The following is a 144,179-nucleotide window of genomic DNA, read 5'->3' on the forward strand; positions in this document are numbered from 1 at the left end:
TGCATGTATTGATAAAATTATGTGATTGTTGTTCTTTAGCCTATTGATGTGATGGATTATATTAATTGATTTTCAAAAGTTAAGCCAGGCTTGTATACTTGGGAGAAATCCCACTTTGTCATGGTCTATAATTCTTTTTATGAATTGTTGAATTTAATTTGCTCATATTTTGTTGAGGATTTTTGCATCTATGTTCATGAGAGATCTGGTCTTTAGTTGTCTTTTTTTTTATTACATCTTTGTCAGTTTTGGTATAAGGTAATGCTGTCTTCATAGAAGGAGTTAAGAGGCTTCTATCTTTTTCTATGTTCTGAAAGAGATTGGCGAGAATTAATACAATTTCTCTCCTAAATGGGTAGAACTCACCAGTGAACCTATCTGAGCCTGGTACTTTCTGTTTGGAAGGTTTTTTAATTATTGATTCAATTTCTTTAATAGATACAGGCCTTTTCGATTTGTCAAATTTTCCTTGTGTGAGTTTTGGCAGATTGTGTCTTTCAAGAAATTGGTGCATTTCATGTAGGTTATCAAATTTGTGGGCACAGTTGTTCATAGTATCCCTTTGTTATCCTTTTAATGTCCATGTGGTCTGTAGTATTATTCTCTCTTTTGTTTCTGATATTAGTAATTTGTGTCTTCTCTATTTTTTTCTTAGGCTGGCTAGAGAATTATTGATTTTTCTGGACCTTTTCACAGAACTAGCTTTTGGTTTAATTACCTTTCTTTATCGATTTGCTGTTCTCAATTTTATTGATTTCTGCTCTGATTTTTATTATTTCTTTTCTTTTGCTTACCTGGATTTACTTTGCTCTTCTTTTTTTGTTTTCCTAAGGTAAAAGCTTAGATGATCTATTTTCGGTCTCTCTTCTTTTTGAATATATACCTTCAATGCTACAAATTTCCCTCTAGGCACTGCTTTCACTAAATCCCACTGATTTTGATAAGTTGTATTTTAATTTTCAAAATATTTAAAAATTTCTCTTGCCATGTCTTCTTTAACCCATGTGCTATTTAGAAGTGTGTTGTTTCATCTCCAGTGTTTGAAGATTTTCCAGCTGTTTATTAGTGACTTCTAGTTTAATTCTATCGTGGTTTGAGAGAAGGCACTGTGTAATTTCCACTCTTTTAAAGTGGTTAAGGTGTGTCTAATGGCCCTGCATGTGGTTGATTTTTTTGTTCAGCTTTTTACTTGTTGTTGGAATGGGGTGGTGGCTTACAAGCTCCTTACATGTTGGATTAGAAACCAGAAGTTGCAGTTTTATACAAAAGCATCATATTGGTTTCTGGCCAGCCAAGCAGTAACATGTTAGGCAGTAACATGTCCAGTACATACCCCTAGGACAGCAGTTGCTATACTTAGTTCATATATGCTTAGGTAGCATCCAGTTACATAATAAATTTATGATTAAGAAATTCATAACAGAGGGACACCTGGGTGGCTCAGTTGGTTAAGCGTCTGCCTTTGGCTCAGGTCATGATCCTGGGGTCCTGGGATCGAGTCCCACATTGGGCTCTTTGCTCAGTGGGTAGCCTGCTTCTCCTTCTGCCTGCCACTTCCCCTGCTTGTGCTCTCTCTCTCTTTCTCTGACAAATAAATAAGTAAAATCTTAAAAAAAAAAAAGGAATTCTTGATAGAAATCTTACAACCTCACAGATCCTTGGTAAGTCTAAAGAGTAGAGCATGGTATTCAATGACATACCAAATGTAAGAGCTAATCAACTATGTTGGGGGTACTCCAGGGGTCAGCTGTGATGTCTTGGCATACATTGCTGGTGATACCTGGGAGACAGTGGTAATGCCAAGTAGCATTGGAAGTTTTGCAGGAATGAAATCTTACAGTCCAGTGGGTCCACCAATTCTGAAGTCCTTTCATTCAGTTCAGGTCTGCTAGGTTGGACTTGGGAGGATGAAAAATAGGTTGGCAATTATTCAGTGGTCAGTTAAAGCAAATAAAAAACCACTGATGAAATAAGTGAAGGACGATCTATTATATGAGGCACCTGCCAAAGCTATTTTTCTAGGCTAGTTGTACTCTTCTTTTATTCTCCAGAAAACGAATAGAACAATTTGATTTCCAGTCTCACTGCCTCATTGTGGTCTACACCTACATCACTGCATGCTTGCATAATTGAAATTGTTTTCCCACGATTGGCCTGCTTTCTCTCTTTCTCCCATCCAATTCATTCTTACCACAGGAAAATTTACTCACTAAAATAACCCATTTATCATGTACACTGCCTTTTAAAAAGTTTTCAGTGGCCCCCATGACATACAGGACCAAGTATAAACTCCACCCAATATTCTGGATCTTCTATGTTCAGACTAGAGATTGTGGCAGAGAATGAGGGAGAAGCAGACTCCCCACAGAGCAGGGAGCCCAATGTGGGGCTTGACCCCAGGACCCAGGGATCATGACCTGAGCCAAAGGCAGACGTTTAATAGACTGAGCCACCCAGGCGCCCTGGGAATGACCCCAGTCTTTTGGTACCAGCTGAGACCTGATTTGTGACCCAGTATGTGATCTCTTCTGGAGAATGTTCCATGTGCACTTGAGAAGAATGTGTATTCTGTTACTTAGGATTGGATGTTCTGAATGTGTCTGTGAAGTCCAACTGGTTCAGTGTGTCATTCAAAGCCCTTGTTTCTTTGTTGATCTTCTGCTTAGATGCTCTGTCCATTGCATTTAGTGCGGTGTTACAGTCCCCTACTATTACTGTATTATTATCAATGTGTTTCTTTAATTTTATTATTAATTGGTTTATATAATTGGCTGCTCCCATGTTAGGGGCATAAATACTTACAATTGTTAGATCCTCTTGTTGGATAGACCCTTTAAGTAGGATATAGTGTCCTTCCTCATCTTTTATTACAGTCTTTGGTTTAAAATCCAATTTGTCTGATATATAAGGATTGCTACCCCAGCTTTCTTTTGGTGTCCGTTAGCATGATACATGGTTCTCCACCCCCTCACTTTCAGTCTGGAGGTGTCTTTGGGTCTAAAATGAGTCTCTTGCAGACAAGCATATCGATGGGTCTTGCTTTTTTATCCAATCTGATACCCTGTGTCTTCTGATTAAGGCATTTGGCCCATTTACATTCAGAGTAACTATTGAAAGATATGAATTTAGTGCTATTGTATTACCTGTAAAGTCACTGTTTCTATATATTGTCTCTGTTCCTTTCTGGTCTATGTTACTTTGGGGCTCTCTCTTCGCTTAAAGGATCCACTTTAATATTTCTTGCAGGGCTGGTTTAGTGATCACAAATTCTTTTAGTTTCTCTTTGTCCTGGAAGCTTTTTATCTCTCCTTCTATTTTGAATGACATCCTTGTTGGACAAAATATTCTTGACTGCATATTTTTCTCATTTAGCACCCTGAATATATCATGTCAGTCTTTCTGACCTGCCAGCTCTCTGTGTATAGGTTTGCTGCCAGTCTAATATTTCTTTTCTTTTTTTTTTTTAAGATTTTATTTATTTGAGAGAGAGAGATAGAAAGATAGAGAGCGAGCACAAGCAGGGGGAGGGGCAGAAGGAGAGGGAGAAGCAGGCTCCCTGCTGAGCAGGGAGCCAGACATAGGGCTCGATCCCAGGACCCTGGGTTCACGACCTGAGCTGAAGGCAGATGCTTAACTGACTGAGCCACCCAGGCACCCCAGTCTAATGTTTTTACCCTTGTAGGTAATGGACCTCTTGTCCCAAGCTGCTTTCAGAATTTTCTCTTTGTCTCTGAGATTTGTAAGTTTCACTATTATATGTTGAACTATTTTTTATTGATTTTGAGGGGGGGTTCTCTGTGCCTCCTGGACTTGAATGCCTGCTTCCTTCCCCAGATTAGGGAAGTTCTCCACTATAATTTGCTCCAATATACCTTCTGCCCCCCCCCCCCCCCCGTTTCCTCTTCTGGGATCCCGTTGATTCTAATATTGTTTCCCTTTATGGTATCACTTATCTCTCAGATTCTCCCCTCATGATCCAGTAGTTGTTTATCTCTCTTTTTTCTCAGCGTCTTTATTCTCCATCATTTGGTGTTTTATATCACTAATTCCCTCTTCTGCCTCATTTATCCTAGCAGTTAAAGCCTCCATTTTTGATTGCATCTCATTAACAGCCTTTTTGATTTCAACTTGATTAGGTTTTAGTTCTTTTATTTCTCCAGGAAGGGATTCTCTAGTGTCTTTTATGCTCTTTTCAAGCCTAGCTAGTATCTTTATAATCATCATTCTGAAATCTAGTTCTGACATCTTATTTATGTTCATACTGACTAAGTCCCTGGTCATCAGTACTGCCTCTTGTTCTCTTTTTTGAGGTGAGTTTTTCCATCTTGTCATTCTGTCCAGAGAATAGTAGATGAATGAGAGAACAAAACACGAAAATGGCAACAACAACCCCAGAGAAATATACACTAAACAAATCAGAAGAGACCCAAAACTGAAAAAAAATTTCAAAAAAGAAAAAGAGAATATAATCAGACAGGTGAACAGAACAGAGCAGTACACTGGGCCCTGTGTGTATTTTGGTCTGTTTGTTAGAACACTAGATCCCAAAATTGTAAAGAAAGATAAACTTGTATATGTACAAAAATAAAATTAAATACAATGAAAGGATAGAATGTAACTGTAAAAATGAAAATTAAAAGACAAAAAACAAACAAAAAAGAAACAGAAAAGAAGGAATATAAACAGGTGAACAGAGCAGAGGAATACACTAGATCCTGGCTGTGTTTTGGTCTGTTTGTTAGAAGAAACTACATCCCAAAATTGTAAAGAAAGAAAAACTTACATCTTACACAAAAATAAAATTAAATACACTGAAAGGATAGAATGTAACTGTAAAGATGGCAGTGGGGTAGAGGGATGGGTTAGCCCGGTGATGGGTATTAAGGAGGGCACGTACTGTACGGAGCACTGGGTGTTGTATGAAAACAATGAATCATGGAACACTACATCAAAGACTAATGATGTGTTGTATGGTGACTAACATAACATAATAAAAGAAAATTAAAAAAAGAAAATTAAAAAAGATTTTAACAAAAACAAGGAAAAAAGAGAATATGATCAGACAGGTGAAGAGAACAGAGCAATACGCTAGATCCTGGGTGTATTTTGCCCTGTTTGTTAGAAGAAACTGCATCCCAAAATGTAAAGAAAGAAAAACTTATGTATATACAAAAATGAAATTAAATACAACGAGGGGCGCCTGGGTGACTCGGTTAAGCAACCACCTTCGGCTCAGGTCATAGTCCTGGAGTCCCAGGATCGAGTCCTGCATGAGGCTCCTTGCTCAGCGGGGGCTCTAGTTCCCCCTCTGACTGCCCCCCATGCTCTGTCTCACTCTCTCTCTCTCTCTCTCAAATAAATAAAATCTTTAAAAAAATTAAATAAAATGAAAGGATAGAATGTAACTGTAAAAATGAAAATTAAAAATGACTTAAAAAAAGAGTTGATAAAATAACAAATTGGTTGAAAAAAGAAAGAGAAAAAAATTAAAATTGGAAGATTAAAGAATCATGGGAATAAAACCCATGAATTCTATATACGATTTTCCCCAAGTGCTGGAGTTTTGCAGTTCTGTGTGATAGGTAAACTTAGTGTTGGCCAGACCTTTTTGCTGATCTTCTGTGGGGGAGTGGGAGTGCCTGTTGCACTGATTCTCAGGTGTCTTTGCCCCGGGGTGGAATTGCACGACCCTTGCCAGGGGCCAGGCTAAGTAATTTGGTCCGGATTTTTCTATGTGGCTTTTGTTCCCTGAAGCCTTTCTGTGCTGCTTTAGAGGATGAAAATGAAAATCGTGGCCTCCCTATCTCTGGCACCAGACCTGAGAGCTTAGGGCCCTTCTCCTCAGTGTGCCCTCAAGGAAAAGCAGTCAGTTACTCCTGTCTCCCTGGTCTCGGGCTGCACTCCATGCTCACCCAGCCTGTGACCGAGCATTTCTATCTCAGGCACATGATATCCCATTTCCAGTCTCCAAACCCAGCAGACTCTTGTGGTGTGCTCCTGAGCTGCCGAGCTGCCCCTCCCGGGGGAGGGATGGGGGATTCTCACCCATTCTGCTGCTTGTTGGACCCCTGTTCAGAGAGCGGTTGCCCCACCATTCTACAGTTTGGGGTATATGGCAACCCTTAGCTGAGAGCCCACTCCTGGGCTCACTGATTGCAGTTGGCTTCCCCGCTCCCCAGTCTTCCTGTGACCCCGGGGGATCCTGAGACCACACTGTCCCATCTAGGATTCCTCCCCACTTGGCTACCTAGTGCCTTTCAGGCAGGGATGTCCCTCACTGGAGCAGACTTCTAAAAGTTCTGATTTTGTGCTCTGCTGCTGTATCTCACTTTCTGGTAGCCGGTTGATGGAGGCTCCCTCCCCCTGCCATTTATCTTCCCGTATACCACCTCGGATTCACTTCTCTGCACCTCCTACCTTGCAGAAAGTGGTCGCTTTCCTATTTGTAGAGTTGCAGCTATTCTTTTCTTAGATCTCTGGTTGAGTTTGCAGGTGTTCAGAATGAATTAATAGCTATCTAGCTGAATTCCTGGGACCAGACAAAACTAAGATCTCCTGCTGCTCCACCATCTTGGACTCCTGGACCATTTCAATCCCCAGTGTCTTTGTGAAATAATCAGATATACTGGTCTCTACTCCTGGTTCTTGACACAGAGCTCCTAAAACCTTTGTAAATAGAGATGCTAAGAGAATCTTTTGTTCTAATATTTAGTCTCTGACCCCAGTTCCTGGCAAAGAGCTCCTAAGACCTTACAATTTCCTGAGTGATAAGAGGTTTGACACTGAGCTTCTAAAACCCTTGGAATTCCTGGGTGATGGAATGTCTTTTGTTCTGATGAGTTGACTCTTGATGTTTTCCTGTATGGGGGCTGGTCGCCAGAGAGACCAAGCCATGATCAGAAGCTTGGAACTTTTAGCCCCTCTTTCCATTGTCTATGAGGGGAGAGGCACTGAAAATAGAGTTAATAATCAATCATGCCTAAAGATGGAGCCTCTGTAAAAATCCCAATAGTATGGGTTTAGGAAGCTCCCGGCTGGTGGATACATACACATACCAGAAGAGTAGTATACCCCAACTCTATGGGGACAGAAACTCCTGCATTCAGGACTCCCCCAAACCTATGTATGTCTTCATATGGCTGTTCATCATATTCTTTGTTGTATACTTTATTGTGTAACAAACTGGTAAATGTAAGTGTTTCCCTAAGTTTTGTGTTCTGTTCTGGCAAATGAGCCATTTCATGGAGGGGACGTGAGAACCTCTGATTTGTAGCCAAGTTGGACTGAGATTGTGGAAAACCTGGGGACCCTTTATGGATGATTCACATCTGAAGTGGGGGCAGTCTCGTGGGACTGAGCCCTTAACCTGTGGGGTCTGCCCCCGCTGGTGTTGGAGGATTGCTTGGTGTGTGGAAAACTCGCACACCTGCCGTCAGACACGATGCGTGCTGGTTGCAGGAGAGGAAGGAGAAACTGGTGCTTTCCTTACAGTCTCCGCTTTCAGCTCCCACATCATTCCTGGACCATGACATTCATTTGTACTGAGTCATTCACCACCTTTCACAGCCATTTGCTCTGATTTTAAAATCAAGTTCAGAATCAAACTCCTTGAGACCTGCACCCATGTCCTGCCCTTCCTCCTAGTCCTCTCAGTAGATATCTGATGAATGAGTAAATGGTACGGAGCAGAGCAGGAGGGAATCTGAGTCAAAGTATCATGCCCACCGGGGGGGGGGGGGACGGGGAGGAGACTGAGTTCTGAATAGACATGTTCCTCAAACAGGGTCTGTCCCTGGTAAATAGTTCTGGTGAGGCTAAGCACAGCCAGCATTGTTCTTCCTGACACAAGTTAAAACCCTTTGAGCAAGTGTATCTTAAAATATTGAGTGATAACTTATACACAATGAAACATACCCTTCGTCTTGTGTAAATCACCTGGACTCTGCCCTGGGAATGGGCTGCGTTTTCTTGGATGTGGTGCTTCGTTTGATACTGAAGCAGAGTGAAATCCACTGACCTTTTCAGAATTGGACTCTGGGCTGGGGACCAGCTTCCGATGATGTCCTGACCAACTGGGCTCCATCCTGAGGCACATCTCAGCTTAGACTGTTGCTTGCATAGAAGCTCTATACAGTTAAAAGGTAATTAGGTGAATCTTTTCTGAACATTGATCAGAGAAAAACATTTATAATGTACATTGTTTTCATAACTATTTACTTAGGACCCCCCCCCCCCAGTTTTTTTCTTTTGTGAGGTGGCTCCTTATTTAAAATTTTCATCTCTAGCTATTTTACTGTTTTGTATTTAAACTGGGAGAAGGAAAAAAAATCCCTCCTGGTGCTCTAGTTCAGAGCCATGTGAAAGGGAGTGGAATAGAGAAATTAGCAAAATGGTCACACCTGTCCCTCTGAATGCTTCCATTGGTCATACACCCTATAATTTTCCTTTAAAATACTTGAGCACAAATGGTGTGAAATATTTATGTGAGGGGCTAGTTAGTTTCACTCTTTATCCTAGGGGTGGTTAGTTAGCATTTACAGTGTCCTGAAGAGGACTGTGTCCTCCAACAGAGGCACGGTTAGCAACTAAAGATGCTAAACAGGAGTTCACAGTTCAGCTCCTTCTGCCCCCAAATCGTCACCCAATTTCATCTGCAAATCTCTGCACTGGAGGTTTGTTAATTAGGGAAGGGTTTTTGGAGATGACTTTTACTGAGGGAGGTAAGTGGTGCTCACAATAACTTAGGCTAAACTCTGTCCAGTCCCCTCTGCCCTTCCATGGACAAAGGCACAGGAATTTGGAGGGGCCGGCAGGATATGTGTGTGCCTTTGGAGTGTTGCCCTTGGTCTGGGGCTCTGCTACATGTTGTTTCCTGCCTCGTAATGGAGAATTCTCTGTCCAGATCATGCAAGGTACTCGAGTGCCTCAGTGGCTGAGCTTCCAGGAACAGCATTTCGTGCCTGCTTGCTAGGAAACATCCACGTGTGTGGCGGAATAGCGTTTGTAACTGCTTTCATGGTGACATGCCATCTGGTGGTAGCAAGGCCATGTGGAAGGGACCCTTTTGCTCTTTCTCATCCCCAGAGGCCATCAGCATCAAGCAAGAGTCAAGCTTGAGTTGAGGAGGGTTGTCAAAACCACACACACACACACACACACACACACACACAGTTCCCACCTTGCTTCTTTCACTTAAAGAATTCCCTCTTCTCCCAGAACCAAGAACTGAGGATAAGATTAGGTTATTGTGCCACAAAATGAGAGGTACTTTGAAATTCAGATTCCCCTGTGAATATCTTACTCAGTAATTTACTCTCACATTTCCCCATTGGTAATAAGGGATAATGCGGTGGTTAATTTTATGTGTCAACTTGACTGGGCTAAGGGATGCCCAGATAGTTGGTAAAACATGATTTCTGGGTGTGTCTGTGAAGTTGTTTCTGGAAGAGATTAGCATTTGAGTCAGTAAACTGAGTGAAGATTCCCCCCCACCAATGCAGGTGGGCATCACGCAATCCATCAGGGGCCCACAGAAAAGGAAAAGGTGGAGGAAGGATGAATTCTGTCTCTCTTTTCTTCAGCTGAGAACCCTAATACAGATACACTTAAGTTGAGGATGTATATTTTTCACATGTGGTTATTTCAGAGTTAAAAAAAAGTCAGTGGCACCTGGGTGGTCCAGTTGGTTAAGCTTTGGACTCTTGGTTTCCGCTCAGGTCCTGATCTCAGTGTCATGAGATCCATCCCTGCAAAGGGCTCCACGCTCAGCATGGACTCTGCTTGAGATTCTCTCTCCCTCTCCCTCTGCCCCTTCTGCTGGTGCTTGCTCTCTCTCAAATAAATAAATAAATCTTTAAAAAAATCAGATCGTTATGAACGATTGTTAGGCCAGGAAAATTAGCCTATGTGATTAACCTAAGATGAGATATGTATTGATTATTCAAAACTTAGTCATTGGAAACACAAGGACCACTGAATGGTGACAGTCCTACTTGGAATTCTGAAGCAAGTCCCTGTGTAATTAGAAAATACATTGTTATGAAATTCAGAGAATTAATTAAAGTTAAAATTTGAAGCAGTACATTGCAGATACGTCCTTTGCCGGCGTTTTGTCTCCCACTGTTGTGTTTATATGTCAATCTAAAATGGAAAATGGGTTCTTTAATCTGCAGGCTCCTAGTGATTTTATCTTTCTTTCCCTTCAGATAAATTGTTTCCTTGCTTTCATCATCTTCCTGGCAGATTTTGAGCCGCATGGTCTACTAAAGTGGAAGAAACATGCTTAATAAAGTCAAATGACTTCTTTCTAATGTTAATTCAGTAAAAAATGAACCCTCCTAAGAATGGGAATGTATGCTCTCATAAAACTTGTCCGTAGGCAAAGTTATAATACGTGCCCACTTTGTCATTCCAAGAAAGTTATTGCAGTCACAAACTGCAAACGGCCTCTCCGAGTTCCGGGGATGGAAAGGTGGTTCGCATCCTAGCAGATAAAATGAGAACAGGTTGGTCTACTTGAAAGTAGCTGAGGTCAACACTCTTGCTTTAGAACTTCGTACTCCCAGAATTACCCAGACTGCCAACGGAAACAAACTGTGTATGGCTTCTAATTGATTACCTCTATCCCTCTCTGAAAAGAAGTGAAAAAGCCTCAGATGTAAGATAGCAAGTCTGTGAGAAATTCTGTATTCACCATCTATTTTAATAAACAAAAGTCTTTCTGAAATGCAGCATTTTTAACTCAAGAAGGGATTTTTAGAAATCAAGTCTTTTTCTTTTCCTTTAAAGGTTCTAATAGTTCATTTGGGAAAGTTCAATGAAATTTTCTGACTGAAAGGGGTATTTTTGAGACTACATTGGTGTCAAAAGAAGGGAATACTTGGAAATAACAAAGGCTTACACTCGTATAGCATCCTAGAATATACAGAGCACTTTACTGATCAATCCTCACAATGACCTCACGATGACCCTTGTGTGGAAATAAAATGGAATAATAATAAAGTAAAAAAATAATAAAAATAAACAGTATTTACATTTTATAAATGAGTTCCTGGAGGCTCAAAGAAATAAAATAATTTGCCCAAAGTTACATATATGGTGGTGGATTATTAACTTGAACCCACCAATTGCAAATCTTTAGAAAAGCCCACATTAGTTCCCTTTGAAGAATTAGCTGAAGGAAAAACGGAGACCATACTTAGCCTTCTGGGGAAGTAGCCACCTTTTCTGGTGTTCCAGAAATTCAATAATGCAGATGTTTTCACTGTAAAATGAATAAATGCAAAGACTCACTAAAAGATCTGTCTTTTCAGAGAAAGACAAATACCATATGATTTCACTCATATATGGGATCTAAAAAAACAAATGAACAAACAAAAAGTGGAAACAGACCCATAAATACAGGGAACAAGCTTATGGTTGCCAAAGGGGAGGGAATGGGGGTGATGGTCAAAATGGTTGAAGGAGAGTGGGAGATCCAGGCTTCCAGTTACAGAATGAATCAGTCACAGGGATGAGAGGTACAGCGTAAGGAATATAGTCAACAGATATTCTAATAGCAGTGTATGGTGACAGATGGTAGCTACACTTATGGCGAACATAGCATAACATGTAGGGTGGTCAAATCACTATGTTGTATACCTGTAACTAATGTAGCGTTGTGTTCAATGATACTTCAGAGAGAGAGAGAGAGAGAGAGAGAGAGAGAGAGAGAGAGAAAGAGACCGGTCTTTTTGAAACATATGTCCATGCTCTTTCTGGATCATTTCTTGGGGATCAGAGCCAAGCTGTGGTCTCCCTTCTTTGCCCTGAAGTCACCATGCACACAGTAGGTGCAGAGGCAGTGGTTGCATCTGGCAAGCACTTCTGCGTTCATGGAATTGGGTTCATTGTTTAAGTATATGCAAAATAATTAGTAAGTGGAGAAAATGAGGACCTTGCCTTCAAAGTACCCAGATGATCAGCCTGAAGAGCTTAGACCTAGAATAAATTGCCAAAAAGGTCAAGGCCAGATGACAAGGGTCCAGCATAATTTCTTTTCTGGGAGTAAAGTAAGATGTTAGGTGAGGAAGACTTTCTGTAGAAAAAGGTGGCTGAAGGGAAGTCTAGATTTGGATCAGTAGCTAGAGAAGGGAGGGCAAGTAACATTGAAGGGCTTGGAAAGGTCCAAAAGGTTTGGAGAATAATAATGGTTATGTTTTGTAAACTGACCTAAGCCAATTAGGTTTTTTTTGGGGGGGTAGATGATGTAGCCTTCAAAAAGTTAAAGGTGGCTGAAGGTTAGCTGTTCTCTTAAGACCTCAAGGCCAGGTTCTAATGAATGTGGGTCTTAGACTAGATGCTCCTTGATCTTGTGTGGGTATTTGCTAGATGAATGCCTGTTAGCAAGAGACCCAACACCCAATCTATTCTGTAAGATCCATGAAGTCTCAGTTTCTTGTGTTCTGGTATAACTAGAGAAAGATACAACAGCTTGTCAGAGGCAGGCTCCACCTTTGCAATCAGCTCTGACCGCCAGAGACACCCCACCCTGGTGGCTACACCCAGGATGCTGAGGGACCCAGTCCTTGCCCCATTCCTAAGGGGGGTGACAGCAGACCACTCTGGATTCATATGTTCTGCATAACAGTGGGGATATTTCTGAAATATTTTCACCCGTGCACAGATCTCGAAGACCTTTAATTTTGCCAAAGAGAACCTAATTCTGATATTCATTGTGGAGGTTCCAGAGGTCACCATCCTTACCAATAAAGACCCACTGTGTATGCTGTTATGCACAATACAGGTCAGTGATTGAGATCCAGGTAGCAGACACCCAGCTGTCCCACTGGAGTGCTGGCTTCCTGACTGTGACTCCATCAACCCCTGCTGGATTCTCCATTTTTTATTGGGGGCAACTGATGCCTCCAGAGTTGTAATTTAAATGAACTGGCACATATGCAATATTGCACTGTCTCTGATGAAATATCTTGAGGAGGTTCCAGACAGTGTAATAAAAGGCTGGTGGGTTGGGGCAACCCTGTTTTAAGAGAACGCCTGGAAGGACATGTTGCATATATTGGATTTGCAAGAGAACAGATCTGTAATAGTTATTGTTCACCTCCAAGAGTTTTTTGGGAAGGAAAAAAAAAAAAATCTCAGTTGAGTGTTGCCCTGATTCCAAAGAAAACTTTGCCTTCTGCAGGCTTTTCAAGGCAGTGCGATTCCAGTAACCAGCCAGACTGCCCTCTGCTTAGCTAACCCTCCACGGTGCATGTGGACTACAGCCCCTCCAACACCGCAGGGGGTATTGACTTTCAAAGGCTATGGCGGTGCCTTCATCTTGTGCCATTTCCTCTGAAACAGAAGTTATTTTCTCTCACAACTGTGCATCATATTTATAATAGCTTATTGATCAAAGCCAGGTCTACTTTCAGAGCGGAGAGGAAACCACGCACCCCTTTCTTGGGAGTTGGCTTTCCACCAGAAGGTGTTGCAGTCCCCAGCTCTGCACGCAGGAGCCCCGCCCCCGCCCCGCCCCGCCCCCGGATCATGCTTAAACAAAGCCCGCGTAAGAAAGCTAAGTGCTTCAGTCTACAGGTGCGGAGCAAACGCAAAGTGTCCGTGAGCGACTCAGTTCAACTACTCATCCGTACTTCTGCACATCAAGAAGCAGCCCCACCATTCTATGGTCTTCTTTATTATGTTAGCTGTTTATGTGGACTCCTTTTTGGCATTCATGTTTTAAATTTTGGAAAAAATGCTGAACCTCATGCAGCAAGCCCGCAAACTTTATTCTCGGGTTTTGGGGGTGGAAATCAACATAAAGCGACTTTGCTTTGTAGTTTGGCCAAAAATGTACTAAGTGAACCACACAAAGAAACCTGATGTGAAGTGGTTTCACCACCGAGGGGGTCTCCTGGCATGGAGGCCGATGACATCATTTCAGGGGTCTGTCCGATCCAGCAACTCTGTTCCGAGCCTTCGTATCTCCATGTGACCAGAGCGGAATTAAGTTAACTTACTTGTACCAGTCTGCTGGGACTGCCATAACCAAATGCCATAGACTCCGCGGCTTAAACAACAGAAATTTATTTCTTCCCAACCCCGGAGGCTTGAAGTCTAAGACTAAGGTGTCAGTAGCTTTGGTTTCTTCCGAGGTTGTCTCTGCGTTTGCAGATGCTGCTTTCTCTTTGTGTCCTCACATGACGTCGGCCTGTGTGTCACCCCTTTTGTTTCTTCTCATGTGTTCCTATTTCCTCTTCTTATAAGGACACCAGTCAGATTGTATTAGGGCCCTAATTAGACCTAATTTTAAATTAATTACCTCTTTAAAGACCTCACCACCAAATACAGTCACATTCTGAGGTTATGGGGGTTAGAGCTTCAATATATGAATTTGGGGGGGACATAATTCAGTCCATTATGCCTGCTCCAGTACAGTTATTAATAATGACCATCCCCATTTCCTTCCAGCTATTCGGAGCTGTCTTGTCACTTTGTATTAAACATCAAAGGTCCTCAAGTGCTTGAAGACCATGTGAGGGTAGCTGCCAGAGGCACCTCTTAGACCCATCTGACCTTTGACCCCGAGCAGCTTTTAAAGAGACAGATTCGTGGGATCTTCCTTCTCTCTCTCCCAGAGTTTTAGGCAGCAGACAGGTCTTAGGAATCTATACTCTTTTTACAAAATAGAAAAGTCCCTCAGGGCACAGATGTACAAATAGGAACATGCATTTGTCTAGAAGTCCTTCCTTCTGGGAAGGGGCTGGGGAACCAGAGTGGGAAGTGAATGGTATCATTGTTACACACTTTTATGCTGTTTGGATTTCTTATTATGTTACTTGTTCAATCAGAAGTATTTACTCATTTAAAATTTAAAGACTGTTTTTCAAGTGGATCTTTTGAAAAATCCAATTGGAAACCATGGCTGGATGAGCCTTGAGTTCTAGAAGCTTATCGTTTTTTGTTTTTTAAAGATTTTATTTATTGAGAAAGAGAGAGAGAGAACAAGTATGGGGAGGGGCAGAGGAAGAGGGAGAAGCAGACTCCCCACTGAGCAGGGTGCCCTATGTGGGGCTTGATCCCAGGACCCCAAGATCACAACCTGAGCCAAAGGCAGCCGCTTAACCAACTGAGCCACCCAGGTGCCCCTAGGAGCTTATAGTTAAAAGACCAACACTCATCTGAGTTACAGAGCTTGGAGATGGGGTCTCAGCTGGGTTTGGGGTGAGGCAGGACAGACTGACAGACTTACAGACAAAAGCACGAGTGGCTCAAGTGACCTATGGGATGATGGACAGGGTAAAGCATGAAATGGAAAGCCAGGCCAGCCAAGGCATCATCATATTTGGAGCGGAAGGCAGGAGGCAGGGCCTGCCAAGATTCCCTGACACGCTAGGCTTAGTGGGTCTTATTCTCGATGCACATAAGGATTATCTGGGAGCATTAAAAATACTACTCTCCAGACCCCATTCCAGAAAGCCTGGTGGATTTGGTCTAGGGACAGGTGCAAGCATTACCAGTTTCTAAAAGATGGCCAGGTGATTCTGACTTGGGGCACACTGCCTTGATGAGTACACGATCAGTGGTCATGTCTGCCTTGCACACTCCTGGGATTGAGCACAAGACAAATCAGTTCAGGGTTCCATGACCAGTTTATTCCTTATCAATGGAGAGATAAGGAAATAGAAATAGGCCTTAGTCTTCTGGAGACGGTCTGTCTTCTTGAGTGTAAGACTCTTGTTCCTGGCCTCAAGCCAGCTTCCTCTGGCCTAGCCAGCCAGAGGGGAGGTTCCAAAGGAAAGAATGGACAGAGAAGATGCTTTTCTCCGGGGATTTTAGAGATGGGGTGGTGGGGTGCCCAGGGTGGCGAATCACCTGTGTATTGACATCTCTGGGGAGCTTGGCACACTACTGGGACCTGGGTTTCTCCCTGACGTTGACACCTATGGTATGGGGCTCCTCCTGGGCACCAGCATTTTCTGGAGGTCCCCAAGTGATTCTGGTATGTGGCAGAGTTCAGAACTGCCAACTTCTCAATGACGTAATTGGAAAGGAGGGAATGAAAAGAGAAACACAGCAATGTCTGGGATCGTTGCAGAGAAGGGCTCTCCAGAGCTTGGGAAACAAGTGAGGTCGTTGGGCTCTGACGTGCGAGGAAGGACCGATTAGAGTCCTCGGTACATTTGAAATTTACTTAACATTTCAGAGACTGAGCCTGGTACACCTGGATCAGAACGGCCTTCCCAGCCTGCTTGTAAGGACGGCCCTTGTGCTTTGAAACCGAGGCCAAAGGCTGGCTGCCCCGGAGTAGGAAGATAAGATGAAGCAGAGGAAGACAAATTCTGAAATCTGTCTTTGCTGGGTCAGATGATTGTGGGGGGAGGGGCTGAGAGAGGGTAGAGAGGTAGGAGGGTGCTAGGGCCCCACGGATTCTGGCGGGCGTGGGGCTACTCCAGACATATGACAACCAGCACAGGACCTGGGTGGGGTCCCAGGGAAGCCAGACGGGGTGCGGTGGGGTGCTTGGGACGGGGTGCTTTGGGGTCAGATGGTCGGGCTCACTGGCAGACAGTGGGGATGTGTCTGTGGGGCGCTGGGGGACGGGATGTGGGACAGGGCAACTGGGAAGACCTGGGGGGGAGGTGTTCTCTCGTATTTTAACGACTGGTCCAGCTGTCCTCCGTGCTGGTTGGGGTAGAGTCCTGGTCTAATGTCTGTTCTCTGGGTGTCTGTGTGCCGAGGGGGGCAGGCACGCCGGCATGCCAGATGAATCGAGGCAAGCACACTGTGGGCTGGGGATCTGGCTCCGTTTGGCTTGGGAATTCTGGAAGCACATCAGCTACATGGAGATAAGTATACGCCATGGATCAGGACGGCCTGCAGAGGCTGGGCCGGGGCAAAGCCGACAGGCAGGACTCAAGGTCTCACTGCAGCTGGCCCCAAAGAGCTTTGTGTGTATGGGCTCTTTCGAGAAACATTTACCATATTAGAATATTAGAAATTAATTCTGATAAAATAAAATCATTGATTAAAGACAATTATAAAACTACTACACGGAAATAGAAAAGACATAATTCTATGAAAAGCAACAGTATTCTCCCAAACAAAAAAAAATATTTGGTGAGAGATTGGCCTTGGTTTACTTTTTTTTTTTTTTTTCGTATCTCTTTAATGGAAGACAGCTACATTCTCATAAGTGTTTCTGTATTCGGTCTCGCCTGTTTATTGTTTTCCAGATACATATGTGGCTGTAAAAGAGAATATTTAATGCTTTTTTTCCCCCAGATAATTACAAATATTCTTCTTTGATATTGCATCAAAACTCCACTGCAGATTAGTGAGAGAATGAGATGTAAAAAGCCAAATCATGACTTGATATTATTACAGAAATAGCTCCATGGAGCCTTGAGGGGTCATAGGACCCCAAGGAGCCCCCAGATGACACCGAGGATTCTGGAGGCAGCAGGAGGAAGCGGGTGCGTTCTGAGAGAACCTCATATAACCAACTTTCTGTGGTTTTACCTCCACATTTCTTCGCTCCTTGGGCCACTTTATTTTGTTTTCAGAATCCTTTGTTAAGGCTAATATGTGGGTGTAAGTAGGTCACAATGGCCTTTGAAACCAGAGCCAGACAATTTCACCAGGTCAGTAATTTAAACTTTGAATTGTTAAAGAGAGAAAAAAAAAAAACCACTAAAGCAAGGCCAACTAAAAATGATTCTTTTACGTGGACGCTCACATGTTGCAAGTGATCATTTTTATAAACCTCCAGTCTTGCTGATTCTGAACGTTTTTTTTCTCCTTTTGTCGCTTTTAGGAGAACAGTTCAGACCCTCAAGTCATGCTCGGAGGTGGACGGTATAATATTTGTTTTTATTTTCGGATGGTGCCGCAGAGTGCCGTGTGTGATGGGGTTCGGAGGCTGGGGAGGAGGGCACGCTGCTTGTCCGATCAAAGCTAAGAGCAGGTTAAACCGTGAGAGCACGTAGGGTTCTTAGATGTTGTGGGGGTGGGTCCTTAAGAGTCAGGCAGACCCGCCGAACCGAGAGTTAAGTCTTAGAATGGGCGTGGATGAGGTTATGGGTAAATGCAGTGAGAAAGGCATTTGCGTTGGGGCTTCTTGGAGCTTGGGAAATTTGTGCCCTTTACCACTAGGGAGTTGTCTTTTGCGAGAGAAGACTCTCCTGGCTTCTTTGAATCTTGCCGTCTTTATTTCTACAGACATTTCCAACTCAACTTGGCCATGAAATTGGGGGATTTCTGAAGGGTGGCTCTTGGGTCCCTTTTTCTTCCTACCTTCTGGTCTATCTTTAGGGCATCTCATCTGTGGGTCCCCACAGCTTCATTACCCCTTAAATCAAGTTGTCTTACAAGTTTCTGTCTCTAGCACTGACTTTTCTCTGACTCCTGTATTCGACAGCCGACTTGATATTTCTGCTGGCAGAGCTCCAATATGCCTTATGATCCACTTGTCGGAAAGAAGACTCCTGCTCCACCAGCAAGCCCGCTCTTCTTCCTGTCGTGCATACTGCTGTGACTGTCACCACTGACCATTGCTGGTTCGACCTCGGAGGCCTCCTTGGCCCTCCTGCTTCCTCGGGGTCTGTTAGGAGCTACTGAGGCATTACCGGAAGTGCACACTGAAGTTTCAAATTCCCAAGCTGGCCTTCCAGCCCCCGCGCAGCGGGTCTTTCCCTGGCTCCTCCATCTTCATCACCGGACGGCTCCCCAAACACTCTTCGTTTTGGTCCCACTCACCTGTTTTCACCCCCTCAAAGGTGTCATTCTCCTTCCACCATCTTGGCACCGTCCATGCTTTCCTTGCCCTCAGCCTGAGTGCGCCCTCCCATCCTCAGCTTGCTTCACCTCCCCCTAGTCGGAGATGGAAGCTCTTCCGTTGGGGAAGTCAGGTGTTGCCTCTTCAGAAAAGGCTCCTTGTCTCCCCTTGAGGTCTTCCCCACCCCCCACCCCGTTGTCTCTACAGTGGACACCCTGGACGTTTCCTTTGTAGCGTTTATTTCAGGTGGTAATTTGGTGTTCGTTTCTGGAACTCTGCTTTGTGTCCATTCCCCCAGTCAGACTGTAGGCTAGGGAGATCTAAGGCCATTTTTTTTGGGGGGGGGATGACATTGCACTGTTTTCTCTCCACTGTGTACAACTCCAGGGCCACCCCCACGAAATGCTCCCCCAGCAATCTACATGCTTTGTGCATAAGGCTCTCAATACATGCATTATGGATTGATTGCTTTCTTTTTTTACCTTTTAGTTTTTTATTAGAGTTAAAAATAATTCATATGCCACCATTGCCGCAATGTTATATCATTTTGTATTTGTCTACACTGTCACCCTTACCAATGAGATTTATGCCTTCCTGTGCATTCCTGCTTTTGTGTTTTGCTTGTTTTCATGTCAATCTGAACTTCCTACATCGTTTCTTGTATAGTCTAGTATGAGCAAACTCCCTTAGTCTTTGTTTCTCTGGAAAGGACGTTCTCTTCATTTTTAAAGTTGAGTCTTGCCAGGTACAGTGTTCTTTATGGACGCATGTTTTTCCTTTCAGTACTTTCAAAATATCCTCCAGCCCTCTCCCGGACTGCAATGTTTCTGCCGAGAAAGTCACCGATCGTCTTCTTGCTGCTTTCAGAATTCTCTCTTGTCTTTAACTTTTGACAATTTGATTACAGCGTGCCTCAGTAAAAAAAAATAAAATAAAATAAAAAAATAAAATAAAAAGAAAGAAAGCTTACAGGATTTTTACAGCCTGTACATCACGGGAGTCCCAGAAGGAAAAAGAGAAAGAGCAAGAGGCAGAAAGATTATTTAAAGAAGTGACCAAAAGCTCCCAAATATCGAAAGTAAAATAGGCATCCAGATTCCCAAAGCACACAAGAGCCCAAATAGGTTGAACATACAGTGGATTGATTAATTTTTAAACTAATTCAGCAGAGTGTGGAAGGTTTAGGCTACTAGAAACATTTTCCTATTTCTTAGAAGCTTTAGAATTCGCAGAGCACCTAGACTCTTTCAGGCTTTGGGAAAGCAACTAAACAGAGAAAATGTAGGCAGGGTTGGATACATTTTTTTTGGAGATTCACTCATTGTGACGGTTAACCCTTTATCAGCAGAACGAGGGCAAGGGGAGAAAAGGGGGTGTTTCAGAATCAGGCAGCCATTGTGGAAACTTGGCTGAGAGGCCACTCCAGGTGGGAGGCTGGGCGGGAGACAGGGACACTGGAGCCAGAAGCGTGGCCTGAGCGGGAAGGAAGGCCCTGGTGAGGCTGGAGAGTGGGAGACTCAGTGTTGGGGGTCAGGCCTGTGATGCTGTCTGGGCTGTCTAGCGCCTGTCTAAGCCCCAGCTACGCCGATCTTGTTATGGCTGGCGCACTGCCCAGGGCAGTTTCCACCCTTCAGCCTCTGCTCCAGGTCCTTGCCATGTTGCTTGGCCTCTCGCCCCTTTCCTGGAGTACTCATACTTAGCTTTCGAGATTCTGCTCAAACTTCCATCTGTGGCCATTTCAGGCAAACTGACCCCTTTCTTTTTTATGCCTGTGTTGCATCCACACATAATTCTATTCTTCTGGTGGCAGCTGTTATAGCTTACTGCACTGGTTCATTTTCAGGTTTTCCCCTGCTGGACTGTAAGCTCCTCTGGATAGCTCCAGGTTTTATTCATCCTTTGTGCCTAGTACTAGCTCGATGACAAGCACACAGTAAAGGTTCCAGAAGTGGTTATGGTGGGGACACATGCATAAATCAGGGATAGATGGTCAGGTGTGACTCAGGTGGTTGGAACATCACCTTTGATGTACGAGGGGTGGGGGAGCCTCATGGGACAAGTGGAAGGGATGACAAACCATCACGTAGCTATCAAAGGTCAGGGGAATGAATGCAGTAATGAAGGGAGGAGAAACAGGGTTTGAATTCCTCTGTGGTCAGGGTGCTGATGAAGCAGGGAAAGATCGGAGGGGATTTGGTGAGAAATAAAATGTGAGGCATTGTTTGAACAATCATTCGAGATCTTTGTAGTGGAATGAAAGACTCCTATTCAGCGACTTTGCACTAATATGGTCGTGTAGGTTGTTACAACATGAACTAGTTTCATACCAGTTGGCTGATGGATACTGTAAGGAATAAATGTCATTTATATCTGCATGTGATTATTACAAGGCGGTATGATCGAGTTACTGTTCAGTGAAAGTCATAGCAATGGCTGGGTACAGACAATAGAGACTCTCCAGTCCTGATGATAGAGTGTAAATTGGTTCCATTACTTTGGAAGACAGTTTGGCAATATCTGTTCAAGTGAGCACACATATATTTTATGCCCCGGCAATTTCATGCCCAACAGTAGAGCGTGCATGTGTGCACCAAGGGATGTGTGTGAGAATGTTCCCAGTGGCGTTCGTCATAATGGTCCTATAAACTTGAAGCAATCTGGATGTCCATCAATAGTAGAATGGATACATTTTGGAAAATTCATGAAATGGACTTCCATGGAGTCATGAAGACCAGTGAAATACTGCAATGAAACAACATGGGCAAATCTCCCAAACATAATGTCAAAAGAAAGAAGCCAGACAGAAGAGAATATCTTCTCTTCTGGGAGATTCACCATTTATATGAAGCATAAAAACAAGGGAAACTTCAGTTGTTTTTAAGTCCACAAGTTATATTTGAGGGGATATTGGGAGTAATAACTGGGAGGAGGCTTGAAGGAGCTTTTGGGGCTGGAGGTGCTCTAGGTCTTGACGTAGGTGACACTTACGTGGATGTTTTACGTTTTGACGATTCATTGGAATGTACACAGAGGCCTTGTAAGGTCTCCATATGTGTGTTAAGCTGCAATGAAAGAGCTTATTTTAAAAAGAGAAATGATATTTTGTATTTTAGTAAGAAGATATGTACCCTCCTCAGGTTTCTTAATATCGTTTTTCTGTGAGGAAACAGTTCTTTGATGTTGTTCACAATTTTATTGACTTTTCTTCCCCCTAATCCTTTTCCTTATTTATTTGCAAATGGGTATTCAAATGACTAGTTTGGTAAGTCTAACCCGTTTTATATTTTATATGCCTTTATCACACAAATGTTTTCCTTCTTTCAAAGGTTAATTTGCTGCAATGTGTTTCTACTCTCTCCCCCAGCTTTTCTGACTCAATGGCACATCTTCTTCTCCATCATTAATTTTCAGTTGATCAACTTATCCTTTTTCTCTTGAAGGATAAATTTACATTTTAATTGAATGCCAGCATAGAACAATTGATGAAACTGTACCTTCTCATACTTTAGCTTTCTTTTCCCCCTCTGACCTAGACCATTTCTAGTTCAATTTCTTAAGACATCCAAATGTAACACCACCACATAACTGAAAAATGTTTGATCAGAGTCAATTAGAGCAGTGTTGCAGAAACAAAGTTATGGTATATTATAGCAAGAGATTGGATTCTATTACACTAAATAATTTGTGTTGTGCCTACAGTGATATCTACATAAAGCAAATGAAAGGAATTAATATTCTCTCTAGTTAGCCAAGTCAGCAGCCTTTGAATTTCAAAGTGATCACAAATCTTGTATTTTTAACCAAATGGCTGCCCTTATATTTAACTTTCCTTTAAAAAAGAAATCATAACTTCATAATGATTATAAAAACAATCAAAATTTCATTGACTATCTCTAGCGTATTCAACATTGGAGAGATGGCACAGGGCACTGATAGAAACAGGCTTAGGATGACACTGCTGGGGTTTGAATCCCAGCTCCTAGCTGAGTGACCTTGGGCGAGTCACTTACCCTTTTGACACTTTAAATCGTCTGTCTGGGAAAAAGGATTCCATTGTCTGTGAAAGATGAAGAGTTATCCGTGCACAGCCCCCAGAAGAGTGCCTTGTACACAGTAGGCACTCAATGGATGCTGGTTGTTCTCTTGGTTTAGTTGCCATTGTTGTATTTGTGTTACAACCCGTGCACTGTTATTTAGGACCGAGAGTGAATGTCAATTTAAAATGTAACGCCATTTTGATTTGTGTGTAGTAAGAGTCCATGTGACAATAAAAAGGATAATTTGAATGATAGGGAGTGGATAAAAAATTATTTTTTTTGACGTACAGCTATTTCTTAGAAAAAGGTCAGTTATTTTGGAGCTAGCATTTAAATAAGGGTTATTAGCTGAGACAAGGAAATTAGTGTTGGCAAGTAATGACTGCTGATTGCCATTCTGACAGCATAATAATAGTTGGGGTGACAGGACAGACAGCATCCAGCCATTAGGATCCCTGCAGAATGGTACCTTAGTAATCGATAATAGCAATTTATGTTTCATCATGTAACAGTTGAGATCAAAAGGTATCAAGTTGCATATTCCATTACCACTCCAAGGGGGGATCTGACCGAGAAGCAGGTGCCCTCCGCCAGGAAGCTGCATGCGTGCCTGGTCCAACTGAAGGAAATCTCGTGGCCTGTGAGATCAGTATCACTGACTTTTCCCTTTGCCCCAGACTCCGATATGGCTTATCCCAGCATTGTTACCCATCCTATTTAATATTTTGATAATTTGTTGATCATGTGTTTTCCTGCATTTTTATTTTTTAATTTTTTATTTACTTTTATTTTATAATTTTTAAAAAAGATTTTTTTATTTGAGAGAGAGAGAGAGAGCACGAGCAGGGGGCAGGGTAGAGGAAGAGGGAGAAGCAGACTCCCTGCTGAGCAGGGAGCCCAATGTGAGGCTCGATCCCAGGACCCTGGGATCATGACCTGAGCTGAAGGCAGACGCTTAACTGACTGAGCCACCCAGGCGCCCAAATTTTTATTAAAAAAAAAAAAACCCTCACATTGATATATTATCTATCTTGATTATTCAGTGTGTTAGTTCCCTGTAGACTTTGCACCCTGGGGCATGTGCCTCAGCCTGTCTGTGGACACTGGGGAGCTGCGGTTCGGATGCTCCATCAGTGTGAGCCAGCGGATGCGCTGCCACTGGGCCCGGATCCCAGCACGGACTCTCAGAGTGTAAAAAGACGTAGCTGCTACTTCACTTTTGCAACCCAAGGCTCACACGGAATGTCCCTATGGCCAGCGCTAACCTAGGACCACACAGGGAAGGAGCCACTGGGGAAAGTGCTCTTCGCTTAGCTTCGTTGATGCAGTTCAGAGGCACCGCAACATCCCAGCATTTTGCATGATTCTATTCTTCTGTGTGAACAATGTGGATGTGTGCCTCTAGGCTCCAAAAGTTTCTCTGAAAGCACATTCACGGGATGTTGAGTTGCTCCCTGTATCCCTACCCTTACACAGTCTCTCTGTTTGGAACCTGTTGTCACGATCACTCTTAGAGCTATGAACCAAGAAAGATGATGCAAGCACATGACGTAGTGAAAACGACCCCAAACTGAAGACAGAGAGATGGGTTTGAAAGGCTCATCTTGTCTGAATGACTGCCAGCCGCTGCTGAGAGGCAGGTATTCTTGGTTCACGTCTAGATGCTGTCAGATTCCATTTGTTAGATGTCCAGTTCGGGTCGGAAGCTCATATATGTGGAGTCTGGTTAAGTAGCTCAAGGCTCTAATGAGCACAAAGCAATCTAACGATCACGATCAATCTTCGGGGGACCATGTTTTATGACGTGTCCCGTAGGCACCGGTGCTGGCTGTGGGGCAGAGTATCCAAAGGGAAACCTTCCAGCAGAGTGGAGAAATACTGAGAAACTTCTTGGTGTTTTACCAGCTTCACATCCTGACTGCAGTGAAAAGATGAACCATTTTATACTGCATGTTACTCTCTGCTGAACTGTGTGATGTGGAGGTGATTGTATTTGTTTTCTGAACCCGTGAATCGACTGAAAGCCCCCAGATGACTCATGTTCTCCACACATGGCAGTTGTAATGCTTCCCATTATTGGCTTTCGGTAGAGTCAGTTTTAGTGGATTATGCCTAATTCTGGTGGAAGGAAATGACAGCCACATGCTGTAATGTGTCCTCCTCTGGTTCCTTCCCGTGGTGAGATTTTGATCTATTTCTCTGTTAGGAGGTGAACAACAGCTGACTCTAGGGCTCCTTTTTTCTCCCCTCTAACCTCTGATAGGAGCTTGAAAGACGTGATATTCTATTGATGTTCAGTTTGGGTGGGGGTAGAAAGGAGATGCCTTACCAAAAAAAAAAAAAAAAAAAAAAAGAGAAAGAAAGAACAACTTTTATACTTTTATCTCAGTGGGAAATTCATGCTGAGTTGTGATACATTAAGCGGTCCCTAGACAGAAATTTGAAAATAGTTCCAGCTGTTGAATTTCAGTTGGCTCTATGGAGATGAGAGCTGCCCAGAGCACCTGCGTGTCAGCCATTCACCCAGAGGACAGCAGTTAACAGGCCAGAGAGCCCTGAGCAGTGTGTCAGGGACCACTGTCACTGCCAATGACAGGATTAGTTCTTGGATGTACCTCTAAATGTATTAATCAGGAGACTGCATGCGTATATTCTAATACCTGTGGTGATGGCTATTCAAAGAGAACAAAGAACCGGAAGGTAGAAAGAGGCATATTTTGCATATATATTGAATTTTATTCGCAGGGGCAGAATGAAAATTTACTGGAAAGTTGGAAATATTTCTAAAATTTCTTTTGTATCCAGAAAGAGGGAAGGAGAAGAGTTAATCAACAGTCAGAGGTATGGCTTAGTGAGAAACCCAACTACCTTCTACAAAAATGAGAGCATGCCTAAGTGTTCAGTCCTCATGAACAGTGGATTTCAAGAGGGGCCAGTTGTGAAACTACAAAGAGACCTCTGTGTTAAATTCCCATTTCAGGAGGAGTCTAACATCTGAGTAATTATATTTGAATCAGCAGCATTTGCACACCATGGTTTCCTATTCCCGTCTGAGGCGTTGTGCCCAAAATGTGGAGGAGGGACGTTAAATGTGTATGTCTAGGATTCTATTCCTCGTGGCATGTGTCGATGCATTTGGGAATAATTTGTATCCTGAGTATGCATTGTGCCTTTGTTCCTTTCCGTTACCTGAGTAGACGCTTTGGAGCTGAACACGTGTGAGTGCTCAGCCCACCACATTTGAAGACGGGGAATGTTCCTTATGATCTCGGCACGGCAGCTCTACAACCTCCCTTTGGTTTCTGGTCCCTTCCTACTTCAGATGCATCTTCCATATCTGTCATCACTGTCTTTTTTAGTCCCTCCCGGGAAGTGGTATTCATAACTTTTGAAATGAAGAAGTTGTTCTGATGTTATGATTTGCATTTTTAGGTTAGTTCCTTCCAGCTGTTTTCCATAAAAGTAAAAGGAAATTTGGCAAGGTTTTATTTAATAATAATATTTTTTAAAACCCCCTAGCAAAGGCAATGATCATCACAAATAGAATGGGAGAAAGACCATGCTGCTGGAATATGACAGATTTTGCTTTTGGACTAGATGGAATGTTCCATGTGGCTTCTGTGAAGCATGGATTTCCGAGCCAAATTTGCAAGAGAACCATTACGGACATCAACAGTCATCACTACAGGGGAAGGAGACTGGCAGATCTGGAATTCTCATTTTAAGGATAATATAAAGAAGTGAATACAGGAACGATCTCATTTGCTCTACTCTGGGCCTCCCCATGTCTTCTGAGGGCAGTAACTCCACCGGTTTGCCGTCTCAGAATATTGGCTGAATGTTTGAGACTCTCAGACATACTCGGGTGGCATCCTTCTCTGCCTATGCTTTTCAGGGATCGGCTTCCCCAAACAGGTGGCTGGTTTCCATGAGTTCCAGGTTCCTTGTCCTTCTGGAGAGTCTATGTGGGAAAGGATCCTTTCTTACCACGTCTGCTCTTCCCTGGATGCTCTTCTGGTCAGCACTGGGGGCTCCAGATGCCTAGAGAGCGTGCCGCCCTCTCTGGTGGGTCTCAGCCAGACAGCTGGGAGTGGGGCAGGGTCCCTTTCTTCTTTCAGCCTGGCCTCTTGAGTGCCCCAGGAGCCACCACACTGGTTATATAGTGTCTTCCCTGAAGAGCTGGGGGCAATTTAAGATGGCAATTACAGTGCGGGAATGGAAAGGTTAAACGTAGGTTCACCATAGAACAGTTGCCAGAGGTCTACAAGAAAGCATCTAAAGGGTTAAACCCTCTCCAAAAGAGTTCACCATAACATCCTGTCCCCACCCCAGGGCTCACCTGTCACCCTGTCCCGTATGTGCCAATCATTAAAAATCTCTTTCTTCTAGGGGCGCCTGGGTGGCTCAGTCGGTTAAGCAACCGACTCTTGATTTTGGCTCAGGTTGTGATCTCAGGGTTGTGGGATGGAGCCCTGTGTTGGGTTCCATGTGGAGTGGGGAGTCTGCTTGAGATTTTCTCCCTCCTTCTCCCTCTGCCCTCCTCCCATCCCCCCTTCACGTGCGCGCTCTCTCTCTCTCTCTTAAAAAAATCTCTTTCTTTTAGCTTCCACAAAAGAATTGCTATTCACTTTTGGGGAACTGTCACACCCCCTGTTCCCATGCATCCCTCTCCCCTCCAAGCAGCCCTGACGTCTGACACACGGGGTCACGGCTGACACTGGAGTTTCGGCAGAATGGTCAGTGCTGGCCGGTGATGCACAAAGTTCCCCTTCTTCCCCACAATGCCCAACACAGTTTTCGGGGGAAGACTGGGGAATCTCACACTACATGGTGGACCTGTGAGAGCGCAGATCCTGTGGCTCCAGCAGCGCTGTGAGTGCCCACATGCAAATCCTTTCCTATCACAGGGGTTGGGCCAAGCTAAGCCTGTCTCCTGAGGCCAACAACGCTCTTCCTCAGTGACCAAAGAGTCTGGATTTGAAGTTGCAAGCTGGCAGCAGGGGGCTGAATTCAGGTGACAACACAGCGTTATAAAAATACCTAGATTTGGATTATCCTTTGGCAGGTTGTGCCCTTTCCAGTTCACTATGGTCCTTACCACTCCCCGTTGACTCCTGCCTGCTCCCTTATTGATTTACCTACCTGGGTCTTAAAGTCATTTCAGTGTGTGATCAAATGGAGGAGAGAGATACTGTCTAACCGCCTCCCCCTTTCATGAAGTCTGTGAAAGCATCGTGGGCAGTAGGTTTTCTTGCCCCTGTTTGGACTTTACAGACTCAGAAAAGAGCCACATCCCCTTTCATGGTGTCTCCGTTAGCACACAAGATGTTTTGGAAGAGTGGTTATTGTCTGAACACCAAACAGCCCAGGTCTCAGGGATAAGGGTCTTATACTTGAAATGGACTGATTTGGTTTCAAGACCGAGAGTTGACAGAATCACGTAAAAGGTGAGATCAGAGTATGATCTTTAAAGATCCTTGACCTGGACTTAGAGATGGAAACAGAGAAAATGAGGGAGATTGAGTGATCGCTCAGACAGAGTGGAGATTCCATGTAGGACTCCACGTCTGGGGCTTTCACTTGTATATCAACAAAGTCTCCTGGCATGGGGACTCAGACACAACAGGAACCTAACTAAACTTTGGCCCAGGAATAAAAATAATTTAAAATAAAGAAAAAAAAAAAAAAAAGAAAGGGAAAACCCTCTGGTAGTGAGCTCTTGGTAGGACTTTGAGATCCACTCTAGCCCTGATGGTCTGACCAAGAGCACAAAGCAGGACCTGAGTGTCAGCCTGAGGGGTGGAGGCTGGGGAGCCAGCGAAGAGTAATGCAGTAGTTTCTAGAAGTCTAGACTTTTAGATTTTGCAAATTTGTTTAAAGACAGTCACAACAATAGTTTTCCCTGATGAGTGTAACATTGTCACCATCTTATGTTGCCATATAGGTAAGGTTGAAAACAAAATAAAATCAGTGCCACCTACTAGCACCATAACTTTCTAGAAGAAAGGACTTTTAGAACCAAAGAGGTAGGATGGACATAATGTCAAAGTGAGAGCAGTTCCTCCAGAGAAAAATAATTATCCAATTTATACCAGTAAGGTAAGAGAAATTGGACATAGTTTAAAATATCAAATGCAGAGAAGGTGCATTAGATGAGTTTATATTACGTGTTTTGCTTTGACAGTAATTTTGTCAACTTGGGAAGATATTGTCGATGCTGTAAAATAAGGTGACCCTGAATTATCCGACTTATTCCACGTAGTACTTTGTTTTTATCACAGTAACTATTGAGAATTTTGTTGGTATGAGAGTTTTGATAATATTTTACATATTTGGAGTAGTCTTGCAACCTGAAGGGAGGTCAAGCAAGCAAGCAAACAAACCAACAATAGCCCCTTTCTTCCAGTGGCTTCTCTGGCCCTCCCTCCGCAGGGCAAGAAAGCAGGCTAGATACTTAGGGTTATATAGGACCCAAGGGGAGCCTTTTAGGATTGCCAGTCTGGAGTGCTGAGGGCCCGTTGGAGACAGAGAGAATATGCCAGAGAGAAGAAGGATCGTCAGTGGGTAGCACAATGGGTTCCAGGGGCAGGTGCCACATTGACTTCAGGACCTCTTCTCATTAGTTTCAAACTCAAGACAAGTTATGTGGCCTCCTGAATTCTTTATTTTCTCACATATAAAATGAAAAGCTGAATAGTCCTACCTCATTGGGTTGCTGTGAGGATTATCTCCAAGGTGACGTCTTCGAAGTTCTTAGGAGCAGTCCTGATGTACCATAAACCCTCAAAAGATGGTTCTATTTATAATTAGACCAGAACATTATCTGACAGATTCATGATTAATGGAATTAGTGGATGACTTAATGATAACAGGGCACCGGCGGATTTTGGGATTAGACGTGCTATTTCTCCAATCAATATGGTTGTGCCTGACAGGTAGTGTGATTACGCTCTTTTGTCTGCATATATTAGTTTCCCAACTTAATTAACAAATTATTTCTTCATGTGCCAGAATTAAACTATTTAATTAATCTACCTAACTGATCTTTGATTAGTGGCCCGAGAGCGGGATACATTTACAGTGAAATTTATTTCCAGACATGTATCTGTCTTTCTTTGAGTTCATGTATCATATTTCAGTTTTAGATAGAAAATCCCAAAGTTGTTGTAAGGGCAGTGGGAAAAGGGGGAGGGCCATTTGGAAGTACCTAATTGAATGCCTAATTCCAGCCCACTCATTCTGCTTCCCAGATTATAATAAGGGTTTTGATTTTTGAATTATTACAATTATTACACTGGCCTCAGCAGCAGACTTTCTCAAAGGGGAAAATGATTATGAAAATCAGAACCTGTGGCCACATATATGATTCTGTCTTTGTTGGTGTGAACTGTTCTAGGGGAATTCATCCTTCAATCCAGCTCAGGGTAACAGTCTAGAAAGTAAAAACTTACATAGCTGAGTGTGAATTACATTGCTATGTCTATATGCCTATTGCTAAGTTCTCTGAACTACATGGAATCTTTTGGGAAAAATTGCAGGAAATATTTTCTTTCTTGTTTTTTTTTTTTTTTTTTAAGAGCACAATACTCTAGAAAGTGTTTATAAGCCTGGAAGCAAAATTAAGTATACATAAATAAAGTTATTTTTGTTGGTCTAGAGAAAAATACTATATATTAAATTAAAATATTTAGACCCACATATATATATATAACTTTATTATATAATAAAATCTATATTTTTGAAGTCAGCAATGAGTCAAGATTATTTGCAATCACTTTATTTCTATTGATTTTTTTTTCTGCCCTGAGCATATGTCCATATTGGAGATTTACTCTTTGATCCTGTGTTTGCTAACAGTAGACTAATTGTAATACTTTGGTTGAATTGTTCATTTCCAGGGATGTGGGCAGGGATCATGTCTTGGACATATTAAAATGCTCAATGCATTTTAGTGCAGCCACTTACCCACAGAAAATGCTTGACAGTGGTTGAACTGAACAACCACTGTCAACCTAGTGTTCTCCTTTGTCTGGGCACCATTTTGGGCAGAGAAAGAATTTCAGGTGGCACTTTCTCACACATGAGGAGGCAAAAATTGTGGGGCAAAAGTCCTCCCATAGGATGTGCTTCCCCGGGCTGAGTCTGAGCAGTGAGGGGACAAGAAAGAGCTCTGGTAAGCTAGGGTCTGGGGTCCTTATATCTCTGTCCAAGAATGTGGTTGGGTCAGGCAGAGTGGACACTGTGGTGTCGTTTGAGTGCTGTGGGAAAAGTCATTCATCGTCCACACCTTGCCTTGAGTAGTAACTATGGAGTTGGCTACAGGAAAACATGATGTTGATATGAAGGCAGCCAACCCCTGAAATGACAACTGTTCTTTACCAACCTTGGAAAGAACACGGTCAAACAGAGACACTGCTCAAGTGCCTCTCCTCCATCCAACCCGCAATCATCCAGAATTGGCTGGGGAAGAGATCCTGCCTCTCCAGTTGGGACCTTTGGTTGGCTTCCTCATCTTAATTCTCTCCTTTTTAGGATTTCCTCTGACAGTCCTTTTTGCTCTCATTCCCTTGGTTGTCTCCTAGAGCTTGAATTTGGCTCTTGTCTTTTGCTGTACTGGAAGGGAGGGTGCACACTGGCTGCTCTCGTGAGATCTGACAGACAGACTTGTCCAGAAACTTAATCATTCAAACCCTGCATCGTTCAGCAAAACTCTGGAAACACTGGTTCTTTCTTATTTCCTTACATTCTTCTGGTACTTGGGTTTTCAAATGATTTCCATTTTAAGAAGATTAATACGCTGAATTTTAAACCAGTTTAGCTCCTGCGACATTTGCTATTGTGGCTTTCCATGAGAATAGTGACTTTGACCCGTCCCTTTCTGCCTACAGTGCATTTCATCCTCTCGTCCACCCTGTCTTTATGGAGAAGAGCCACTGAGCTTTCAAAATGTAGTTCAAGCAAATTTTCCTCCGTCTTCTGGGAAATCTGATCACATCCCCTTTTGTGGGCTCACAGTAGTCCTGACTTTGTTTTGTAATCACATGTAGCATACTTTATGGTACTTATTTACATGTATGTCTGCTATTATTTATTAGTCTATAAAGCCCTTGAAAACTGAGTCCATGTATTAATCATATCCATATCCCTAGTGTCTGGCAGAATGTGTGTCGTCGACACTCAATAAAGTCTTATTGTCTGAGCCTAGAAAACATCATGTGATAGATAACGCACAGGGGACCAAGGGTGCAGACCTGTTGAGGAACAGGAGGTGAGGAAAAGTGGAAAAGAGGAAGTGCACCGGGGCGAAGCACTTGGTTTGGGCTTCTCTGAGAATGCTGGCATGACCCAGCATTTGAGGTAACTGTGAGATTCCTGAGAGATAGGCAGGCTCGTGAAGATCCAGTTATAGAGCCTGAAAGGGAGAAAGGGAGATCCAGGCCAAAGCTGTAAATGTGAGTTCCTTTTCCGTAAGAGGTATTTGGTGCCGTAGGTGTGGATGAGATTGCCCAGGTAGAGAGGACAGAGTGAGAAGAGATGAGGACCCAGGAATGTAAAGCCGTGTGCTTGCAAGTTTGTCAGAGGAAGAGAGTGAGAAGTGAAGCTGGTGATAGGTATGTTACAAGAGGCAAAGCCAGTCATGGTTCTGCAAGGATGGATGGTCAATGATGTTGGTGATTGAACTATGATTAAATAACAGGACAAGTGAGATAAAGAGTACCTCGAACTTAATCTGTCCAAGTCTGAAATCATTATTTTCCCCAACACAATTGGTCTGTGTTAAAAGGTCCTCAAGAACAGTGATTCACTAGAAGGGCTAAGGGACTTAGCATATGTCATACCCATGGCTATGATCAATTATAGAGAAAGAATACCAATCACAAGCAGCGAAGGAAAAAGCACATGGGGTGAATTCTGGGGGAAACCAGGTGCTAGCTTTCAAGAGTCCTCTCCCAGTGGAACCACACAGGATGCACTTAATTTCTCCCAGGAATGAGTTATGACAACATGTGTGGAATGTTGCCATCCAGGGAAGATCATTAGAACTTCAGTGCCCAGGGTTTTTACTGGGAGCTGATCACATACTCAAATTCCAGACTCCAAGAAGGAAAGCAGATGTTCAGCATAAACCAATTGTTATTAAAACACTTTAGGCCCAGTGAGCCACTCTTATCAGTTAATGGCAGGAACCTGCCTGAAATCAAGTTCCCAGATGACATCCAAGGGCCAACCCTGTAAACAGGCCTTTCAAAGGGTAGCAGTCAGGCCTGCTATGTTAACTCTTTTCTGTACAGAGTCTTTTTCTAGAATTCCCTGTCATGGTGAATGACACTATCATCAATTCTATTAAGCAAGTCAGAGCCTAAGCATCATCCTTCGCCACCTTCTGCTTTTAGCTGATTTAGGCAGTTTTGGATTTATGAGGAATAATGAAAAAAAGCTAGAACACATATGCATACACACAGGCAGACATGCATAGGAAGGCTTCAAAGAGCTACCAAGGCAGTGAGCATTTCTAGGACTAAGATACAGAAAAAATGGAAAATGAAGAGAGGTGTCTGGTGTTTTGAGCTGCTTTTGCCCACAAGGCAAATGTAAAACCAGAAAAAAAATGGGGCATCTGAGAGGTTAAGTTTCTGAGCAAAGCTTTTGGGAATGTCACAAGGCTGGAAGGAGAAAAACTGTAATGTAGGACTTTCTAAGAAGAAGAAGTCAATTACTCCAGGTTCTTTGTTGTAATGCCAAAGGCTACACCCTCACAGTAAGGCTGGACTGGAAACACTGCACAAGTTACAAAGATTAAACACCGACTCCCAACCAGTTTAATCCCAAACAGGGATAAGATGATCTGCCAGAGGAAAAATTAAATCCACTCTGGTGGGTGAAAATCTCATCCAAAGCCTTGAATGTCTGCATAATTTTTCATACACAACATTGGCACTCAATTAAAAAAAAAAAACCCCTCCACATATACAAAAAGTTAAGACCTGACCAAAACCAAGAGAAAAACAGAATTCTTATATAGGAACACGAAACACATATGTGTTCATATGTTCATTATGTACATGTATAATGCGTTCAAGAAATAAAACTGCAAGGTGAAGAATTTCAGCAAAGAACTAGGAACTATAAAAAAAATTGGAATCCTATAATAGAAAAATAAAAGTAAATGAAATTCAGATCTCAATCAACGGGCGTAACATTCTATTGAGGTACTGTAGAAAGAATTGGTGAGCTAGAAACAAGTCTGTGGAATATATCCAGACTGAAGCACAGAAAGACAAAAGACCAGATGGAAAGAAAAGAAAGTAAGGGACACATGGAACATAATGAAAAGATGTAATTATAGTTCCAAGAAGAGAGGAGAAAGAAGAAATGGACAGAAGCAATATTTGAGGGAATAATGGCCAAGAATTTCACGAAACTTTAAAAAAAATGTGGAAAGACGTCTATCCTCAAAATCAAGCCTGTGAACCCCAAGAGGATAAATACAAAGAAAACTATGCCTTGGACCCATCACTGTAATTTCTGAAGACCAAAGATAAAAGGAAATCTTAAAAGTAGTCAAAGGTGTTGAAAAGACAGTTCTTTGAGACAGCAAGACCAACGACTGATTTCTGATGGGAAATCATGGGAATCACAATGCAATTGAACAATTTCCTCAAAGCAATGAAAGAAAATAGCTGTAAGCCTGGAATCCTTTACTCATCAAAATATTCTTCAAAAATGAAGGTGAAATAAAATCACTTCCAGAGAAGCAAAAATTAAGATGACTTGTGAGGAGCACATCTGCACTAAAGGGAAGCAATACAGGGAGTTTTCATTCAGGAGGAGAATGATCCCACACGGAGATGGGTAGCGCCAAAAGGAAGACCAACAGAAAGGGGAAATGGCTGTTGACAAAGATCAACAAAATAATGTATCGAGATGTTTAACGTACATGGTAATTACAAACCTGAGAAGAACAGCATAAACTTTGGCAGGTAAGTGGAGCTGAAGTGTGCTAAGGTCATTGCATTGGGAATCCACAAGAGGAGTAGGAAATTCGTCCTCCGCAATCCATGACCTTGTTTTGTTGGTTTCCACATCCCGTATGTCCCTTGAATCTGTATCCTCGCCGATCTTCTACTCACACCCCAGTCCCGGCTCCATTAGCTGTCTCCTGGAAGACTGGAGCCACGTCCCCGGGCCTGCTGCTTCCCGTGGGCACCTCATGCAGTCTGCGCTGCCCCCGGCAGCCGGACCCATCCTGCAGAATTACTTCTCTCGGTACTGCTCCTGCTCTTCTTTCATCCGCCCGGAGGTGGTCCCCCCCCCTGCAGAGCCCCCTGACCTGAGGACAGGGGAAGGAACATGGAGGCCAGCCATCCGCCTCCACGGCTGAGTCACCACAGGGTTTCACCTCGCAGGTGCCCTTGTGATCCCAGCCCCAGGTTGGTGCCCCTCTCCCCACTTGTAACAGGGCCTTCCTATGGGTCTTGCTCTTCCACCTGTGCCCTGTCACTTGCCATCTTTCTGGAATGGCTCACGGTGTCTGGTGCAGCAAGGAATGCCTTTCTTCTTTACCATGACACTCATGGGTTTAATCTTCTAGGTGTGTAGAAGCTGGGTGATGAAGTGGAGGCTCTACGGTAGGCCCCCTTGCTTTCCTGGAAGGGAGGGGAAACTTCTGCGGAAGCCACCTCTTCTTGTGGGGTGAGAAAGTTGGCATGAATATACTCTGTTTCTTGCCTCTTCCTCTTGCACGGATGGTGGGCCACTCGCTCGCAGAGCTGGGCTCCCGGACTGCTCCCTCGGGTGCGTGTTCAAGTGCAACTGGCAGTCTGTGCCTTCTGCCCAGAGGAAAGCGCAGGAGGATGGGGTTCCCTCTGCCTACCCTAGGGAAGTTGTCCTTAGCTTCTTGTGCTGCAGCTCAGTCTTGTGAGACCAGTTGTCTTCAACTGTGGGGGGAGGGGTGGTGGGGTGGAAAACTAGGGCTCAGAAAGCCCCTATTGGTCTCAACAACTAGGCTGTAGCTTTGGTCAGAGAACCCAGTCCTCTGCCTGTAACTGGGAACTGCTCAGCCATGCATTGAGACCAGACCCTGGACTCTACTAGGCTGACTATCCTGTGAGTGTGTTCTTTATTGGCCGGAGCTTTTGGAAGGGGAGGAGTGTGTTCATACGGGCCCTTGCATACCAGCATCACCACCAAGGTAATGCCAGTGGAGTGATTACTGTTTATATGAACACCTTCACAGTTTTCTCTAATTCATGGGCTTCCGTGTTTGAAGCCACGTGTTTGGAAAACAGAGTATTGAGTATTGAGTGAGTACCAAGAGAGCAATCCTCAGGAAACTGAGTCAGAACGCACAGGGGTAGGGCCCAGAAGTAGGGAGAAGAGGTCAGTGACCATCTGTGGGCTTCAGCAGCTGTCTGTGCAACATGAGAGGCTGAACTAGGTCAGCAAAGCCTGCATCAGGCTCTCGCTTGGGGGAAAGTGTTTGGTTTGAAAAGTCTATTTAATATTGCAGAATAGTTTTAATTTAGGAGAAAGCTCTTCCTTCTTTCCATTATACACTCTATAGAATATAAAGCTCTAAAATCTATTGGCTGCTGGGGATATACAGTGAAAAGACTCAAGACAGAGGTGGGGTAGAGCTAGGAGCCATGTTGGGATCTTTTGAAGATGTGCACATTTGTTTTTTTTTTTTTTTTTTTTGCTCATTGAAAGGTGATACAGGTTTAAAATAAGCCAAGGAGAAAGATGGAACACCCCACTGCTAAGATTCCTCCTGTTCTAATATAGCAGATTCTTACTAATTTAATTTAGTTTTGGAAAGAACATTTCACATGAGATCTACTGTCTTAACAAAATTTTAAGCATACAATATATTATCGTTGACTCTAGGTACAGTGTCGTGTGGCAGATATCTAGAGCTCTTCATCTTGCGTGACTGAAACTTTATAACCATCGATTAGTAACTCCCCCCACAACACCTGGCAGCCACCATTCTGCTCTCTGATTCTATGAGCGCTTCTATTTCAGTACCTTCTGCAAGTGGAATCATGCGGTATTGCCTTTCTGTGATTGGCTTGTTTCACCTGGTAGAACATCCTCAATTTTTGTCCATATTGCATATTGTAGAATTCCCTTCTTTTAGATGGCTGAATAGAATTCCATTGTGTGTATAGACAGAGTTTCTTTTCCTTTTTTTAGAGAGGGATGGGGGATGGCGAGGGGCAGAGAGAGAGGGAGAGAGAGAATCTTAAAGTAGGCTCCACACCCAGCGTGGAGCCTGATGCAGGACTTGATCTCAGGACCCTGAGATCATGACCTCCGCTGAAATCAAAAGTCAGTTGTTTAACTGACTGAGCCACCCAGGCATCCCTGCATATGCAGAGTTTCTTTATCTATTCATCTGTCGGTGGACATTAAGGTTGTTTCCGTATCTTGGCTATTGTGGATAATGCTGCAATGAACATAGGAGTGCAGGTATCTCTTTGAGATCTGTTTTAAAAGTTCAGGTATGATTGACATATAAAATTCTACCAGTTTCAGGTGTACAACATAATGATTCAATATTTGTATGCTGTGAAATTGTCACCAGTAGTAAGTCTAGTTAACATCCACCACCACAGGTAGTCACAAAATTTTTTCTTTAGAGGAGAACTTTTAATACTTAACTCTCTTAGCAACATTCAAATGTGCAACACAGAATTATTATTAACTATAGTCACCATGCTGTATATTATATCCCTAGGATTTAATTTATTTTATAACTAGAAGTTTGCACCTTTCGACCCCCTTCATCTATTTGGGCCCACCCTCCAACCCCCTCCTCCAATCTGTTCCCTCTGTCTATAAGCTTAGTTGTTTTGTTTTGTTTTTTTTTTTTTTAGATTCCACATATAAGTGAGATCATATTGTATTTATCTTTCTCTGTCTGACTTATTTCATTTAGAGTAATGCCCTCAAAGTCCATTCATGTTGTCATGAATGGCAAGATGTTATTCTGTTAAGGCTGAATAGTATTCCATTGTTTATATACACCACATCTTCTTTATCCATTCACCCATCAATGGACACTTAAGTCGTTTCCATATCTTGGCTATTATAAATCATGCTGCAATGAACATGGGGGTGCATATAGCTTTCCACATTAGCATTTTTGTTTTCTTTGGATAAATACCCAGAAGTGGAATTGCTGGATCATAGGATAGTTCTATTTTTAATTTTTGAGGAAACCGCATACTGTTTTCCACAGTGGCTGCACCAGTTTGCATTCCCACCAACAGTGCACACAGTTCCCTTTTTCCCCACATCCTTGCCAGCACTTAATTCTTGTGTTTTTGGTAATGGCCATTCTGACAGGTGTGAGGTGATTTCTCATTGTGGTTTTGATTTGAATTTCCCTGATGCTGAGTGATGTTGAGCCTCTTTCCATGTCCCTGTTGGCCATCTGGATGTTTTCTTTAAAACTCTGTCTATTTAGATCTTCTGCCCATTTTTAATTGGGTTGTTTGTCTTTTTGCTCTTGAGTTTGTATGAGTTCCCCTATGTTTTGGATATTAACCCCATATCAGACAGATGGTTTGCAGATACATTTTTTCTCATTCGGTAAGTTGCCTTTGAGATCTTGATTGCAGTTCATTCAGGTAAATGCCCAGCAGTGGGCTTGCTGGATCTTTTGGGAGTTCTATTTTTTATTTTTTGAGGATCCACTATACTGTTTTCCATAACAGCTGCAGTATTTTGCATTCTAGTGGATTCTTTATAAACCTCCTTCACTCTTGGAACAGGGAATTATGTGACAAAACGTATGCAAAGGACTCTGTATTCAGAGGCTTTTGAAGGTGCTCTGTCAGAGTCCCCACCCCTTCCCCCTGGCTAACTTTCTGCAGATGAGGCCCACAGAGCAAGTTGCCCAGAAATGGAAGGTTCTAGCTCTCTAGAGCTAGTCAGGCTTAGATCCAACTTTGATTTTATAATAGCAGCAACCTTGGTCTCAAAGCACAAACCTCTCCTCTCTTAGCTGGAAATGGATGTAGCAAATATAAGACAGTGAGAAATGAGATGAAAAACGGACTCGTTTTTAAAAACTTAACATTGCTTGTGTTTAGCAGGTAAAATGGACTTGAAGGAGCCCCATTTCCTCCTAATGGATTTGCCAGTGTCCCCCCTCCCCCCCCTCCCCCCCCCCCCGGCTAATCTGATTGTAGGGGCCTGCTGGCCTGGGTCATCTGGTAGTCATTTTCAGAACAAGTAAGACCCCACGGGGGACTTTGCCTCTGGCAGGCAGTTCCGCTCTGCTTTCTGCCATTTGTCCATGTGCCTTTTTACGCCATTTGAGGCCCGCACCCCACATCATCACAGAACTCGAGTCTTTCCATCCCCCCACAAGTGTGTGTTAGCTCTGCGGTGAGGACCCCTCAGCCCCGGCCGCCCTGGAACGAGGCCCAGTGAGTATGTCCTAGCCATGCTGCAGGCTGGGCTGGCGCTGGGGCCGGGGCAGGAGCCGAGATAATAAGCACCGTTTCCCGGTGCAGACCGATTCCATTCTTCTCAGCGCGGGGGAGAAAGAGAATTCCTGCGCCAGAGGCCGGGATGCACAATGGCAGAGCTTCTGCTGCGGTGCGCGCACCCTTTCTGCTCCCTCCGGGGCTCCGGGGGTCCCCCACCTTCCTGAGAACAGGGCACACACTCCACCGCCCTGTCTGGGGTCTCGTCTTCCTTCCCAGCCACCAGCTCGGGCGTGGGTGCTTTGAACAAGCTGACTCCTGACAAAACTCGGAAGCAAGCTCTTTTTCGTCGCCACTGCCCACCCAAGCAATTCCTTCCAACACCCAGTGCCGGTAGCGCGCCGCTTCCTTGGACAAATACTTAGCAGCTACTATGTTCCCGGCACTGTTCCAGACCAGGGCTTGACATCAGTGATCCGAACCAACAAAATCATGCCTCGGAAATGCTTGTAATCTGACAGTGACACACGCAAGTCAAAAGCTCAAACGACCAGGGTGAAGTGCAGGAAGCGTCCAGGGGTGGCAGGGGCTGCGCCCGCTGGAGCGTGAAAGGACACTCGAGGGGACGCTGCTCTTCTGCCAACACGAGGGAATGTCAGCCCCATGCATTTCCTTTCAAGAAAAGCTGGACATCTGGATTTTTAAGAAAAAGATTTTATTTATTTATTTGAGATGGAGAGCACGAGCAGGGGGAGGGGCAGAGGGAGAAGCAGAGCAGGGAGCCTGATATGGGGCCCCACCCTGGGACTCGGGGATCTTGACCTGAGTGAAGGCAGATGCCTAACCGACTGAGCCACCCAGGTGCCCCTGGATTTTTGAAACATGTAAAATCTTTTGCTTTTAAAGTGTTGATAATTGGGGCTCATGGGTGGCTCCGTCGTTAAGCCTCTACCTTCCACTCAGGTCATGATCCCAGGGTCCAGGGATGGAGCCTGTCATCCGGCTCCCTGCTCCCCTGGGGAGCCTGCTTCTCCCTCTCCCGCTACCCCCTGCTTGTGTTCTCATTCTCACTGTGTCTCTGTCTCTCTGTCAAATAAATAAATAAAATCTTAAAAAAATAAAATGTTGGAAACTAGCTAAGTTTTAAAGAACATTATTCAATCCTCAGGTCCCAAACCAGACAGATACAAAAATTAAAAACCATTTTTGTGGATTCTGCCCATCGCTGTCAGTTTGTGACCTCAGTGCTATGTTTTAAGCAATAAAAATGGACTTGTGTGTGTCAGGTGACCAATAGAGACAGGAACATGTTTCTTGAGAGGCGTCTGCTCGGACTTCTCTTCTGCTGCAGGAAGAAGCATAACTGACCATTGGCCTGCTGCCCCTTCTGATCCCCCCGCACATTTCTGCCGCCACCGCCCTCCTGCACGCTGCAGAGAGCCAGTGCCTAGGATGAGCTGAGAGTCCTCCTGTGGGTGACATCGGCCCCAGCATTGCCCATACACTTGGCCAAACCGTTTTCCCTGCAGTCTGAGGCTCTTGCTCCCCAGTCCTTCTCCCCCCGCCACCCCTGTAACAGCCTCACCCCGGAGTCTCATGCCTCCTCCTGCTTCCTGCTCTCTCTCCCCATAAACCCCTTGCACACCAATCCTCAGCAGACCCAAACTAACCCAAGGCGCCAGGAGCTCTGATTGGAAGGGAGCCTTCTTCCTAGTCTGGGTTCCTTGGCTTTTATTTCCTGTTAGTTTTTATCTGGCTTGTTATTTGGTGCCTTGGACAGTTTCAAAGCCTCCCAAAGCCTGGGGGATGAGCTGCGGGGCAAGCAGATGGGCTGTGGGAGGAGGGGATGGGGTGAGGTCAGAATGGTGATGACAAGCCTCTCGTGGTGGCGGGCAGCACCGGCTGAGAGCATAGGGAGGGCAGATCTGGACAGTGGGCTGCCCTGACCGGTGGTGTCATTTCTAGGAGAGGGCAGCAAGAACGTTTGCCACAATAACCAGCTTTGGCACCTGATTCCCCAAAGGTTCAATGGACTATTTGCTTCTTTAGTGGAAGGGTAGTTAGATCATGGTTTCTCCTGTATGCGTTTCTTCTTTGGATTCCTTTCCTGCCTATCTCGCCCCCCCCCCCCACCCCCATGGTCACTTCCTTCCCTTAAACCTGGACACACACACACACACACACACACACACACACACACACACACACAGACTCTCTCTCTCTCTCTCTCTCTCTCTCCTGGATTAGGTCTCTGGGAATTCACAGCCTGCCAGATAATGTGTTAGACTTCTGGGGCAGGAGATCCACCATGGGATTGTTGACTTAATATTCCACAACAATACACATGGTACTTTCAGCTCCTTTTTACTACTGGTTTCAACTCCTTTTTATTCATTCAGTGTTTTCAGTGAACCCTGTGAGAGGCACCAATTACCGTCCTTGCTGTTCTAATTATGACTCAGACGTCCACCCACTCGCTTGGGTTCTCATCCAGACGGTGAGAATACGGTTCTCGATGCACCTTTGTTGACGAGAGCTGGAGGAATATATTCAATTTTGTGGAAGAAATAAGCAGCACCTGAGGTTTCTAATGGCCAGCTTTTATCCGGTCCCTCAGCATTCGGCTTGTTGTGTGTGACTCAGGACAGAATTGCTTTGAAACCAGAACAACAGACACTCCCCAATTAGTTAGATTCCAATAGATCTAAGGTTTGCAGGGAGCAGAACACAGTAATCAGTAAGACGCTGTAAGCAAAAGCATCTGGGGTCCTTACATCAATTTGAAAATCATGCATCTCCGAAAGAAAGCTGAATTTTCAGTTCTTAAGCAAGGAGGAACTCATTGTCTGAAAAACAAAATGCAGTTTGTGAATGGAAGTGTGTCTTGGCTGTAGCAAGTTCTTTTTGTTGCCCTTAATTCCTGAAGCTTTTCTCTCTACGACTGACATCTCCCATCATTCTGTATCTTTGCTTTTGTTGGATTGCTGTTGTGGCTTTCTTTCTTGACTACCCTGGCCATGCGGTGATTCCAGTCCCAGTTGGATAGGACTGGAGGTCAATTCCAGGGGCCAAAGGGAGGGGCTGGCCTAAGACCTTGGCTGCTGTTAGGTGGGAGGTTAATTGTCTCTGATAGACAGGAAAATAGACCATTATAACGAAAAGGTTCTTGAGCTTGGAGGGAATTAGTAAAAAATAAGACTGTTACTGTTCTTGCATCTGACACTTTAAACACAGCTATTAAATCTGTCTCCTGCTTGGTGACTGGGACGTGAAAACCAGCAGCCGACACCACATCAGATACCCAGTCGGGCAAGATTACACAGATTACCTGCTACCTACAAATTCTCGCTTTCATTTTTGAAGTCCAAGACTTCCTAGACACGTTCTTTTTTGGTAAATTATTTTTCCTTGTTTTATTTTGAAATATAGTGTACAGAAAGTACATACAATCTGTATAAATTGTTGTTTGATGAACACTTATAAAGCAAACACCCTTGTAATAGCCACAGAGCTGAGAACATAGAAACTTACCAGGCTCCAAATTTCCTTTTCAAATCTATTGCTCCCCCAGGGGCTAAACCCTGTCCTGGTATTTTTGATAATCACATCCTTGCTTTTTAAAAATAGTTTGTCTCTTACAAATGATCCCTAAACAATCTAGTTGAGATTTTCTTGTTCTTGAATTAAACATAAATGGAATCATAGTGAAAGTATCGTTTTGTCTGACTTCATTTACTCAAAATTGTTTGTAAGCTTCATGAAGATGCTATATGTGACTGTCGTTCCTGTATTCTCATTATTATAGACTATTCTACCAAGTGAATATTGCACCATTTTTTTAAAAATCTAGCTGAATTTTGTTGGACATTTATGTTGCTTCCAGTCCTACCTGTATGCATATATACATACTAGAAGTTTCTCTGGGTTTATACCCAAGAAAAAAGCTACCCAGTCACAGAATAGGTTTATCTTCAACTTTATTAGATAATGCAAATTGTTTTACAAAGTATTTGTGCCATTTACAGCCCCCTTGGCTTTGTATGGGACGCTCCTTCGCTACACATCCTCAATACTCAATAATTGTAAGACGTCAAGTCTTGCTAATTTCATTTGCATTTCTTGATTAGGAAGGAGCTGGAAGCACCTTTTATTGTGTATTCTGATATTTGATTTTCTTCTTTTTGAAGTTCTTGTTTTGGTCTATTGCCCCCTTTTTCCCTTTTGAGTGGTAGAGGCCTTATACGTGTTTGTTTGGTTTTTCTCTTATTGGTTTGTAGAAATTCTTTACATATTCTGTATAGCAGTCTCTTGTCGGTTATAAATGCAGCAGAAGTGTTCTTTTCTAGTTTGTCTTTTTATGAGCTTTATAACAGAAATTCTTAAGTGTAAATCAAGGACATTCATCAGTTTTTTTGATTCATCAGTGGTTTTTGCATTTTTTGTCTTGTTTAAGCAAGATGTTATGTCTTTATCTACCCCAAGGTATCTGTTATGGGCTGAATTATGCCCCCCTCCCCAAATTTATGCCTTGAAGCCCTAACCCCCAGGAGCTTAGAATATAGCTGCACTTGGAGGTAGGGCCTTTATGGAGGTAATCAAGGTTAAGTGAGATCTTACGTGTGGGCCCTAATCCAATCTGACTGGTGTCCTTATTAGAAGAGGAAATGTGGACAGACCCCAAGGTACCAGGGATGCACACACAGAGAAGATCTGTTGAAGAAACAATAAGAGGGTGGTGGTCTACAAGCCAGAGAAAGGTTTTGGAGGAAACCAACTGCTGGCACTTTGATCTTGGGCTTCCAGCCTCTAGAACTGCAAGAAAAAAAAATTCTGTTGTTTAAGTGACCCAGTCTTGTTGTGTTTTGTTATGGCAGCCTGAGCAGACTATTTAGTATCAAAAATATTCTCATATATTATCAACTAAAAGTTTTATATTTTGGGTTTTGGCACTTAGCATTTAAATTAAACTGGAATTTTTTTCTGTGGTGTGGTGTGAAGGGTTCCATTTCCTTTTTCACCTATGGATATCTGATGATCTCTGCACGGTTTATTGAAAAGTCCATCTTCTCCTACTTCTTTGCAATGCTATCCCTGCCATTTATCTACTATCCCCACGAGCATGTGTATGTTTTCAGGCTATATATTCTGTTTCATTTGTCACTTTGTCTGTGTCCGCACCAGCACCGATGTGTCTTCGTTACCTGAGATTTATAACCAGGCTTGATATCTGTAGAGCACGTCTTAACACCTTGTTCTTCTCCATCAGCGTCTTGGCTATCCTTGGGCCTTGGCATTTTCATCTGTGTTCTAGAATCAGCTTGTCAACTTCCACTCACGCTCACACCCATATTAACCTGCTAGTGTGTTGACTGGGGATGCATTTAGGGCATCATTAATTTGAGGAATGGACATCTTTAAAAATCTTTAAACTGGGCGCCTGGGTGGCTTAGTTGGTTAAGCGACTGCCTTTGGCTCAGGTCATGATCCTGGAGTCCCGGGATCGAGTCCCGCATCAGGCTCCCTGCTCAGCGGGGAGTCTGCTTCTCCCTCTGACTCTCCCCCTTCTCATGCTCTCTATCATTCTCTCTCTCTCAATAAATAAATAAAAAAAATCTTAAAAAAAATAAAAAAATTAAAAATCTTTAAACTATTGAAGCTTTTATTCCATGAACGTGGTAATTCACTTATTTAAGTCTTTTAATGTCCTTTGATAAAGTTTGATGATTTTCTCCGAAGAGGTCTTCGGAGAAAGACCTCCATGTTTTGTTACAGGTTTTCTTTATATTTTCATATTTTTTGATGTTATTGTCCATGGCATCATTTTTAAAAAGCTTTATTTTTTGTGTATTGTGATATTTGTGTAAAACTATTTCATATGTATGTAAAATAGATGTTTTACAACTTCACTGAGGTTTCACTGAAATAAAATAAGCCACATGTATTTAAAGTCTACAATCTGGGGGCGCCTGGGTGGCTCAGTCCGTTAAGAGGCCGACTCTTAATTTCAGCTCAGGTCATGATCTCAGGATCATGAGATTGAGCCCCAAGTTGGGCTCCGTGCTCAGCGGGGAGTCTGTTTTAGGTTTCTCCCTCTCCGCTCTTCCTCTGCTCCTCCTCTCCCACCACCAAAAGTGAATAAATAAATCTTTGAAAAAATAAAGTCTACAACATGATCGGTTTTGACATACGTATATACCCATGAAACCATCACCACAAACATGGTAAACACTTCCATCATCCCCACCAGACTCCCTGTGCTCCTCTGGGATCCATCTCCACCTCCATCCCTGTCCCCAGGCAGCCACTTATTGGCCATTTGTGTATCGTCATTGGTAAAGTGTTCGAATCCTTTGCCCATTTAAAAAATTGGGTTCTTTGTCTTCTTAAGCATTGGCTGTGGCAGTTCTTTATCTATTCTTTCTACAAGACTTCTGTCAGATGACACGTCTTGCCAATATTGTCTCCCACCCTGACTTTGCCTTTTTACCTTTTAAATTACATCTAAGAACAGAAGCTTTAAATATAGATGAATGTGGGGCACCTGGGTGGCTCATTCCTTAAGTGTCTGCCTTCGGCTCAGGTCATGATCCCAGGGTCCTGGGATCGAGCCCCGCATTGGGCTCCCTGCTCCACGGGAAGCCTGCTTCTCCCTCGCCCACTCCCCCTACTTGTGTTCCCTCTCTCGCTGTGTCTCTCTCTGTCAAATAAATAAACAAAATCTTAAAAAAAATAAAGATGAATATTTTTTTCTTTTTCCATTTTATGCTTTTTGAGTTCTAGTTGAGAAATCTTTGCCTAATACAGGGTCACAAAAATTTTCTGCTGTTTTCTTTTAGAAGTTTTAGAGTTTAGGCTTTACCCTTTGGTCTATGATATATTTTGAGTCTATTTTTATGTGTGGTGTGAAGTAAGGATTGGTGCTCTTTTTTTTTCTTTTATTCTATATGGATATCCAGTAGATCCAGCATCATTTGTTGAGAACTTTCCCTTCCATACTGAATTGCCTTGACAACTTTGTAAAAAGACCTATTGACAATATATATGGATCTGCTTCTGGACTTGCTATTCTGCTGCATTTGTATATTTCTTTTGTCAGAACCAAACTGTATTCATTATTATTGACTTACAGTAAGTCTTAAACCAGGTTGGGTAGATCCTTAAACTTTGTTCTTATCTCACAAAATTGTTTTGGTTCTACTATGTTCTTCCATTTCCATACACACTTTAAAAAACCTGCTGGAGTTTGGGACATGTGGGTGGTATGTTTGGTTAAGTGTCTGACTCTTGATTTCAGCTCAGGTCGTGCTCTCAGGGTTATGAGATTGAGCCCTGCACCAGACTCTGCACTCAGCACAGAGTCTGCTTGAGGTTCTCTGTTCCTCTCCCACCGCCCCTCCTGCTCGTGCTCTCTCTCTCTAAAGTAGATAAATAAGTCTTCTTAAGAAAAGAAACAAACACAAAACAAAAACCTGCTGGAGTTTGATTGGAAATGCATTATATCTTTACATTGATCTGGAAGAATTGGCATTTAACTGTATTGACTCTATTAACTTTATTGAGTCTTATAATTTAGGAACATGGCTTACTTCTCCATTTATTTAATTCGTTGATTTCTCTCAGCTATGTTTGTAGTTTATATTGTAGAGATCAGGGTGTCTTTTTAATAGTGATTCCTAAGAATATTATGTGTTTTGATGCTACTATAAGTGAAATTTTAAAAAAATTCATTTTCTAAATGTTTGATGCTAGTACAACATACTGATTGTATTAATACAATAGATCTTATGTGCTTTTGATTTTTACATGTGCTTTTGCATATTTTTGTATGCAATTTATTTCTATAAGGCCCTAATTGAGCAAACTTGCTAACTCATTTATAATTTCTAGTTAGCATCTTTAGATTATTTTGTGTTTTCTACAAATGCAATCATACTCTCTTCAAAGAAACAGATCTTTGAAACTCCCTTTTAAATTTTTATGGATTTTTTTATAGTTTTACCATGCTGCATAGACCCTAGAATACGACTTTAAGCAGATATAGTGCTAACAAACATTATTTTCCTATTCCTGATTATAAAGCAAAAAGTTTCATCATTTTACTTCCAAGTAGGAAGTGGCTTTTAGATACCCTTTATCGAATTTAGGAAATCCTTTCCTATGCTTTGATTATATATATGATCTTTTCTTGACTAGATGTTGAATTTTGTCAACAGCATTTACTGGGATAATCTGTATCTGTTTGAGACGAGGGGCATTAATTTTTAATATTAAATCAAGCTTGCATTCTTAGAATCAACACACTGATAGGGAAACTGGGTGACTCAGTCAGTTAAGGGTCCGACTCTTGGCTTCATCACAGGCATGATCTAATGGGTCGTGAGATCAAGCCCCATGTAGGGCTCCACCTTCAGTGGGGAGTCTGCTTGAAGATTGTCTCATTGCCCCTCCCCCTGCTCTTTCTTTCTCTCTCTCTCTCTCTCTGAAATAAATACATAAATCTTGTTTTGTTTTAAAGAATAAACCCACTGGGTGTATTCTTGAACATTAGGTACTCTATTTAAAAAAAATAAATTGCTGAATCAATGTGCTGATATTTGTTTAGGATTTTTAATTCTTGATATTGGGTACTTGGGTTTTCTTGCTTTTAACTATTTTTAATCATCCTCAGGAGAAGTTTTCCAAATAAGGTAGCATTTACCAGTTCTGGACATTACCATGGGGAAATATCTTTTTAGGAGCCACTATTCAGCCCACTATAGGCACATATGAATTAAAATGTTTATGTCTTCCTGATGAATTAAATCCTCTATAACTATAAGAGAACCCTCTTTATCTATAAAATATTTATTATTTTTTAAATTCTTAAAGTCTATTTTACCTAATGGTATAACAGCCTTAAAGTCTATTTTACCTTAAAGTCTATTTTACCTAATGGTATAAGAGCAATGGGTTTTCTTTTTTTGGTTAGAATCACATGGTATATATTTTTTAATCCTTTTATCCAACATTTCTGGATCCTTATGTTTTGGATGGATCTACTATGCACAACATATAGAAGGATTTTAGAAATCTGTTGCATGATCTTTGCTTTTTCCTGGAACATTTAATCCACTTAAATTTAATATATGTTAGAGTTTAGATGTATCATTGTTTTGTTGTACTTTCAACTTGTCCTTTATTTGTCTTTTCTTTTTCTCTTATTTATTGTCTTATTTTGTGTGACTGAATATTTCTTATCAATCTTTTTTTGTATCTTCTTGTTTTGAAGTGAAATATTCTGTCTCATTTTTAAGAGCTATCTTAGAAATCACAACCTACCTATTAATTTATTGCAGTATAAACTTAGTATCTTTTCTTTTCAAAGAGTTGGTGTCTGAAGATTTGAGAAAATAGAACTCAACTCCTGTTTTGTAGGATTCTCAGCCCTGTTAGAATAGGCTGGATACCTATCCAATAAAGCATGAATAGCCCTTTGGAGTGAGAAAAATACCAAAACTTTAGTTTGATAATTGTACATTTATTTACCCTTTCCTGCTTTTTGTATATTTATGTTGAATCCAATTTTACAACTTCCTTTATTCTTATCTTAACTTTGATACTTGTTTCTGGTCCTTTTGGCTTGGCAATACACCTGACTTTCTTTTTTTAGCTAATGGGTTTCTGATTTCCTTTTTGCTTCTGCAGTTTGATCATGTCCCTGAATCTGTGGTCTTATACTACATCAAACAGCCTCTGCCCCTTATTGTTTTTTTTTTTTTAAAGATTTTATTTATTTATTTGAGAGAGAGAGAGAGAGAGAGAAACAGCATGAGAGGGGAGAAGGTCAGAGGGAGAAGCAGGCTCCCCGCCGAGCCGGGAGCCCGATGCGGGACTCGATCCCGGGACTCCGGGATCATGACCTGAGCCGAAGGCAGTCGCTTAACCAACTGAGCCACCCAGGCGCCCCTGCCCCTTATTGTAACTCTGACTGGTGAGGCCCTGATCCCTCAGCCTGAGAAGGAAGATACAGACTGTTATAGAAATGTTACTTTAGGGAGGATTATGAGTTAAATAGTGCCCTCTTCAAATTTATATATTGAAGTCCTAACCCTCAATACCTCAGAATATGACCTTGGAAATAGGGTTGTTGCAGATATAATTGATTAAGATGAGATCTTAATGAACAGGGTGGGCTGCTAATTCATTATAATTGCTATCCTTATTGAAAGGGGAAATTTACACACAAAGACACACACACACACACACACGCACAGGGAGAATTACATATGAACATGAAGACAGAAATCAGGGTGGTGTTTCTTTGGCCAAGGAACACTAATGATTCCATCTAGCTGACCTCCAGAAGCCAAGAGAACATCCTGGCTCAGAGCCTCAGAAGGAGCCAACCCTGATAACATTTTGATCTTGGATTTCTGTCCTCCAGTGCTGTGAGACAATAAATTTCAGTTGTTTGAACCACCTAGTCTATGGTACTTTGTTACAGAAGCTCTAGCAAACTAATATAGGGAGACAGCATGAGTTATAGTGAAATGAAGGGTAACTAAAAATAGGGAGAACCCTTTCAATTTAGGCCAATAGAAATTATAGGGACGTGGATTTGGGATTCAGTACTTGTTAGTACCTTCGACCTTCTCATCACTCTCAAACATTGTTTCCTATCATGACCCTTCATTATTGGTCACTCTGCCTCCCTTCTTCTGCCTCAGATATGTTTACACACCCATTTGCATCCTGCCCTGAGTCTCTATTACCCCAACAAAGATACATTCCGGCAGATGCACCCCTAGTTCCCCCAGTTTGAGGTTCTAGAGACCTCTGATGGCTTCACGTGTATCCAGGGGTACAACCACTTTTCCATTCTAGGATATCAAAGATTACATGGACCGGGAGAAGCAAAGGCAGAACTACTTTGTCTTAAATGCCCTACCTTTCCTCCAGGCACAAAGTAGAAGAATGATTTTATTATGTATTTTCCAAAGCAAAACATTTTCTGTACTAACTAGCTCAGCCGGAGAACTTTGAGATGGTTACCTGGGAGAAGTGTCATCCTCATTCATTGACTGGGAAAGATGCCAATGGAATAAATGAGACATGTTTTGTTGTTCTTTGCCTTCGAGAAGGAAGCCAGAGAGAGAAGCCACCAGTTCAAATCAAGCCAAGGCTGAGCATCAGTGCCATCTGTCATCATCTGAAGCCACACAGGGGTGTCAGCGCTGTGGGTGAACCCACCAATCCTCACGGGCTATTCCCTGGCTGTCTCATTTTAGAGAGGATTTATATTTTGGAGTCTTGCTATAGATTACTTCTGAGACAGATGAAAGGAAACAATTTATAATTGCTTAACATGTGTGCACAGGTCAACATATCTGCCCAAATTATCTGCTTTTTTAGGAATCACAGTTCTCCGGAGATTTATAGAAGGCCCTGGGTTTCAATCACAGTATTAAATTTAGTGACCTTCAAGGGAAACAGGGAGCAAATTATAGCTTCTTCAACTTGTTCATGCCAGGAGTTGGCCATTCATCCCGCTACCAGACAAATGAACATTGTAGTGACTTCCTGCCTGAAAGAGTAGCGAATGAAAAAAAAAATTCTGGGCAGTGAAGTTGAGTTTGGACACACTTATGATCTAAAATTAAGTCATCCAAAGATCCTAACGTCAAACTCTTGGACTAACTCTAACTGAAAAACAGGTGAGTCCTGAATACTTTTGAAGATCTAAAAGTGCATGTATATCAGTAAATAAAATTAGAAGTTAGTTTCTTCAAAACCTTTTATGTAAAACACCTCAGAGGCCAAGGCTTGACTCATTATTAAAAATAATATTTTTTCTTGCAGAAAAAGCTTTCAAGTACCACTATGATGCACTGTGGGGCTGTATATTACCCTCCACTGTTTAAGAAATGCAACATCTCAGGCTGTCACGGTGAGCTATCCCTTCTACCGTGGATGTTTAAACTTTTCTTCTTTTCTCTCTTATTCTTTATTAATGTCTGTGAACCACCTTCATGGTGGCTACTTAATCCCCAGTCAAGCCTCTGTCTGGTGCTGTCTGGAAACAAAGAGTGACTTTTAAAAAAGCAACAGTAAGTAGACTGCATGGATTTTATCTACAGAGAAGCACCTGACACCCCTAGTGTGACCAGCAGAGCCGAGGTCTTTAAGGCTCTCAGCTTCCAAATGGTACAGCTCCGAATAAACATTTATAGCCCATTTCTGAGATTGAGCACCTTCCAGTACTGGGCAGCATATTGGTCCAGCAGCTGGGTCACCTGCTGGCCACTGGACAGTTATTTTGCCAGATGATCTGCTTTCCATCGTGCGGCTTCCCCGTGGTTCTGTAGCTGTTTGGCACATTCTGCACATGACCAGCTGGGAGATTCAAGCTGCACTTCTTGTGTTCCAAATAAGTCATGGGTACATTTAGAGTTTGGAAAGGAAAAGCAAAAACACAAACCCCAGCGGAAGAAATTACTTGTGAGATCTACTGACTAAGTAGATCAATACAGTTCCTCTCTGTCTTTAGTGTCTCAAAAAACCCCCACAACAAACCCAAACCAAAAAACAGAATTAAAGTGCTTTAGAGTTGTAGGTGGTATTGTCTCTTTGTCAATTGCAAGCTTTTAAAATTGTAATGTCCTCCAAAGGCCACATTGGCTGCTCCCACCCCTGAATGTTTTGTCTAGCCAGCTCAGGCCATCAGACGATTAAGATAACCTCTGAGTCAATAAAGGTTTTCAGCTTGAGTTTGGACAGTACTGCAACCGGGTTCTCAATAAGGTGGGCAAGAGAGTGCCCTCTCCTCTCTGAACCCACACTGTTGGAATGTGGTTTACAGATCTTGGCTCAGATGGGAAGAGTTTAAACTTTTATTCACCCCCATGTGTGAGGCCCTGAGAGACACCAGTCCCTGAGAGAAATGTCTCGTGTTCCCTTGCCTTGCTGGCAGCCACAGGAGTCCCAGTCAAGGATTTAGCTGCTGCTTAAAGACAAGTCTTAAATCTGAACTCCCCCTGGAAACATCTCTCTCCAGCTCCTCGATGCCACCAGCCCAAGCTTGAAAGGGAGACGGTATCTTCTTTCAGCTCTTTCTCATCTTCTCTCCCACTTCTGGGTCTGGGACTCTTTAATTAATGGGTTCCAAGATTAGAATTCAAGAGTAATTCCTTCACCACACCTCACATGACACAGCAGTGTGCTTTTCTGTTTGGATGGGGTGATGCCATGTATGAGAGACAAATCTTTTATCGGGAGCTCCGCCCGGATGTGCACGCTTGCTACCCAGTGCACTTACATTTGTGCCCATCTGTTTGCGTGGCAGGAGGCCTTTGGAGGGTGGCATAAGCCAGTTCTGAGAAGGCTCATTTGCCAGTGGAGGAGCTGGTTCAGCGGCGCAGCCTGCAGAACACCGAGTGTGCCAACACTCCTGCCAAGAGATCCTTCTGTTTGGCAACAGTACCTGAACTGGGCTGCATGCTGCTCTACAATGGGCAACATCTGCTGATGGGAAGCTGGCGTGATGTGCCCTCGGTGATTGATCCTGCTGCACGCTGTCACTCAACTCCCTTTACAACAAGCTCATGGTGAATACCTCATTTATGCAAGTGAGTTTTAACATCACTTATTCATGGTAGAAATATTTATCAAATGCCTACTATTTGCAAGTCGTCGTGCTAGCTATTTCTGAGCGGGTCTAGATGAATTTGACATGGATCCTAGCTTTAAGAAGCTGGTAGCAGCAACAGAAATAGGCATGCACATAGAGCATTGGTTGACTTGAGTGGAATGCCATAAGCTAAATACAAACACCCAGAGTCAGAGATGTGCTGTTGAAGCCCGGAATAGGGAAGGAGATGCTCAGCTGAGGGGCTGGAGAAGAGTGGTGTGCGGAGAGGGCCTTCAGGATGGGAAGCATTTGCACCTGTGGTTAGAGTAGGAAGGGCCACTCAAGCTAGAGGGAATTGCATGCTCAGGAGTGAGACTGTTGTGCTTGAGTGGAACATGGGGTGAACCCAGGGAGAGGAGAAAAAGGAGGTAGAAAAGAGATTCTGAGGACAGATCACAGGAGACCAAGACACCGGGTTGAGGGTTTGGCCCTGGAGAGCTGGTTGACAAGTTGGAGACAGCTGTGCTGCCTCTGAGGTTTGGGGAAGGACTGGGAGGGATGGGAGCTCAGTGGAGAGGCCAAGCTTGGTGCTGAGAGCCAAGTTAGGGCCATCAGAAGTTGTCACTTCACCAATACTTATCGAACTCCTTTTTATAGGAGTATGTGGCATGTGGACCATGCCATATCTGGCCCCTCCACATGGGCAGGGAGATATATTAAGAGTCCTTTACGACTCAGTACCATGGGATCAGGGCAAAGCTATAGGAATTCCTGCAGAAATCTGAGAAGCCAGGGAAGGGAGGGACACAGAAGTAACCAAATGCCTGAAATGTTGCCCACAGAATAGAGGACAGAATGACCTTCAGAAGTAGGTGTCCTGGTTGTATCCCATCAATGTGGCTTAGGGCAAGTTACATCATTTTTTCTTGTCTCATTTGTAAAATGAGCCGAATCATGACACCCATTTTGTAGGGCTACTGTGAAATTACATGGGTCGGTGCATGTACCGTGCATGCAACACGCTGGCCTCCAGCGTCCGATCAGTACACACTGACTCCTGTGGTTGTGTGGCCATGCTGCAGCAGACAACCAGAGGGTGTTTCACTAAGCATCTGTTGGGTGAGGCTTGCGGCACTCAGGTTTAAGTCTGATCCATGTGTCTCCATGGTTCAGGTCCCTAGGGCACCTCCTACTTGAGACTTGTTCTTGTTGCAGAGAACAGGAATGCTGGGTCCAAACAGTGTGCCTTGACTCTGTGTACATCGCATCTCCTCCTGCTCCACAGCCAGGGCCAACACCAACGCCAGTGGGGCAAGGAAATTTATTCTTCCCATGGAGGGTGGGGAGGGGATAGTGAATATTTGATAAATAATAACACAATATGCCACATCTGTCATGGACGTTTTCCTGGAGGAGGTAAGGGAACTAGATTGAAAAACGTTAGGCCGGTGTGTTAACTGCAGGTAAAAACACAAACACAAATGTAAAAAGGTAAAGCCAAGGAAGTTGTGACTAAGTGTTATAATGGATTCTCTTCATTTGGAGTGAAGTTGGCATAGTATATCACAAAAAGCATTAAACTTGCAATAAGGAGTCCCAAGTTCCATTGTGTCATGTTGGTTAAGATGCTTACAATTTTGGGGGGGACTCTGCCATTTCATTTGCAAAAAGGTGGGAGCTAGATTAATTAATCTCAAAGTTCTCTTTCAATATTCTGCGATTCTGTGAAAACTAGCCACAAAGAAAAAGGGGTGGCTGAGATAGGCTTTTGGAGGGACAGAAAGTGTCTAATTCAGTGGAAGCCTTTATTGTTAATTTTGGGGGTTTATTTTTGATATAGACAATAATAAAGAGTTACTACAGGCTCTTGATTTGTGAAGAAATACTCGTATGGGGCTTACGACATATTTACATGCTCTGTGTTGGACGATGTAGGTGATGCAAACTTGAGTGTGTTTCAGAATCACCTAGGAGGCTGGCTAAAGGCTGGGATTGTTTTGTCCCACCCCAGAGTTTCTGATGCAGTGGATCTTGGGTGAGGCCGAGCAATTTGCATGTCAAACAATTCCTGGGTGGTGTTGCTGCTGGTCCAGGGACCATACTTTGAGAACCACTGGTGTCGGGGATGTCGGTACTCTGATATCCTCCACCACAGTCTCACTCAACCCCCTGCTGCTCTGAGTATGACTGCACCCCACAGCTGTCCTGTCTCTGGAGAGCTGCCCTTGGCTAATTGAACCCTCTGGAGGGGGGTGGTGGGGTAAGACATCCCACCCATCAGGTACATTGATGTCAAAGCCTTACAAATTGCTGGTGCCCTCGTCTCAAGATGGAATCAACTCTGTCTTGTCATTGATTCTCCAAAGCTTCCCTGTGTCATTGAGTTTCCAGATTCAAGCTGGTCTCTGGCTGGGAGTGTAATTTTTGTGAGCGTTCTGCCCCTGCTGTATCAGCTGCCCCTACTCCCCCTTCTCCTGAGAGGACCCCCTTAATCAGTCACATGAACAAGAACTCTCGTCTCAGACTTTGCTTCTAGTGAACCTGACTTCAGACAGATGATCTCAAGCTGAGAGAGCCCAGAAGCAAGGAAGCCTGGTCATATGTTGTGTCAGGGGTCTAGCCATTAGGAATCAAGGATATAATTTTGTGGAAGCAAAATTGGGACAATCCAAAGAACTTTTGTTTAAAAAAGTCGAAAATAGATCCACTCACCACGGGTAATGTTTTATGAAAGATTACACATGGGGCGGAGGAAAAGTTGTACAGATGTTTCCAAGTGGTTGAAGCCTGATGCCTGTGAATATGATAAGGCTCTTTGTAATAATGATTCAAAAGGTTGTTTTGAGAGAGGAAGACCAGCTTGGATTTCAGCTTATGAGATTTGTGTGTTGGGGAGAAATCCGTGAGGTTTCCTATAGGTACCTACATAAATGGAACTTGGGTGGGGGGGTGGGGTAACTGGGTGATGGGTATTAAGAGGGCACATCATGTGATGAGCACTGGGTGTTATACGCAACTAGTGAATCACTGAACGCTACATCAAAAACTAATGATGTACTCTATGGTGGCTAATTGAATTTAAATAAAAAAAATAAATGGAACTTGAGAGAGGGTGAGTAGTCATAGCTGGGCTATGCATTTAGGAATCATTTGTAGTTTGACATTGGGGTTAATGATGCTACTGGGACATTCAGCAGCAAAAAGCAGAGGGTCTGGGACAGAAATTTTGAGGTTGTCCTCCGTTACACCTGAGGGAAAAGCTGACTTCAGAGGAAAGTAGATATAGAGAGAGAATCTAAATAAGGTGGAGGGTCAGTGAGGCAGAAAAATGTGGCCCCAATTTTGTCTTCAAGTTGGCCAACTTAGTTTGGCACATATTGAAATTTTGGTGTTATGAAGTTCTGAGCCCTCAAGAAATTTTAGGCTCTGTAAGCGGTATTCATTTTTGTTTGTTTGTCTTTGTGCGTGTGTGTGTGTGTGTGTGTAGTGATCGGTCTAGACATGAGCAAACATTTTTCTTTAAATGCAATTTCCCAGTAGAGTGAATAAATACATTCAGGGAAGGTGAATGTTGATCATTTTTGCAGAGAAGCTAGGCATGCACGGATGGAAAGATGTGGGAAGTTTATGGTCTTTGTTCTGGTCCTTTCACCGATCCTAAGAGGGAAGAGAGGCACGTGACAAGGTGAATTCATAGAAGAGCAGTGTTGGGGAGGCACAGAAGGCATGACTCGGGGTTTGTGGGGCACGTATTGTGTGGGGGACCCTGTGCCAGCTTCTGAGGGGGAGTCCAGGATGCTTAAGGTGTGCTCACTGCCTTCCATGAACTTGGTTTCTTGTCCCGGAGAGACAGGGTCCTGGATATGGAAACGATGTACCAGAGGCTTCGGAGATAAGTGCTCACAGTTTCGGGACTTTGTCAACTTCACACGTTTATCTCCACTTGCGGTACCTGTTTTCCTCATTCAAAGACCTTCTTTGCTCTCTTGCCCTTCATTTGGAAATCATATAAAGCTCATCTAATTATATTTATGTCTCTCCCCTCTTTTTTTGCTCTTTTAAGAAATAGTTTATTGTTTCCATTTTCTCGCTCCTTCCTTGCAGTAATTGGTCCCAGAGTGAAACATTATCCTCGAGCTTATGCTAATATATGAATAATATTTTTTCATTTCTTCTTTTAGATTTTATTTAGCATCTGACATTGCCTCTCATGTTTCTGTTTGGTTCGGTTTTATTTTTGTTCTCGTTTTGGATTGTTTTCCCAGAATGTGCCTCTTTATTTCCCAGGAAATGCTCGATGCTGTTATCAACAATTTTTAAGTCCATTAGTAAGCCAAATTAAAAAGAGTAACAGTAATAATCCATTGCATTTGGAGGACACTCTCCAAGCATTTTCTCATTTCATCACAGGCTGTGGCCTCTAATTTAGACTGAATTTGCAAATTCATTTCAGTTTGGCTTCAGCCTCTCTTCTTTCTCCCCTGTTTTGCTCTCCTGTGTGATGTCTAGTTCCTGTCTGTTGCCATTTCTGAAGTACGTGAGGCTCGATTCTACTTCAACTAATGCACCATCCTCGGCGCCTTGCGTCTTTTTCAAGTTTGACAGCTAAGACACATTGAATGTCTTTCTTATCCCTGGAGATGACTAATGTTACTTCTGCCTTCAAAGGGGGCTTCTCCAGAAACTAATTTCACTTGCAACTAATTTCTTCAACCACTATCATTAAATGTGCACTGGATGGCAAGCATGAGTCTAGGTTCTGTGGGAGAAATGAAGCGGAATGGACTGAGCGTTTGAGGTAATATTAATCTGGCAGACACATGTGCCCATGATACCCAGTACAAGGCTGTATGGGTGAAGGATAAATGAGAGGTACAAACTCCATGACATGGAGTGCTGAGAAAAAGAAATTGGAGGAATTCATTGAAGGTGATTGTTTCTTCGCAAACAATGGAGGAATTCTGCTTGCTGTCTTTCTGGTCAGCTGACCCAGCCCCATTTATATCTCCATATAGATAGGGGTGTGCTCGTAAATGTTTAAGAGTCGGTTCTCTGGAGCCTGGGGGGAGGAGTTCCTATTGTGGCGTTTGTCCATTTCCATGGTGTAAATACTTCCCGCATGGTTGATTCCAAGCTACCGATCTGAGGTTACTGAACGTGCAGGTGGGAGGAAATGCACAGACGTGCTCTCCTGAGCTAGTGTGGAGTGGCTTCAGTGCACCATGGAATGTGGGCCAGAAATAGGGAGGGGATTGGGGGGAGGGGTGTCTGGGTGATGGACACTGGGGTGGGTATGTGTTGTGGTGAGCGCTGTGTATTGTGTAAGACTGATGAATCATAGACCTGTACCCCTGAAACAAATAATGCATTGTATGTTAATAATAATAAAAAATACCTGAAGCAAAAAATGTTAGCATTTTTAAAATCTGGCTGGTAAAAATAGAGATGTCTACATAATTCACCATTTTTTATGTTTTTTGTAAAACTTAAAAAAACAAACCCATAACTTCCAAAATAGTATATACAGTAGAATTCTTTAGTATGCTATACTTCTCACAACATAAGACTCATCACAGTTTATTATAAACCTTGTTTCTTTTCATCTTCCCTGGTAGATTGCAAGATATTTAGGGCAGCAGATACCTTGCTTATCTTATTCTCCCTAGCCTTTAGAACAATGCTTGAACATAAGAAGTTCTCAATAAATATGTGTAAAACCGCATGCACCCATGTGGAAATAAAGACTGGAAGGGTATACAACAAAATGGTAGCAGCACTTATCTTTGAGTTGTCTCGGGCTGGTTGATTATGGGTAATTCTTGTTTTCTGTATCATGACCTGCAGGAACTTTAGGGGAACTCCTTTCAGATCAAGACTTCATTTGACTAGGTCAGCACAAATGAGTTGTTTAGTTGTAAAGATATACGATTTCTCATTCTTTACCTATATCATCCAGATTAATTTTCAGATGTTTTGACTTCTCTGTGCCCAATGCACCTGCAGCTTGGATCCAAACCAAATATTTCTTGCCACCTTGCAATGAATCAGTGAAGATGTTAATATAACTTGAAGAAAGATCTTGTTGCTCCTCTTCTGTCTCTAAACTTAAAAAAAAAAGATATGATGACCAGTTATGTTTGGTTTGAATGAGTTATTCCTCAGTTTTTTGATGCTACTTTTTTAGTCTACTTTCAGAATACAAAGTTGATTTCATTAAAAATTTTTTTAAAATAAATTCAAGACTATTCAGGGCCACACTATGACTTTCATGAGCCCTAAGTCCTTTTGCCTTTTGGACTCATTCTTCCATCAAGAAGAAAATAGTATATGTGTGTGTGTATGTGTGTATGTTTATATAGATACATATATATGTTCATATAGATTATGTTTTACAACCATTGATATAAAAGCAAATATATTAATATTACATCTTAAAACAAAAAAAAGTAGTCACTGACTGAATATTTGGAATTGTCTTCAAACTTTTCTAAATTCCCCATTGGTTCCCTATAGGAACCAGTAGGTAGTTAAACAAGGAAAAGGAACGCCATGGTTTTTGTAGAAACAGGGGCGTTATTTACCACTTTATATCCTGAGAAGTGGGGAGGAAGTGGGGGCCGTGGACCTAATGTGGGGGCCACTGGGACTCTGGGAAGAAAAATCAATACAGTGTGTGACACCGGCCACAGGAGTACGCTCTGGGGTTTAATTGGGCCCTAGGTAACATTTGATGTTGGCCACTAAAAATGGATAAGATTTGTTATTGTTAATTCTAAACATTTTTATTCTGTATTTAACAGTGGGGAAAAAAAACAAGGTTTCATGTAAAATGTAAAATCCCCACTATGAATATCTAATGAGTGTCTATTTTGACTTTTATTTCCATATCATATACTTTAATGGTGGTGACATTCATGGAGAATAATATTTGCGTGTCTTTTTTAAAAAATCAATTGCTGTTACTTCGCTTAGACATTCCCAAGCATCCTCACGTTTTGCATTCAGTTTTTAAGGATCAATGTAGACCTGTATGTGTTTAATAGTGAGAAAAACTCTTCAGACATGGGCACGAGTTGATAGAGATGAGAATGAGTAAAGGCGCCCAAATGGAAGAGCCCGGTTTGTGTGTGAGGAACAGTGACGTACCCAGGAGAGCCTGGAATTTAGAGAAGTGTGTCTTATTCAGCTGGGGCTGCTTTATCAAAATACCATCAACTAGGTCATTTAAAAGGCAGAATTTCATCTCCCCCAGCTCTGGAAGCTGGGAAGTTCAAGTTCAAAGTGGCCAGCAGATTCAGTTCCTGTCTTATAGACAGCTGTCTTTTTACTGTGTGCTCCCATGGCCTTTCCTCAGGGTGTGGAGAGAGACAGGGACAGAGAGAGACAGAAGGAGAGAGAGTGAACCAGCAAGCACATAATAGGGATTAGGGATTTAATTAAGAATAAGAATTCTGGGGGAACACATTCAGTCCATAGCAGAATGTAATAGGAGATAGGTTTGGAAAAGCTGGTTGGGTCCAGATTATAGAGGGCCTTTCAAGTCCAATAGGGAATGTAGAAAAAATTTGAAGGTTATCAATGCTATTGAAGGCATTGATCGTGAGGATATCATGATCAGACCTCAGCTGGGGGAAAATACTCCCAGCAAGAGGCATTTTCTTCTTAGCCTCTGTTTCATCCTGGCCCTGTTCTCAAGAACCAGCTGGTTTGGGAAGTACTCTGACTAGGTTCTTTTTTTGTGGAAAATTGTATCCACTGCAAAAGGCCTCAACGATACACTGGACGGCTCCACAGAGAATACAGAATTCATAGCCACTGCGGAAGTAGAGCATGGTGCCAGTCAGATCTGTGCTGATCTGCAGAATGTTTGCTGCTGATCTACAGTGAAGTGAGTATACTAATTGAGAGTAAGCGTTTAGAAACCGTTATATTAATTTGAGAAGACAATTTTATGTTTGCTGAATCTAAAAAAAGTGGATTCACATTTGGTATTATTTTAATTAATTAATTAATTAATTAAAATATTTTATCTATTTATTTGACAGAGAAAGAACACAAACAGGGGGAGTGACAGAGGGAGAAGCAGGTTCCCCGCTGAGCGAGGAGCCTGATGCGGGACTCCATCCCAGGACCCTGGGATCACGACTGGAGCTGAAGGCAGATGCTTAACCAGCTGAGCCACCCAGGCGTCCCTTTATTTTATTTTTTATTTAAGTTCAATTAGCCAACATATAGTAGGTACATCATTAGTTTTTGATGTAGCATTCAATGATTCATCAGTTGGGTATAACACCCAGTGCTCATCACATCACGCGCCCTCCTTAATGCCCGTCACCCACTTACCCCATCTCCCCGCCCACCTCCCTTTCCGCAGCCCTCAGTTTGTTTCCCAGAGTTCAGAGTCTCTCTCATGGTTTGTCTCCCTCTCTGATTTCTTCCCATTCAGGCTTCCCTCCCTTCCCCTGTGGTCCTCCCTGCTATTCCTTACATTCCACAGTGCATGCCTGAATAGTGAAAAGAAGTTTAGCAGAACCTGGATATTTTTAGAGGTGAGGTTTTCATCGCAGAGATGCTCAAATCTTTCCCTGATAATTACCCCCTCTCCTTATTAGGTTCTTGTGAAAGTAATATCTGAAACAATAGATAATTAGGAGTTAAAACACCACTTTATTAATAGTTGCACATACCTGAGGCAGATATGGTAAAAGCCTGAGTGCATCTGTTGACCAAGTAGTCAGCAAATGCAAATGCATCCTGAGGGCCTCCTGTATGCAAGATACAATGGACCAAACCAGAGACGGCACCTGTTTATGGAGCTGAGTCCCTGGAGGAGGCAGATGAAACAAAACCATGGTAAATAAGTGGATGCTCTGTGGGAAATTACAAAAGAGATATATCTGGGACTGCTATGTAACATGGGATTTTTTTTTTTTTTCCTGATTAGGAATGTCAGGGAGAACTTCCAGAGGAAATTAGGCTTAAGTGGAAACTTTAAGAACAACTGGCATTTCCTAAGTAAAAGTTGAGGGCCTGTGCAAAGGCCCTGTGATAAGAAGGACTAGGGCAACCATAAAGGACTAAAACTGTGGCTGGAGTACTGGTAATAAAGCATGATATGAAAATAGAGGGCTAGGTTTTGATCATGTGAGTCTTTATAAGTCATTCTAAGGATTTTTTTTTTTTTTGTAATAGCAATAGGAAGGCATTGGAAAGTATTTTTTTTTTTTTTTAAGTAGGTTCCATACCCAGCATGGAGCCCAATGTGGGGCTTGAACTCATGACCTTGAGATCAAGATCTGAGCTGAGATTAACTCAGCTTAACTGTTTAACTGACTGAGCCACCTGGGAGCCCCAGGAGAGTTTTATTCTGAAGCGGCTAATGTCATATAATTTGTGACCGGCAGATTCCCAAGATGATCTCTGCCCCCTGGGGTTACACCCAGTAGAGTCCCCTCTCCTTGAGTGTGGGTGGAAACTGCGACTTGCTTCTAGCCAATAGAATGTGGAAAAAATGATAAGATGTTGCTCTTATGATAACATTGTATCATACAAGACTCCACCTAAACACACTAGAGCAAGAAATTGTCCCGGCTGGCTTGATGAAGTGTGCAAGCATGTTGAAGAAGGCCACATGGCAAGGGACTGAGCGAGACCTCCAGGACCCAAGGACAGCTTCTAGTGGTCAGCTAGCAAAATCCTGGGGACCTCCCTCATCCAGATGCAAGGACACAAATCCCACCAACAACTCGAACGATCCTGTAAAAGGATTCTTACCCAGTCAAGCCTTCTGATAAAAACACAGCCCATGTGACAACTCTTTTGGAGCCTGGTGAGACACAGAGCAGAGGACATACCTAAGCTGTGTCTGAACTTCTGATTCAGGGAAATGGTGAAATGATGCATCATATTGTTTTAAGCCCCTAACTTTGTGGCGATTTGTTATGCAGCAATAGAAAACTAGTACTTTGTTTTAATGTAACATTCCTGTGATTGCTTTTAGAGAACAGACTAAAGAGAAAAGAGTGGATGGGGACACACCGGTAACATAGGTAAGAGACAAAATGGTGATGCTGCAGGAAATGGAGAGAAGTGGAATGACTGGAGAAACAGTTAGGAAGCATTGCAGGTAGAAGGTAAAGGAGAAGGGCATATCAGAAGTGACTCCTTGGTTTCTGGCTATGGCAGGTCTGTGGTTTCCCCCAAAATTGAGAAAAGACAGACTGAATATATTTTAAAAAATCTGACTAAAGACATTGAAGAAATGCTAAAGCAACTAAGACCTGAAGGGCAAATAATTCAGAAGGAGAGGAATTACCGAGAAATAAGCTAACACTTTATGAGCCACTTCTCTCCTCAGAGCATTTACAGTGGGTGAGGAGTTGAGAAGCCAGGAATAGATCCCTAGATAAAAGGCAGAGAAACCAGCTGAACTTTTAGCATGGGGTTGCAGAACAAAAATTTATAATTTGACCTTGCCAAGAAAGGCAGAATAAATTATGTCAAGGTCCTGAAAATAAGCATGGCATGGAGAAGCAAGTCCAAATCTTTAGTGGTTTTCCCCCTTAAGGTATTCACCTGATGACTGAACTGCACCGAGCTAGATCTAAGAAGTGGAGTAGGAAGCTACTGAAAGCAGAGAGGAGGTTTTGGCAGGCTCAAGGTGCTCAGGAAACAAAAATTGGAGGTCAGGACTTGTCAAGGAGTAGAGGCCCAGGTACACAGTAGATGTCCGAGGCTTCCACTGGGAACCCATGAGCCAGCAAAGATGAACCAGAGACAACAGAGACTTAGAAAAATTGCAAACTTGCCTCAAATCAGTTTAATGTTGAGCTGGATTTAGGTGGTCTGCATCAATACACAGCGCCTGCTGGAGTATAGGAAAATCTTCCCTGGAGGAAGATAATGTGTTCTAGAGCCTTTGCTATTGTTAATAGACAATGTGTGACTTTCAAGAAAAAATTACCAGACATATCAAGAAAGAGGGTCAAGGACAAAAAGACAATAGAAACATACCCACAGATGATAGAGTTTCCACACATGTACATTAAAATACCTATGCTTGATTGGTCTCAAATTTGATTTTACCTTACTAATAAGATATTACCATCATCTGCTATGTTTCATGGATGCTGGCAGAAGACATGAGATGGGGTCAGAGAAAGGACTCTATCGCACCGGCTCAGCAGGCAGCCTGAGCGTCTGCATATCTGCATTGCTTCTTTGCTCCCAAGTTCCACAAGGGCAGGTGACATGACTCAGAGCAATGCTACACATGCAGTGGGCTTGCACAGCCGGGGAACACTGAACCTAGGGATCTGTCGCTTTATAGCCGGCAGTAAGAAAGCCTGCTCTGTCCTAGAGAGGGACATTACCTCACCCCTGAAAATTGCTGGCTGAAAACACCATCTTGAGAAATAGCCCCGGTAAAGGGTGGCCAGTGCCTTTCGTTCTTGGCATCCCCAGCAAGAACAGAAAGTGATGCTTAGGGCCCATGAGAGATTGCCTCTTCCAATGAGTTATGTTCCAGAAAATAGATGACAAGAGTAGAGAATGCTATTAAGAACCAAAACTGATAGAAAGATTATGTGGAAACTCTAGAACTGAAGTAGTCAATAAATAAATTATTAGCTCCTTAGAGGAGTTTAATAGCAATTATAAGCAATTAGAAGAGAGAATAGCAAATTCAAACTAAGAACGTAGAAAATATCCAGTCTAAGGCACAGAGAGGCAAAAAGTTGAACGTACATAAATAAAATAAGAAACATATGAAATACTGCAGGAAGCACTAATTAATAGATCATTGTTATCCTGGAGGAAGAGAGTAGGAAGGGCCACCAACAATATTTCAGGAGGAAATGACAGGTGACACACATTCAGCCCATATTTGAGAAGCTCTGTGATTCTCAATCTGGACAAATTCAAAGTAAAATTTCAAAAACCAAAAGACAAAGAAAATCCTTGAAAGGATCCAGGGGAAAAATTATACACATTATGCTCAAAGGAGCAAAAATAAGGTGGCAACTGACTTCTCAACGAATATGGTGGAATTCAGATTATAAGAAAAAAATATCTTTAAAGTGCTGGAAGAAAATAAGGATAAACCTGGATTTCTGCATCTTGTGGAAATGTCTTTTAAAAGTCTATGTGAAATAAAGACCTTTTTAGATAAATAAGAACTGAGAGATTTTGTCACTAGCAGAACTTCACTGAAGAAATTCTAAAGGGAGTTCTTCAGGTGAAAGAAGAATCCCATTGGAAACAGAAATACAGTTAGAAATGAAGAACAATAGAAGTGATAAATATAAATGAATATCGACTGTACAGAATAATAACAATGTCTTGGGATCTAAATTATGTGTAGAATATAGCGAGTTAAAATGCATGAAAATAATTATTCAAAGACATTAAGGGACAAATGGAGTTCATGTTTTGTAATAGTATTTGGATAGTGGCAGAAAATCGTGATTCATATTAGACTTTAAAAAGTCAAGGGTGCATGCTCTAATATTTAGAATCACCACTAAAAGATAGTAAGGTAACTAAAACTAGAGGGGAAAGAAAAAGTGTGAAAAACAGGTTGAATATTGGTGCCATTCATTCGGTGGTGAACTCTGGAAAGTTTTAAGAACTGGGTGTTATATGCAACTAATGAATCATTATATTTTATATAGTGTATGATATACATTATATCAAAACTAATGATGTACTATATGGGGGCGCCTGGGTGGCTCAGTCGGTTAAACGACTGCCTTCGGCTCAGGTCATGATCCCAGGGTCCTGGGATCGAGTCCCGTGTCGGGCTCCCTGCACAGCGGGGAGCCTGCTTCTCCCTCTCCCTCTGCCCCTCCCTCTGCTTGTTCTCTCTCTCTCTGTCAAATAAAAAAATCTTAAAAAAAAATGATGTACTATATGTTGTCTAATTCAATTTAAATAAAAAGAAGAGGAGGGGTAAACTTGCTGGTTGGATAAATTCATGTGGATCTCAGCAGAGATGTCAGAGATAGAGGCAAATTCTTTTGAGGCATCTGCTTTTCAGGTAAAATTGAAGAAGAGTGAGGAATATTCCATTTGTGCAGGTCAGTTATTAGCTTATCTCACTTTCTCTGCTGCTTGCATTGAAGTGATGAATGGAATAGGTGGAGGGAATCGGATGGAGTGACACAGGGCAGTAAGGGTCCCAAGCTTTTATGGCATAATCATCTCTCGTCTACTGATAATCTTAGACCATCCAAAGGTGAGCAGAACTCACCTGATAGGGGACAAATGTCATAACACATAATATATCACATTAAATATTCCATATTAAAAGGGCCAAGGTAGGAATGCTTAATTGTTAAATATTGAAAAGCAAGAATAATCATTAGGATTTTAATTATATAATTTCTTGTAATGGTTTGCTTTTTTTTTTTTTAGATAGATGTGTTTATCTTTACTCCTTCTGGCAGCACAGTGCATAAAAAAGTACCCATCTGTGTTTCAGCCTTGCAAAATGCTCAATACCTCTGATGTTAAGCCTGTGAAGAATTTTGCTCATTCATTCTTTATTGACATCCGGGATGGAGCTTTGAGTCATTTTGCATTTATTGTGTTCCTTGAGCACAATTTCTCATGTTTCAATGTAGAAAAACACCCTCCCCATTGTGAGATCATCGAGGGTGTTGTGATAGTCATTTTAAGGAGTTTCATCACTTCACTGAAAGCTTCTCTTCTTTATTTTGTCTTAAAAAAAGAGTAATGGAATAGATTTCACTCACTCATGAGATCTGCTTGGAGTTATAAAAGACTAAGGCTGGTCTTCAGTGTATTTCATGGTTTTGGAAAGCAGGATGTTATTTTATTGCTGGCATTATGTATGAATTCTTACCCCTTGCCTCCTCATGGCAGGTAGGGTGTCAGCAACTTGGGAGTTCAGCCTAAATTCTTCTTCCTTTGTGCGTGTCTGTGCTGGGTTTCCCTCGTCCTCTCCCACATTCACCACTGACCCCCTGCTGCTGTGACAAGACACGGTTGTGGCCTTCTGCTCAGGTTCCCCACAGCTGGGCACATCCTCCCATGGCCCTGGGGTACATGCAGCTCAGGCTCCACCACGGCAGTGGTGACCCCAGCTGTCTGATGCTGCCCGTGCAGCGGGCCTGAGCTCCCGAGTTCATTGTAGCACGTTATGGCTTTGAGCTGGCTCCTGGAATCAGCACCCCAGCCTGCACTTCTATATCCAGTAAGTCCAGACCTGAAACCCGAGCCTCCCAAGCTCCCACTGTGGACTGCCGGGTTAGCCCGTGGCTGATGCTTAAATGCGCAGCAGAGAAAATGCTGAAGGTCAGTGTTCTCAACGTGAATCATTTCCAGCCCTGCAGATGCCTCGAGGAACCAAGCTTCCTTCACAGTGAGATCATTGCACCTTCCTCTCATCCTAAAATATTCATATCAAAGAGGCCCTGCCCTGGGCTTGCTCTGACGTGACGCAGACAGCGATGCTTTCAGGATGAAACTCTTATTCGGCTCTTAAAGCTCTCAGAACCTCTGACTGATTCCATCTTGGGAACTGTGGATGGGAAAATCAGAGGCGAGTGTCATTAATGACCCCCAGTTGCTGAAAAACAGGAATCTCTGCATCTCGAGGTGTCGCATCGCTTATGTGTAAATGTCACACCTGCAAATGCTGGGTGCAGCTTTTTCTTTCCGTATTTGGGGCAAAAAAGAAAGACATGGCTCAAGAGATGTCTCTTGAGCTGGCACGATGGGTGGACTTCTCCAGGGACATGTAGATTAGTAATGCATCTACAGTTTAAGAGGAATATTCCGTTCCCTTCTCCAGGCTCATGTGTTCCCACACACTCTGGGTCCTTCTCAGACTCGGACTCTGGGGAAGAAGAGGGAGCCCATTGGTGCTCCTGAAAAAGAGCGAGGATAGAGAGGAGATGCCAAATATGGGTGGCCAGTGCTCTGCTCTGGGCACCCCATCCCAGACCGAGAGACGTAGAACGTCAGAGAGCTGTGCCCTGGGATCTGTGCTCTTTTGAAGTTCCCCTAAGTGCTTCTGATCATTGTCCTGATTTGGAAATCACTTTCCTGGGCGACTTGTCCCTGTGTGGTCGCCCGTGGACTTGAAGGAGATGCTCACCATAACCAAGCCTTGGTCTGTGGTATGACCAGATTGAGGAAGCAAAGCTGGGACCCAGTGATGTTAGCGAGATGGGGAAACCATGGGAGAAAGACTCTTCTCAACTGCAAGCAGACGATGTAGTCATTCATTCAATACCTATTCACTGTGCACCTACTATACACCAGGTTTTTCCCAGATGCTAGGGACGCAGCAGTGCACAAGACAGGTAAAATCCTGGCTCTCGAGGACAATACAATCAGGGAGCCAAATAATAAACCAGCCAAATACAGGGCTGCTCTGCAAGGCAGGGATTTTGTTTTGTTCACTTATGTAATCCCCCAAACTAGAACAATGCCTAGTGCATAGAAGTCCATTGCTGAATAAAGGAAGAAAGTATTTCAGATAGAGATAGTATTCTGGAGGATAACAGAACAGAGAGGGAGGCTAGGAGTCTGGGGTGACAGAGGAGCCAAGCTTATAGGTACAGCTTCTGAGCAGGTCCTGAGCTTGGAAACTGGATGAGGAACTACCTCTCCATTCTGGCCACCATTTGCTCCTGTTCTATAGATTCAAGGAACAATTTAGGGCATCACTCATCTATTTCCTTGCAAGGGATACTCTGATCAATTAGCCACCACCTTAGATTCCCGTGCGTCAAACAGGCTGATGACCACCTTATCCTTGCTGCCCACGTGTAAATATGCCCACTTGTCTTCAAGTGCTATCATCTTGGCCTCTGCTGTTCGTCCCAGAACAGCCCACCTGCGTCACCATACCTGGACTACAGAGAACAGTCACCACAAAACTTTTTGAGGACACTGATGCTCTTCTCATTTCTCAATGACTCAGGAAGAGACTTTGGGCACTCTCCGTGGATGCAGTGATGTTTGCGTGCTTGCGTCTGTGTGTCTGTGTGTGCATGTGATGCACTCCAATATTCTATTTTCCCAAGCCTTTGGATTGGTCCTCTACAGTTACCCAGGGAAGTTCTGGTAACTCAGCCTCGTCAAAAGTAGTCCATGGTTGAGTTTAATTTTAACCAACCCACAAAGTGAACTGTTAGAGCCACTTTCATCTGCATGAGTTAATATATTAAACCCGGAATCACTCATCAATACACCCTGATTGATAAATTAGGACCAACCCAGTGTTGTATTCCATGCTCCTTAGTCTTCTGCCATCAGAACCTTTTCTCATGTACATTCTGCAGATTTCCACTGATGTGAATGGGCAAAATCTTGCAATTCTTTTTGAGTGTAAGTCATTTCCTCCTGGCCAGACTTTACTTGTGTCTCTGGAGCATGCTGAGGTCTGATCCCAGTTACGGGTCCAAGGGCAAGTGGTGGCTTTCTTTCTCTTTTCTTTTCTTTTCTTTTCTTTTCTTTTCTTTTCTTTTCTTTCTCTTTCTCTTTCTTTCTTTCTTTCTTTCTTTCTTTCTTTCTTTCTTTCTTTCTTTCTTTCTTTCTTTCTTTCTTCTTTCTTTTCTTTCTTTCTTTTCTTTCTTTTTCTTTCTTTTCTTTCTTTTTTTCTTTCTTTCTTTCTTTCTTTCTTTCTTTCTTTCTTTCTTTCTTTCTTTCTTTCTTTTATTTATTGTTTTTTTTAATTTGAATTCCAGAATACTTAATATACAGTGTTATATTAGTTTCAGGTGTATGACGTAGTGATTGAACAGTTATATGCATTACTCAGTGCTCATCATGGTAAGTGTACCCTTTAATCCCCATCACTGGAAAAATTACTATTAACTATCAAGAAAAGACAATTTCCGATTCTACTGCTGTCTCAGTGTGTTTAATATGCAGTCTATAGGGAGCAAAGAATATTTTTTGCCATCACCTTCCTAGCATCCCATGATTATCACATAAGGTGGTGGTTCTCAGCTGGGAGCGGTTTTGCCCCACAGGGAACATGTGGGGCAATGTCTGCAGACATTTTTTGTTTGTCACAACTTGGGGACAGGCATGCCACTGGCATCTAGTGGGTAGAGGTCAGCGATGTTGCTGAACATCCTACAATGCACAGGATAGCCCTTTGCAACAGAATTATTCAGCACCAGTTGTCCATAGTGCTGAGGTTGGAAAACTCAGCATAAAGGGATTTAATGATAATAGAATTTATTCAATGTTGAGGCTCCAAATGACACACAAAAAACTGGCTTTATCTAGGCTCTGATGATGAATTTATTCTAGATTCAGTTGGAACAAATATTTACTAGGTTCCCACTGGATGACCCTTCCTGCAAATCATCCTACCTCATGAGCCTCTTTTTTATAAAAGAGTACCCTATCTGAGAGAGGTCTTGCCCGGCGTCAGAGCATCAGCAAGTGTGGAGCAAGGATTTGAACTCAGAATCTTTGCTTCTGAGACCCGACTCAGTAGGGAATGGCTGTCACGGTGGTACCATGAGTCCTTGCTTGGCAGGGCTTCTCATTCACGAAGCCTCGATGGTGCTCAGGGTCTGGCTATATGATGTCATTCGTGGTGTCAACATCCTTCTGAGAACTAGTGCTGAATTCTTGTCTTTCAAAATTGGCTCTGTGAGAAATTGAATGGGTGACAGCAAGCAATTATTTCTTTCCTCTTTTGCCTGTGTCCTCTGGTCTGATTCAGAGGCACAAAGGAAAAACATTCTATAGGCGTGGAGTGCCAATGGATGGCTGTGAATGGGTCTGAGCCACATGACATGGAATGAATGGGGAACGGGAAGCTTCAAGGCGTTTCTCATGGGAGGCCACGTCTGCTGGTTTCACTTCAAGAGTATGGCGACTGAGGGGCTCCCCCTGGCCACAGTGGAAGGGCGCTCTGCGAGGCCCCGAGTTGGCCAGACTCTCGGGCCCCTAGAACATCACAAATTCCTGCGTGCACATGTTTCTCCTTCACTGAACCAAATGTGGCCCAGTGCAGCTCTGTGCTGACTCCTTGAAACTTGCAACTGGTTTGGCGAAGGAAACTTTTCATTTCCTTTGGCATTGATGAGCTTTAGAAAGCCGGGCAGATGTTTCTCTGAGCGCAGCACCACCCCTAGGAGCAGGCGGACAATCAATGTCTAACCTGTTGCCGGGCAGCTCAGGCATCATGAAAGAGACTTAATCTCCAACGATTAAACATTAAGTGCTTTCTAACATTTAAACATGAGGCTCGTTTTATGATTGTGAAAGCAGCAGTAAAGCAAGGGGGAGAGAAGTTTACTGCTGCTTAACTTGAGCAGCAAATTGAATTTCTATCGACGAGGAGAAGTGCTTCTCCCTCTGGATGGAGAAGATGGGCAGAGGTTTGTGGGTTTAGAAAAAATACAGTAATAACGTTTATAGAGATGAAACTGTCAACACTACCCCTAATACTGCAGATTAATTTTGACAGTCATGTTCATAATGCAGGGGTGAGAGGGATCGCCTGTGTCCCTGGGGACTATGTCTAGAGATGAAACCAGAAAAACACAGTATTTTCTGTGGTTGCTTTGCTGTATTTAATCTTTCAATTTTTTTCCCTCATTGTACAAACTCTCATCCATAGGTGTGAACACATTAGCATAAAATACTCTGTACTCTGGGCATATTTTTATATCTGTTTTTACGCCAGCACAGATTTCTTTTCTGGCATTGGGCACATCACAAAAACAGCTAGCATCGACTGAGTTTCTTCGTGTCCCAGGCACTGTTTGGTGGACAGTCCTGACTTCCCCAGGACTCATGTAACTGTCTGAGATAGGCTTTCTGTGGTGCTGTTTTCCAGGAAAGGAAGTGAAAGGGGGATGTTGCAGAGATGCTGGGCAGCCCAGCTGGGACCTGAACCCCAGCAAGCTCACTGCTGGTTCTACTGTGTGCCTTCAAGTGGGCCTTGCTCTGCTTGCTTTCCCCTTTCTATGTGCAAAGAGGGGTCCGTGCTCCTACAAATTGCTGGGCTCCAGACCATGGGGTGGAGATGGGGTGGAGATTTGTGAAGAGGGTAGGGAGCCAAGTAATCTTCACACTGAACAAAGGAATCACCAGCCAGAAATCACTCACTTAAGATGTCCTTCTTTGCCGCTTTACTGGCTTGGGGCCAAGTGAGCCAACACAGAACCTTATAGGTTGTCTTCACCCGAGGGAGTTTCACGCTATAGCAAAAGGCTTTCCTTGAAGCATCTCAATTCTTGCTCTCTAAGGAAGTATATACATCTCATGTATTAATTTATTTGATTATATTAAACAATTTTCAACCTCCCCAGACAGCAGTTTCATAGGGTGCAGCCATAGTTACGTTTGTTATATTGATATTTACGACTAAAGACAAAACCACCCTTAATCAGATTTGGCAATTTGATGGGAGGGGCTTTCCTTTGTATCAATCAGACATTTTCCTTCCCTTATAGATGCTTGTTCCTGATCCTGTTTTCCGGTTTCAGGTACCCTAATGTCACTCCTTTTCATCTGATGTACACTGTAACCCAGCCGCCTTCCAGTTTGCATTATTCATGAACATTGGTCCTCCTTTTATTTGTCACCCTGCTTTATCGGTTTGCAATTTACAGAGTTTGTGACTTTGTCTTGTCACAACTTACCAAGAAGAGTCTTACACAGTCGATGATATTTCTAGCAATAATGTTGGAAGAGTTAAAAAAAGAAGTCATAAAATATCAGAAGTTTTAAAGCCCTTCAATTCTGTTGTCAATATTTTTGTTTTCGGTGTCTTTTCCACATCTTTCTTTTTTTTTTTTTTTTAAAGATTTTATTTATTTATTTGAGAGAGAGAGAATGAGAGATAGAAAGCACGAGAGGGAAGAGGGTCAGAGGGAGAAGCAGACTCCCTGCTGAGCAGGGACCCCGATGTGGGACTCGATCCTGGGACTCCAGGATCATGACCCGAGCCGAAGGCAGTCGCTTAATGACTGAGCCACCCAGGCGCCCTTTTCCACATCTTTCAACTCATCTTATTTCAAAGCTCACCAGCTTGCATGGAATCACTTCCTTCATTGACATGTCCTACTTTTTGCTCACTTTTGCTTTTTTACATGTATCTGGTCTGTCCCACAAGGGAGACCCTTTGACTCTCGATGGTTAACTTTCTTTGCTTCAAGAAGTGCTTGAGAAGTGGGGGTTCATGCAGATTAAGGCCTGGCGAGAACCAGCCTCAGGGAGTAGCTGCGGGGAGCACCTTGGCTAGGAGTAGATGTTGGCAGAAATGGCCAGCCTTCCACTTTCTCAAGAGTTTTGCTTTTTGCCTCAATTCGTGATTCGTCCTTTGAGTAAAGTTGCTAACATCAATACATAGCTGTTTCCAATCATGAGTCTAAGACCGTGTTTTGGGACAAGCACAATTATCCTTCAGATGAGTCACCTCCTAGATTCTGCCAAGCCTTGTCTCTGCTCCTCTCCAATATGTGAATAAGGAAGGTGTGAGTGTGTCCAAAAAAAATGGGAGGGAAATGGTGCTCATGATCTTATTGAGAACCAGTTGACTGTAATTTATGCATATTTTCTTTATCCTTATGTTTCATAAATACATGAATGAGACTCAGTGTAGGCTGCAGATCAGAGAGAGAGAGGGTGCACCCACCATGGGTGCACTGAGCATGCTAACGGGTCATGTAGGCAACAGAGTGAGGAGAGAAGCTGGCCACAGCGCTCACTGGCTCTGGGAAAATGCGAAAAGCACTTTGTTTTTCTCAGCCTCAAATTTTTTTTTTCGTAAAAAAAAATTTCAGAGTTAAACGGAAATAACTGTAAGAACTTCCTAGCATCTTAGAGAGCCTCTGAGCTCTCTCATAATATGCCAGAATTTTCTTTGGAAATTTCTTGAAGAAGGACCTAGAGACCTTTCAGAGAAGGGTACCAAATGTAATTGAACAGTTGATTTGGTAAGACTGGGAAGAAAAGCTTTAAGGAGCAAGAATTATTATTATTTGCCTCGGCAGAGGAAAGACGAGAGGTTGATAGTAATTTTAAGATAATACACTAATCAAAAAAAAATGAATCTAGTAAGAGGCCTAGCTGTTCTTTAAAGTTAATGTGTTGTGATTTAAAAAAACAAATGCAATATGCTCATTAGAGAGAACTATAAATTGCTAAAGAATTCACACACACAAAGACAAAAACAAATTGTATCCCTCAAAATCAGCTTTTAATCTTTCATTGGATTTTCTCCTAGGATTGTTCTCTAGTTTAAGAAAGTCTAAACAATGTTGCGTGTTATACAATTCAGTATCTTGTTATTTTAAATTTATATTAAGATGAGCATTTCTAAATGTTATCACTTTTTGTAAACATTTTTATAGCTTCTTATTATTCTTTTGTGAGATTATTCCATAGCTTCTACCTATGATCTTTTATATAATCTTTTGCTTCTAGTCATAACCCTGTAGAAAACATCTTACATAACACTTTGCTCTATATTTTCACTATTTCTCCATAACAGAATACGATTCCTGAGTTTCCTGGGTCAATGGAAATACACATGTTTGAGTTTGCAGATAATATTGTCCAATTGCTTTTCGAAAGAATTCTGTCTAGTTGTATTCCCAACGGCAGTATGCTTCCTGTCTCACCCATATACTCCACAGCAGTTATAACTGTATAATTTTATAATATATTTTAATTATGTAATTATGTTATGATTACAGGCTAATTTGATAGAGAAAACTATTACTTGCTTCAATTCCTTCTCTCTCTCACACACACACATGAATACTTTTTCATGTGCTTGTTAATAACGTTTGTTTCTTCTTTTTGTAAATGTCTCTTCATGATCTTGGTCCATTTATTTGTGAAGTCTTAGTGATTTTGACCAATTACCAGATGAACTTAGATTTTTCCAAGGACATGCAAGCATGGCATGATTCTTTAAAAATCCACACGCATTGGAATGTGTTGGAAAGACTTATACCTCTGAGTGAATGCAGCCTGAGGGAAAATGCCACAGCTTGAGTGAGTCACTTTGCTTTTCTACATCTGTGTCCAACTCTGTTAAATAGGCATCAAATGAGATTATCTTTATGACCATGAAAGTATGCTCTTGGAGAAGAAGGGGGCAAGAGATCTCAGAGCTGGTGCCCTGTTGGTCAGAGACACCAGAGCAATGACCCTTACTATGGTGTCAGATAGGCACCTCCAGATCCCTTCCAGCAAGTTTTCTGAAAAGGAATTTTCCAGCAAAAATTCAACAGTTTGAGACTTATATGTGTGTCTTGCCTACCGCTATCTATCTATCTATCTATCTATCTATCTATCTATCTATCTAATCATCCATCATCTGTCATCATCCATCCAATCTTGTCTTTACTCAAGAATTCTTGGAGCGGACCTAAGGTGCACTTACCGGGTACTTCCCTCCACAGCCAAAACTGCAGGTGGTCTACATGACAGCCCTTGTGCCCTCAGACCTGTTGCTCAGGTAAGCTCCCCTCTCTCTGTCTCCTCTCCTGAGCCCCCTTTTCCCTTCTGGTGTGCTGCCTCCGGTTTTGACTTACACTTCAACGACACCGCTCTGTCCTGATCCCTGAAGAACATCTTGCCTGAGGTAGTTGGACCATTCTGGAGGGGAAGGGACAGTTCCCTGTCACTCCGGAGCCCATGGCTTGCCCCCTCTGCTGCAATTTAGCAGAACTAGGTTTCTGTCTTCTCAGCAGGGCGCTGAAGCAGAAATTACTGGTGGTCATTGTTCTCCCTTGCAATTGAAAGCAGCAGAAAAAAATATATCTGGATTCTAATTGCAACAATCAGTGAAATTAATTGTTCACCAAAAGGAGATTTTTATTCTGAATCACATAAATGATTTTGGAGGATAAGAACTTTCTTTGTCTGTGATTGCAAAGAAGGGATAGTCTTGGTGTCCTGAGATGTTCTCAAAGAAACAACCAGGTGGTGTCTCTGGGTCTCTTCCCCATTCCCTAATTTTTATCTCTCTGTTACCCACCTGCCATGGCATGGTATTTTTTGTTTTCAGAAAGAATTATTAGACCTCTGGATGAATAAAACAAGAGCTAGTGAGGTTAAAATTTTAATGCTTTTGATTATTCACAAATTTCTATTTCACAGCCTTTGCAGAAATTTTAGCCTCTAGCTAAACAATCATTACTTCACAGTAATTTTTTTCCCCTGAAGTGGATAGCCTTATATTCGCTGGCTTACCTTCCAACATAAATCCATTTATTTCAGTCTCTTCACACAGCTGAGGTTCTTTGTCAATTGCTAATTATCACTCCCACTATGCAGAAATGCATTTTCTCTGTATTCATGACATAGCACTTCTATAATCTCAGCCCCACAGTGAATGTTCCAACAGAGAAAGGTCTGTATACCAGGTAGATGTGGTAAAACCGTTCTCCCCCAGCCTGAAGTAAAATAAAAGGCTATGCCTTATTTGGGGGTCTTGTTGTTATTAAGAATGATGTTTCAAGGCTGATACATCATCTCTCTGATTTACAGCAGCTTGAGAATATGAACATACGATAAAGCATAACTTATAGCATTTAATTAAGAATGGGCAGCTGTTTACAATGGTCTGGAATCCAACCTTATCATTCCGAATGAGTTACCGCCACTTATCTGTATATGACTCTGCAAGTCAGGAAATCACATGTGTTTTAGCTTCAAGCACACAAGAATGAGCATATGAATCAAATTAAATGAAAAGTAGTTGATTAATCTAATGCAAAGTAATCGATCTTAAGGATAAATTTTGTTTGGAGAATACGTGGTTACCCATGAACTACCTACATAATATTAATAGTTAACAGTTATTAAAGAGCTTACCTCATGTCAGTCCATCAACTTGGTATTTTGGGGGCATTTAACATTGTACTAACAATGCATAATTCCCAGGCCCCAGTTGTAGTAATTAGAATGAGACCTAAAGAATGAGTATGAACCAAGCATTTGAGAGAGGGGATAGAGGAGAAAAATTATACTCTAGGTAGAAGCAACAGCAAAAATATAAAAGCACTAGAAAATAGTTAGAATTATAGAAGTGAAAGTTTATCAAAGCTGGATTTAGTAGAGGGACTATAATAACAAGGTTTCTAAGTAGATAAATTAGTTTGGGCGTAAATAGGTAAAGTTTGGACTTTATTGTAAGGATGAGTTATTGGATCTTAATCAGAGAAAGGCTGAGATTTGATTTGTGTGTTAAAATGGTGATTCTGAGTACAGCGTGGAGACTGAGTCAGAGAATGAGAACTGGAGCCTGGAAGTCCAGTGAGGAGGTTTGGGGGGGGGGTCCCAGACAAGAACTGATGCCCACCTGCCCCAGCAGAGGGGCTGGGTCAGGAGGAATGGATGGGTTGGGATGCTGTGCAGCAGGTGGAGCTGAGAGCATTTGGGATTGGCATACCCAGGAGGGGTATGAGGTGGGTAGGAGAGGTGATGGCAGAAGGGAAGGCTGATGCCATTAGACTGGCACCAGGTCTGACACCAAGAAGACTAGGGGACAGGGGCAGGGGGCAGGAGGATGAATTCAAACTGGTACACGCTGGATGTCCAGTGTCTGTGGATGTGGAATGGAGACAGCCTGTGAGCAGTTGGATACACGTGTCTGGGGCCCAAAAGTTAGGTCATGGATAAAGTTATAGAATTTAGATTCACTAATATATAGGTGGAGATTGAAACCAGGGGAGTGGATTAAACTGTCCAGGGAGGGATTGTAGGGAGAGCGGCACGGGGGATTCTGAAGAGCACTGGTGTTTAAGAGATGGTGACAAGAGAGACCTCAAAGGAGCCTGGGTCTCGGGGGCAGGAAAGGAAAGGGGTGTGTTCCATGGAAATGAAAACAAAAGTGTTTCTAAAAGGAGGAACAAGCCAAATGCTGCCTAGAGGACACACTAGGTTAAGGCTAACATCTGCCTCTTAATAAAATGAAGTTTTAAGGTCAAAAGTAGTACATGATCACTAAAAAAACAAAACAAAACTCAAACCGATGCATATCTATAAAATATGATACCTTGTATAGGTTTTAAAGAGATGCTAACTTATCTTTAATATATATTCAATGAAAATTCTGCTAACTAGTAAAGTTAACTTTGCCAGAATAAGTAAGAGATATTCTTATGTCTTATGTACATATGCATTAAAACAAACAGTGGAAGAATAAACAAGAAAAAACCATGAAATAGTTACCTATTGAGACTTTTCAGTGTGTTCCTTTAGCATTGTTTTAACTTTTGACTCATAGAGGTACTAGTAATTTTAAAGCAAATTGAAAGTGGATTATTTCAAGTGACTTTAATATATAGTACTAAATGTAAATCTTTAATATGCTACATCTAAAGAAAAAGAATTATAAAAATCATAAACTTCAGTTACTGGTTTTATTATTAATATTAGTATTATTATTTAAAAATTGTTTTATAGATATTGTAGAATAAAGCTAAGAATACTGTAATGGTTACATTAAATAGAAAGTATCTCACATCTTCATTATTTTATGTTATTATTTTTAAATTTATTATTGCAGTACATTAACATAGAGTGTTATATTAGTTTTGCGTGTATAACACAGTGGTTTGACAATTCTATACCTTACGCAGTGCTCATCCTGGTAAGTGTAGTCACTATACAATAATATTATAATATAATTGACTAAATTCCCTGTCCTGTACTTTCCAGCTCCATTTTTAAAGTACATTTTCCCACTTCTGACCACTGAAATGGCCTAGAAACCGTATCATCTCAGCAGCAACGAGCACCCCTCCAACCAGCTCTTGGCCTTTAACACCACTCACCTCTGTAAGTAATCGTGGCTCCTTAGAGAAATGACTTATTTCAGGCCAAGCTGAGACTGGAGCAGTTTGTGACTCTAGAGGGCGAGGAAGGGTTCTCAGATTAGGGGGACCAACAGGGAGGAAGGATTAAGCTCAAAAGTGCTCCCATTGGCCAAAGTCCTAACAGCTTGAGCATGAAAATGATTTTAGCTCATTTCTGCAGAACGCCCACGTGAAAATCCGTGAGCCTCTAATAACACTTGTGTGGGAATGGGGTGGGAAAACCCTTGCCTCCGTCTAGAATACAGCCATGTACGCATGGACAGTACATAACAGGTACTCGGCACACCTGGAGTTTTCAGATTTCACGAGGAGGGGAGATTAGGGAGAAAAAAATGTCTAAAATGTCTAAAACGGCTCCCTATGGGGATGATGATGAAAACAAGAAGGGACACGTTGGGAAGCACTGTGACATACTCCCGAACGGCCTCCTCCTGGGAAACGTATGGAATTCTGCACTCCCACCAACAGAGGGAGACTCCTTTCCTTTCCATTGGGTCCTCTAATCCAGGAAAGTGGAAAATCTGTCCTGTTCACTTTTTTTTTCCTTTTCTTTTCCTCATGATGTTTTATCGTTATTTCTAAAATGCACAAGTCCTGTACTGTGTTTCCAAGTTCGGATCTTTGAGGGGTGGAGGGGGTGCTTTTATTTTGAGAGAGGAGTCTGGTTTGGGCAGACTCGTTGCTGTGTGATTAGGTAGGTGGTGTTTCCCTGCCTTGAAGTTTTAACTTTGCATAGAACCCCGAATCTCCTGCAATCCTACTCAGCCATCTCCTGTTTATCAGGCTCTTGTTTTCTCATCTCAGATCAGTTTTGCCCTCTGGATATTCTGCAGGTGTTTCAAAATAGCCAAGCCTTCTTTCATTCTACGGAAGAATAATAACTGCAAGGTTTGTCTGCCTAATGCAGAAGACTCATCAAAGATCTGTTCCTGTATTGATCGTTCTAGATTTGAAGTGGTTTTTTTCATTAATATTCACGATCAAACAGGGAAGCACCTGTTCCAGTTCAGTGCTTGTGAGGAGAGAAGGCAAGGTGGGGGGTGGGGGGTGGGGGGTGGGAGGGTGTGCTTGAGACTTCTCTGCCCCCTTGTGAGATGAATGGCTTCCACCTCCAATCCACAAATATGCGGGGGTCCCGCTAGGATTCCCAGGCTCTAAGTCTTTCACCTAATATACATCTGTTCTCCCATGAGATGCCCTCCCTTGTCATTTTCTTGTAGTCAGACCCAATGAAGTACATGAAAAATACAATGCTTGGCCTGTGCAGCTGTCGGGACCTCTGTCTCCACCTATAAAGCTTTAGCCCAGAGACATCATCAGCCAGGAAGCACCAAGATTCTGCTAGCATCCCCTCCTCCTTACTTCCTGCCCAGTTGTTCCCTGAATTTGTATTTCTGTGTAGATACAAGTTGACAATGGCAGGAGGGTGTAGTGATGTTGGCGGGAAAGAAAATCCATTCATCTCTCAGGGCTTCCAGAATGGGCTGGGATTAAGGGCCCGAATGCTAATTAGTTCAGTGTTTTGGGACAGATGTTTGAAGGATGGAAAATGACTTCTTGTTTTGCTCTTTTGTTTTTATTTTTAGGAGAAATCCATTTCATAAAGTAGAGTTTGAATTTGACATGAACTCCAGCCTAGATGGATTTCTCTTAATCATTCTTTGGGCCACCTATGGTTATTTCCTTCAAGATTGGGGAATTGGTCTGCCTCTCAGTCTAAGTTCTTAGTGCTTTGAGTTTTTGGGCTTTGTGGGTATTTAAGAGAGAATGTGGAAGAGGCTAGACACGGTCTCGAACTGAAAATGATTATGTAGTCTCGGTGACCACCCTTTCTGATGATTGTATATTACTTTATTAAATTGATGAACCATAATGATGTTTTAGTGTTTTTAGTGTTTTTCCAAATACTTACTATTAAGTGACCTTTGAACAACACAGGTTTGAACTACAGGGGTTTACTTACATATATATTTTTTTTTATAAATACCGGACATTATTGTAAATGTATTTTGTCTTATTTTCTCTTCCCTCGCATTGTTCAAGGGTGAATTGTATTACCAACAGTTGTACAATAAACACCTTTGTGCATAAAACTTTTTCTAGGCTGTAAACACAGGTTCTGGTTATGGCAGAGATTTCTTGCCCTACAATTTCTATTTCTCCTTTTTCTATAGAAATTCAGCTCCCATGTCAGTCTAGAATAGAGATTATATCTACCAATCTTGCTTTCTAGTGACTTTCTTTCCATGTGATTACGTTCTGGCCAACGGAATGAAGTGTAGTGTGTCAACTCCATGAAATTTCTTTAAAGGGTGGGGCTATCTGCTTTTTCTTTTCCATTCCCCCAGTTTCTGTCTGGGCTGTGATGGCTGGAGCTCTAGCTCTACCCTTACCCCATGAGGTTTCATAATGGCAACGTGGTGAGGTGGGAGAAGTGGGGTCCCTTATGGTTCCATGGAGCTCATTTGTCATGACAGTGCTGGGCTGCTTACGCGAGAAAAAAGAAGTTTCTGTCTCGTGTAAGTATTCTGTCTTGTGGTTTTTGCAGCTGTATGCAATCCTACAGTACACTTAGGCTAACACAAGGGTCCTAGATTTTAATAAGTGATCAATAAAAGGCAAAAGACTCAAAGTAGAGATCCTGGAAATTAAGGTAGGAATGTGCCCAATATATGCTTGCCTACTTTTGGCTCTTCCCTCTGTGATTGGCTGGGCTCAGGGGATCTGCTTAAATGCACCTTAGACCAACATGCTACATCCATCCATGTCTCCTGGGACATCCCTTTAAGCCAGATGGAGCAGATACAACCATCCCCATTTCTTACTTAATAGAACCCAACTCCCTCAAACAAACTGGGACACTTGCTAAAATTATAGATTTTCCCACCAAACCCCTGAACTTACTGAATCATGGTGTCTGAGAGTGGAGCCCAAGAAGTAGTATTTGTAATTAGTTTACTGAACGATTCTGATGTGCAGAAACACCTGGCAATTGGTCTTCTTTATTTCGAGATTATCATTTTGTTTTCCCAGTTATTTGCCCTCCCTCTATAAAATTAAGCAACATGAAATGGACCTGAGAAAACATACGACCTGAGCTGGTAGTCTCATCTTTGAAGGACAGAGAATACGACCACATAAATCGTTCTTTGCATGAAGAGCCATAAACCCAGCACTTTCCCTGGACTTGAACTCAGTGAAGGTCTTTAAGGGTCTATTGACCATCTCCAGACCTCTCTCTCTCTGCAACCCTCATCTATGATCATATAAGGACAGTCCTCTTTCTGTTGGATCAAACTCCCTTCTATCCACCTGAAACAGGAACTGCGGTGCTCTAAAGAGAAGTGGATGGCACAGCGGTAAGGGACACAGATACATTTCTGCTCACGTGGGGTTGCTTTCTCTAGTGAAAACACTCTCTGTCTGAATCATACATGACCCGGAAGTCATTAAATCATCATGGTCCTCACGTCCCTCTGGGAAAATTAGCTCTGTGAGTTGAGAGCCCTCGAATATTTATTTCCTTATGTTCACAATTTTGGAGTCTCTGTTGCTAGAGCTGTGGAGTAGGCTGTTCTTGACAAGAACACCATTATTATTCCCCTCCCTGTAGCCCACATCTTTCAGTGTGACTCCACAATTCCTCCCGTGAGAGGTGGAGCCTGTTTCCCCACCCCTTGGGTCTGGGCGGGCCTTGGAACTCAATTTGAACAGGAGAATGTGGATGAAGTTCTCTCTTGTTCTCTCAGAAGGCTGCCCTGTGTGAACAAGCCTGAGCTAGCCTGCTGGATGAAAAAGGGCATGTGGCCCACCCACCCTGTCAGCCCAGCTTACAGCCAGCTAACCTGCCTGACTGGCCACTGAACGTGGACACTGAATAAGCCCAGCTGAGCCTCAGCCCAAATGGCTGACCTGTAGAATCATGAGCTACATAAATGATTGTTGTTTTAAGTCACTACAATTGAGGATGGTTAATTATTCAGGAAAAGCCAGCTGATACAAGGCATCACTATGGCTGCAGAGAGTGATGAAAGGCTTGGGGTGACCATGCCTCAGGGGTAATTTCACAAACGTCTCCAACGCCAAGCCAGTGAGGATGTTTCTTGTCTTGGTGAGGTAAGAAAATGTCTTCCCTGAGAGTCTTCCCTGAGTATTGGCCGAAGGTGTCTCCCTGTACAATGCAATTTGATTTAAAGAAAAGTCCTACTCGTGGGTAAGAAGGCCTTAGGGAAACAGTGGTCTCTGCTGGTGTTTCTAGCATCCTGTGTCCGTCCCTCATCTTCCACTTTGGGGCTGGGAGGAGACACAGTGGTTATAGGGGAACAGTTCCTGACAATTCGGCCCTAAATCAGTGCTCCTTCCTCAGTGCTTTCTGGCTTTGTTTTGTTTCTGTTTATTTTTTGAGATACAATTCACATAGGATAAAATTCATAGTATATTCACAAGGTTGTGCAACCATCAGCACTCTCTAATTCTAGAACATTCGATCACTCCAAAAAGAAACCCCAATTCATTACCTCAGTGACTTGTTAAACTTTTTTTTCGGTTTGCAGAGTTTCAAAGATTAATTTTTTTCCGCATCAGTTCCCATCGTGCAATCGGAAAATGTGTGCATTTGTGAATCATGTAGGATTTTCATTAAAAAGTCAAACTTTTTCAAGGAAAACAGGATGCTTTCTTTTAATAGAAGAAAACAGAAATAAAAGCAATGCAGAAATAAAAAAAAAATAGGTATGTGTAAAGGAGAAAGTAAAATCCACTTCCCCATCTCCATGGAGACAACTGCTGTTTTCAGCTTGGGGGGTATTTTTCTAGGAGAAGAGGATGTTTTTACAGATATTAAAGCTCATCCAGAGTGAGTTTTAATAGGATATGTTCCTTTGGCTTGGGACCTGTGGGTTGAAAGTAATTTTCATGATGTTCTGCTTGCTTTTGTAGACCTCAGAATCTTATTGAAGATTTTGACTCACATAGATAAAGTGCCATATTTAGGGCAATGCTCTTCAGATAGTGAAAATGTTAGTAAGTTTGGAAAAATTAAATATGATGTTGAAATTTTTATTATAAAAATATTAACTATAGATTACAGAGAATTTGGAAGCTCTGGAGAAAAAAATAAAAATCAGACCCATCCTAAGTTAACAACTGTTATTATCTTGATGTATTTCAAGTTAAGTATTTATTGTGCATATTTTAATTTAAACTTCAACTTTAAGAATTATGATCGGTTTAGTAGAAAATTATATTTAAAATGCAGAAATTATCAATCATATTATTATTAAAATCAGGAACTGCTTTGTTGTTTCTCGGTTCTCATGCGTACTTGTGGATACCTTTTGCTAAAAACTTTTCAACAGACCAAGAGAACTCAATTAGAATGCCTCTAGTTATATTGCTTTTCACCACCGATAATGAAACGTTTCTCCCTGAGATGAATTGCTTCCGACTATTTCTGATAAGCATCTCTCATGAATGGTAGTATGACACTATCTTGAGATATGTCTACAGAGAAAAGCAATAGATTTTTCAATTTATGCTTATTCGTGACTCAAGGCTGTTTTTATTACAGGGGTTTTATATTGTGCTTTAATTCTGCTCCGTTCCTGATCATTGTTTCATGCTTATTTTGGTTTTTAAAACCTTTTTTAACAATAGAATGGTTCAGATTCTTACTGTCTTCGTTTGAAAGAAAATGAGCAAAAAAAACCAATTGTAATTGATTATCCTGCATAGTAATATGTTATTTCATGGGCAGATTAACATGGTATACTATCTTTTCAAAACTACTGTGCTTGAGGAAGACAACATATTCATAATTGATCATGTTGAGACAGAGGAAAGCAAATAATCAAAACAGGGTCGAGGTGACAACTGATAAATTATAGATTACAACATATTCACTCTACAGAAACTTACTATTTTGTTTTACAATAAAGACATATAATCCTTAAGAGAGGAAATTTACACCCTGATCAGTCCATCTCCATTGACACATAAGAGTTAATTTCATGATCAACTTAAAGTAAGATTCCTCTACTTTGCTTATTGGAGAATACATATATATATAGGATAAAAATGCCAGTTTCTATGATGGATAGACTTTAAGAACATTAATGACCCTAAGAGAGTTGACCACTTCTCATACATATAATTTCAAAGAAAGTGGAATTATTGAGTCCTGGGAAATAAATATTGGTTTCCTTGAGCTTGAGCTTCATGAAGAGGGAACAATTTTGGAACAAACACAAAACATGTTCATTTTGTGGAGTTTAGTAACTAGTTTGCTAATGTAACCTGACAATAAGTTAACAATATATGTGGGATGTTGAGTATTCATATTTATGGTTGTCCTTGTTCTACTAAGGTTCTTTTGTTTGTTTATTTTTAGCAGGGAGCAATGAACAATACAGACTTCATGAGACTTTTTTTTTTTTTAAGATTTTATTTATTTATTTGAGAGAGAGAGCATGAGAGGGGGGAGGGTCAGACGGAGAAGCAGACTCCCTGCTGAGCAAGGAGCCCGATGTGGGCCTCGATCCTGGGACTCCGGGATCATGACCTGAGCTGAAGGCAGTCGCTTAACCAACTGAGCCACCCAGGCGCCCTCATGAGACATTTTTAATTGCTGTGGATCTTCTGCTATCCTTGCTAGCAGGCATATGTGGCAGAAGAAATCTTTCCCTAGGGGTCTGCAGATGTGCATAGCTTTCTCTCTCCTTTGTGTGTGTGTGTGTTTTTAAGATTTTATTTTATTTTATTAGAGAGGGAGAGAGAGTACATGAGCAGGGGGAGGAGCAGAGGGAGAGGGAGAGAGAGAATCTCAAGCAGACCCCCCCACTGAGCACGGAGCCTGACTGGGGCCTCGATCTCACAACCCTGAGATCATGATCTGAACTGAAACCAAGAGTCAGACGCCTAACGGACTAAGCCACCCAGGCGCCCCACTTTTTGTGGGTTTAAACTGACATCTTGGCCTTTTACACTTAAACAAAAAATAAGCTCTATGTATATTTAATTGTATGTGCATGGAGAAGAGAGAGAGGGAAAGAGAAAGAGAAGTCACTTGTACCAATTGTCATCAGATCTCAAGGCTTCGGACATGGAGTTTGTTTCTTGGTTGTTGACAGGCATCTTTTCCATACTTCTGGTGCTTCTTCTCCATCCTATAATGTCTTGGGATTACATCGCATTAACTCTTTGGTGGAATCCCAATGTGCCCTTTGTCTCCAGCATCAAGGAATGTGATATACTACTCTGATCAGTTATGACCTCCTTTTCTATTCCTTCTTTAAGGGAAGTTTATTTGGAAGGCTTTTGGGAAGCTTGATTACCTTTCCTTTTGTCCATTTCAAAATAAATTAAAGAGTGTTTCATTTATATCGCCCATGTGTTCCCCATTCTGCCTCGCTTCCTCCGACATGCCATGTAAAAGGGAGAAGGGGAAACACTGCATTAAGTTGTATATTTCATGCAGAAATTTCAAAATGTCCTGACAGATTGCAGAAATAAATACTAAACAGTAACAGTGTTTACACTCAGTAATGAGATAATTTATTAGTAAATTATGGAACTTTGCTTTCCCTGTTTTGCAAATGAGGAAGCAAAGTCACAGAAAGGGTATTTTCTTTTCCCAAGGTCACATGCTCTTTCTTGGACCAAAGGCAGGAAAAGAAGTATGATTTTTCCCCCATATTTTCTCGTCTGCTTAGTCCATTGATACGCTAAAATATTGCGAGCAAAAATGGATCACAGGGAAGGTAAGTTATGTCATGATTGAATGATTCAAATGTAACCACCTTACCCTTGATTCTAGAGTAAAACAGCACGTAGGACTGACTGATTAGTTTGCATTTGTAGACCAGTGCTTCGGTGAGTTTTAATTTTTATCTGGAATGTAAAATGGATCCTCTATTTGAACTTTTCGTAGGATATCTGCTTGAGAAAGAGCTCAGGAAGAATGGAATGGATCATAACAAAAACCGCAGAAGCAACCCATGGTTGATGTTCAAAATGTCCACTCATGTATTCTAGCTTAGATAAGCAAATTCCTGCCATGGAGTTTCCTTAAAGTGAGATAGAATTTAATTAGCATTTTGTACTATTGTTTTGTTTTTTGTTGTTTGCTTTGTTCTTTTACTCATATTGATTAAGAAAAATCAGGCATATAGATATCAATTAACAATGGATCTGAATTTTAATGACAACCTTAAAAGAAGGCCAAAAATGTCTAGCTAAATCCCATTGCCTCTGAATCCTACCTCAGGAAGAAGTCCCTCCAGTTTGAAGGGGATCTTACTGTCAAGCAAAATACACAAGAGTAGAGGTAGACAAGTGTTTCAGGAAAGCACTCACCTATAATGAGGATGGCTGAGTCACATCCAGCTGTGCCTGGGTTGAAAAGAAGAGAAAAATAGTGCAGTGGCAGGCTTGTGTTCCAGAAAGCACTTTGAACTTGAAAACCAGATTGGAGTGACATAAAGGGAATATTGTGGTGGAGGGATAAGAAGGAAGTATCTTGGAAGAGATGTTTTGAGTGGTCTGCAGATGGGAAGGGCAGTGCAGTTGACAACGAAAAGCAAGTCAGAGCTGATGAAATAACGAGCCTGGAGATGTAGGAGACAGACAGGGACAGGGCAGGATGCACTTTAAACTCTATAACTGTATAATGTATAATGTATAATGTATAATAATGATGAGAGGTCAAGTGTAATTCACTTTTAAGCTTTCCTTGGCAGTAGTGTGCGAGTCTGTTTACAGCTAGCCATGGCCTGTGTGCAAGAATGTGTAAGTTAGGACATAGGTTAAGCTGCTGTAGCAAAGAGACACCAGACACAGTGGCTTGGAGAAGATAGATTCTCTTCTGTAACTGTCCAGAGGGTATCAGTCTTGGGTGCTCTGTCAACAGTGGTATGGCTCTGCCAAATCAACACGTAGCTTCCAACTCTGGATCCAAGATAGCTGCTCCAAGTGGGCAGGAAAGGAAATGGGCCAGGAGGTTCACCCACATTTCTTTCTGGGGTCATAACCTGGAAGTGGTACTAAGTTTGCTAGAGCTGCTGCAACAAAGTGCCACAGAGTAGGTGGTTTAAGCTATAGAAATGTATTCTTTCTCAGTTCTGGAGACCAGAAGTCCCAAATCAAGGCATTGGCATTGTTGGTTCCTTTGTAGGGCTGTGAGCAAGGGATCTGCTACAGGGCTCTCTCCTTGGCTTGTAGAGGCACGTCTTCTCTGATATCTCTTCATCGTTTTCCCTCCATGCATCTATGTCCAAGTGTCCTCCTTTTATGAGACACCAGTCATATTGGATAAGGGCCTACCCTAAGGAACTCATTTTGACTTGATTACCTCCATAAAGACGCTGTCTCCAAATAAGTTCACATTCTGAGGTATGGGGGATTGGGACTTCATAGGCCCTTGACCTTATGTATTTTGTCCATCTTCCTTTTGAGGTTTAGGAGGAGGACACCCACTTTGTGACCAGAGCCCATGCTTTGGGTTTACGGGTGGGGCTTTTTAAAACATGGAGTCAGGGGATGGAAAACAGACACAGTCTTGGGGCATGACTGCGTGAGTCAGTGCATAAGGTGCTGGTGTGGACAGAGAGAAAGTCTCTCTGGTGTGGGTATGGACAAATGGACGATATGCATGTGCCGATAATGGAAAGTTCTCTGTAGAAAGAAGTCTGGATGATTGTCAGGCAAGGTTCAGCTCTTGCTGATGCCGTGGGCACTCAAGCAATCCTCCTTGCTGTGGGCCTCTGATGGGTTCTTTCTCCCAATGCTGCCTGGATTCTGGCTTCTCCCCCTTCTCAGCAGTTCCCAGATGTCAACTCCTCCCTACCGTGGGCCCTATCTGGTAGCAATCTCTCCATTGCTTCCTTACCTCTCCACCAGTTCCCTGTGCTTCCTCTCCCCCCACCCTCTTTACACCCCCTAACACCTGGAAACCTACTTTCTTCTTTCTCTTCGTGGCCCATTAAACTCAGAGCCAGAGAAAATGAAGGTATGGACGATTTGCCTTTCCATGGAGAACACGGAAGCCTAGACTTCCAACGTCCCCAGGAAGTGAGGGGAAGCATTCGTATTTCCTCCCTTTCATGCAGCAAAGATCAAGCAGAAAAGAATGGTCCAGTTTCCATAGTCATACAAGGCTGAAACTTTCATAACCTACCACAGTGGACTCATAGCAGCTAAGAGAGCAGAATGTTTTCAGAGATGGGAATGTGTCAAATGGTGATGGGAGATCAAGTAATATTCTCACTCACTTCCTCTGGATTTGGCAGATGAAGGCTTTGGTGACCGTGTTGAGAGAAGTTTCTTTGGATGGTGGAAGCAGATGACAGATTGGGGTCCTTGGAAGACTGGCGGGAGTTTAGCTTCCTCTAGTACACACGCTACAAGTGGGCTGGCTCCGTTGCAGAGGCCAACGCAGAATCAACCGGTGGTCCATATGGCTTCCGCACACATGTGAATCAATAATAAAAATCGGGGATGAGTGAAGGAGAGGGAGAGGGTGATTAAGGAGAGGGTCCTTGGAAGGTTTCAGATCACGAATCAGACTGATTGCATATTCAGTAACTTTAGCTTTTCAATTGTGGGCATGCCAGATAGTTGGAATCATCCAGGATTAAAATATATGTGTTTTTTAATCAAACCTTTTATCCTGAGATGATTATAGATTCACATACAGCTGTAGGAAGGAATACAAAGAGATCCTGGGTAAGGATGAAGGTCCTGATAGGCATTGGTAAGGAAGGGGGAGAGAAGAAAAGACTGGAAGATGAGATCAAGGTAGTGGTTTTTCTTAGTGGACCAAGGACTCTAAGCCAGACATGCAGAGAAGTGAGAAGTGTAGGTCAGTGAATGAAGTAGCATGAGAAAGACTGGATGCTTTGGTGCATTAAGAGTGCTGAGCAAAAATTCTAGAAGCTGAAGAGGAGGAACTCAAATAATGGATGATTGAAATCAGGAGGTCTAATTGAAATTTCTGGCCATGACAAGGCAAGACTATTGTGTAGATGGCCGAGCTGGAGGGAAGAAAGGTCACTGGAGGTGAGGAGGTCAAGGGGCCAACAGGCCAGGAAGTCTCAAGAGTCATCCACAAGGAGCAGCAGTCATCCAAGCCAAAATTTTGGAGGTCATTCTAGAACCTTCCTTTTCTTTATTTCCTACATGCAAATTCAACAAGATTTTCCCTCCTGTTTCTTGTTTCTGAGCCATTCTCTCCATAACCACCACCTGAGACCAGTTTCTCTGTCCCTTAGAGAAACTGCACACCTGGTCTCCTTGGCTCTAAGCTTCCCCTTATATTTATTCTCCACCCAGGCATCAGGGTGATGACCTTTGACTCGTGACCCTCACCACGATGACCTGCTTGACAAAACCCAAGCCTGGCATCCATCCAAAGTACTGCAGGAGCTGGCCTGCCCTTCCCTGGCTTCCCACTTGGTAAGGCCGAGCTGCTTGGAGGTGCCCATGCATCTGCTGACTCCTTCCCCTTCTCCTATGTTTGGCCAGTTCTTACTCCTCCACTGCAGGCCTAAATTCTCCAACAACAAATTCTTCATCCTTGCCCACCTCAAGTACATTCCCCCTTGTTCTTGACAAGATAGAGTCTCCAGTAGAGCGCTCCCTGTTTTGGAGAACACGTCTCTATTACACTGGAAATGTGTGTCTACGTGGCTGCCCTAAGTAGACCATAAGCTCAGCGCAGGCAGAAAACAGGTCTCATCTACAATGATCTGAACCTAGATCAAATCATCTTCTGTCTATACTGGGTCTCTTAGCCTCGATACAACTAACATTTGGGGCTGGATGTTTCCATTGTTGGGGGGCTGTCCTGTGCTTTGTAGGACATTCCACAGCATCCCCGGCCTCTACCTACTACTATATGCCTTTAGCATCCCCGGTTGGGACAACCAAAAATGTCTACAACCATTGCCAAATATCCTTTTGGGGACAGACCTGGTTCAAACCTCTGGTCTGTGCTAGGCATTTTCAGAAGGGAGCTCCCCAGAAGAGGAATGAAAGCTGGTCTGTTTGAAGGTTCCTAGCTGGGTTAGTGTGTGCCTACTCACCTGGGCAGTTTTTACCTTTCCCCGGCAGCTAAATCTCATCTGTCTCAGGCCAACATGTATTCAAAACACCTGTTGGATTTTTTTTTTATGATAACAGTGTAATCTTAAAAAAAAATTTTCCACTGAAATACTGTGTCAGAAAGTTTATAATATCCTCAAAATGCCATTGAGAGGAAAATGCGCTGGAGAACAAACATCTGTTAGCTCGTTTGAAGTTGGGACAGCCCTCGGGATCTGGCACTCACCGTTGGGCAAGAACAGGTCTTCGGTTTCTTTAAAGTTTAGCAGAAGATGCCACAAGATGTGTCTTTCTTTCTCCTCTTCTTTTTTGACTTAAATGCTTAATTGGGAGAATTATGCCCCCTGATTTAGTAATGCAGTGACAGTTGCAAATTATTTCAGAGGAATCGTGAAGTCACATGGTATAAAAAGACCCAGCTGGATTGTTTTAGCAGAAGAAATAATTCATTGTTTCCGGATGGGCGTGTCTTCGGAGTCTGTTGTTCTCATTCAAACAACACGCGTGCTACTAACCGTGGGCCCCCTGCCAGTATAGAGGTGGAACCCTCCGGCTGCTGATGCCCTTTGTTGGGCCTTCTTAGCTCATCCTCCCAATTCGGTGCAGCCTGGTCAAGTGTCTCTCCTTGCTAGGGAGCTCTCCGTGGAAGACGATTAGGTTAGACGAGTGGAGGGATGTGATGGTCACATCACATGCTTGCTTAAATAGTTTATGCTAAGTGTGATATGGGTGAAAATTTGGGAATGGAAGTGACTGTATTTGGGAAGATATTTTGAGTGTGGATGGCCCCCACTTTTTTTTTAAGGATCTGAAAGAGGTAGGGCGGAAGATCAATGCTCTTCTCTCTATGTAGTGAGAAGGTACTTTTCAGTATGTTTGAAAAAATCAGATATACGGAGCTCTCCTGGCTGCTCATACATGAGGGCCAGGAAAACAAAATTGGATTTCCAAAATTTCTTATGGAAGGATTTCATCTTTGGCATCATTTGCAATCACTATAGAGATGCCCACCGAAAGTAACTTGAGTGTGGGGTACCTGGGTGGCGCAGTTGGTTGAGGTCTGACTCTTGATTTTGGCTCAGGTCATGATCTCAGGGTTGTGGGATCGAGCCCCGAGTCGGGCTTCCTGCTCAGGATGGAGTCTGCTTGTCCCTCTCCCTCTCCCTCTGCCCCCTCCCCTAAAATATATAAATAACTAAATAAAATCTTTTTAAAAAAGTAACTGGACCTCAATGAGAAGCACATGCATGGTGAAGGGAAGGCGAAAGCAGGCTTAGCAGGAGAGGCCCCTGTGTACACGGTTTGACTGTGAAGGTCAGCACGGCCGAGGCATTGTCTGGGCAGGGAATGTGCATGAGTGGGTTTTGAAAAGCAAAGGGGGAGGGAAGCAAATTCTAGAGCATACTAGGGAGTCTAAAAGAGAGGTAGAATCAGACCTGCCACTGCCCTGAGTTCTGGGAGGCTATGAAGTAGTTCATAGGGAGCCTCAATTTTCTCATCCGTGAAATCGGGAGAGTAAGATCTGTCCCATGAGGTCCTGTGAGGATCTCATGAATTGATGATGTGTATCGAGGGCTGGCGACATGCCTTGCCCTCCAATCACAAGGGAATCTGGTCTTGTGTCCCTCTGCGGTATGAGGGGATCTCTGCTGGACTAAGAGGCATGGTTTATCTGAAAACATTCACATGAGGATTTCTCTATTTGACTGCAGGAGAAAGAGGGTAGTTTGGGGCCATTCAGGTATGGGAGGGGAGGAGGTTCGGATGGGAAACGGATCAGCCAGGAGGAGTCTGGGCCCTGCTCAGCCATCAATCCTGAGGCAGCCAGAGAGGAGACTTTGTGCAGAGGGAAGGAACAGTTCTTCTTGAGGGTCCAGAGGACACTGGGGAGGGAAGGTCTGATGTCCCACATATATAATGGTACAGCAATGTCTCGGGATCCCCCTGGTCCATATATTGCCTTTGTTCAAATTAGAAAAAGGTTCCCCTCCTCTGCATGGCTATCACCCTACACTGAACTTAACAACCAGAGCATGGAATGGAGCTCAGCTCCTACTTCCATCCCCTTGACTGGGTTTCCTTGTGCAGTCAACAACCTGTGCAGCTGCATATGGAAGCTCTAGCGTCCTAGCCCACCTGATGAGACTTATTGGTGAGTGTGGGAACAGTGCTGCCTGAAGATTCCCCCAGATACATGGTGTGGACATTTCCGGCGTCCTCATTGAGCACATAGCTGCATTCCTTGATCCTTTGGAAAGGTAGGAGTTCTTGGAGAGACCCGGCTCTGGCCCTTCCCTGGTCGGTTGCAGACATCCTCTGCAATGCTGTGAGATACTGCTTGGAAGGAGAGCCCCTCCTGGCGGCTACCAGGGCGAACTTGGGAGAGAGAATACGTCAGCTATGCATGTGGTCCCGGACTTGACTTCTACTGGCCCAGTCACTCACTCTCTATAAGCCAAAGTGAACTTCAAACGTGATTTGATTATTATAAAGTAATGATGCAGGCCCACGAGTCAATTTGTAGCTGTTTGCTCTTCTCTTGAAATACGAGTAGTCACTTAACCAAATCTCACAGCACGAGAGACAGACAGACCTGAGGCCTCTCCATCACTTCACGGTTTGGGAAGCAGTCCAAGAGCATATCAGTGTCTTGTCTTCAATAATGCAGGTAATTACAGGTAGAACCTGGACTGGGATATAATGTCCTCCCCCCACCCTGCACGCAGGGAAGTGTTCTTTCTATAACATTCTCTACCAAATACCAGGAAAAAAATCCTCCCAGGTCTAATAGATATTTTGGTGAGAGCTTTAGTGAGGTATAATTTGCATACCATAAAATTCACCTGCTTTCAGTGTACAACTCAGTGAGTTTTAGTAAATTTACGGAGCTGGGCAGGTGTCCCCAAATCCGATCTTAGAACATTTCCATGACCCCAGAAAGACCCTGCATGCCCATTTGCAGTAAGTCTCTGTTCTTGTTCCCTCTCTTAACTCTAGGCAACCTCTAATCTGCTATTTTTATAGATTTGCCATTTGTTAAAAAAAGAAAAAGACTTTTCATGTTCGTCAAATCATGCAATATGTGGTCTTTTCTGTTCGGTTTTGTTCACTGAGAACGATGTTTGCAGGGTCCATCCCTGTTGTAGCCTGTGACAGTACTTTATCCCTTCTTATTACCAAATAGTAGTCCGTTGTACAGACAGACCACATTTTGTTTGTCCATTCATCAGGTGGTGGGCATTTGGATTGTTTCTACTTTTTTGGCTATTATGAATAATAGTGCTATGAACATTTATGTACAGGTCATTGTGTGGATATATCGATAGATATTTTTACGGTGAATTTGCAAAGCGTTCCAAAGAGAGTTCAGGGGGTGCCTGGGTGGCTCAGTCAGTTAAGCATCTGCCTTTGGCTCAGGTCATGATCCCAGGGTCCTGGGACTGAGCCCCACGTCAGGTTCCCTGCTCAGCGGGGAGTCTGCTTGAGGATTGTCTCTCTCTCCCTCTCCTTCTGCTCATCCCCCTGCTCATGCTCTCTCTCCCTCTCTCTCAAATAAATACATAAAATCTTTAAAAACAAAACAAAACCAGAAAACTTAGAGTTCAGTATTGTGCTAAAAACTGCCCTGCACAATGTCCTGTTTGCTTCTCTTTAAGTCACAGGGTAACGTACAATTATGATAGAGGGACGGGTTGCAAAACCATCAGCGACATCGCTAACGTCCTTAGCACCACTGTCAACAGACTTTACTGTGTGCTAATTCTTTTTGATACCTGGGATGGGCAGGAGATTTTTTTTTCTTCCATGGACGAGAATGTTTTGCTTTTAAGTCCGATGCTCTTCTGTCTCTCTCTAAGGGAAGGTGGTTTTCTCAGCCTCAGAAACAGCAAGAATCTGTATCAGAGAGTGTGATAAATGTGCAAGCTTTGGGCTATGTTGTCTTCCGAGTCCCCTAAGGGCTAAAGGACCAGTCTCTGTGAATACCTTCTTTACCCTCGGCACTACTGATACTGGATTCTTTCTTATGGGGGCCTGTCCTGGGCCTTGCAGTGTCTGTTAGCAGCATTTCTGACCCCCACCCACTAGGTGCCGGTGGTGACAGGAAGGTCTCCCAGCATTGTCCCTGGGCCTGGCTGGAAGCACAGATTAAGGGACGGGTGTGAAGCCCACTTGAACACTGCTCTTCATCTCACAGGGCTGGGGAGTGTGAACCAGCCTGGCCTCTCTTGGCCCCGCAGGGGGATCCGGGGCTGCCGAAGGCTCCTAGATAAGATCTATAAATGGAACTGTGTTAGCCCGTGACTGTGGCAACATGAGCTTTATTTAAAATACAATGTCTGCCAAAAGGAGAGTCTTGGGAAGGGACACATGTTTAGGCTAGGGGGAGGTTGTTATGGGAAACAAGGGGATGAAAACATCACAGCCTGAAGGGGAAATAACTTCCTTTCGCTGATCTGAAGTCAAATACTGTTTGAGTCAAAAACAGCCACCCACCAGATGACCGAATCGGCCACCGAGTGAGGGTTGCTGCCGCTCGTCCCAGGTGGAGGGATGCTTCCCTCTTCGGCAAGGAACGGTTTTCTGCACACAGATGTTTTTTGTGTTTTCGAAAGACACATTTTTCAAGGACTTCTGGGCCACTCCCTTCTTTTCGTAGAGGAGCTCTGAATACTCCCGCAGAAGAGGGAAATTCGGGACTTTTTATTTGTAGGGCAGACAACCCCCCTGATTTTCAGGGTTTGAGAGGTGTCCCAGGACACAGGACTTGCAGAGCCAACCCCCACAAGTGGTCACCTTGCTCAGAAGAGACAGTATGCTGCATCAAGTCCTGCCTGTGAGCCTGGCTGGCCCTGTCTCCCTGAGGAGTCCCCTCCGTACCCCTGAAGCTGCAGCTTCCTCCCAGGGAGGGCGGGTGTGGTGACACATCCCGATGTCCCTGCTGGGGCGGGCACAGGGGCGGGCACGTGGGTGGGTGTGAGCAGTGAGTCCGTACGGAAACGTGTTCCCACTGTGCCCTGGGTGGGTCCTCCAGTGGGGGAAGGCAGGTTATGCCTGAACCCCTAGAGTGGCCGCATCTTCTGAGTCCTGGGGGTGCCGTCCGAAGTCCTCCCTGGGCTCCTGCCTCCCAGTCTCGGCCATGTGTTTTCTCTCAGAGGACTAAGGCAATGAAAGCCTAATGCTAGGGCACTAAGAATAGGGACCCATAGATGTGTACCTTGTGTACGCAGGGTGCTAAGCCCTTCTCATGTTAAAGAGCTTTTAGCTTTGAAGCCATTACTTTTCTCTCTGGCCCCAAGGGGAGAAATCTCCTAGAAATGGAGTGGTCTTAGCTGTCAAGTCCAAGGACACTTGACAATGATGTAAGTAAAGCGCCGAGGCTTCAGGTTTCAAGTGGACATAGAGAAGAGCCAGAGTATAAATTGCTTTTGGTTGCTGTGTAGAAAACACCGATTAGACATGCCAGTGGACATGCTTTTAACAACCCAACTGCTAAAAACATCATTATTGCATTATTATTGAGTGTAAGTTGGATGATTGCAACCTAGATGCTATCCTAGAAAAGACAGACTTCAGTGTAGTAGGGGCTTCCAAATTAGCTGCAATACTGCAATCATTCTTTCTCCCTTCAAAGGGCTATTCAAGAAAATAAAACAACCCTACTTTTATTTCAAAGAGAAATGTGACACCTTTCTGAGTCTATTTGAGGTGTATAGTAATTTAGATTAAAAAAATTTTAGTAAAGGTTTGTCTCAGGAAAGGCTACTTAGAATAACTTTTGTATAAATCAATGCTCAGTTTTTAAAGTTGAAAATCAATATTTTAATATTTGTTTGATTAACTCATAAGTTAAACAAATGAGATCCACCTAAATAACCAACCAAACTTGGAAACTTACTTAGTTAAATTCTCTTAAGCATTTTAAAACTCTATTCTCAAAATTTAGTATGTCCATAGCACTTTATATTCCTGTCAGGACAGACTTACAAACCCAACAAGCAAATTCCTTCTAAGCACTTAGCTCTTATAAATGTATAGGTGGATAAATCAGGTTCTTTTAAACTATCAAACACTCTTTCCCAACTTAATCAAATTCTCTTACTCCTTTCAAACTAAAACCACAAGTCTACCATCGACTGAAAATTTCAAATCATACCCCAGGGCTGATATGGCACATGCTCCAAAATTCTGAAATCCTGTGTATGTTTCTAGTGACTTATATGACACATATCTTATTTTAGATGATTATTACATAGTTGTAAATTCTACACCGAAGTATTAACACTGTGGGTTAGAGTTGCTTCATTATCTCTACATGTTTGGTTCATGTTCCTGATTACAAAGTTGCTCAGTTGTCCACGGGGAGCCAATCTGCATCTCAGGCTCAGTTTGGGGATGTGGCTCAAGATCCAGGTTATGTTCCCAGGGTGTGGACCCACTCACGGCATCTGGCCACCACGTTTAGAACGATGTGCTCACAGGGTGATAGGATGTCTCCAAGCCTCACTTTTCATGCCTCCTGATGTTTTATGCTGTCTCCCTACCCAGTTTTTACAAATAGCAACCTAATTATTCACAACCTTTAATTCCCTGACTTAAATTGATGAGCCCCTGCTCCCCTTCAGGCTTGCATCTGGTTTCTCTTCTCTCTGATCACATGGTGCTTCCAAGGCCAAAGAGCTCCTCCCCCCAGCCTGCAGGCTTGCTGACATCCCCCGGTTTGAGAACTGCAGTGGAGCATCTACACCACAGGTGCATATATGGGATTTGGGCTCATTTTATTGTGTCTTCCAAGGGCTGTTTTCCTTGACTACTACACGCTCACAAGCTCCTACTCTCCTCCATCTGTCCTTAAGGTTTTCCTATTTGCCGCACTTGGTTTCCTTTGAAGTGATCAAAGCTGACTTTTCTCTTTGTTACTTGAGTTGAAAGAGCTACCTTTTACTGATTATCCCTTCATACCATAGATGGTATTGAGTTGTTTTGAAAACAAAGATTCCCTAACATGAATGTTTCATTCCCTTTTTATCTTTACTTACCTTATGTAACTCTTAATTTCTACAATGTAGCTCAAGACAGGTCTCAACTCCCCTGAGCCCTCTCCCCCTACCCCCACCAAAAAAACAAACAAACAAACAAAAAAAAACCTATAAAGGAAAAAAAAATGCTCTCATTCCTATGATTAGCTCTACTTCCTATTCTCTCTTCTCAGGATTTTCGTCTGCTGCGCGTGGTCCTCTGCGGAGTCTCTTGCTCACCTTCACGCTCCACATGTAGACAGGACAGAGGAAAGTGTGCTTCGAGAAGGGGCTCTCTCGCTCTGTGCCATCCCCACCAGCACAATGAAGAGGTCTGAGCTTCTCCTTTTAGCTCTGGGTTCGTCTTTCACTTCCAAGAACATACAGTGGGACTGCAGGTAAAATGGCTGGTTTTGATCAGAATCTCACTAGTTTAAATGTGAAAAGTGGACCTGGGGAGAAGAAGAAAGATCTTAGAGGGGCTTTCATCTTCTTACTTGTGATGAGTCCTATTTTTCATCTCCCAAACTAGAAGTCAAGATTCATGGACAAATGGGTTTTTTTTTGTTGCACATACGACTTTCCCCATGAGATAAATGATCGCTGCCACGCTTTCTCCCTCCGTTGTCGAGCAGGAGTAATCATTTGGGAAGGACTCCGAGATGTAGTATTGACACCTGAGCAAAGAAATATGGGCGAGCCAACATTCATCCTCCCTTTTGAATTTTTTATCCTTTTGGATGAATTTTTTATCCTGTTGTCAGTGGCTTCAGTGAAAGTGATTTTTTCACTTCGAAAGCCTGGGTGATTGTTGCCAACATTTGTAACCGAACTCGAGATGGTCAGACATTTCAAAGGGAGAAGACATGAAGAAAGCCTACTTGTTCCAGTAATGATGCCATCCTTCCTGGTGTTTATATTGATGGGCACCCAGATAGGACAGGTGGGTTCATTCTATGTCTGTGACCTTGACAACTCAAGAGGCTTTGAAAAATGGCAGAGGTTCATCATCTCCTCAAAATTACTACTTGTGAATAGGAGTCTTCTTGGGTATATACATATATCTCTATATACATATGCATGTGTATACACACACATATATGAAACTCTCTTCAATTAGACGGCTTTAACTGCCTGCAAAAGCAAGTATTATCAATTATATAGTCCTTAAATGAATTTGGAGAAAAATGATAATAATCCCAAAACAAATAACATTCCAAATATTCTGCCCATTGGAGGCAATATTTTTACTGTTTATTTTCTGATGTAATTTAAGGCTTCCCTTACAAAGGACCATGTATGTCACCATACGATGGAGACATAATTTGGAAGTTGAAGAAGACAAAGTAAATTCAGATAATATATCCTCTCATAAGTTGGTTAAAGTGTGGAAATAAAAGAATCACCAAAACAACAATGAAAACAACAACAATGACAATAACAACCCTAGATGTACTTGAAAAATACTTTGTGGAACCCAAATTTAGTAAACCCCAGTGCCTCAAGGAATCCAGTTTGAAACTCTTAATTTTGGCTTGTTTACCTACATTCAAATGATCTAAGGTAAAAGGCAACCTCTCTCTCTCTCTTTTTTTTTTTTTTAAAGATTTTTATTTATTTGAGAGAGATAGAACATGAGCAGGGGGAGCGGCAGGTAGAGGGAGAGGGAGAAGAAGGTTCCCCGCTGAGCGCAGAGCCGGACACAGGACTCGATCCCAGGACCCTGAAATCATGACCTGAATCAAAGGCACACACTTAACTGACTGAGCCGCCCAGGGCCCCAAGGCAACCTCTTTTTAATGTAAATAATCATTAGCTCTTTAGAGAGATAAAATGAACTGAAAACCATTCTAAAAATGTGTACAAAAAAATAACACACCTGTATGGCACCTTAAGAAGTTTCATTTCATAAAGAGCTTCTCTGTAAACCTCCGAATCCCAGTGTGGAGGGAGGAGGCAGGTGGCAATTACTACTTCTAAGCCCATTTAACAGACCAGAGCACTGAGGCTTGGGACGTTTAGCTGGTTTATTTAGGGCTAAAGAGGAGATGATTCGGGTCTTTGGACTTGAAGTTAGTGTGGTTTCCTCACATCGGGTGTGTGCAGGCTATTTACACGTGAACTTGCAATCAGGTCAAATCCAGAGTCATTATGCTACTCTGATCCTAACTTCTGTCAGCTCTAAACCCCATGCAACACATTTGTCTCTTTCCTGCCCCTAATTTGGGACCTATGTACACGGTGTCCCCGGTGAAGGTGAGGACTCAGGTGCTCACAAGAGAACTTGACAGCTCTGCTCCCAGCTTACACACAGACCTTCCTTCTGTGCCCCGCTGCTCCCAGCCCTCTGACTTGGAAGCCCCACCCACGCTGCACCTTGGGTGCCCCGAACCAAATGAATCTCCGAGATGAAGGCCGAGGCTTCAGTATTTCTAAAAAAAGTATCCAGGTGATTTTCATGCGTGGCCAGGGTTGAGCTATCCAATCTGTCCTTGTTACCACTCTCGTCTTGCTGAATGGGATAACCTCTGAAACTCTTTGCTCTTGCCCCATATCGTGGAGCCCCAGTATGCACAGAGGGGTGGGAATTGTCTCCATGATCTGCGTGCATGCATGTGTGTATGTGTGTGTTCACTCTGGTATGATGCACTTACCAGCTATGACACCGATGTCATTTAGAATGCTACTTATCAGACTTAAGTGGGCATGAGGATCATCTGCAGATTTCATTAATGTTCCAAGTCAGTGGGTCTTGGCTGGGGTGTGCAATTTTGCATTCCTAACCAGCTCCCAGGGGCCATGAATAGCTTCGAACCACAGCCTATACTTTGAGGAGCAAAGATGCAGAACATTTAAGAACTGATCAGCCAAACTCATTTTCCACACACATACCCACAAATATCATATTTCATTGATTTTAATATACCTTTTTTTCACATTTCAGCAAATGTGCAATTGAAACGCGTCTTCGAGACAACGATGCCCTTATGCTTGCTGTTGACCAGGAAGCAGCCGACACCGTTCCCCTTTGCCTGTGTGTGAGTAGACTCTGTCTAGTTGTCACATTGATGGTGCTTCCATGAGTCACGAGTGTGTTGGTAGCTACATGACTGAGTTTAACACTGACACTTAAAAATCTCTCCAAAAATTACATATAATTTTGCACTTAAAGGAAAAGTTGTTAAATACACAGAAAGGCATGCAAACAAAGCAGCAGGGTATAAGTGTGTTATTGGTAGAGCAAATATTGCTCTTTGGTAGAATGACCATATTCTCTAGTTTCTTGCAAAGTGACCACCAAAATATTCGTTCAGAATATTTGTTCAGAATATTCACTGCCCCTCCACTGGACCTCTCTCTCCCTGCAGGGCCCCTCCTTCCTGAATCCCCCTCTGGGAGGAGCATACTCCACACCAGTCATGTCAGCTTGACCACATAAGCATGAGTCACTGGTGCGTGAGTAAAGTGATGTCTGTACTTTTCAGTGGAAGCCACTGGAGTGGCCACACCCATCTGCTCTTTGTCTTTCCTTCTGACCTGAGGTCAGTGTGCCTTGATAGGGGCTGTTCCCTCAGCCTGGACCCTGGATGAGGGCCTGGGGTGCAGAGCTGCAGCCAATCTGCAAAGCACATTTAACACAAGCGAGAATGAAACCTTTGCTGTGTTACGCCCCTGCAATTTAGGTGGTGTTTGTCAGCACGGCACAATTCACTGAAAGCTGACTGATACAAGGACCTAAGAAAGAAGTAGGTGAGAAGGAATGAGTACTGAGATATATGCAGAAGGATTGCCTAGTGCAGGGCAACCAACGCAAGCAAAGACAGGAGGAACTGCCAAATCCCTGAGGAAAGAATAAGGGTGCTCAGAGTAAGGAGAGACTGGTATGATCACATATTGATCAATACATGCTGTAGCTTCATTAACACAGCATTTTTCTTAGTCATTTGAAAACTAAAAGCATGTCTTACAATCAGTATTGTCTGGGAATCATGACACAGTCACTGGGTTCCACCAGGGGCGCCATATTGTATTTTGGTGTATGGGGTCCCGTCCTGTTCACACGCTCATCACTTGTGACCATTTCTCAAGCATTTCGATTTAAAGTCTGGCAAAGGATTTGTTCATGTTTAATGAAGAAAAGGGCTATGTGTAGGTGGATCCTCCAAATAAGGAATAAATCATGCCTTTTTTTAAAGCAAAAGCCAAACTCTTCCTGAAAGGGAAGATCTGAGGCCTTCCTGGTTGCCTTACTTTGAAAATTACTTTGTATCAAATGCCACCCCCCCCCCCCGCCCCCCGACCAGCAAGGAAGCTCCCCTGGCTCATGGATCTATGCTCTTTTCTTATTTGGATGGCAACTCCTTTTTCTTTAAGTAACTAATTTTATTTTAAAAAATTAATTACTTATTATTTATTTTTATTATGTGTTTTTAAAGTTTTATTTAAATTCCAGTTAACATACAACATAATATTAGTTCCAGGTGTACAACACAGTGATTCAACAATTTTATACAGTGCTCATCATGCTAAGTGCCCTCCTTAATCCCCATCACCTGACCTCCCTACCTCTGATAACCGTCAGTTTGCTTGCTCTACTTGAGAGCCTTTTTCTTGGTTCGTCGCTCTCTCTCTTTTTTTCCTTTGTTCATATGTTTTGTTTCTTAAATTCCACGTATGAGTGAAATCATATGGTATTTTTCTTTCTCTGACTGACTTATTTTACTTAGCATAATACTCTCTAGCTCCGTCCATGTTGTTGCAAATGACAAGATTTCATTCTTTTTTATGGCTAAATAGTATTCCATTGTATGTATACCATATCTTCTTTATCCATTCATCTACTGATGGACATTTGGGTTGCTTCCATAACTGGGCTATTGTAAATAAGGCTGCAGTAAACATCAGGGTACATGCATCCCTTTGAGCTAGTGTTTTTCTATTTGGGAGGTTAAATACCAGTAGTGCAATTACTAGATCACAGGGTCATTCTATTTTTAACTTTTGGAGGAGCCTGCATACTGTTTTCTACAATGGCTGCACCAGTCTGCACTCCCACCAACAGTGCACAAGGGTTCCTTTTTCTCCACATCCTCGCCAACACTTGTTGTTTCTTGTGTTGTTGACTTTAGTCTTCCTGGTGTGAGCTGATATTTTATTGTAGTTTTGAGTTGCATTTCCCTGCTGTTGAGCATCTTTTCATGTATCTGTTGGCCATCTTCATGTCTTCTTTGGGAAAATGTCTGTTCAAAACATGAACATAACACTTTTTTTTTAAGATTTTATTTATGAATTTGACAGAGAGAGACACAGCGATAGAGGGAACACAAGCAGGGGGAGTGGGAGAGGGAGAAGCAGGCTTCCTGACGAGCAGGGATCCCGATGTGGGGCTCGATCCCAGGACCCTGGGATCATGACCTGAGCCGAAGGCAGACGCTTAACGACTGAGCCACCCAGGCGCCCTGAACATAAAACTTTTTTTAAAACCTATTTTTAATTGGGGATTATTTGTTTTTCGGGTGTTGAGCTGTAAAAGTTCTTTATTATTTTGGATATGAACACTTTATTGGATATGTCATTTGCAAATATCTTCTCCCATTCCCTAGGTTGCCTTTTAGTTTTGTTAATTGTTTCCTTCGCTCTGCAGAAGCTTTTTATTTTGATGAAGTCCCGATAGTTCATTTTTCCTTTTGTTTCCCTTGCCTCAGGAGATATATCTAGAAAGAAGTTGCTATAGCTGATGTCACAAAATTACTGTCTGCATTCTCTTCTAGGATTTTTATGGTTTCAGGTCTCACATTTAGGTCTTTAATCCATTTTGAATTTATTTTCGTGTATGGTGCATGAAAGTGATCTAGTTTCATTCTTTTGCATGTTGCTGTACAATTTCCCAACACCATTTGTTGAAGAGACAGTCTTTTTCTCATTGGATATTCTTTCCTCCTTTGTTGAAGATTAATTGACTGTGTAATTGTGGGTTTATTTCTGGATTTTCTCTTCTGTTCCATTGATCTATGAATCTGTTTTTGTGCCAGTACCATACTGTCTTGATGATTGCAGCTTTGTAATAGAGCTTGAAGTCCAGAATCATGATGCCCCCAGTTTTGCTTTTCTTTTTCAGGGCTGCTCTGGCTATTTGGGGTCTTTTGTGGTCCCATAAAAATTTTAGGATTGTTTGTTATAGTTCTGTGAAAATGCTACTGGTATTTTGATAGGGATTGCATTAAATGTGCAGGTTGCTTTGGGTAATATAGATATTTTAACAGTATTTGTTATTCCAATCCATGAGCATGGGATGTTTTTCCATTTCTCTGTGTCATCTTCAACTTCTTTCATCAGTGTTTTGTAGTTTTCAGAGTATGGGTCTTTCACCACTTTTGTTAAACTTATTCTTAGATATTTTATTATTTTTGGTGCAATTGTAAATGGGATTATTTTCTTAATTTCTCTTTCTGCTGCTTCATTATTGGTGTATAGAAATGCAACAGGTTTCTGTACATTGGTCTTGTATCCTGTGACTTTACTGAATTCATTGATCAGTTCTAGCAGCTTTTTGGTGGAGTCCTTAGGGTTTTCTGAGAGCTTTTCCCCTAAGGTCAGGAACAAGACAGGGATGTCCACTCTCACCATTTTACTCAATATAGTACTGGCAATCTTAGCCACAACAATCAGAGAAGAAAAAGAAATAAAAGACATCCAAATTGGTAAGGAAGAAGTCAGACTCTCACTATGTGCAGATGACATGATATTTTACATGGATGGCAACTCTTTTTAGATGGTGGATATATTATGGAGGGTGGGGGAATTTAGACAAGAAGGTAGTTTCTACCAATGCATTTTTATTCTATTTACTTAAGAGTAGAAGAAAACAGGTAGTATTGTTATGAAATCATGATACATATGAGACATCGAGATTTAGGGTACATAGGTATATGTGAATAAATGCATGTGTTGTCCACACATGGCCCTTGTGTATGGGTTGGGGAGTCAATCATTAATGAGACCACACTTCCATTTTTCTTTTCCTCCTTATTTTGTCTCTATTTGATGAAGAAAACTTACAAAGAAAATTTATTCTAGTTTTAGAACACAAAACATTTTTGTTTTTTACTTCAAATTTGCACTCTGTATTCTCTAAAATACCCTAATAGCTTTGAATGAGTTGAATGATGTTCAGCTGAAATTAAGTCACTGCTCTACAAGACTCACGTTTCCCAGGCATCAAAATCCAGGAGGCACAGAGAACCCCCTCTCAAAATCAATAAAAATAGGTCAACACCCCGACATCTAATAGTAAAACTTACGAGTCTCAGAGACAAAGAGAAAATCCTGAAAGCAGCTCGGGAGAAGAGATATGTAACCTACAATGGTAGAAACATTAGATTGGCAACAGACCTATCCACAGAGACCTGGCAGGCCAGAAAGGACTGGCATGATATTTTCAGAGCACTAAACAAGAAAAATCTGCAGCCAAGAATACTATATCCAGCTAGGCTGTCATTGAAAAATGAAGGAGAGATAAAAAGCTCCCAGGACAAAAAAAAACTAAAGGAATTTGCAAACACGAAACCAGCCCTAAAAGAAATATTGAAAGGGGTCCTCTAAGCAAAGAGAGACCCTAAAAGCAGCATAGATCAGAAAGGAACACAGAAAATATACAGTCACAGTCACCTTACAGGCAATACAATGGCACTAAATTCATACCTTTCAATAGTTACCCTGAATGTAAATGGGCTCAATGCCCCAACCAAAAGGCACAGGCTATCAGATTGGATTAAAAAACAAGACCCATCGATATGCTGTCTGCAAGAGACTCATTTTAGACCCCAAGACACCCCCAGATTGAAAGTGAGGGGGTGGAAAACGATTTACCATGCTAATGGACACCAAAAGAAAGCTGGGGTGGCAATCCTTATATCAGACAAACTAGATTTTAAAACAAAGACTGTAATAAGAGAGGAAGAAGGACACTATATCCTACTTAAAGGGTCTATCCAACAAGAAGATCTAACAATTGTAAATATCTATGCCCCTAACATGGGAGCAGCCAATTATATAAGGCAATTAATAACAAAAGCAAAGAAACACATTGACAACAATACAATAATAGTGGGGGACTTTAACACCCCCCTGACTGAAATGGACAGATCATCTAAGCAAAAGATCAACAAAGAAATAAAGACGTTAAATGAAACACTGGACCAAATGGACTTCACAGACATATTCAGAACATTCCATCCCAAAGCAATGGAATACACATTCTTCTCTAGTGCCCATGGAACATTCTCCAGAATTGATCACATCCTAGGTCACAAATCAGGTCTCAACCGGTACCAAAAGATTGGGATTATTCCCTGCATATTTTCAGACCACAATGCTTTGAAACTAGAACTCAATCACAAGAGGAAAGTCGGAAAGAACTCAAATACATGGAGGCTAAAGAGCATCCCACTAAAGAATGAATGGGTCAACCAGGAAATTAAAGAAGAATTAAAAAAATTCATGGAAACCAATGAAAATGAAAACACAACTGTTCAAAATCTTTGGGATACAGCAAAGGCAGTCCTGAGAGGAAAGTATATAGCAATTCAAGCCTTTCTCAAGAAACAAGAAAGGTCTCAAATACACAACCTAACCCTACACCTAAAGGAGCTAGAGAAAAAACAGCAAATAAAGCCCAAACCCAGCAGAAGAAGAGAAATAATAAAGGTCAGAGCAGAAATCAATGAAATAGAAACCATTGTTCTACTGTTGTAGAACAGATCAACAAAACTAGGAGCTGGTTCTGTGAAAGAATTAACAAGATTGATAAACCCCTGGCCAGACTAATCAAAAAGAAAAGAGAAAGGACCCAAATCAACAAAATCATGAATGAAAGAGGAGAGATCACAACCAACACCAAAGAAATACAAACAATTATAAGAACATATTATGAGCAACTCTATGCCAGCAAATTAGATAACCTGGAAGAAATGGGTGCATTCCTAGAGATGTATCAACTACCAAAATTGAACCAGGAAGAAATAGAAAACCTGAACAGACCTATAACCACTAAGGAAATTGAAGCAGTCATCAAAAATCTCCCAACAAACAAAAGCCCAGGGCCAGAGGGCTTCCCAGGGGAATTCTACCAAACATTTAAGGAAGAATTAATACCTATTCTCCTGAAACTGTTCCAAAAAACAGAAATGGAAGGAAAACTTACAAACTCCTTTTATGAGGCCACCATTACCTTGATCCCAAAACCAGACAAAGACCCCATCAAAAAGAATTACAGACCAATATCCTTGATGAACATGGATGCAAAAATTCTCACCAAAATACTAGCCAATAGGATCCAACAGTACATTAAAAGGATTATTCACCATGACCAAGTGGGATTTATCCCTGGGCTGCAAGGCTGGTTCAACATCCACAAATCAATCAACGTGATACAATACATGAACAAAAGAAAGAACAAGAATCATATGATCCTCTCAATAGATGCAGAAAAAGCATTTGACAAAGTACATCCTTTCCTGATCAAAACTCTTCAGAGTATAGGGATAGAGGGTACATACCTCATTATCATAAAAGCCATCTATGAAAAACCTACAGCGAATATCATTCTCAATGGGGAAAAGCTGAGAGCTTTCCCCCTAAGGTCAGGAATGCGGCAGGGATGTCCACTCTCACCATTGCTATTCGACATAGTATTAGAAGTCCTAGCCACAGCAATCAGACAACAAAAAGAAATCAAAGGCATCCAAATAGGCAAAGAGGAAGTCAAACTCTCACTCTTTGCAGATGATATGATACTGTATGTGGAAAACCCAAAAGACTCCACCCCAAAACTGCTAGAACTCATACAGGAATTCAGTAAAGTAGCAGGATATAAAATCAATGCCCAGAAATCAGTGGCATTCCTATACACCAACAACAAGACAGAAGAGAGACAAATCAAGGAGTCGATCCCATTTACAACTGCACCCAAAACCATAAGATACCTAGGAATAAATTTTACCAAAGAGGCAAAGGATCTGTGTTCAGAAAACTATAAAATACTCATGAAAGAAATTGAAGAAGACACAAAGAAATGGAAAAACGTTCCATGCTCATGGATTGAAAGAACAAACATTGTGAAGATGTCAATGCTACCTAGAGCAATCTACACATGCAATGCAATCCCCATCAAAATACCATCCACTTTTTTCAAAGAAATGGAACAAATCATCCTAAAATTTGTATGGAACCAGAAGAGACCCCGAATAGCCAGAGGAATATTGAAAAAGAAAAGCAAAGCTGGCGGCATCACAATTCCGGACTTCCAGCTCTATTACAAAGCTGCCATCATCAAGACAGTATGGTACTGGCACAAAAACAGACACATCGATCAATGGAACAGAATCGAGAGCCCAGAAATGGACCCTCAACTCTATGGTCAACTCATCTTTGACAAAGCAGGAAAGAATGTCCAATGGAAAAAAGACAGTCTCTTCAACAAGTGGTGTTGGGAAAATTGGACAGCCACATGCAGAAGAATGAAACTGGACCATTTCCTTACACCACACACAAAAATAGACTCCAAATGGTTGAAAGACCTAAACGTGAGACAGGAGTCCATCCAAATCCTAAAGGAGAACACAGGCAGCAACCTCTTTGACCTCAGCCGCAGCAACTTCTTCCTAAAAACATCGCCAAAGGCAAGGGAAGCCAGGGCAAAAATGAACTGTTGGGATTTCATCAAGATAAAAAGCTTTTGCACAGCAAAAGAAACAGTCCACAAAACCAAAAGACAACCGACAGAATGGGAGAAAATATTTGCAAATGACATATCAGATAAAGGGCTAGTATCCAAAATCTATAAAGAACTTATCAAACTCAACACCCAAAGAACAAATAATCCAATCAAGAAATGGGCAGAAGGCATGAACGGACATTTTTCCAAAGAAGACATCCAAATGGCCAACAGACACATGAAAAAGTGCTCCACATCGCTCGGCATCAGGGAAATCCAAATCAAAACCTGAAGGAGATACCACCTCGCACCAGTCAGAATGGCTAAAATTAACAAGTCAGGAAACGACAGATGTTGGTGGGGATGCAGAGAAAGGGGAACCCTCCTACACTCTTGGTGGGAATGCAAGCTGGTGCAGCCACTCTGGAAAATAATATGGAGGTTCCTCAAACAGTTGAAAATAGAGCTGCCATACCATCCAGCAATTGCACTACTGGGTATTTACCACAAAGATACAAATGTAGGGATCCAAAAGGGTACGTGCACCCCAATGTTTATAGCAGCAATGTCCACAATAGCCAAACTGTGGAAAGAGCCAAGATGTCCATCGACAGATGAATGGATAAAGAAGAAATGGTATATATACACAATGGAATATTATGCAGCCATCAAAAGGAATGAGATCTTACCATTTGCAACGACATGGATGGAACTGGAGGGTGTTACGCTGAGCGAAATAAGTCAATCAGAGAAAGACATGTATCATATGACCTCACTGATATGAGGAATTCTTAATCTCAGGAAACAAACTGAGTGTTGCTGGGGTGGTTGGGTGATAGACATTGGGGAGGGTATGTGCTACAGTGAGCACTGTGAATTGTGCAAGACTGTCGAATCACAGATCTGTACTTCTGAAACAAATAATGCAATATATGTTAAGAAAAAAAAAGAGGAAAAAGATAGCGGGAGGGGAAGAATGAAGGGGAGTAAGTCGGAGGGGGAGACGAACCATGAGAGACGATGGACTCTGAAAAACAAACCGAGGATTCTAGAGGGGAGAGGGGTAGGGGGATGGGTTAGCCTGGTGATGGGTATTAAAGAGGGCACGTTCTGAGTGGAGCACTGGGGGTTATGCACAGACAATGAATCATGGAACACAGCATCAAAAACTAATGATGCAATGTATGGTGATTAACATAACAATAAAAAATAAAAAAAAAGCCTCAAGTTTCCCTCCAAGATGTAGGCGAGACAAAGAGAACTATGATGATGTTTCCTTCTGGCTTCTATCTCTTTTATTCCTATTTTTTTAAAAAGAGACCAAGATCTTAATAGAAGTGCTTCTCTCACATACCTGTTGGAAACTCTTCAAATGCTAAGAACTGACTTCGGAGAATTTTTAGGTCAAAGATAAGGGTCGGCTAGACTTGGTGAGCCACAACAAAATAACTGGGTACGAGCCGGGATTACTTTGTGGCTCTGAGCCTTATTAGTGAGGCAGAGTGGGAGCAACTGTGTATGGACCATTTGTACAGCTCCGATTGGACTTGTCAAAAAACAAGTTGATACAATCAGTCATCCTTAAGGTGCCTACAGGGTGAAGAGTCTAATGAAGTTCTGAAAATCAGCGGTGTGTTTGGACGGCACAAGTAGCCGATCTAGATTGTGCAAGCAGAGGACTCCAGTTTAAGTCCCCACCTTTGGACTGGACATATGTATGTTTATCCCTGCGATTCTTCAGCAAGAAACCATTATGCTGTGCAGTCATAGTTCCTCTGCAATCTGAAGAGGCTGAACGCGATGATCTCTCTTTGAATGCTGAGCGCCCTACAATTCTGCTCTCTCCTCCCCCGGTGTGGCTGTCAACAGCCCTCAGCAGGCTTGCCACAAGCTTGGTACAGCAGAATCACCTGGAGGTTGCCACATTAAACTCGACAGTGTACATAAAGCATCTGTCATCCAGGCACTCTTGGTCGAATGGCCGTCATCCTGCAAAGTCTAATTCAGAGTGCCCCACGATTGCAAGAAACCCCAGATGAGAACTCCATCTTGTACAACATATGCGGCACATCGCAGGAGAAGATTGTCCTTTGCTTTGGCACCAGCACCATTTTCTCCAGCGCAGACACTCTCCAGGGGCCTCTTTCAGACTTGATTGTTTGTAAGTCCTGACAGTGTCTCTTGTGAAGTTGCTGGAAAAAGGAGCCCCAGGGTTGCTTAGCAAACAGGAGATGCTAGGTCCTTAATTGTCTGGGAAGACAGTCAAGGAATAAATTACCAGGTTCTGGTATTTCTGAAGTGTCACTGCCATTTGGCTATGGAGCTTGCGAGGAATTGATTAGGGTGGGCAGCAAACATTTGCGGCTACGAGTTACAGGGCTTTACAATCTCCCAAAGGGAAGGGATTTCTTCCGTGGGACTGCTTGTGGAAACTAAGTATCTTGTCTTTCCATCAGGCTGGAAAAAAATCACGTGGCTCCTAGGGTACTTTTATGTTACTTGGCTTCCTACAATAAGGACAAAGGGGAAAAACGCAAACAGATTTATAAACACCATATAAGACACAGCTAACTCTACATTGCCCCCTTTCCCCACAGTGTTCTCCTTTAAGCTTTTGGGTGCTATCATCAACAAAGCAAATTTTTTTCTTAAATGTGCATGCCTGCCAAGACTATCCATTTCTCACTATTCAACTAAATGATTAACTGATACATGCTTCCTACCCTTGTCCTGCTTCCCGGCTTCATCTGATACTCATTTACTGATTTCTGTGATCACCAGCCACTGGCCTAGGTGATAGGAACCCACAATGAATAGGCAGTCTCTTGGTTGTTTTTTTTTTTTTAAAGATTTATTTGAGAGAGAGAGAGTGCACGTGCAAGATGGGGGAGGGGCAGAGGGAGAGGGAGAGAGAATCTCAAGTAGATTCCATGCTCAGTGCAGAGCCCAATGCAGGGCTCAATCCCAGGACCCTGAGATCATGACCTGAGCTGAAACCAAGAGTCAGCCCCTTAACCGACTGAGCCAACCAGGTGTCCCACAGTCTCTGCTTTTATGGAGTTCTCTGAGGTCAAGTGGGGAAACAAGCACCAAAACAGATCATTAAAAGCAATCCAATGGTCCACCACACCTTAGGGGATCGTAGGGATGCTTCACTGAGATGGACCTCTTCAGCTGAATTGCCAAGAATGAGCCCGAGTCATTTAGGGGAAGTTTCCTGGAAGAGAGAAGCATTAGCAAAGCAACAGAGGAGAAAAGTAGGGTGGTTTATGTAGAGAAAGTTCACTTCCCCTGCAGCAAATAGAAGACTATAGACAATAGAAGGCTGTGTTGCCACACAAAGGAAGTTATTTCTCATTCCTAACTTTATCTTGTTTCCCAGACAGCCCTTCTAATTTTTAGCAAATTTAATCCCTTCCAGTTGAATCTTCTAGGGATGCGGGTCTCAGCCTCTGCTGTACGGGAGAGTCAAACGAAGAGCTTTAGAGATGCTCGATGCTCAGGTGCATCCAGTACCAATTAGTTGAGATGCAGGCATCAGTCCCCTTATAGCTTCACAGGTGGTTACGATGCTTAGCCCAGGCTGAGAAGCACATCATTATTTGCTCTTTAATGAAGGTAAGAAAGGTAAATTCTAGGCACCGCTTACTTTGCTTTGAAATTCACATCCCTTCCTTAGGGTAGTGTTCCGTGGTCACTCGGCATCTGTCACAGTTACCCATGAACTTACTGACAATTAAAGGAAACATGGGCTGCAATGGAACCTTCATATGGGGTTTTTATCAAAGGCTCTCAATGATCTTTCTAGGAACCACACTCCTAGAAAGGGCGGGCACGCAGAGGGAGGTCTTGGTATAATTTCAGGGGTCCCCGCTGTCCTCCCCCAGTTCAGTGCCTGACATCCCAGGGTTCTGCCCCTCTCACCACGTCCTGATGACTCGCTGCCCAGTCACGTGTGAGCTGATGTTTCTCTTATGTCCTTAGAAAGTAGATGTTTATGCGTGACACATTGGACTCAAAAGTTAAGTCACCGATTTTAAATAAGCAAAGGAGAGTTACAGCAGATCTTTGCAGGATGGCTGGGGTCGTGGGTTGCTGAAATTCTTTAATTTTTTGGTCTGCTTCACTGCTTTGTCTGTTTTCAAAGGTCATGAAATTTTGGAGGGTGGATTCTGGCACAAGCGCATCTAGACTTTCCAAGCCAGTTCTAGCAAAGAAGATGCCGTTTCTCTTATGAAAGCAGATGTGGAGAAGAGAGATGGCCTTGGGGTTATAAATGGATCAGGGTTTGAATCCTCGGTCTGACCAGTGAGCTGCACAGCTTAGTGCTCACCCCTCAGAGCCCCGTGCTTACCTGCAGGAGCATTTTAACCCATCGGGCCACTAAGGTGATGAAATGTGGGATGGCTTATGTAGAACACTGAACATTAGCCTCTGGGACGCTAAAATGTCAGTGCCCTTTTTAAGCAGGAATAAGGTGATGCAGGTGGTACCAGTTCTATAGAGGTAGAGTTTCTGGAGAATGTGTCAAATACGAGGCAGAGACACACATGCTGATTGAACAGCTGTCCTATCTCAGGTTCTGTGCTTGCCTCACACGCACAAGGATGGTGGACGAGAGCCCCTGTCCCCAAGTGCCTTGCAATAATCACTGTTCATTTTCAGCTGATGCCCACACGACAGAATATATTATATAATCATTGAAAATAGTGATTTAGAGGCTTATTAGTAGCTGGGATAACTTCTGCCAGATGTTATTGTGTGAGAAAAGCAGGATTCAGAAAAGGCACATAAAATATTCTTAAAAAACAAAACAAAACAAAACAAAAAAAAACAGTGACAAAACCCTCCCCCGGAGATGCATTTGCACATAATGAGTATATACTTATGAAGATGTGTGCGGGAGCCTATGAGTAAATAGAGGCGGATTGAAGGAAACCCACATCCAGGTGTCAGCATAGCTCACTCAGTGGGGGAGCAGGGGTGGGGGGCAATGCGACAGCAGGTGTTAGTGCTAGCGACAAAGGCATGGAGGATAAATTCTCATTCAGGAGAAGGGTTGTGTGTGATTGTGTGTGTGTGTGTGTGTGTGTGTGTGTGTTTCAGAAAGAGATGCAATCATTTATTGTTGTTGAGAAAGATGTAGACTCTAATTTAACACAAGAGACTGTCATGGGCAGAAATGTGTCTCGCGAAAAAGACACATTGAAGTCCTAACCACCTGTACCCCAGATTGTGACCTTATTTGGAAATAAGGTCATCGCAGATGTAATCAGCTAACGTGACTGATGTCCCTACATGAAGAGTGAAGGTGGCCCCGTGAAGACGCATGCTCACAGAGAGGCGCCACGTGAAGGCAGGAACTACAGAGATGCTGGCCAGCGAGGGAACGCCCCATGCTGGCACCCCCTGGAGCCCGAAGGGGCAAGAAGGGCCCGCCCCTAGCGCCTTCGGAGGGAGCGCGGCCCTGCCGACACCTTGATTTTGGACTTCTGGCTCCTGGAACTGTGAGCAAATAAATTTCCATTGTTCTAAACCACAAAGTTTGTGGCCCTTTGTTACAGCCGCCTGGAGAAACTCACAGAGCCACCATTCTTGATTCTGTTTTATAACCTGGCTTTTTTATTTAAGAAAATATTGTGAACATCTTTCCCTGTCATTAAAGCTTCCGCTACAATAGTCAGGATTAAATTTTCTTTCTCCTCTGAAAGGATGAGTGCATTTTGTGTCCTGTAAATTGACTGACAAAGGAAACCCGACCCTGCTGCCTGGAGATTTGGAGTTGGGGCATTTTCTCGGACACGTAAACCCATGGCTGTGTTCTCATTTCTCCTTTGCCTGCGTTGAGTGCTGGCCGCTCTCCAGGCCTCGTGCGGGGTACTGGGGTTACCGCACGTGCCACAGTATCAGATGTGTGTCCTGGCATGTGGCTTGACCAGAGCCGCAGGCCCAAGCCAGCACGGGAGCCCGGGACCTGCAGCTCTCGGGGCCCAGCAGAGGTCTGTGTGGACAGACCTGGACCCACGGACAGCCCAGCAGGTCAAGGGCTCTCCCTTCCCCAGAAGGACCCCTGAAGACCAGAGCAAGTAAGTTTCCTGCTAGCCTGTCTGGAGAGATGCTCAGAATGAAGATCATATTTATTTATAGAAAAGTAAAAACAAGGGGCGCCTGGGTGGCTCAGTCAGTTAAGCATCCAGCTCTTGATTTTCGGCTCAGGTCATGATCTCAGGGTCATGGGACTGAGCCCCACGTTGGGCTCTGCGCTCTGCACAGAGTCTGCCTCAGATTCTCTTTCCCTCTCTCTCTCAAATAAATAAATGAAATCTTAAAAAAAAAAGAAAATTAAGAACTAATGTTCATAGTAGACTTTTCAATGGCACAGAATGTTTAGTACTACCTATATTCTTACGCTTATTAACTTATTTAGCCTCATGATACGCTAATGCCCTCCATACGGTTGTCATCCTCATTTTACAGCTGTGAAAGTGAAACACAGTGAGGCTAAGCCACTTGCCCGAGGTCACTAAATTAACCAGAGGTAGAGCTAGGAATTTGGATGGAGGCAGTCTGGCTGTGGGGGCTAGGTTTGCAACCACGTGGCTATGCGTACTTTTAACAATATTCTGGGCTTTCTGATATGATAACATACAGTTTTGGTCTTCACATTTCCAAGTGGTAGAAATAACCAAGAGGAAAATAGAAAGAAAAAAAATGGAATAATCTTATTCCATTAAAAAGGTACAAAATACTTTTACCCTAGTGGAAATCAGACCAAAATCTTGTTCGGTAATTTGAAATGCCTTCATGCAAAGGGGAGGGTATGGGCTTGAGGAGTTCAGTTCAGACACGAGGAAGGACTTCCCGGTGGGCTGGAGCCAAAGGTGATTAAGTAGAATCTGGGCCCCCCGGCTAAGCGCAGATGGACACACTCAAGGCCATCTGGTTCTGGAAGGACGGGTCTGGCTGGGGCGTCCTCCAGCCTCCATGAAGCTGACCAGATGCTTTTAGGAGCAGCTCCCGTTTCAAGAGCCAGTTCGGCCAATTGACATTATTGCCTCTCTTACTAGCTAAGAAGTTCAAGTAGCATCTTGGAGATGGCCTCCCCAGCTGCCCTCGTTCTGAGATGTTCTCCAGGCTTTAACTGCAGCTTGTAAAATGCTAGCCCTTTTGCCCCATTAGTTTCCAGATAAGAATCTCTCTCCCTCTTTCCCCAAAGGATATTTTTTTTTATAAGTAGGAGTCTTTTTTCCTTGACAATGCAACACTGAGTTCCGGCATTAGGAAGGAGAGAAAAAAGCTTATTGCCTTTCAGCCTGTTTGGAAGTCACGGATGAGGTGGGTGTGAATTCTGTTACACGTAACATTAGTCTCCGGTTCACGTGCACGTTGGTGAGGGAAAGCCAGGGTCCCGGTAATGAGATGGAACAGCAGTGAGATCCATGGTTCTAGATGGACACCTGGTTGGCTCAGAGTGGCTTCTCCCATGTGCTCTGAGGCCTGAGTGTTCAGGTGGGTCTCAGCAAGATCAGGCATTACTGTGTGGGTGGGACCTCCTCCTACCCCCTCCGGGGTGGCCGCCTGGGAGAAGTCAGCTTAATATGAGCAATCAGTTTTGAAGGGGAAAGGGCAGGGCGGGGGACATCTGTGAACTGGTCATGGTGCTGTTAAAAACGGTTCTCTTTTCTAAATCTTCCGGAAACCGGCCAAGCGCAGCCCCCACTGTGCTGGGGCGGGTGGGCGAGAAGAGGGTGGTAGGATAGTACGAGTGGCAGGAACCACCCCCCTTTCATCTCGGAAGACGCCCCCCCCGTGATCAGAGAAACTCTGCCGTGGGCATCCCCCCAGAATTCACCTATTGAAATCCTAGCCCCCAGAGGTGATGGTGTTAGGAAGTGGGGCCTTCGGAAGGTGCTTGAGTCACGAGAGGATTTCTTTATGAATAGGATTAGTGACCTTATAAAAGAGGCTCCAGAGAGATCCCTCCCCTCTTCTGCCATGTGAGGACAAGGTGAGACGTTTGCAACTCAGAGCAGGGTCCTCAGCGGACCAGGCTGGCGCCCTGATCTGGGCCACCCGGACTCCGGAACTGTGCATTGCTTATAAGCCACATGGTCTAGTATTTTGTTCTAGCGATGCGAGTGCCCTAGGACATGCAAAGACTGGTGCCTCCCTGTGTCGGGGCCTGTGTGAGGCGCCTGGGTGAGAGAGACAGGTCCTAGCGCTCCTGGAGCTCACGCCCGAGTGCAAGGACGAGACCAGGAGTAAGCACCCTGAGAAGACACATTCGCAGATGCCTCGTCCGTTCCACACACGTGCCAGGCGTCCTCCTCCACATCGGGGAGACGCCTGTGTACAGAACAGAAAGATGACCGTCTACCTTCTCTGGGGAAGGGCTAAACAGGGCCTGCAATGAGCACACATCATGCCACGATGGGAGTCTGTGAGCCCCAGGAAGAGTTAGAGCAGGAGGAGCACGGGGGCGGCCGGGCCCGAGTGCAGGTGGCTGAAACTACACGCTCAGGGCGCCTCGCTGGGACAAGACATTCAGGCGAAGTCTTGAAGGAGGCAGGGAGTTAGCATGCGGGGATCTGCAGAAGGATGTCGCTGGCAGAGGGAACATTCTGGGGTCCAGGCCCTGGAGTGTGTCTGCTGTATTTAAGGAACACGAGGGCTCAGTGTGGTCAGAGGGGTCCACGTGGAGGGTAGAAGTCAGTGGGGTCAGGAGGAAAGGGAGACAGCTTCTCTAAGGCTGGTGGACCACGCTGAGGCCTTCAGCTCTTATGCCGGGTGCAACATGGACATGCGGTGTGGTCCACGGCAAAGGAATGGCTTGGCCCTGGGTTGCGCATGTGGAGGCTCACGGGCTGCTGGGTTGAGATGGGGAGTGAAGGTGGGAGCCCCCGATTCAGAAGCTATTGCAGCAATCTGGGGGAGAGGTGATGGGGCTGGGGGCAGAGGTGGAAGCTGAAGAGGGCAGAAGGAAGGGAGAGCCAACAGAACCTGATTGTGGGCTGCGAAAGAGAAGCATTGAAGATGACTCAGAGGCTTTAAGAACAGGAGACTGGAAGGATGGAGTTGCCGCCAAATGATGTGGAGAAGTCTGCCAGGAAGATACAGCCTTGAAGAGATCCTTCTGTTGGGTATCTGAGTGGAGATGCCAAGCAAGCAGGTGGATACACAAGTCTGGAGCTCAGAAAAGTGACCTGGATGAAAAATAGGAATGTGGGGGTCATGAAACAGGGATGCTGTGATGGTTATGTTACACGTCACCTTGGCTACCCTGTAGGACCCAGTTGTTTCATCAAACACTCACCAGCTGTTGCTATGAAAGTATTTTGTAGATACAGTTAGATGTAGATGTGGTCAGTTAAGCTCAAGGAAAGGAGATGACCCTTGATACTGTGGGGTGGGCCTTGTGTGATCAGTTGAAGGCCTTAAGAGCAAAAACTGAGGTTTTTCAGAGAAGCAATTCTGCCTCCAGACTGCAACATCAACTCTTGCTTGAAGGTCAACTGATTTATTTATTTATTTATTTTTTGGTAAGATGAGATGACTAACAGCAGGTTTCCATGCTGATGGGAATGAGCTCACAGAGATGGTGAAATTGATACAGGAGAGGAAGATGGCTTTGCTGGAGCAGGGCTCCAGAGGGGTGTAGGTTGGCCTTTGATGGAAACATGGATTTGTCTCCAGCAGGAGTTGTCAAGTTTGCAAGTGCATCAGAATTGACCCAAGGGCTTGTTAAAACCCAGAATTCTGGACTCCACCCCAGAGATTCCAGGCCTGTGATCTGACCTATGAATTTGCATTTCTTCCCAGTTCCCAGGGAACCCTGATGCTGCTGGTCCAGGACCACACTCTGAGAACCAGGGACTTACAGTGAGTCGCTGGGAGGCAGAATATGTAAACACAGATGCTCGACAGAAGAGAGGCGTGGTGGGGGCTGACATTTCCCTTGGGGTGCTTCCGATTTCCCAGTCAGGTAGAAAGCCAGGCCCCTTGCTGAAACGGGGGAGAGAAGAGAAGGCTGTGGGAACCTGAGGAGAGAGGAAAAGCTGGGGAAGTAGTCATTGAGGAGAAATGGGAAGGAGAGTAAACCAGAGCAGATATATAATAGGCTTGACATCACTACAGTCCACTGGAGTGTCTCCATCACGAATTTCACGTGAGCTCAGGCAACATGCTGTGCTTTTCTTTCCCCCGGCTACATTCAATTGGCAGAGGGCTAGATTTCAGAGTAGTGGTTTTGCTGAGTGAGTGTGAGCAGCTGTGACAAAGCAGGAGCGCAGGAGAGCTGAGGATATGGGCAAAGAAAAATGGCAGTGGGCGCCCAAGGAATGGGAGCTGAGTAAGGAGGAGAAAGAAGGGAGAGGGTTGCAGTGCAGGAGAGGGAGGTGAGGACTGAGCCCGAGCGGCACCACCCTGAGCCCTCAACGAGAGGGGATTTCAGTCAAAGACAGTAAGGAGGGGTGGCCAGGCAGTGGGAAGAAACCAAGAGCGGGCTGTGTGAATTCCTGGCTCTGATCAGTCCACCCCACCCCACCCCTGGGGACTTGCTCGGTTCCCGTGTCCCTGCGCTCTCACCGCTGCCCCGAGCAGGCCCTGAGCTGCCCAGCTGCTGCACTGCCTCTCTCTGGCTGTCGCCTGACTCCGGGTACAGACAGCAGGGACCATGGATCCGAGTCTCTCCTGCAGGGTCAGCGTTTGCCAGGACAGAAGGGCAAGCCAGGCCTACCCAGATGACAGCGTCAACCACAGCGTGCCAGGTCTAGCCCACGTGGAAAGGCCCCCCTGATTTTGTATTTAGCTGCCGGCTGTGTTACCAGGACACCACAGGCTGGGGGATGGACACTGATCCTGGATCACAGTCTTCTCGGGGTCATGAGACCCATCCCACCAAGGTGGATCCTGGTATCCTCTGGGGGATTCAGACCTGCCCGAAGCAGATCTGTCTGAAAAAAAAAAAAAAAATCCTACATCATGGGCGGCCTCGCGTTTATTGTTCTGCCTCCTACCTTGTTTCAGTGTCTCTGTTGTGTTTCCCATGAGGAAATCCCCAGTGAGGAGGGCTTCAAGTTTGCTTTCATCTTGATCCCCAGCCAGCTTCAAATATTCAACAATATTCTAGACCACTCGTTCCTACATGTTTTGGCTTCACATTGTAGCTGATTTTGGATTTAGAGGAAGCATTTGTGAACATTTATTTAACATCCTTTTGCATTAAGGACCTCCATAGTCAAGATTATCTAGGTTTGTTGAAGGTCTTCACTACAAAATTTAAGTATTCCATTATGTTGCTTTTCTGGATGGATGACAATAATTTACTCAAAAAAAAAAATACAAGACAAGATCTTTGGCTTTTGTGCTGCATTCCTGCATAAAGCTTAACTATGTTATTTGGAAATGCCAAAGAATAAATCTGAAAGGCCAAGTAGCATTCTGGCTACAAATAGCTCAGCCCTTTGTGATCACAGAACCCCAGACAAGAAATGCATTCAGATAAAATATTAATAGAATGAAATGAAAACATATTTGTCCTTGCCTTAGGCCACCTCTATGTGCATTGGACACGTGGGTGCTTCTGTCTGAGGGTAACCTCGTCTGTGTCCTTGTGGGACATAAAACCACAGTTGTAATGATACGCTCTAAATTTATCCCAGAGGCACTGGTGTGATAATTTGCTATTGAATGAGGTGCTGGATCGTTTCTTCTTGTGTTAGGTCTTCCGTTATTTTCCTGTCTGTCTTGCTATCATGGTTCTGCTCCCACCATGAAGGACCTCGTCAGTGCTCTCCATGCCACTACGTCCATCAAAAAGGAGGGCTGTTTCCTGCATTTGGAAGCACCTTCCAGATGGAGGCGATACTACAGACCAACCGTGTGGATGTGATATTCCCATGCCGGTGAAGAAGCGGCAACTCAAATACTCATACTTTTTTTTCTCTTTTTACTTCCATTGTAAGTATTTAGATGTGGCTAGCATGTATTCACACCTACTTTGTGCTAGAGTTTTATTTGGCACTTAAGATATGTCATTTTAATTGAATTATTCCATGTAATCTCATCCCAACCCAGGGGGCACATGTTCTTGTCTGAGATGCAGAAAAGAGGGATGAACTTGTCTCTGTCAATACAGGAATACGTGATGGTCTCAGTCCAAGTTCAGTGTTCAAAGCCTCATGATGGGCACTTCATTTATGTTTTATTTAAATAATTGAATACCGTTTTTATTATTATAAGCTACTACATGTGCTCATTATAGAGAAATTTTAATGGTATAAAGAGTAAAATTAAAGTTGTATTTCTGCCACCCAGAGACAACCAGTGCTAACTCATTTATGTGTTGACTATCAGGCTTTTTCTAGGGGGGGTGTGTGTGTGTGTGTGATTTTAACATATTTGAGCTCATACCATAAATAAATTTTATATTTTACTTTTTAATCACTTGATACTGTATGGTGAGCATGTTTTCCTGTTGTTAAATTTTTCCAAAACGTGACAGTTACAAGTAATTTCATGGCGTATCGTGATTTATTTAACATTTCCCTTGCTGGTGGTTGTCAGTTTCTTTTTTGATTTTGATTAAGTTCTGTAAGCATATCTACCCATAAATCTTGGTTGAAATCTCTGGTTCCTTCTCTAGGCATGGTTTCTAAAACTGGGATTACTGGATCCTGCGCTACATGCTCTTGTTTGAGACATCTAGAAAAATTGTTTGTCATGCAAGATAGGACAGAAGGGGTGTGAATGATCCGGTGTTTTCCCGTCTTCTTGGAGGTTGACAATGTTTGCATGTATGTTTATACATGTAGGGGACACACATGTTGGTGAACAATGGCAATTCTTCTCAGATTTGCCTTTTTCTTAGCAGAAATTCTTCCTAGACCCAAGTCATAAGTTGACTGTGAGTCTTACTTTTGTTGGAAATGCAAGTTTTTGTCTCTATAGATGGTCTTCACAGGTATTTTCATAAGATGTCGGGAGCAGCTCAAAAATGCTAGCCAGAAATTATTGGAATCTTGAAGACCCCAATCCTACCAGGGCACTTCAGTCTGAAAGATACTTTCGAAGGTGATATTTGAAGCTTCTATAGAACTAAGGATTTTCCTCAAAAGCAAAGAAAACATGTGACAAAAATGAGAAGTCCTATAGGAGGACAGAAAAGTGACTGCCACATTGACCCACTTTTGTGAAGATTTCCGGTACATGAGTGATTTCTAATCCTTCTGGAATTAGGGGAAAACATGATGAATTTTTCAAAACCTAACTTTGTCTTCCGTTCATTTTCTTTCCTCCCTCTGTTCCCAAGGTCCCTTGTTATCCTTCCTGTCTGACTGGTTAAACACACAACCTTTTAAATTTATTTTTGAAGAGCATCCTTATGGAAATCTAGGGAGGAGAAAGGCTAGGAGGTCATTTCAATTTTCTCTTCAATCTTTTGTGCCTTCCCTTTTATCCTCCCTAAATTGTAAAGTAATTAGATTCTTGCATTATTTTGCTTTTTGAACTTCTACAAACATTCGCTTTTATTTTCCATATTGTTTTACTAGCTATACAATGCTCCTCTCGACTGGTTAGGAGTGCACAGCAATTTGTGTGAGAATGGTCTGTTTTATGTTTATTTCCTCCTCCTTTTTTCCTTGCAGAGTCTAATGCCCCATCACTGCGGATTTCATGGCTTTCATTCTTTGTTGTCTGCTGGGGTTCACTGTACTTTGCTCTTCCCCATGCTTTCCTTTGTTCTGATTCTCGCCTCTGCTTCTCTCCCCACTCTGCCCCTTGGCAGAACAGCTTCTCAGACATTGCTGCACATCTGGTCCATTTATAGACAATAACTTCCGACTGTTTGTTTCCTTTCCTCGGTTTCCGTTGGGATTCATGGAGTCATAGAGTGAATGCTGGCATTGCTGTTTTCCCTCATACATAATATTTCTCACACCACTTTTTTGTGATTTTCCTGATTCTACTTCTTCGGTTTCATTTTAAGTCCCACAAAACGAATCCTCCAAAGGGTAAGCTTAAGCAAGATTTCGATATGGGCTTTACTTAGGGAGAGCAAAGTGAATTTATACTTGCACCTTAGTGGCTACCTTCTGTTTTTTACAAGTTCATATATTTTTTTCCCTAGGATTTAGCTATGTATAAAGAAGCTTCCTGGAATATTCTCTTTTGTTATCTCGGTGTGCATCTCTACAAGAGTATTTCAGTGAGAAAAGGCAACAGGACATTTTTTTTTTCTTTCTTTCTGATAGGAAATCCCCGAAGAGAATTTTTTCTGTTTCCAATTCAGACAAAGCTTCTCATCCCTGAGGAAATAGTTCCCGTGTAAGGTTAGAGACAAGGAATTCTCACAAATAGCAAATCATTCTCCATTCCCAGAAGGGTGTTTTTTTGAAAGAGATCCTCTCCCAGAGTGGTGTGAAGTTTGTCACTCTTTCTTTTCCGGATTCCAACAAGTAGGTGTCAAGCCTAGATTTGTTAGCAGCTTTTGTGCTATCTTTTAAAAAGGAGGGATGAAAGGGAAAGATTCAGATCATTGCAAACTTTCACACAGAAACCCATTATGGAAAAATGAAGGTTTTCAGGACAACTTACCGGTTCTGTGTTGCGATGTACTCAGGCCTCACCCACGTAGTCACACAAATGGTATCTTTATTCTGGTTGGGAAAAGATGCATCACCAGGAATATAGTTTAGTTTGAAATGCCATGAAATCTAATATTTTTTTCCCCTGGAAGCTGGTGATATGAACCAAGTTTTAGTAATATTAATAACCCAAGATTGGGGTCCTTTGACTCTCCTGAAAGATATAAAAGGTACAGTATCCTGTTTTGTGCCTTTATATGCAGAAATTCCTTTTGTATTTTGTGTTTGGTTTCTTAGGGTTCTTTTATTTGAGGGGTTGTGTCGGTGGGTATGAGAACAGTGAACAGAGTGTTGGACAGGCTGAAGACCCACCTCTGGCAGGTTCAGCGTGCTCAGTAAGGGCAGAAGGATTTGAGACAGGATATTCTATTATTGTCAAGGCGGGGCTGGGGAAAGGGTCTCCACATTCTCATAATGCAAGAGCAGGATGTGGTGCTCTGCTGTATACTTTTCATTTGTCAAGGGCTCTGAGCATCCAGGAAAATGATGGTGGAAGGTGCAAGGCTCAAGGGGCCCATATGAACCAGCCCAAAGACAGGGTCACTTAAAGTCATCCAGGTTCCCATTGCTGTATCTCTCCAGAGGGGCACATGGGACTAGCCCCAGGATTTGGAAATGTTGTCAGATTTCAGGGTTCTGGAAGACGGTTCAGTAGAGCTGCATGAAAAGCTGGGTAAAGTGGTCTTCATGAACAGAAACCGTCTGGAGCCAGAACAAGGTGCTGTCTGAACATTTATGCCTCGTTTTATGGCAGCAATTACTGGCTGTCCAGCAACAGGGTAGTATTACTGTTGCAACCCTTGCAACCCTCGTGTTTGATGACACACACACATCATCAGAGAGCAGGCACAGAGAATCGCAGCCCACTGGATAACAGACAAAAGGCATTAAAAGGCTGCATAAAAATATTTCAAAGAGCAGAAGGAGTTTAGGGAAAATGACAAATGGTTCTTCTTTGAAGTGAATACATAGGAAGCCTATCTATGAAAAAGCTAAGCATTGCCACAAGGAATATAGGCAGGTGGACAGAGCTGAGATTTGAATGGCTAGCAAGAGGAGCCAGCAACTTCTCCATACCTGCGGAACCCAAATCGGCATTTGGCATCAGGATCGGAGGTATCAATGGTGTGAGCCCAAGCACTTGACACGTATTGGAACTTCTTCGCCTTCACTGGATCTTCAGTGGCACCTTCGTTAAGCTCAACAAGGTTTCAGTTAACACGCTAAGGATTGTGGAACCATATATAGCATGGGGGGACCCAAACCTGAAGTTGGAATGGATTGATCTATAAGCGTGGTTATGGCAAAATCAACAAGAAGCCGATGGCCCTGACAGATAACACATTGATCGCCCGATCTCTTAGTACGTATGGTGTCATCTGCAGAGAGAATCTGATTCCCGAGATTTTTCCATTGGAAAACATTTCCAAGAAGCAACTTTTTATGGATCTTCAATTATCTTCTCCACGAGGGGGAATAAAGTAAAAGGCCACCCATTTGGTAGAAGGTGGGGATGCTGGCCACAGGGAAGACCAGATCAATAGGCTTATTAGAAGGATGAACTAAGGTATCTACCAGGATTATTTTTGTAATCTGGTCAGTTAATAAATGGCCACTTTCAAATTAAAAAAAAAAAAGATAAAGTGAATACATAGGAACGAAGAAAATTATCAAAATTATTTTGCAAAGGTATTAACACAATGTCCTCTACCCTGAAATTTTAAAGTGGCATAGAGATTTAAGTCTCCATTTGTATAAAGGAAGGATGAGTTCCTATTTTCCTACATCAAAGTGTTTTTTTTCTTATACTAATGTGTAACCATTAAGACCATTACTTTCAGTTAGCCCATGTTCCCTTTGAATCTGACTCTTAGCCAGCATCCTTCCTTTCATCCAATTCCAAAAAAAAACCTAAAATGAGGAATATAAAAAGAAAGAGCAAATGTTGGGCCACTTCCTTCAGAGGATTATTAATTTGTCAGTGTATTTTCTCCTCAATTTGGCCACAACCTTCTCAGAGTTTGGATTAACATTTGGATTAACATTTTGTTTGGATTAACATTTTTCCACATGGAAGATAAACCATTTAAAAGAAAGCAATTGCCTTTTGTGTATTAACCTTCTATCCTATGACCTTGTTTTCTTCTCTTATTAGTTCCAGGAGTTATTTGGTACATTCTTTGGGATTTCCTACATAGACGATCATACTGTCTGTGAATAAAGACAGTTTTATTTCCTCCTTTCCAATATATATAACTTTTATTTCTTTTTCTTGTCTTATTGCACTATTAGGATTTCTAGTATAATGTTGAATAGGAATGGTGCAAAAGAACATCTTACCATTTCCCTGGTTTTAAGGGAAAAGCATCCAGTCTCTCACCATTAAGTATGATGTTAGCTACTGGTTTGTTGTTGTTGTTTTGGAAATGTTCTAAAATAAAGTTGGGGAAGTTCTGCTTTCTTTTCAGTGTGCTGAGTTTTTATCATGACTGGATGTTGAATTTTGTCACATGCTTTTTCTGTATCAGCTGACATGATTTTTCTTCTTTAGCCTGTTCATGTGGCGGATTACAGTGATTGCTTTTTTAATGTTGAAACAGCATTGCATACCTGAAACATTTCCACGTGGTTGTAGAGTATAATTCTTTTTACACAATTTTGGATATTATTTGCTAATAATTTGTTGAGGCTTTTTCAGTCTGTGTTCATGAGAGTTATTGGTCTGCAGTATTCTTTTCTTGTAATGTCTTTGTCTGGCTTTGCTATTATGATAATGCTGACCTCATAGCATGAGTTAAGAAGTATTCCCTCTACTTCTATCTTCTGGAGGAGTTTCAGAGAATTAGTATTATTTCTTCATTAGGTGCTTGGTATAATTCACCAGTGAACCAATCTAGATCTGGTGCTTTCTCTTTTGGAAGGTTATTAATTATTAATTTAACTTTTAAGACTAAATATATGCTTATTCGAACTACTTCTCATATAAGTGTTGGTAGTTTGTGTTTTTTAAGGAATTGCTCCATTTCATCTAAGTTATAAAATATGTAGGCATACAATTATTCATAGTATTATTTTATTTGCCTTTTAATGTCCATGGAATCAGTAGTGATGTCCCCTCTTTCATTTCTGATATAGGTAATTTATACCTTCTCTTTGAGTTGGTTAGTGTGGTGAGGGGCTTATCACATATATTGGTCTTTTCAAAGAAACAGCACTTGTTTTTATTTATTGTCTTTAAACCATGTATAAGAAAGAAGGAAGTAAAAGGCAATGTGGATGAGCAAAGGAAACTGTACATTTATTCACAACTGTTCTTTAGTGAGGCTGAGCATATAGTCCAAATCTTAATGCCAGGTATAATGAGCCATGTATCAGAGAAAACTACCATTTTTATTTATTTTTATTTTTTATTAATCAGTTAATTAATTAATTTTTACGAGAGAGAGAGCACGAGTGTGAGCATGAGTTGGAGGGGAGGGACAAAAGGAGGGAGAGAATCTTAAGCAGGCTCCATGCTCAGCACAGAGCCTGATATGGGCTCGACTTCATGACCCTGAGATCGTGACCTGAGCCAAAATCAAGAGTCGGATGCTTAAACAACTGAGCCACCCAGGTGCCCCCCAAATTACCACTTTTAAAATAGTGACAACCTCGTTTCTTCTCAACATTATTTCAGACAAATTTCAATGTGGATGACCTTTGCTTTGAAGGCAGTGAGTAGTGTACCATTTGCCGGAACAATTCGATAACTATTTTTTAGTCCTGTTTTCTTCCCAGGAAAAAAACTCATACACTAAAGATTTTCAAACTTCAGTTGTATAAGAATAATGTGGAGATTATTTAAAATGCAGATTCCTGGTTCCCACCCAAATTCTGTTTGGTGTGTCTGTGGAGGAGGCCAGAAATTTATTAATTGTATAGGTACCCAGGTGAATACAATGTAGTTGCCTGATGACCTTTCATTGACAACATTGCCATTGACCTTGGAGCCAGAAAGGCCCTCAGAGGCCATCCATCCTGACCCTTCATTTTATGAGTGAGATACTGGACCCCTAGAGTTGGCCATGCAGAGTTGGTCAGTGTCAGTGCTGGAAACTGAGCCCGTGATTTCAGCCTCCCAGTACAGTGACCCATTACTGCAGAACACTGGTGATGATGGTTCAGCTTGATCATTCAACTTATTTAGTCCAACTTTGAATGTATTTTGACAATTATAAAAATCAAATTTTATATAATGAATGTTTTTAATGACTGCTGAAATTGCAAAGAGCCTGTGATAGATATGATGTTTCATCGGTAGGATAAGGGAATGGGGTCACCACTGTCTGCCTTGACATCTCCATTCCCAGTAGCTACAACTAGACGAAGCTGTGCAAAATTTTGTGGCTCATCAATCTGGCTGAACATTCTAGGCATAGGTGCTTAACTATCAGAGTTCCCTCATTAATTGATGAGAAAAACCAGCTCTTTCATACCTGTTTATATTTGTATGAGAGCCATGATTTTACCATTTGGATTATTCACTCGTTTGGAGGTGCCATTTAGATATGAAGATTTATCTGACAGACTGTGTTGCCGGAGCGGTACACGTCATGGATTGTTTAAGCCTGTATGGGTTTTTTCTTCGTTTCCCGTCTGAGTTCAAAGTGACTTAAACTTTACCATTGTGGATGCTCTGTTTTATTGTATTCCTTTCCCCTGATTCAGTGTTTCGTTTTTGTTTCTGGTTCACACAGATGGTCCACATGGGGTGCTAACTTACTCCCCACTGGAGACAGCAGTGATTGGAAATTTGGTTCTACCATTTACAGCTTGTTGATCTCTACAGGTGGCGGATGGTGATCTAGTCTCTCTTGGGTGACAGACAACAGAGAATTTCATTTTTTCACCCTTTGTGTTTGTCTGTTCTGCGCTCTAATTAATTAAGACTTTCTGGGAAGGAGAACAACTCTTTGAGCTCGAGGCCACAGAGTTTTTGTGTGGCCCTGTTTATTTTAGATCTGAAGCTGATATTGTAGAGCTGAAGCTACACATTCTTGATGTTTCTTCATGTCCACGTGTCCAAGTACGTAACTGAGAAAGGGTTTTTCCTCTCGTGTTAGTAGAATTTTTTCCCCCGTCTCCAGAGGATATTAACAAATTAGGTTGTTACGTGTCTTAAAGTAAAAGAGCTCGCTTCTGATCATTTATTGAAACAAATATATACTTATATAAATAAAATATTCCTGAATCTTCCCTCAAAGTAATGAAATTGAATTTCTAATAATTGAAGAGAGTTATAGCTAAAATTGTTATTCTGCTGGATCAGAAACATTTTAAGAACTCAAGTTTACATAAGTAAGATAAAGCTTTGGTGAATTGGACTGGTTTACTCATTATGGTTTTCAGAAATAAATCTATGTTTTGTCTGATTTGTCAGTATTAAGTGTATATAGGCACACATTATTTTACTTGGTTGATTTTCTTGTTCATGAGGAGAATACTCAGTCTGAACTTCCTAAAATTCAGAAGGTTTCATGATCAAATAAGCTAATAATACTCCTACCCATTGTTAAGATTACAAAAAGTAATTTGTGCTCAACTAAATTGAGTCATTATTCTAACAAACTTTTTATATCAATAGTAATTATGTTTTGTAGTGTGTCAGCTTAAACATAATTTCCAAGGTCTTTAAGTAATTTAAAGTCTTAAACTAATATTAAATTGAGCTAATTAATGGATAATTCTTGGATACCTCGATATTTTCTATGTAATATGGAATCCTGAAATATTAATGTCTAAGCATAATTTTAAGCTTCATATTTCTATATGCTATCTTTGGGTCATGTTATTGAACAGGTTCACTTTTGCCACTTTAAGAAGGTAGAGAAGGGATGGGTGTGGGTGTGGAAAGTGTGTTAAACATACTCACAAGCTGTGTTATTCTGCTTAAACAGTGCAAAATGACAGACAGTTCTCAATCATACACCCTCTAATTTTCTCTGTGAAATAGGAAATTTTCATGTTGGTCCAAGTTATAATTAATATACCTGGTTGAGAGTATAGTACAAGCAATAATGATAGAGAAATGCACATGGATATGTGGCTTTGTTTTATAAGAAAAAAATAATTTTGTTCTACTATAAGAGCCTGTTTGTTCCAGAATACAGAAGAGCTTCTTGGAAGACAAGACCTGGAAAATAAATTTTACTTGCCTTGATTTATAACAGCTGAATCTGAAAAGAAGGCTTAAAATAAGTTAAAATTTTTCTTAAGTTGGCTCATTTTTGATGGGTTTGTTTCACTGGTTTGCCGATTAATACCCTGATTTACAAGACGAAAGAGTATTCTTTACTTTCTGTGCAATCTGTCTACATAGCAGAGAACCTGGGCCCTACTAGGACAATTTCTGTGCTTCATGTTGACTTTATTATGTCCTTGATTGTTTAAAAGAAAAATCCAAAGAACAAAGTTCTCTTACTTGTGAAAGAGCTAAGGTTCTTTATGAGTGTATTTCCTTTTATGTATATTTCAAAATATGTTGTTGTCACTTTGATTAAATAGGTCACCATGCAGTTGGTTCTCAGGCACCTATGATCCAACCAAAATGAAGGGCCCCAGCTCTCCTCTGACAACTCTTTTGACTTTGCTGCACCAAGCCCGGATCCTATATTTAGAAAAAAATAAAAGAACAATTTCAGGATAGCTTTTACACCTAAAACTATCTTTGAGATTTCCCAAAGGTCCAGGGCCATCACAAAGATTGAGTTTTTACCATATAAAAAGAGAAATACTAGAAATAATTAGGTTTGTTTCATGTGTTAGGTATCTCTTAAATTAGTTCTACACTATTGCAAGAGCTACAGGGAAAAAGTCAAATTAGAAGAGATGTTTAGCCTTTGCTTGCATTTGTTGATGTGCAACGTTATTAATATAAATATTTCAGAAAGTCTGTGCCTTATGAGAAGACCCTGGGGGTTGGTTTTAGTCTCAGGGGACACATTGATCAAACCCCTCTGAACTAATTACACATCGTACTCCGATAGGGAGTTTATCCTGCCGCGTTCTGGTATTATTGATGACAGTAATAAATTAACCACAATCATTAAGTATTTGTCATCTGCAGATAATTTTTGTTTTATTCCAGTGCTTGCCTGCCTGAAGACCTTCTCATAAGGTAAAGGACTATAGTAGGTACTTTGACCTACTGACGCTTCTAAGTAGAGACGCTTGGGAACAGGTTTCTAACCAGACATTGTTTAGATACCGTCAAACTATACCACCCAGTTGAGGCAGGGTCTTCTGGTTTCTTCCTGAAAACAGGCTGGAGACCCATGACTCAGCAGAAGAAGAGGACGAAGGAACCGATGACAAAAATTTTGTTGTGATGAGTTGCTCGGAATTTTGTTGACATTTTGTTAATGCTCTATATTTTCATGTATATATTAAGAAACACTTTTTCTTTCTTTCTGAGTCATTCCTAAGGACATTCAGCTAAGTACACTCTTCTTTTGGAAAGGGAAGTGAAACATTTTTAAATGGCATCTGATTCCCACGGATCCCCACAAATTCACCAACTCGTATCAACTCCCTTTACGTCTCATGGCAAAAGAGTTATTTAGCTAAGTTTAATATAAATCTACCCACTGTTTGACCAGAACATAATTGAACCGGGCAACCAAGGCCATTGAAGGAGGGTCATGTTTGAAAAGAATTCTTGTTTAATCAGGAATAATAGCCAATTTTCAAGAAAAAAGGGTATCTTTTAGGGTTAATGTGGCTTAGGGTCCAGGCCTCCCAGATGGTGAGGAAGGTCACTTCCTGGCAGGCCAGGAACCCTGGCAAGTTTGAGGGACCCTGAAGGGCAGGAATCACCCAAGTTTGCAGGTGCTGTAAGTGACATCTGGTGGACAGCTTCTTGACCCTGGTTTCCTAGCATCAGGATAGCAAATGGCACCGGCTTTAAAAGATAAAATTCCATCTCCTTATGAAAACTTCCACACAAGATTTAATTCTGTGGCCTTGGTAATAACTCAGAACAGCATGGTTCTCGATTTACAAAGCAAATATATGGTTAATTAGCGTTCCCGCAACAGCCATGGAAATAAGCAGGCCCAACCCAAGGAGACCAGCATTTTTATGATTGAGCGTAATTCTAGGAGACAGTGTTTATGATCTCCAGGGCAAGCTTATTGGGAAAAATTTTAAAAGCCTTTGAAATGGGCAGCAGATTACAGATTGTCATTTTAACAGAATTCTGGAAATTGTCTAGCAGATCCTCCAGGGTTATCTCATTCTATAGGGGGCTGTGCCTTTGATTGTCTCGGACTAGGGCTATACTGCAGCTCTGTCAATTGTACAAAACTAGTAGAAATGCAAATTAATTTTGCCTGGTGGTGAGACAATTGATTTCTACCCTGCAGAAAGAAACAATCCAAGCATCATTACAAAGATTACATTTTGTGCCTAGTTTTGCATCTATCAGAAATTCATTTCAATATTTTTGATGTTTTAGATAGATCTGTTTTTCACATTCTTCTTTGAGTCAGTTAAATGTGTCCATTTAATATGTTTTTTAAAGATTTTGCTTATTTATTTGAGAGAGAGCATGAGAGCAGGGTGAGAGGCAGAGGGAAAAGCAGATCCCCCGCTGAGCAGGGAGCCCGATGCGAGGCTCGATCCCAGGACTCCAAGATCATGACCTGAGCCGAAGGCAGACACGTAACTGAATGAGCCACCCAGGCGCACCCTGTCCATTTAACATTTGTGCAACGGTTATGACTTTGTAAATATGAAAGTGATCCCTTTGAAAAATCATCCTTTAACCCTTTATAAGTAAACAGCGGCCTCCAGGTAATGGGCTGGTTGTACAGGGAATCGGAGGCCAGGCCGGAGTACTCTGGTGTCCTAAATCATAATCTGGTGATTCTGTCTTGTTTGTCTTGTTCATATCGCTCACCCAATGCCAACCAGCTCCCTGAATTTACATGTTAGCCCATGCTTCAAGCACTCTTTCCATAATTCTGGTATTAGAGGCATTCAGAATTGGGGTAAGGAATCATCAACTTTGGAATTAACCCACCTGACCAATCCAATGGCTCATCCAAACAACTTTAAAATATAAGGTGGAAATTATGGGAAGACAATACTGGACAAGATTTATAGATGATATTTTAACTATGAATCCCCAAGTGGGAGTTCTGTGTTCAAGCAAAAACAAAAAAAATGTGTGTTAAGTGAAAGGCTTGAAGCTGTGACATGAAGGCCAACATTCCCTTGGGGAGCAGGAAAACAGGGAAGAGGTAAACCAGGCCAGAAAGAAGAGAGTGTAAAGGAAAAGCATTTTCAGTCTCGAATGTATGCCTGTGGGTCCTGATCCTGTGTTTGAGTCACTTTAAACCTTAACCTCTTTCGTTTCCATGGGAAACTACCAACCATAATATTCTGACATCTTAAGCTTTCCCAGATTTAAGTTGGGACGAATGAAGGCTTTGTAAGACTGTCTGCAGTGTTCTGCCAAGTATTTAATGCACAATTAGTCAAGGACCCAATTAGAATGCAAGCAAAACTGAACCTATGGTTAATTAAAGCAACTGGACAGTGACGCTGAGAGCTGGTAGTTTAGGTACCTCAGGACATTGAAGTTAGAAAATTTGGTCCATTAAGAGTTGCTCATGGGCGCCTGGGTGGCTCAGTCGTTAAGCGTCTGCCTTCGGCTCAGGTCATGATCTCAGGGTCCTGGGATCGAGTCCCACATCGGGCTCCTTGCTCTGCAGGAAGCCTGCTTCTCCCTCTCCCACTCCCCCTGCTTGTGTTCCTGCTCTCGCTGTCTCTCTCTCTGTCAAATAAATAAATAAAATCTTTAAAAAAAAAAAAAAGAGTTGCTCATAACCATTTTAAAGTTTGTTCTTTGGTGAAGAGTTTGGGCAGAACAACGACTGGTTATTAAAATGGGCATTTTAGGATCTTGGCTCAAAGTTGAGTTGCTTAACTAAAATGTGTCCTCTACCCTCATGTATAGGAGATTACTGTGAACTTCTTATTCTGTACAGAGTCATGGGGGGTAAAATGGAAATGTGGAATGTAGAGCAAGTGAGGGGCTCATTATTGGATAAATAATTGAAAAAACCCAGAAAAAATCATTTATATCAGATGTTTCTATAACCTTCTAAAATGACATATTCAAAAATTAGGAAAAACGAGATCCAGATTCAGATTTATAGGACCAGCTGTATGCTGAGTCTCCATACTAAGACAATTTCATTGTTTTATGAGAATATATTATGTGTTCTCATCAGGCCAATATATTGACCAGAAATGACCATAAGGTCACCAAACGTTGGATCTAGAAGAATCATTCGAAACCATCCAGCCCACTTTGTAAGCGTTTTCTTGAGGGGAGAGGTAAGGGTTGTTTTGGTGTCTTATGAAACCTGTGACTCTTTTGTGTAGAAAATAAAATATGCATATGCAAACATATTCCAAAATTTGCCCAGTTTTACCAGAACTCATGAGCTATATTCATAGATCTCAGGTTAAAAAGCCCTTGATCCAGTTGCCTCAACTTATATGTAAGAAACCAGGCTCGATGTGGCCCAGAGCACCCAGCCAGTTACTGGGGAGCACGGACTGGGATCCAGAGTCCCGCACAACTCTTGTCACCCTGCACGCCCTCGGCATTTCTGGACTGTTTGGTATTGGGTGTTACTCTTACTACTGTTGGGTTGTTTCAATCAATCAGCAGACAAAATATTTTAAAGATAGCACTGTATTTCTGCCCTTCTGTGACACTTGTATAATAGCTCACTGAAAGCTACTCTGTAGCATTTTGTGAGGGAGGACACATCCAATCAATATTGCATAAGGCCTGTGACTTGCCCTGCTTATTCTTCTAAAGAGCTAATGGACAATCTTCTCTAACCTGAGAGGAAACAGCTATCTCAATCTGATTGCCAGTCGCGGGGGGGGGTTAATTTGGTAATTTTCTATTTGATCACTGCTTTTGGAAGTGCTCCAACTGTCTGCAGTCACACCGAAAAGGAATTATGATGAGTTATGTGCTGTTTCTAATGATGAAAGTGGCAGAGTGACCACTTTCTCTCAAATTATCACGTAAATCGTGTTACATTGATTGCTGGGCCTCTGTGATAGAGACTTCTAGTCTTGACCAATATTGTGTTCCTTTTTCTCTTGGGTAATTGAGAGGATGAAACGTCCCAGTCCCACAGGGGTTAAGCAGTACATGTCTGGTCCATGATTTCAAGTTAAAGTGACGAGGGTCATTTTCAGAACAAAGCATTTAAAATGTGGGTAATGGAAAAGAGTTTCAAAAAGGGTGGCCTGGATTTTAAGTTTGCAACGGTGTTTGCAAAGGTGCGGGCTGGGTTTTAAGAAAGCAACAAGGGATGGTGGTGTTACACTCTGCATCTGGCGACGTTGGGGAGGTGTTATAGCATCTAGGCTTTAAGAGGCAAGAGCAGGGGGCAGTTACCAGAACATAGAGAGAGACGGAGAGAGAGCAAGCTCTGGTGCTCAGAAGAGGGATGCAGCAGGCTACCATGACCCCATGGAGAGTGAGATCTGAAGTCACTCAAGTTCTGCCTTTGGATATCTTGCTGGCATTCCCCACTGGTCAAGTTCAGTGAGGGCACGATCACACAGAGCAGACTTCTGTGACTCAGAACAGGCTAGAGAGTGCTGGTAAAGGGCTCTGGAAGGGCAAAGGGAGATGCCCAGCACAGAAACCCTTGGTGCTCTTCCCCTGCAGCAGCCATTATGGAGACTCAGGTTCACAGGAGCTGGAATGCTGAGCCCCCACGTGGAGGACAGGGGTCCTGAAGGATTGTTGGATCCACCAATAACCTTGCATGAGCAGGAAATGCTCTTGTTGTGTTAAGCCAGTGAGATTTTGTTGTTGTTTGCGCTTGACTGGTAAGGCAACCTCTCTGAATTGGCACTTCTCTGGGGAGGAGTTCTGATGTTCTTCTTGTTAATATGCAAAGACAAGACTTCCTTCAATGCTTGGGTGGAGGAGTGAAACGCATCTCCTTGTTTCTCTGTGGATTTTCTAAAGCTTCATTAGCCCACACGGGGATTTTGTTACTGGCTCAACGTCACCTCAAGTCTCCAACGAATCATGTGGTTGATATTCTCATTCATGCCTTTTGGAACCTTTCAGTACCTGGAGATTTAGTGCTACAATATGCATATGCCGTGCACGATCAATAATTCAAATTTTGTCCCGTGTCAGCCACAGCACTGTGCCATGGTCAGTTTTTCAGAGTTATTGATCAGCCTTTTATCCACTTAACTCCTGTTATCCTTTGGAGGCAGCCATCAGCACTGCGGTCTACACGCTAGTGGGAATGCCTGAGCCGGGCCACACTCTCCACCGTTGACATCACATTTTACAAAAGCAGCTCTTGTTGTATTGATGAGATGGCTGTCCCACAACTTAATAATGTGTGAGTTCTTTCTCCCTGTTCATTCTTTTTACATTCCTCTCCTAGTCTTCCAGGAAAAATTCTGTAACTGTCAGACCTGTTCCTGAACCTTCCGTGATACAGATCTTGGAATCTGGAGAATGGATAGAGAGGAGAAAGCTTGAGAAGTAAGAGAAAGAGAGAGAGAAAGAAAGATTTCATTCAAGAGCTTCAGTTTATCTTCATAATAGAAAGCTGAAGAGCAGGAAATAGGAGGAGGGTAAGGAAAGTGGCCCCAGGCTGGATTAGGGGAGGCATTTTAAGTGTCTGATATTTGAGAAGCTCTGGAGAAGCTATGGGCGTGAGAGATCTACAGAGGAGTAGAGGAGTTTGAGAATTTTTTCTGAGTATTATGAATGAGCTCTTCCATAATGCTGAGCCTCCCACATGTTTGGAATCCCCTCTGAAACTACGTCAAACCACTGGATTATGGTTTTGAAAATTCAAACCTGGGCTGAGATGGTATCACCTGAGAACCTTGTATTTATGTGTTTTAAAAATTTGGTTTCTTTGCTGGGACACCTGTCTTTTCAAAGTTAAGCATTTAGATAACTTCATCGTCTACTTAACAGAAGAGTAAAAAGCCAGTAGATAGCAACTGCCTCCATTTTCCTCCATCAAACCTAGAAACTCACTGGCAACTGCCGATATCCATCCTTTCCTCCCTCCCTCCCGTTACAGTGGAACACACGTCTTGTACCACCATTCATAGCACGTCTCTCCATCTCTGTTCTGGACTCATGCCAGCTCCTTAAGGCTCTTATGACACTCGCTGTCTCCTTGATAATCTGAATGGTCAACTTTGTCCTCTCTACTGGCTTCTTCAGATCAACACTTTTCTCTCGTCAAAACAAATTTTCTTACAATTCCCCACCATCCCATTTCGTGCTTCTCTTTTTTAGTCCAGCTTCTTGAGAGAGGTATCTGTTTGGCAAAATCCACTGCTCATGCTTCTACCTTGCTCCACCTCTCAGCAGCCTTTGGCACTTTGGATTACACCCACCATCTTGAAATCTTCTGTGTTAGCTATCACAACACTGAATTCTCCTGGCTTTCTTTCTCTCTGGCTACGGACTTAGTCTCCTGTGTAGATTCCTCTGTCTCCTGCTCCTTAAAAATAGTGTCCTTGGAGTTCTTCCCTAAATTCTCAATCTATGCACTTACCTTGGGTGCTGTCATACTCACCGACCTCCATCTGCATTCTATAGACTGATGACTTCCAAATCTTTGTTGCCAACAAAATCTCTCCCTTGAGATGCAGACTAATATATCCAGTTACTTATTATTATCTACAACAATCACCTCCCCATTACAAATACAACATGTCCAAATCAGGACTCATTTTATATGCCCACCTGTAACATATCCCACACTCAACCACGATATCTCATACTCCACACTTTGCTGAATGGATGTCATCCTCCCGGTTGTCCAAAGCCATTGTGATTCCCATTGACTGTTTCTCTCACTCATCTAGTTGCCAGCTCCTGTCAATACCACCTTCCAATCTTTCCTAGAGGTCACCCACTTTTCTCCATGCCCACGGTCACGATCCAAGGCCAGGTCAGTGCCTCTCTCGCCAGAGTTCCTACTTGGTCTGCCCACAGCCTTTTACAACCAAGTCATTCTCTGTAGTGTATCTGGAAGGAGTTTCCAGATTGTTGTTGAATGGGGTAAAACTTGTGTTTGGGTTTCATTTTTGCATAGCATGTAACCTAACTCAGTCACAGGATCCAGGGAGTAGAACGTGGACATCTTTGGGCATCATTATTCTGCCTACCCTAGTTATGAACAATCAGACAAAACTGTCTTCCCTGATGGAGCTGATAATCTAGTGATACCATGTGAGATTCAGCTGCTCCTCAATGTACACCCAAGCTTATAATAAATAATCTCCTTGATTAAGAAGGTATTTCCCCACCCCCACTGGCAAGTTTCAGTGAACACACTATGTTGTGTGTGTGTGTGTGTGTGTGTGTGTGTGTGTGTGTGTGGGAATGTATCTGGTTTCCAGGGCTGTGATCCCCCCCTGATGAAAAGAATACCTAGGCTTTATCCAATATTTTTCTAGTCCCATTTTATTTTCTATAGAAACTAAAGGACTTGGCATTTAATTTAATAATTTGCCTTACACATATTAAAGGAGTGTCTCTGACCTCTGAGCCCCATTTTGGACACTGAGAAGGAGAGGGTCTGCGGAAGTATGGAAATTGCAAAGGTGCAATTTATACAGAGAAAACCAGTCTAATTGTCATATGTTAGAGAATCTAAAAAGTGTCAAAGTGTGCACTTTCCAGGATCCAGGCTGACGAAGTTCAAAGATGGGAGAAAGCAGTGTGGCTTGAGCCGGTCTTGGGAGGACAGGAAGAAGGAAGACCATCATGGGTGGAGGAATTAAGGCAACCGGGTTGCAGGGCCGTCTGGTCTAACATTTTTGTCAAAGTATTCAAACATGAATGATCTAGAATAGTAGGTGATAACAAATTAGATGCATTTGGCTTTAAACTCTGTTATTTTAAAAATACTTTCTTTTGAAATTATATTCCATTTAGGAAAATATAAAAACGAAATTGCATGTCCTCAACATAAAAAGGTGCTAACAATTTTATGTATTTTAAAATCAGTTCCAAAGAGAATATTCTCCCCCACCCCCCCTCACCTGCCTTCTAGTAACATCCGCCCGGGATATCTCTCTAGATCCCTAAACTGATGGGGTTTCCTTAGTCTGGAGGAGAGATCTTAGGACCTTCTGGAAGGAAGTGCCAATTCCATGTCATTTACAATTTGTGACATGGCTTAGGTCATGTAAAATATTCATATTTATTCAATTTTGTGCTGTATAATCCACACTTGTTTATATTTCCATGACTTACTGGTAATGACACTAATTATGCAGTTGGCAGAGAGGCGTGAAGTGACAGTTATGATGATTTTGTCAACAGTGGGGTGTTTGACTATAAACTGTTCCCGTCAAGAAATCCTCCACGTTAATTTGTTTTCTCCTTATTGCCAGTAGTAAAGTCTCAGAGGAGCCTGTGAAACTTAAAATCTCTGACTTCATTAGCATCCAGAGGGGAAATCCAGGGAGAGAGAGAAAAGGGGATAAAAGGGAGCTGCTTCTGGCACTAATTAATGGTAAAGATGGACAACATAGTCGATAACGTTAATGTGGAACTTTTTTGCAAGTGTAATCTCTTTTGTGGATTGTCTGGTTGGAGAAAATGGAAAAGGGATGAGCTCAGGTGTTGCTCTGCATTACCTGTTGTCTTCACGCATCAGCGAATGCAGGTGTCCCTTCTGACGGGTCCCTGCCAGGATCCTGTTTTGGCTAATCATGTCACCCAGGCCATGCCCACAGTTGAATGAACTCTTCCCTCTGTCTCTCTGACTCTACCTCACCGGCTTCTTCTTTTCAGGTCTAATCTAAACACGGATCCTTCAGTCCTCTTCTGGGTTTTCTCCTCCTCTGCCATTTAGAGCTTCAGGCAGATAAAGCGTTTTAGGCTCTTCTCTGAATGACATCCGGTGAGAGTCAGCCAAGCTTCCCCAGACTGATGGAAGCCTCCTTTTCAAGTCTTCTCAGCCCACAAGGTTATTCATGTGGCACAGCAGGAATCTGAGTTAAAACAAAGTCCATCTATGGAAAACAGAACAACCCAAGTATTTTTGTTTTTGTTGTTGTTGTTAATCAACCCTAAACCTCGTGTTGTTTTTCTTAGCTATAGAAATGAGAAAGACTAGAAACTTAGGGTCAAATTCAAAGATATTTGTCCCTTCTGAAATATCTGCCCTCTCCCCAAACTTGGACTTTTCTTCTGTGTTAGCACGTGGCTGATAGAGCAGGCAAATGTCCCATTAGGGAGACTGAAGTTAAGTGTACCAGTATTTCCGGGGGAGTACAATTGTTTGGCGAAAGACTCGGAGCCTGTGTTTTGCATGCTTCAGGAGTAGGCGTGCAGGTAGGAGTTTATCTCTGTGGCACCTGGCTAAAATTTCGGGAGGGTGATTCTCAGCCAGTGGGGGAGGCAGGTGAGTCATCCTCCAACCCCCTTCCAGGCCTATTCATCAGAGATCGTGTGTTAGCAAAACACGGAGAAATTAACAGGAAATCTTTTCTGCTTGTTTGTGCTGCCATATGGTATGTGACACAGGGGAGAAAGCCTCATTAATGATGACATTTACTCTGTGGAGAAATCCCGCCTACAAGAGGGAGGGCGTCTGAAGACCCAGAAGAGTGCTTGCAGCCAGAGGAGCTCTCGGGGGTGGATTGGCTCGCTTCCTCCCCGCCCCGCTGCATTCAAGTCAGAAACTGGTTGGCCTGTTTCACAGATGTGGGATGGAGACCCCAACAGGTGTGGCATTCACTGGGTATCCTGGACCGCGTAAGGAGAGGAGGCAGCACAGTTCTCCTGTCTGCCCCAGATGCCAGTCAACTCATAGATCTCTTTTCCAATATATGCAAAATAAAATCACTGTTTTTCTCATGTTAATCTTCCTTTTGGTAACTTTCTAAGGTCCCACAAATATCCTCGTTTTAATGCATGTATGTCAACATTCGATGTTAATAACATCTGTAATTCTGGGGGAAAGAGTGAGTGTATTGCAGTAGATCAGCAACTTAGAATGGCCCGAATCCATTGACAACTTCCAGGCACTGGTTTCAGTGAGACACTTGGGAGGGTTGTGGGCTGAAAAATTCACTGGAGCAAGAGATGGAAAGTGTATGTCCCACTGACCAACCGTGGGCCTTTGGGGAATCTCTTAATTTACTTGGATTTCTGTCTCTCATGAGTAAAACGAGGAGATGAAGGTAGATGATCCCCGAGATTTCCTCCCGATTGTAAAGTTCTGGGAGTCCGTGAATGCGGAAGGAGTGTGTAGTTGACTTCTGGCCACGCTCTGGGACTCTGCATTAGCAGTGATTTGTGGTATTTTAGTGGAGGAAAAGATATAATGATCCTACCCAAGTGGCAGGGGCTGGTTGATGAAGAATGGCATGGGAAGAGAGAAATACCTAATTCCTGTTCAGGATTTAATGAGAGGTTTGCTTTGGGGCTAAGCTCTGTTTATAATAAGTCCCACCTGGGACTGATTGTATTGTTAATAAATGTCTTTGCGGTGAGTTCCTCTGCTGCCACCAGGATGCATCACAAGAACTAATTACTCAGATTTTTGTTTAATGGTGCTTATCTAAATAACTTAGGAGCTTTTGAGTGAAAACAATAAAAATGCAAATGATTATGGTGCCGTGCAGTGTAATAAGGATATTTTCATAATCAGAAGTGAAGGGAGTCCCAAAGCCAGCGGCAGTAACCCGCTGGTGGGTATTACTTCTCAAAAGTTCTGCCAGATTCAAGGCACTTGGGACCCATAGTAACGGGAGGTGTCTCTAACTGTCTCTTAGCTTCTGTCCCTTAACCCCACCTGCTCCAAAAAGAGTGGATGCTCCGAAAGCTGCTCTTGGGTCTTGGAAGGCAACTGGGTGACACATTCCACGGATATCACATGCACTAGAAAATTCCACAACTTAAGTGGTGGTTGATCTCCAGTTGTAAATTTGTCTTTAACTAAGTTCCATTAACTTGTTAGTTTTGAGATTCTTAGAAAAGTGCATTAAGAAAGAGACGTCTTTACCATGGTGCCTTCCTCGTGTCATTGACAAATGATGCATGAAATAGTGTGTTAATGAGGCACTGGTGCCGCAGTGGGAAGGCCCCCGTGGCATTGTTGGCTTTATTGCTTCTTTACTGGGTCTTTGGGGCAAATGGCATCATCTCTTGGGGCTTCGTTTTCTCAGCATTTCTATTCACCTTCAAATTGGTCCCAGGAAAAAGGCTTCGTGGTAGGGAAATCTTGAAGGGGAGAACAACGCGTTGACAAACACCTCATTTATTTCAGTGTATCAAAGTGACTGAGAAAACTTTGATACATTTCCCAAACTGAGTAAACCTCGGGACCTCTCTGAGCAACACGAGCGAGCGGGATGACCTCCCCAATCCCTCTCAACACCATGGGTGGGCCCCCAGGGTGCGATTTCTGCACATTTTGAGAAAAGCTACTGAGAGATGAATGAGATCCAATACCCAAGTTAACCTGCTTTAAAAAAGACCTTGAATTCTGGAAGGACTCATTGAGTTGCTGTATTTCATAGAATCTAAAATGCCACTGGTTATAAAAGGCACCATTATTTTATGTACTTCTAAGGAAAAAAAAATGCTGCTAGTTAAACTGTGACATAGCTTTGGTTATAAGACTTGTCCTGATTTAGAGATATCTTCAAGTCCCCGAATTCAAGGAGTGCTCGTGGATTCAGAGTCAGGAAAGCTTCTGCCACCAGGCTTGAATGGAGGTGCACACAGAGGGCATTGGAGGGATTCAAGCACTGAAAGACCTTTATGCTCGCATCTCCTACCTAAAATTTTCGCATGAATAAATTTTACCATAACTCTAAGGAATCGCTGGGCATCTTCCTGGCCTTTTAGGGATGAAGCCACTAAGATATAACAAGGTTGTGTGGCACCAAGGATGACAGAGTGAATTCCAGTGGCTTTTTGGATGCTGATATGGGTTGACATGCCTCCTTACAGTCGTAACTGCTTTAAAAATATTATTTAATTGGGGCTCCTGGGTGGCTCGATCAGTTGAACGTCGGACTCTTGATTTCAGCTCAGGTCGTGATGTCAGGGTCGGGAGATCGAGCCCTGCATAGGACTCTGACCTCGGCATGGAGTCTTGCTTGGATTCTCTTTCTCCCTCTCCCCCTGCCCCTCCCTCGGCTCACTCTCACATGCTCTCTCTCAAATAAATAATCTTAAAAATATGTATTTTTATGTATTAGTCCTTAATTTTACTAATTCCATCTTCAACTGAGGAATCTGGACTCTAGTTTGGATTCCCTACTATCCAATAAATTGTCCCTCCTAGGGCAGGTTAGGGAACGCCCCTCCCAGGGAATGTTAGCCACCCAACCTGAAGAAGGCATCTGGGATCAGATGGACCAGGAAGCTGCTCACTGTTTTCTGCGAGAGCTACCAATTCACCAGGAAAAAGCACCAGAAGAAACACAGCTGGATCTGAACGCATTAGGGACAAGGGGGTGTGTGCTCTACAAATAAGGTCAGTCTCTTGGGAAAAGAAGAATATGGAAGTGACCAAGCTTCATTACTGAAGCAGCTAAAGGCAGTCACCTGCTGTTTCTGATTTCTAACTTTTTCTAGAAATAGACAGGTGTTGAAGAAAATTTGGGTTTTTTTTTTCCCAAACTGAGTTAAAATAGAAAAATATGACAATGTTAGATTGGCTTTTTCCAGCAGCTTGACATGGGATTACTGCTGGAGCTTATCTCTATAGAGTGAGAAAAAAAAAATTAAACACAAACCTTAGCGTGTGTGCACAGGGGGAGCGAGGTTCCTAGTGGAATATTTGAGAGTCTAAAGACCCATCTGCACTGAAACTCGTTCTCTGTGGACCTGCTGCGGCTAGCGTTTGGTTCGTTAGTCATTCCTTTGAATCAGGACATGAGATTTTAAGACAACATTGGTACCCGCAAGGGGTAGCGCATTAAGTATAACTCCCCATTGCTACCTTAGCCTGAATTGGTCACCTGCTAGCGCCCTGAAGCAACAGAAATGAATGGTAAGTTTGAAGAATATAATAATTGCTAGATGGGCTAGTGAGAGAGCCATTCTCAATGGGACAAAACAAATGTGGTATTATTACAATAGTTGTGGATTCCATATGGGGGCCCAAAGTAAGAATTGTGCTTTGGCTTCAGGAAAGCTTGGAGCCAGGGCCTGGAATGGTGGGGGGGGTGTTCCTTCCCCTCAGCTCCTCTCTCCTGTCTGCCGCCTCCACTTCTCTGGTTCATTTATCAGGGAACAAGGCAGCTACCGGGGGCCGAGGGCTACCTGCCGCAGCCCAGCGCACACAGAGACTGGCTTCTCACTCCCAGCCACCGCTCCTGCCTGGTCCTGCTTGGATCAGGTTCTCGCCCTTGGACTTACAAACTCTGACAAGGGGAAAGGGAGTAACTCCTGGAAAAGCAGTCATTTCCTGGAAAGCAAAAAAAATGGACTGCTCAAACCAGATGCCGAAGAGAAAAAACCCTCGAATCTTGCAGAAGGAGAGACAGAAGAGGAGAAAGGCAGAGTTGTGGGTTGATTGGTGTTCTTTTCAAACCCCCAGAATGAAGGCAGCGGGAGCATGGTGGGTCTGCCGCCGGCTGGGGAGATCGGGGTGAAGACTGCACTGTGCACGTGTTTCTCTGTGCCGTGCTGGGCTCTGTGTAGTGGTCGGGGTGTGCGCTGGGGAGTAGGTGGGCCAGGCTTCCTTCCAGTCCTGGTTGCCTTGGCACCTACAAACCCGAGGTAAAATTGTATGTCCCCCTGGGATTCAGGTAGGGAGCATCGGGCGGGGATTGGTCAATCATAAGGGCACCACAGATGGTAGATAAATCAGCAAAGTTAATTGTATTTGAACAAGCATTGTGGGGGGTTTTGTCTTTTAGAACAATTACTTTTATTTTATCCCTTGTCTGTGTTGTCATTGTATTTCCTTACACCCTGGTG

The sequence above is a fragment of the Eumetopias jubatus genome, unplaced genomic scaffold (genome assembly GCF_037043125.1).
Source record: "Eumetopias jubatus isolate StellerSeaLion01/CBP00866 unplaced genomic scaffold, mEumJub1_p1.0 scaffold_5, whole genome shotgun sequence".
In the NCBI taxonomy this organism is placed as follows: domain Eukaryota; kingdom Metazoa; phylum Chordata; class Mammalia; order Carnivora; family Otariidae; genus Eumetopias; species Eumetopias jubatus.